This window comes from Saccoglossus kowalevskii, chromosome 20, assembly GCF_978046115.1.
Source record: "Saccoglossus kowalevskii chromosome 20, keSacKowa6.1, whole genome shotgun sequence".
Taxonomy (NCBI): Eukaryota; Metazoa; Hemichordata; class Enteropneusta; family Harrimaniidae; genus Saccoglossus; species Saccoglossus kowalevskii.
The window spans coordinates 6,700,680-6,809,201 of NC_140660.1; the positions used below are offsets into that span (position 1 = coordinate 6,700,680).

Consider the following 108,522-nt stretch of genomic DNA (forward strand, 5'->3'; position numbering starts at 1 on the left):
GGATCATAGAGGACAGTGGCATGTCGGATCATAGAGGACAGTGGCATGTCGGATCATAGAGGACAGTGGCATGTCGGATCATAGAGGACAGTGGCATGTCGGATCATAGAGGACAGTGGCATGTCGGATCATAGAGGACAGTGGCATGTCGGATCATAGAGGACAGTGGCATGTCGGATCATAGAGGACAGTGGCATGTCGGATCATAGAGGACAGTGGCATGTCGGATCATAGAGGACAGTGGCATGTCGGATCATAGAGGACAGTGGCATGTCGGATCATAGAGGACAGTGGCATGTCGGATCATAGAGGACAGTGGCATGTCGGATCATAGAGGACAGTGGCATGTCGGATCATAGAGGACAGTGGCATGTCGGATCATAGAGGACAGTGGCACGTCGGATCATAGAGGACAGTGGCACGTCGGATCATAGAGGACAGTGGCACGTCGGATCATAGAGGACAGTGGCACGTCGGATCATAGAGGACAGTGGCACGTCGGATCATAGAGGACAGTGGCACGTCGGATCATAGAGGACAGTGGCACGTCGGATCATAGAGGACAGTGGCACGTCGGATCATAGAGGACAGTGGCACGTCGGATCATAGAGGACAGTGGCACGTCGGATCATAGAGGACAGTGGCACGTCGGATCATAGAGGACAGTGGCACGTCGGATCATAGAGGACAGTGGCACGTCGGATCATAGAGGACAGTGGCACGTCGGATCATAGAGGACAGTGGCACGTCGGATCATAGAGGACAGTGGCACGTCGGATCATAGAGGACAGTGGCACGTCGGATCATAGAGGACAGTGGCACGTCGGATCATAGAGGACAGTGGCACATCGGATCATAGAGGACAGTGGCACGTCGGATCATAGAGGACAGTGGCACGTCGGATCATAGAGGACAGTGGCACGTCGGATCATAGAGGACAGTGGCACGTCGGATCATAGAGGACAGTGGCACATCGGATCATAGAGGACAGTGGCACGTCGGATCATAGAGGACAGCGGCACGTCGGATCATAGAGGACAGTGGCACGTCGGATCATAGAGGACAGTAGCAGGTCGGATCATAGAGGACAGTGGCACGTCGGATCATAGAGGACAGTGGCACGTCGGATCATAGAGGACAGTGGCACGTCGGATCATAGAGGACAGTGGCACGTCGGATCATAGAGGACAGTGGCACGTCGGATCATAGAGGACAGTGGCACGTCGGATCATAGAGGACAGTGGCACGTCGGATCATAGAGGACAGTGGCACGTCAGATCATAGAGGACAGTGGCACGTCGGATCATAGAGGACAGTTGCACGTCGGATCATAGAGGACAGTGGCACGTCGGATCATAGAGGACAGTTGCACGTCGGATCATAGAGGACAGTGGCACGTTGGATCATAGAGGACAGTGGCACGTCGGATCATAGAGGACAGTGGCACGTCGAATCATAGAGGACAGTGGCACGTCGGATCATAGAGGACAGTGGCACGTCGGATCATAGAGGACAGTGGCACGTCGGATCATAGAGGACAGTGGCACGTCGGATCATAGAGGACAGTGGCACGTCGGATCATAGAGGACAGTGGCACGTCGGATCATAGAGGACAGTGGCACGTCGGATCATAGAGGACAGTGGCACGTCGGATCATAGAGGACAGTGGCACGTCGGATCATAGAGGACAGTGGCACGTCGGATCATAGAGGACAGTGGCACATCGGATCATAGAGGACAGTGGCACGTCGGATCATAGAGGACAGTGGCACGTCGGATCATATAGAGGACAGTGGCACGTCGGATCATATAGAGGACAGTGGCACGTCGGATCATAGAGGACAGTGGCACGTCGGATCATAGAGGACAGTGGCACGTCGGATCATAGAGGACAGTGGCACGTCGGATCATAGAGAACAGTGGCACGTCGGATCATAGAGGACAGTGGCACGTCGGATCATAGAGGACAGTGGCACATCGGATCATAGAGGACAGTGGCACGTCGGATCATAGAGGACAGTGGCACGTCGGATCATAGAGGACAGTGGCACGTCGGATCATAGAGGACAGTGGCACGTTGGATCATAGAGGACAGTGGCACGTCGGATCATAGAGGACAGTGGCACGTCGGATCATAGAGGACAGTGGCACGTCGGATCATAGAGGACAGTGGCACGTCGGATCATAGAGGACAGTGGCACGTCGGATCATAGAGGACAGTGGCACGTCGGATCATAGAGGACAGTGGCACGTCGGATCATGGAGGACAGTGGTAAGTCAGATCATGGAGGACAGTGGTATGTCAGATCATGGAGGACAGTGGTATGTCAGATCATGGAGAACAGAGATATACCACATCCTAAAGAACAGTGGAATGTCAGATCAAAAGGACAGTGGTCAGTTGTACAGTTACCATATAAAGCTCGAAATTGAAGTCATTAACTTTTTTTACATATGCTCATTAATGACATGAGTAAAAATTAAGTAAAAAATGTTTTATATATAATCTCACTCAACAAATCAAAATACATGATACCTCTACGGGCATGCTACCATCCTCTTACATTTAAAACAAATTATTAGACGCCATGACATTAAGTATTACAGTAAGTAGTCCAGCTATCAAAGAATATCCCTTCCTACTAGTCGTATATCAAAGAATATCCTGCCCTTCTAGTGGGATATAAGAGCATATCTTGCCTTTCTAGCAGTATATCAACGAATATCCTGCCCTTCTTGTAGGATATAAGAGCATATCTTGCCCTTCTAGCAGTATATCAAAGAATATCCTGCCCTTCTAGTAGAATATAAGAGCTTATCTTGCCATTCTGGTAGTATATCTGACCACAGTCTGCCCTTTTTCGTAGTTTATCAGAACAAATCCCGCCCTACTAGTAGTATATCAGAGCATATCTTGCCCTTCTGGTAGTTCATTGAAGCATATCCTGTCCTACTATTAGTATATTAGAGCATGTTCTGCCTTTCTGGTAGTATATCATAAAATACCCTGCGCTACTGGTAATATATGAGACCATATCTTGCCGTTCTAGTAGTATATCAGAGCAAATCCTGTCCTAATAATAGTACATCACAGCATTTCCTACCCTTCTAGTAGTATACTTTAGCACATCCCATCCTACTAGTTATTGTGAGAATATACTTTATTTTTGAATAGCGACATCTTGAATTAGCGAAATAACATGCTAACTAAAAAGACATGTTTTACAGTTGTTGATCAGAGCATATCCTTCAATGTTGATAGTATATCAAAGCATATCCTGCCCTACATTTAATATGTCAGAGCACATCCCGCTTATAGTATATCATACCGTATCTTGCCCTACTATTAGTATATCCGAACATATATATACATATATTGTAGTATATCAAAGCATATCCTGTCCACCTGGTAGTATATCTGAGGATATTCCCCCTCATTAGTAGTATATCAGAGCACATCCCACCCTACTAGTAGTATATTAGAGAATATCTAGCCCTTCTGGTAGGACATCAGATATAGGATATCATTTTCCACACTACTAGTAGTATGTCAGAGCAACTCCTACTCTCAAACTAGTATATCAGAGAATATTCCGCCCTACTTGTAGTATATAAGAGCATATCCCTCTCTCCAAGTAGTTTATCAGATCAAATCGTACCCACCTGGTAGTATATCATAGCATATCTTGCCCTACTAGTATTATATCGGAGCATATCATGTCCTGCTGGTAGTATGTCAGTGCCTATTCCGCCCTATTGTAGTATATCACAGCACATCCCAACCCACTAGTAGTATATCAGAGCATATCCTGTCCTACTGGTAGTATATTGGAGCATATCTTTCCATGCTTGTAGCATATCAAGACTTGTACTACTAATATATCAGAGCACATTCCACTTGTTACGTTTGAGTAAATTTTATGTATTTATTATTTGTGTAATTTGTAGTTAGGATTTCATTGAAATGTCATATTGTCTTCGGTCGCTTTATGTTGTGTTCTTTTGTCAATTTATCCCTATTTTGCATATTTATTTGTACTGAGCTAGGGAGTCTGCTTTGGCTATAAAAGCGTTTAGTTTTACGTTGACGGGGGAGACTGCAAATAGACGGTAAACTGATATATACACTATAGTTTTTACCAGTATCACTGACTGGTTTCTCAGTTTATAAGAAAGCTGCAAGAGGTCAACGTGGGAGCTGAAACGTGGTATGTTTCGATGGGATGAAAGAATGAAGATTGACACCACATGGGAGTCACGATAAAAGAACGAAGACGACGGAGTGACAGACCAGCACAGAATGAACTCTTTGATTTGATAAGTATTGTTACTTTTGACTGTTTGTGATTTTTGCCGTTGTTAAACGGAAGTACATAATGTTTGCATTTTATTGCTAGCATTTGTGTTTGAGGTGTGGTGTAGCATACAAAGTTATGTGACATTAGAATAGGGCATTGAAAATATACTACCGTTCTATCTTGCACACTGCTTGTGTTCGGGCGTTTTATTTGTTATACAACCACCCTACTAGTAGTATATATGAGCACATGCCACCCTGCTAGTAGTATAACAGAACAAATCCTTTCCTACTGGTAGTATATCAGAGCATATATTGCCCTAGTAGTAGTAATACAGCGGAGAACATACCACACTATTAGTAGTATATCGGAACATATGCTTTTATGCTTGTAGTATATCACACCATATCCAATCCTACCAGTAGTAAATCAGAGAATATCCCGCACTATTAATACTGTAAAACATGCTTAAATATCTACATGCCATTTTAGCGAATTTGACTCCATGCATGAGTCAACTGAATACTAATTTAGCTAAAGTGTCAACAACCATATTGTGAGAATATACTTTTTGGCGACATCTTGAGTTAGCAAAATTACAGATTAGCTAAATCAGCTAAAATAACATGCTAGCTAAAAAGACATGTTTTACATTAGTTGATATCCTTCAATGCTGTAGTATATCAGAGCACATCCTACCCTTCTAATAGTATATCATACCATATTTTCCCTACTATTAGTATATCAGAACATATCCTTCTCTTACAGTAGTATATCAGAGTATATTCTGCCCATCTGGTAGTATATCAGAACATATCCCATATAAGGTCTTTATTGCAATCAAATGCCTGTGGCCCAAAATACATAAACTATAAATAAAATATAAAGTATCAAAACAGGCAGTAATGTCACACACTGTGTTTATAAATGTCATAACCTAATTTTAGGGAATGAAAAAGAAAGCCTGCAAGTTATTTTAATTCATTTCTGTCTTCGGACAATAACAACGTTAAAAACTTCTCATGTGAGGGCGAGGTAAAATAATATCTAGAAACGTATGTTTTCCCAAACTCATCAAAGAAGGTACAAATCAACAAAGTATAATTCATCTTCAATTTCTACGTTTTCACAAAGTGGACAAAAGCGTTCATCTCTTGGGATACCATTTCTCCTGTCGGTTTCTATCCTAAGGTAGGGAATAGAAAAAGAAAACAAATAACGCTCGGGCTCAAGCCGTGTTTTAAAATTACAATAATTATTATGTATGTTCAAAGTTGTGACATCTTCTTGCCAATCTAAGTATAAACGATATTTTAGTCTAGAAACAAATATATTCACAAAATTAGTGGTGTTCGATACCACTTGCGACTCCCACGTCTCATGCACATTAAAAGAAAATAATAATTTTTTAACATTGGTCACCCAATTTGGTTTGTATCTCGTCTGGGACATATGAAGATGAAGTAACATAACATTTCCGGGGATATCTATGTGCTGGCATGCTCAGTAACGTGGCCCAATATTTAACGCATCGTTTTGCCATGCTGCGACTCTCTCTCTCCTGCACAATTTGATGCATTTTGGGAAACATCCAAGAACATTCTACATGCAAGGCCCTGGACGCGTTCAAGCGTTTCATAGCCCTTGTTGCCCCAAATGTCATACCCGTAGATTAAAATAGGGGAAATCATAGTATCAACAATTTTAAAGAAATGTTCATAGGGCAAGCGGTCTAATTTACTGACGAGCTTGCGTAAAAACATTAACGACTTTTTAGCCATTGCCTCTCAATCCCGTCTTTTACATAATACCTCGCATCAGTATGGTACATGTACAGTATGAATTCTGTAATAGACAAGACTATAGTCCTGAGAGAGAGAGTGAAGATATAATAATCGTAGGAAATAACTTCAAACACCAGAACATTGTAGATTTACAATACTATGGAGTAGAGCAAAGAAACAGCCACAGGTGTATATGCAGAAAGATCATTAGTGAATTATTATACAGATCTTATTAGCTGTCACGGAACGCTAGAACAAAACCAGTGCGACAGATCACTCACCATCAGTCCTCGCTAGCTACTCCGCCATCTTAGTCCCACCTGTGTGTTTTTATCCTGCCACAGAGGGCGCACCTCGTAAAACCACTTATGCAAATTAATGTAAGAATAAATAATAAGAATTCATGACATTAGCACTGGACCAATTTAACCGACAGGAAAAATAACACTCCTAAATCTTATAATATGAAACAACATCTATTTTTTTGTTATTATAAAACCACTTGTCAGTACTTGAAATCCTATCTCCCCTTTTAAAGACAACAACAGTAGTCTTGGAAAGATTGACAGACATTTTCCAAATATTACAGTATTCACTTAAGCTATTCAACAGCCTCTGTGACCCAATAATCGAATCAGAAAACAATACAACATCGTCTGCAAATAATAAACACAGAATTTCGAGAGATAACTGAACCCCCTCTGCCCGATGTCTGTAAATGAGAAGCCAACTCATTTATAAAAAGGAAAAAAAGAAAAGGGCTCAGCATGCACCCCTGTCTAACACCAACGGGACAGTCAAAGAATTCTATGAAACTATTTAAAGATTTCACACATGCTTTGACATTACTATAAATATTAAATAACATTTTGAACATTTCCCCCCTGATACCACCATTTAAAAAAATATATACTAAAGCATTTGACGCTCTAAAGTGAACAATCAATAAAGGCACAATAGAATTTCCCTTTTCTTCTGGTAATATACTTTTGAATGATTGCCTGCAAAATAAATACATTATTATATTATCATGGTTTCTAAATCGGCAGCTAAGTGAAAATCGTAAGTAGCGCCACTACAGTCAAATAAGCCACTAAAATAATTAAACAGCTGGTCTGAATGTATATTGGAATATAAAGGGGTATATGATGAATTTACGTTTCTAAGTGTTGACCAAAGTAAATTGGGATATGGAAGACTCCTTAACAAACTGGTTTTTTCGACGTCCACAAATTGTTGTTTCCTACTCCTGCATAGGGACCTAAAACGATTTCGCAAATCTTTATACTTCCACAGAATAATTATATTTTCCCTCTCGACGAATGAGCCTTAACAAGTCATATTTTTACTTTTGTATAACTCTTCAGTCCTGATCAAACCACGCAGGTTGTCGACGACCAGCTTGCCCCCGAGTTCCAACCATGCTACATTTCGTTGCTGTTGAAACACAAACTCCATTAAATAAATTAATAAAGTGGTTAAATCTGTGGCTGGGTCATCAATGATAACATTTTGGCCAGCCTTATTACGTTCTTCTTTAAAAATATCCATAAATACATCGACACGGTCCACAGACCACATACATTTACTTATACCATTTGGGGATTCACAGTTGGGCTCAGTACGAGTATAATGTCAAAAGTAAGTGGTAAGTGATCTGATTCAATGCGTAATGGAATACTGAAATTTAACAAATTGTAATACAATGATGTGGATACTAAAATATAATCAATAACGCTGGCACCAGCATGTGAAAGACAAGTAAAATCCCCGTTATTTTTATCCGACCCAGCCCTACCGTTTAACATGTGTAAATTGAAAGAGATGTAAAGGGACAACAACGCCCGTCCAGAAGTGTTAATGACTTTAGAAACATCACTGATCATAAAAGAAGGACTGTCATCAAAAATGTAACCAGGTTCCCTGCATGTTTTTGCATTTAAATCGCCAAAAACAATAACGTGTACATTGGGCAAACCTCCTAAACATCGAGTTAACCAGATTCAAACAATTCAATACCATTTTCTACACCCATACCATCGTAAAAAGTTAAATATTGAGGAGGTATATACGTACTGACAAAAAAAGTAAATCTTTTGTAAAATGAAAAATAAACCCATCGAATAAAAGAAAAACAGTCTTGTACATCACAATGAACCCGCTTGACGTATTTGACCAGATAACTTGTATTTAAGACACAAATACCCCCGCAAATCTACCACGGTGAGCCCTTTTTTGATGCCATGTACCAAATGCCCTGAAGTCGGGAAAGCTGTCATCAAACTGGCCGTCGTTTTCAGCCCAAGTTTCTAGGATGATAATAACATCAAACGATAACAAATAATTAACAAAATCTGGATTCAAAAGTTTCAGACCCTGTACATTCCAAAAAATAAATCTTACTTTCTGATCTGAAAGCCATGGCCTAACCGTTATTCGTAGGTAATCGGTGCGCTATGTTCAACCTGAGAACGAGCTCTCGGACGTGCTCCAGTAGCCTGGACGATCCACCTGATTAATTGCTGGTGCTGGTGCTGGAATTGGTAGAGATAATGACGATTTCAGATGCGTAGCGACAGTGGTAGATGACGGAGAAGTGCGATCTTCAATAAAAAGTTTACCACGTTTAAAATAACCCCTTTTACCATCTCTCCTTAAAGCAGCTAGAGTTGCCCGCTGTCTTCTTGTTGAATCGTTACCAATGCCAATGTCCGAACATATCCCACTACTAGTAGTATATCAGAGCATATCCTGCCCTGCTGGTAGTTTATCAGAGCATATCCTACCATACCTACAGTATATCAGAGCATATCCTTCCATGCTGGTAGTATTACAGAGCATATTCCGCCTCATCAGTAGTATATCAGATAATATTCCACCATACCTGCAGTATATCAGAGAATATCCTGTCCTACTAGTTTAATATCAGAGCATATCCTGCCCTTCTGGTAGTATATAAGAGCATATTCTGCCCTACTAGTAGTATATCACAGCATATCCTGCCCCTTAGTAGTATATCAAAGCCCATCTATGCCACCAAGAGTATATCGGAGCATCTCCTGCCCTCCTAGTAGTATATCATAGCGCATTCCCCTCTACTAGCAGTATATCACAGCATGTACTGCTCTGCTCGTAGTATATCAGAGCATATCCTTCCCTTCTAGTAGTATATGAGATCAAACCCTACCCACCTAGTAGTATATCAGGGCATCGTTTGCCCTACTAATAGTATATCAGAGCATATCCTATCCTCCGAGTAGAATTTCAGAGAATATTCCGCCCTACTAGTAGTATATAAGTGTATACCCTTCCCTCCAGATAGTATATCAGATCAAATCCTATCCACCTGGTAGTATATCAGAGCATATATTGCCCGACTAGTATTATATCAGGGCATATCCTGCCACCAAGAATATATCAGAGCATATCCCGCCCTAGTAGTAGTATATATGGGCATAACCTGCCTTCTTGGTAGAATATCAGAGCCCATCTATGCTACCAAGAGTACATCAGAGCCTATCCCACTTTACAGGTAGTATATCGGAGCATGTCCTGCCCAGCTGGTAGTGTATCAGAGCATAGTCTGTCCTACTAGTGGTATATATGAGCATATCCTGGCCCACTAGTAGTATATCAGAGAGCATATGTGCTACCAAGAGTATATCAGAGCATATTCCGCCCTAATAGTTGTATATCAGAACACATTCTGCACTACTAGTAGTATATCACTTCACATCACACCATGTTAGTAGTATAAGAGAGCACATCCACCCTACTAGTAGTATACCAGACCATATCCTGCCCTCAAGGTAGTATTTCAGAGCACATCTCGGCCAACAATTGTATATCAGAGAATATCCCGCCCTAGTAATAGTATAGCAAATCATATCATGCCCTACTAGTAGTACCGTACTTCCCCCCGAGTATAAGCCCAGGGGGCCTGAACATGTAAAATGGGGAAAAATAAGGGGTGGGCTTATACTCGAGGACAACCTCAGAAAAAATATTTTTTTGCTGTTTAAAACTGTAACAATCTTCCCAACCTCGAAACATTATCTAAATTACATTTTCCGTTCACAGCGCCGGTCTCAGGATATTACGTTTTTTAAATGAGAAAAAAAAGGAGAAACGAGTCGTCATTGATTTCAACGACACTATTTACAATGAAGAAACAAACATGTTGACTTCATAAAAATACAAATATTTTATTACAATACAATTTACATACGGTCTGAATTTACGGTGCAAAAGTCTCGATTTCCGCCATGGTTTCATCATAATTTACCTGAACAATTTCCTTTGATCTAACAGGTCACTTCTTTCGTTAACCAATGAAAATGATGTGTCGTACAGTCGAAGTTTTCCGATTATTGACGAAGTATTTTTTTTTCAACGCAATGCAGAAGTGAATTACCGCGATGTTAAAATGCGATCTGTTAATACTGATTTCGACAAAAAACAGTGACGTTTTCCCCTAAAAGCTGTTGATTCGCGAGTTTCTAAAGGTAAACTGAGGGTGAGGGAAGTATTCACCCCTTTCACGGCCGCCAACAAGTCAGGTCGAAGAATAGTTTGCTCGTTCACACCCCATTCACGATAGTTTAAATAGGCAAAATCTGACAAGATTATTCGGGATATAAAAACGATGATCAGTGACCAGGTTTCACGACTTGACAATCACATTTTTGCCGTTTGAAAAACTACTACTCGAATGAAATATGGATTATTTCAGTATTGTAACATCGGGGTTTATCCCGAGTAAATAACATAATAGAAAACGTGCGAACTATGTTCCGTCACGTGCGTTCGCCCGCCGTGCACTCTTATTAATTAGTTTTCTCTTAAAAACTGGAACCAAACTACCGTACAATCATGATTTTTATGCAATGAAATACACTTTTTACATGCATATTTTAATAAATGTCGTCGACGCCCGGTAAAAACACCCTGGGCCTATACTCAGGGATGCCCTCAACTCGTAAATGTCCAAAACAGAGGAGTGGTCTTATACTCGGGGAGGGGCTTATACTCAGGGGAGTACGGTATATAAAAGCTTATCCCGCTCTACTGGTAGTATAGCATAGTATAATCCGCCCTACTGGTAGTATATCAGGTCAGAATATTCTGCCCTACTAGTAGTATATCAGAGCATACCTGCCCTAATGGCAGCTCCCACCATATTTCATAAATTTATGCATATAAATATATAACATATAACAGTATATAACATGTCCCATCATATTCAGTGCAATCCCTAGCTATATAACATGCTGGAAGTGTAAACACCATCTGCAGTATAAATAGGCTGGCAATTTAGTATGATGAAATGAAAGTCATCTTCTTTGTCATATAATCTAGTAGAAAGTTTACACGTAGAGTCAAATTCAAGGTGGACATCAAGAAACTTTATTTTGGAGTTTCTTTGATTTCAAGTCCAGGTGAATATACCTACGAGAGGACTGTTGATGGAAAGTACATCATATACAACTATTCAACAGATGAACCCAAAATTATATTGCCAATTGCTTTTTTACGATGACAGATGTATAATGGTATGTTATTATTATCAAGATCGTAATAAATAATACGACAGAAGTGAGGGGTAACAATTTTTCATTTATTAGCTGCCCAGCAAAGAAATACATGTTAAAATGTTAATACAAAATACGTATCAAATAATCGGAGTAAGAATAAATTCATTTATTAATACAAGTTGTGGCAACCCAATAATTCATTTGTATTTTTAATTTTTTAGTGAATATCTGTTTAAAAAGTTCATGATTATTTATTGTATTCTACGGTTGGGTATTCGATTCCCACTTATGTAACTCAATACTAACACAATACTAACAATATATAGATAAATTACCATAGAGTGATGTAGTCGAATCATATTTATAATATCACAAGGCATAGATTTCATTATTAATCACGGAACGTCACTGTCTGCCTTTGTCATATTTTACTTTTAATATAAAATTCAATTAAGTAAAAATTTAAAGAGCAAACCAAATCCCTGAATTTAAATTTCTAAAAATAGCCCAAGGAAAAGCATTTGTTGAATGTTTACTTTATCACCAAAAAAGTTAAAAAATATATATATGTATGTTCCACGAATATATATTAGCCAAATAGTACATGTTGCATAAATTGCAATAAATAATAACAAAATGTCAGATATGGATTATTATAAGTTAATAATAGCCTGGGATGTCTATGAATATTCTTGATTTTATTTCAAAAAATAGGGATATGGAGACATTGCATTGTCTCTAACTGTGAAGAATGTAATGTATGCATCTTGTGGCCGGGTCGATATAACTGGGAAGTCTACAAATGCAGCGGAAGCGGTTGGGTGACACTGGTCTTATGATCTACAATAGATAGAGCACAACTTCCTGTGGACAAAACTTCCACTTCCGGGTAGGTCAAAATGACGCATACGAATATGTACATATTTCCTAGTGAATAATGTTTGAGGCAACAGCAAATTTCACAAACAAAAGTATACATCCATTAGGACGTGTGGTCTAATGTGACGTGTTCTCATCCAGAAATCGCTTAATTTCGCTTTCATATTTCTCTAGCCATTCAATATTGATTATGATCCTGGCTACATACTTATCGAAAACCTTCTTCCATACTTTCCCTGGTGGCAGTCGACTTCTCAGAGCCTGAAACTGAATATACGAAACACATGGAATGTTAAAGTACCGATATGTAGAAACAACATGTCTGAATTCTCTGAATTCCTAGAAAAATATTTTCACTAAGAATTCGATTTTTCAATTTCAAGCATTTATAAATATATTCATAAACAGTTTTAAAACTAATTAAACCTAAACACTAATTAATCACTAACCTAATTAATGGTAATTAACATATCCAAAGAAAAACTGTCACTGACAGAGTTTTGCCTCTAGGTGGCGCTATTGCAATTCAAAACTTTCCATGAAGAAATCAGACAGTTATAATCAAAGTTAGTTGTTTCTTAGGGTTTGTCACATCAGACCCATGATTAGTATCCAAGTTCAAATCCTACCTTAGGCTGAACACAAAAAAGGGTGACCCCTAACCTGGGTGAGTGTGCCACAGACTCAATGGGAATACCAATTCACTAACGAATGCGACTTTGAAGGAACCTTGGATAAGGTCCACAGGTGTTTGTGTTCGGCTGTGATGAAAATGCATTATGTGACAGCACTAGCACTTGCAGTTTGCACATACAGGAGAGACAACAGTGACATTCAATGTCTAGCACTGTCGCCTGGCACAAAAACATTTTAAAAAAAACACCAGAAAATTTTTCCTAGCTAAAAATGGGTACAGTTTTACTATTCTCAACTCATCTTCTGTGGCTGAATTCTGGGGTTAATATTTTTCAAATGTGTTTTTTTATTACGCCTTAGTGAAATTCATTGTATACTTTGTTTTAAGAATTGTTATTAATGCTTTAGTGAAATTCATTGTATACTTTGTTTTAAGATTTTTTATTAATGCTTTAGTAGAATTCATTGTATATTTTGTTTTAATAATTTTTATTAATGCTTTAGTGAAATTCATTGTATATTTTGTTTTATGATTTTTTATTAATGCTTTAGTGAAATTCATTGTATATTTTGTTTTAAGATTTTTTATTAATGCTTTAGTGTAATTCATTGTATAATTTGTTTTAAGAATTTTTATTAATGCTTTAGTGAAATTCATTGTATATTTTGTTTTAAGAATTTTTATTAATGCTTTAGTGGAATTCATTGTATATTTTGTTTTAAGAATTTTTTAATGCTTTAGTGAAATTCATTGTATATTTTGTTTTAAGAGTTTTATTAATGCTTTAGTGAAATTTATTGTATATTTTGTTTTAAGAATTTTTATTAATGCTTTAGTGAAATTCATTGTATAATTTGTTTTAAGAATTGTTATTAATGCTTCAGTGGAATTCATTGTATATTTTGTTTTAAGAATTTTTATTAATGCTTTAGTGAAATTCATTGTATATTTTGTTTTAAGAATTTTTATTAATGCTTTAGTGAAATTCATTGTATATTTTATTTTAAGAATTTTTATTAATGCTTTAGTGAAATTTATTGTATATTTTGTTTTAAGAATTTTTATTAATGCTTTAGTGAAATTCATTGTATATTTTGTTTTAAGAATTTTTATTAATGCTTTAGTGAATTTCATTGTATATTTTATTTTAAGAATTTTTATCAATGTTTTAGTGAAATTTATTGTATATTTTGTTTTAAGAATTGTTATTAATGCTTTAGTGAAATTCATTGTATATTTTATTTTAAGAATTTTTATTAATGCTTTAGTGAAATTCATTGTATATTTTATTTTAAGAATTTTTATCAATGTTTTAGTGAAATTTATTGTATATTTTGTTTTAAGAATTTGTTTAATGCTTTAGTGAAATTTATTGTATATTTTGTTTAAGAATTTTTATTAATGCTTTAGTGAAATTCATTGTATATTTTATTTTAAGAATTTTTATTAATGCTTTAGTGAAATTCATTGTATATTTTGTTTTGAGAATTGTTATTAATGCTTTAGTGAAATTTATTGTATAATTTGTTTTAAGAATTCTTATTAATGCTTTAGTGAAATTCATTGTATAATTTGTTTTAAGAATTTTTATTAATGCTTTAGTGGAATTCATTGTATATTTTGTTTTAAGAATTTTTTAATTCTTTAGTGAAATTCATTGTATATTTTGTTTTAAGAGTTTTATTAATGGTTTAGTGAAATTTATTGTATATTTTGTTTTAAGAATTGTTATTAATGCTTTAGTGAAATTCATTGTATATTTTATTTTAAGAATTTTTATTAATGCTTTAGTGAAATTCATTGTATATTTTATTTTAAGAATTTTTATTAATGCTTTAGTGAAATTCATTGTATATTTTGTTTAAGAATTTTTATTAATGCTTTAGTGAAATTCATTGTATATTTTATTTTAAGAATTTTTATTAATGCTTTAGTGAAATTCATTGTATATTTTGTTTTGAGAATTGTTATTAATGCTTTAGTGAAATTCATTGTATATTTTGTTTTGAGAATTTTTATTAATGCTTTAGTGGAATTCATGTATACTTTGTTTTATTATTTTTTTAATGCTTTAGTGAAATTCATTGTATATTTTGTTTTAAGAATTTGTTTAATGCTTTAGTGAAATTCATTGTATATTTTATTTTACGAATTTTTATTAATGCTTTAGTGGAATTCATGTATACTTTGTTTTATTATTTTTTTAATGCTTTAGTGAAATTTATTGTATATTTTATTTTAAGAATTGTTATTAATGCTTTAGTGAAATTCATTGTATATTTTATTTTAAGAATTGTTATTAATGCTTTAGTGAAATTCATTGTATATTTTATTTTAAGAATTTTTATTAATGCTTTAGTGAAATTTATTGTATAATTTGTTTTAAGAATTTTTATTAATGCTTTAGTGGAATTCATGTATACTTTGTTTTATGATTTTTTTAATGCTTTAGTGAAATTTATTGTATATTTTGTTTTAAGAATTTGTTTAATGCTTTAGTGAAATTCATTGTATATTTTGTTTTAAGAATTTTGTAATGCTTTAGTGAAATTCATTGTATATTTTGTTTTAAAAAAATTGTTAATGCTTTAGTGAAATTTATTGTATATTTAGTTTTAAGAATTTTTATTAATGCTTTAGTGAAATTCATTGTATATTCTGTGTTAGCTATCATATACATGTCATAATTCAGTGTCAGTTGTACCTACCTGTCGTAATTGAGATCGTCTATTGACAGTTTTAACTGTACCGAGGATTGCTTCAAAAGCCCATGGATTGGAGTGTCTAAGATAAAAAAATAAATAGTTTGCATATTTGTTTTACATACATTGAATTTATGTAAATTGTAAATGAATGAGAAAAATGATATGACGACGGACATTACAATTCACCTAGTATAAAATATAAGTACAATTCACCTAGTATGTAAGTATAAAACCACATCTCACATTCTCATAATTTTTATGAAAACCTCATACCATGGAAAACACGAGAACACTAGAATAGCTTAATGCGAGGGCTGAAAATTCATTAATGTGTGGTTCCCTATAGTGTCAAACGGGGGGGAAAAATGTAAGGTATTTCATTATCTTATTGGAAAAATATATTTAACAGTTGTATTGTCAAAGCATTTTATCAACAACGTAATATGAAAACGAATGAAATCATTACAAAATGTTTATTCAAACCCACGGTACGAAACAGAATATTGGGAAAATGCATCACTGACATATGTCGTGTACATGAACACAATCATGAGCTGCAATCTGACGTAAATATGCATAATTAGAATGACAAAGATACTGACTCTAACAATAGTTGTGAATGTAGCAAAACAGATCCAGATATTCCCACTAGCATAATAAATGGCCAAATATTTCCACACAATACTAACTAACGTGGCTGACACAATCTGGAAGACTGGTAAAGTCAACAAGAAAGTTAACATTAAATTATATAACATTACAACAGAAGAAGAATATATTGATATAGAAAATTGGAAAACAGAAAGAAAAATCCACCAAAGAAAACATTAGGCGTTATGACAAAAAGTATATCAAATCATGACATGGTCTCACGTGATGTGGTCCCACTCAGAACCATTTTGGTGGCCATTTGTATCTTTGCACTTATTAATAAATGATTTGTTGCTATGCAACAACAATTCATAATGTTACTTATCACAACAAATTTGTATTTGTACCTGCTACAAAGACGAAGTTTGCTCATTCATTGTTTTGGAGAGCACTCCTTTAAATATTAGAACTGAAAATCACAAATGAAGTCATAGACATGTCAATATGTTGTAACCATTGTTAGCTGTATGTGTTGCATACTAGTACATCTGACTGTCTTTGCGTCTTGGCTTAATTGCTTTCCATAGTTTGTCTATTATAACTTACACAGTAATCAGGGAGTCCCAGTGTTCAATGATGAAATCGAATGCTACAGAACTACCAGTCGGCGATTCCCCGACTTGTTGGATTATGTATTGTCCATCGCTTATAATACTGTAGTTCATTGACCAAGACATGTATCTGCAAATACAGTAGACTTAATTTGTAAAATGAGTTTGTAAACAGATATATGTGCATCCATAGTACTGTAAGTATTGACGGGGTATCTATGCACACTACTAGTATTCTTTGCACAATGTCAATATGTATAGAGAATATATTAAACACCTCTACACACAAAAGTGAAAATCACGGGGTATAAGTACATCCTAAATAGATGATTTTCCGTACAATTGCGAGATCTCGCGAGATGCATGAAAGACGCGCGTCGAACGTCTGCCGCAAAAATCGAACGATTTGATTTTGAACTAGAATGTCTTTATTTCGTAGCTTACATTGACCGGCCGATCTTCGATAGAGGAATATTGCTTCCGAATACCCTTACTTAATCGAAATTGTCTATCATCAAATGTGGACAGCACATTATTAAGCATGGAAATGTCCCCGAAATACTTTCGCGTTTGTCGAATCCCACGCGATGTTTGACGCGACTACGACGCTATGACCTTTGTTTGTCCTGTTTTTACGTTCGATTTCATGCATAACGCGTGATTCTCGCAGTGTACGGAAAATGGTCTATTGTTTCATGCAGTCTTACAAATACATATCCAGCACACCACTGCAATGCGCATAGAAGTTTAAAGGGCGGTGGTCGTCGCGCTGCGTCTTGTTCGATATAGGACTCATAGCGACGTATAAAACGCGTGGAAAATACATTGTTTTTAAATTCGAACACGCGCTGCGCGACGACCACCGCCCTTTAATTTGAAAAACTTGCTTGAAAAGTTGCGTTTATTTAACGTTCATTTATTTGTATGCACATGATGCGTTTATCATGAACCGTTGAAGTCAACAAAATGACGTATCTGGAAACACCAGAAGATCGGAAATCATTTCAAAATGGTGCCGTTGCCAGATCACAGCTGGAGTGACTTATTGATATCTATAATTGTTTTCAAATACAATTTTACAAACTTCAATAGAAATACCACAGTCAGAATTAAGTGTTCACCCTCATGGAAGAACAAAATGTTTCTCGCAGTTTGACACAAAAGCTTGTGGTATGAAAGATCTACTTGTTCGAATAAAATTAATCCAGGAACGAGAATATCTATCTCAAAGACAATATGTCAAACCACCCACTAAGCGAATAATGATGATGGTACCCACCTGTTTAACACCCATGGTTCTGGAGACCGAGTCAAGGCATTCCGTAGTGCTGTTTCATCGTCTTGCAGTTGGGGACGAGTCTGAATAATATCCCATAATACATCCCATGTATTGGAATCGCTTTCTGCTACGCCAGTACTGTAGATCACACTGCGCATGTCATTGGGAGGTCTGTAAATTTATAAACGATACCTTCTAAAATGTTTATATAATTGATGTCGAATTAGAAAACTAAGAATGCCACACTTTCTCGTCCAAATTTGTCTGCACTTATTTCTTTTATTCTTCAATATTTCTGGAAATGAACCATAATTTTGGAGCCAACAGACAAAATTTGAGTCAATTTTCATTTTTTTCTGAAGGAATGTGCAGACTATAAACAGGACTATTCTTGAATTTGTGATTAAAAGAGGGAACCGGTGTTTAAGTTTTAAACCTTATAAAATGCTTTTCTAGGTGCGAGTGAAGTGTTTTCTTAGAATGCCAAAAATCAACTTCGTTAATTATATTATTATGAATTACTTACTCAACTCCATTATCTAACCAGTTCTGGAAATACTGCATTGCATCTGCTTTACAGTTGCTATCACCATGGCGACATGCCATCTTATGCCAAAGTACTCTCTTGTATCGTGTATGTAAATCCTCATTATCATTAGACCGCCAGCCAATAGAGTCCACTTTGCTGTTTCTGTTCAATAAATCTAATACATAGCTCTGTGGAAACATGGCGTCAAATATTGTCAGTATGTGGATGAAACAAAAGATTTTAAACGCGAAAGGTCATCGGGATAGTATTGAGAGCAAGGCAACTGTGAGACTTCAGTGTCTCACTCACTCCCGTTATCACGTGCAATGTTCCTGACCTATGTAACCATGGTAATTAGAACGTGGATGCGACATTCTTAATACAATGAGTTTATTACGAGGATAACGAAAATTATGCATTGAGACAGTGTGGCGGGAGTATCGGCCGATGTGCAGCAGGGAGTCGATGCAACAGTACTGTATTGTTCATCCGGTAAGAAAAGTACAGACATGATGTAGTGAGAAAAAATCTTAAAAGTATTATACATCTTTACCCCACAAGGATACATAATAGAAATGTCGAAATCCAAAAAGGTTAAAACAGATTTAGCGAACGTCTTTGTGGGGGTTTCGATCATATATGGGGGCAGCCATGTTTGTTTTTATTATTGGAGGACGCTTATGCGCGTAATCGTTCCATATTTGGAATTTGAATTTCCTAATATGGCAGGATGCAAATACCCATTGCAATACCGCAAAATTACGGCACGCTGTAACGTATGGCGGTACGGTTACAGATGTATAATACCTTGTGCTATACTAACGTGGGTAATGCTGTATCTAACCACTATTGAACCTACAGTTGTGTGTTTACCTGGAATCGCCCATAAATATCTGTTAGATACAAACGTTCAGATATGTATTTAAAACCATAGGAAGCAGTGGCCCAAGGTGTATAGTCTGTCTCTTCAGATAAATACAACGTCATCTTTAATGCCAGTTGAGTGTCTAATAGACCAGCCCTGAAAATCAATTGAAAAACAAATATTTATAAGTTAAAAAACGTAGCCAAGAAAAGCACAGCAAATATAATGTCATTTTCAAAAACGAATCATGTTACTACATACATGTTTGTTCAGAAAAAAAAAAACACAACATTATTCATGACAACAAAAACAATGAACAGTTATTTATTTATATTTAAAAAAATGAAGATGAAAACATTATAAATGATGTGGCGAAACACTTATATAATTAATATACGAGAAAATTCATTTAAAACTGAAATGCTTAAACCAGCTGCTTCAGGAAATACAAGTACAACATTTTATTTGTGTATAGAAATTTGAGTCTTTTTCGATTTTTACTCCTGTATATATTTTAAATATATATACATGTGTGTTTTCAAAATGTATTACTTTATTGTACTTTTCATTAAAATTGAAATATGAGTGAAGTTAGCAATAAAGATTCTATTCTATTCAATTCAATTCAATTCAATTCAATTCAATTCAATTCAATTCAATTCTATTCTATTCTATTCTATTCTATTCTATTCTATTCAATTCTATTCTATTCTATTCTATTCTATTCTATTCTATTCTATTCTATTTTATTCTATTCTATTCTATTCTATTCTATTCTATTCTATTCTATTCTATTCTATTCTATTCTATTCTATTCTATTCTATTCTATTCTATTTTATTCTATTCTATTCTATTCTATTCTATTCTATTCTATTCAATTCTATTCTATTCTATTCTATTCTATTCTATCATGGTTCTTACTGGGTCTCAAAAATTATATTAAAAATTACTTATATTTACCGTTGTAGGGCAAGTGCATCATCAATTAAAACAGCTCTATTTGTTGCACTGATTGTCTAGATAAAAAGCAAATATCTGTTATTAGATAGTGCATGTAAATTAGAATACTGAACATCCGGGATATTTGATGGCTGCTTGCATACATCACCGCTAGTTCGTACACAAGGTTACTGCGCAGCACATTATTATAAATGGCGTTGATCAATGTGTATGTAGTGCTTTCGCAGCTCAGGATTTTTTTTCTGTAAATGGTGACAAAACATACCGCTCTGATGGTTAAAAATAAAACCATACGTAGTCGATGATAACTACAACCTCGCATGTTAGCCAGATATCCTGAGCTAAATAGAGGTTATATATCCTTACCTGGTGATTTCCTTGTAATTCCTCCATTAGTTGATTCCAGTTGCTTTCCTCATAATTAACTCGATAAAATCCTGACAGGCCAATATTACCCAGGATCCAATTCGTCTCATAACTAGACGGCATGTCAACACGAACTGAAATAGAAAATAAATATTTGTTTTGTACTACACTATTACTGACAGAAAAGATAAAGTCCAAAATTTCCAGTGAGTGGCCAAATCAATGGTAGTATCTATGTGTACAGGTATACAAGGTGTATAATGTGACTGAGTGGGTAAATCAATGGTAATATCATTGTGTATCCATCTAATTATACAGGTATACAAGGTGCAGGATGTGACTGAGTGGATAAATCAATGGTAATATCATTGTGTATCCATCTAATTATACAGGTATACAAGGTGTATGATGTGACTGAGTGGGTAAATCAATGGTAATACCATTGTGTATCCATCTATGTGTACAGGTATACAAGGTGTATAATGTGACTGAGTGGGTAAATCAATGGTAATATCATTGTGTATCCATCTAATTATACAGGTATACAAGGTGTATGATGTGACTGAGTGGGTAAATCAATGGTAATACCATTGTGTATCTATCTAATTATACAGGTATACAAGGTGTATGATGTGACTGAGTGGGTAAATCAATAGTAATACCATTGTGTATCCATCTATGTGTACAGGTATACAAGGTGTATAATGTGACTGAGTGGGTAAATCAATGGTAATACCATTGTGTATCTATCTATGTGTGCAGGTATACAATGTGTATGATGTGACTGAGTGGGTAAATCAATAGTAATACCATTGTGTATCCATCTATGTGTGCAGGTATACAAGGTGTATAATGTGACTGAGTGGGTAAATCAATGGTAATATCATTGTGTATCCATCTAATTATACAGGTATACAAGGTGCAGGATGTGACTGAGTGGATAAATCAATGGTAATATCATTGTGTATCCATCTAATTATACAGGTATACAAGGTGTATGATGTGACTGAGTGGGTAAATCAATGGTAATACCATTGTGTATCTATCTAATTATACAGGTATACAAGGTGTATGATGTGACTGAGTGGGTAAATCAATAGTAATACCATTGTGTATCCATCTATGTGTACAGGTATACAAGGTGTATAATGTGACTGAGTGGGTAAATCAATGGTAATACCATTGTGTATCCATCTATGTGTACAGGTATACAAGGTGTATAATGTGACTGAGTGGGTAAATCAATGGTAATACCATTGTGTATCCATCTATGTGTGCAGGTATACAAGGTGTATAATGTGACTGAGTGGGTAAATCAATGGTAATACCATTGTGTATCTATCTAATTATACAGGTATACAAGGTGTATGATGTGACTGAGTGGGTAAATCAATGGTAATACCATTGTGTATCTATCTATGTGTACAGGTATACAAGGTGTATAATGTGACTGAGTGGGTAAATCAATGGTAATACCATTGTGTATCTATCTAATTATACAGGTATACAAGGTGTATAATGTGACTGAGTGGGTAAATCAATGGTAATACCATTGTGTATCTATCTATGTGTGCAGGTATACAATGTGTATGATGTGACTGAGTGGGTAAATCAATGGTAATACCATTGTGTATCTATCTATGTGTACAGGTATACAAGGTGTATAATGTGACTGAGTGGGTAAATCAATGGTAATACCATTGTGTATCTATCTATGTGTGCAGGTATACAATGTGTATGATGTGACTGAGTGGGTAAATCGATAGTAATACCATTGTGTATCCATCTATGTGTACAGGTATACAAGGTGTATAATGTGACTGAGTGGGTAAATCAATGGTAATACCATTGTGTATCTATCTATGTGTGCAGGTATACAATGTGTATGATGTGACTGAGTGGGTAAATCAATAGTAATACCATTGTGTATCCATCTATGTGTACAGGTATACAAGGTGTATAATGTGACTGAGTGGGTAAATCAATGGTAATACCATTGTGTATCCATCTATGTGTACAGGTATACAAGGTGTATAATGTGACTGAGTGGATAAATCAATGGTAATACCATTGTGTATCCATCTATGTGTACAGGTATACAAGGTGTATAATGTGACTGAGTGGGTAAATCAATGGTAATACCATTGTGTATCTATCTAATTATACAGGTATACAAGGTGTATGATGTGACTGAGTGGGTAAATCAATGGTAATACCATTGTGTATCCATCTATGTGTACAGGTATACAAGGTGTATAATGTGACTGAGTGGGTAAATCAATGGTAATACCATTGTGTATCTATCTAATTATACAGGTATACAAGGTGTATGATGTGACTGAGTGGGTAAATCAATGGTAATACCATTGTGTATCTATCTATGTGTGCAGGTATACAAGGTGTATAATGTGACTGAGTGGGTAAATCAATGGTAATACCATTGTGTATCTATCTAATTATACAGGTATACAAGGTGTATGATGTGACTGAGTGGGTAAATCAATAGTAATACCATTGTGTATCCATCTATGTGTACAGGTATACAAGGTGTATAATGTGACTGAGTGGGTAAATCAATGGTAATACCATTGTGTATCTATCTATGTGTGCAGGTATACAATGTGTATGATGTGACTGAGTGGGTAAATCAATAGTAATACCATTGTGTATCCATCTATGTGTGCAGGTATACAAGGTGTATAATGTGACTGAGTGGGTAAATCAATGGTAATATCATTGTGTATCCATCTAATTATACAGGTATACAAGGTGCAGGATGTGACTGAGTGGATAAATCAATGGTAATATCATTGTGTATCCATCTAATTATACAGGTATACAAGGTGTATGATGTGACTGAGTGGGTAAATCAATGGTAATACCATTGTGTATCTATCTAATTATACAGGTATACAAGGTGTATGATGTGACTGAGTGGGTAAATCAATAGTAATACCATTGTGTATCCATCTATGTGTACAGGTATACAAGGTGTATAATGTGACTGAGTGGGTAAATCAATGGTAATACCATTGTGTATCCATCTATGTGTACAGGTATACAAGGTGTATAATGTGACTGAGTGGGTAAATCAATGGTAATACCATTGTGTATCCATCTATGTGTGCAGGTATACAAGGTGTATAATGTGACTGAGTGGGTAAATCAATGGTAATACCATTGTGTATCTATCTAATTATACAGGTATACAAGGTGTATGATGTGACTGAGTGGGTAAATCAATGGTAATACCATTGTGTATCTATCTATGTGTACAGGTATACAAGGTGTATAATGTGACTGAGTGGGTAAATCAATGGTAATACCATTGTGTATCTATCTAATTATACAGGTATACAAGGTGTATAATGTGACTGAGTGGGTAAATCAATGGTAATACCATTGTGTATCTATCTATGTGTGCAGGTATACAATGTGTATGATGTGACTGAGTGGGTAAATCAATGGTAATACCATTGTGTATCTATCTATGTGTACAGGTATACAAGGTGTATAATGTGACTGAGTGGGTAAATCAATGGTAATACCATTGTGTATCTATCTATGTGTGCAGGTATACAATGTGTATGATGTGACTGAGTGGGTAAATCAATAGTAATACCATTGTGTATCCATCTATGTGTACAGGTATACAAGGTGTATAATGTGACTGAGTGGGTAAATCAATGGTAATACCATTGTGTATCTATCTATGTGTGCAGGTATACAATGTGTATGATGTGACTGAGTGGGTAAATCAATAGTAATACCATTGTGTATCCATCTATGTGTACAGGTATACAAGGTGTATAATGTGACTGAGTGGGTAAATCAATGGTAATACCATTGTGTATCCATCTATGTGTACAGGTATACAAGGTGTATAATGTGACTGAGTGGATAAATCAATGGTAATACCATTGTGTATCCATCTATGTGTACAGGTATACAAGGTGTATAATGTGACTGAGTGGGTAAATCAATGGTAATACCATTGTGTATCTATCTAATTATACAGGTATACAAGGTGTATGATGTGACTGAGTGGGTAAATCAATGGTAATACCATTGTGTATCCATCTATGTGTACAGGTATACAAGGTGTATAATGTGACTGAGTGGGTAAATCAATGGTAATACCATTGTGTATCTATCTAATTATACAGGTATACAAGGTGTATGATGTGACTGAGTGGGTAAATCAATGGTAATACCATTGTGTATCTATCTATGTGTGCAGGTATACAAGGTGTATAATGTGACTGAGTGGGTAAATCAATGGTAATACCATTGTGTATCTATCTAATTATACAGGTATACAAGGTGTATGATGTGACTGAGTGGGTAAATCAATGGTAATACCATTGTGTATCCATCTATGTGTACAGGTATACAAGGTGTATAATGTGACTGAGTGGGTAAATCAATGGTAATACCATTGTGTATCTATCTAATTATACAGGTATACAAGGTGTATGATGTGACTGAGTGGGTAAATCAATGGTAATACCATTGTGTATCTATCTATGTGTGCAGGTATACAAGGTGTATAATGTGACTGAGTGGGTAAATCAATGGTAATACCATTGTGTATCTATCTAATTATACAGGTATACAAGGTGTATGATGTGACTGAGTGGGTAAATCAATGGTAATACCATTGTGTATCTATCTATGTGTACAGGTATACAAGGTGTATAATGTGACTGAGTGGGTAAATCAATGGTAATACCATTGTGTATCTATCTATGTGTGCAGGTATACAAGGTGTATGATGTGACTGAGTGGATGAATCAATGGTAATATCATTGTGTATCCATCTAATTATACAGGTATACAAGGTGCAGGATGTGACTGAGTGGATGAATCAATGGTAATATCATTGTGTATTTAGAATACGCGTTTCCCAATATGGTAAGATGAAAATACCCAGTGCAATACCGCAAAATTACGTCAAGCTGTAACTTATGACGTCATGGTGACAAATGTATAATAATAAGTATTACTGTTAGTTTCTTGTTGTTTGGCCAACAGATGAATGTCATCTCAAAACGAAATGTATTTGTTTACAAATAACAACAATCACGTTCAATAAAACTTACGATTGTCCATTTCCAAATAATTTGTACGCACAGTGTCGTCGTTTTCTGTTATACTTGTAAACTCAAGGTACCATTTGTAGCTGTCAAAATAAAAAAAATACTTCCGTCATTACTGCATTATGAATGGTGGCAATCATATTAATCCCAAGGTACTGATGTTGGGATTATGCAAGATATAACTTTTCAGTTATATCATGTTCGTCGATGTACGTCATCATATTTGCCATCTTGTTCATTCTAGTTGCTAGCTATATGAAATAAAATTGTTCCATCTGCCCATTAATGGTCATACATGAACATATTAACCAGTCCAATAATATGATAATGCATACCAGCCTTCCTGTGAGACACTCCCTACTCTTACCAAATATGGACATGTACATCACTCTTTTATGTAAGACACTCTTACAACTATAAATAGGCATGCATGCAGACCTTTCTGTCAAGTATTCTTAAAACCAGCTTTACTTTGTAATGAACATGTTCTATTTATACCAAATATGGAAGTATTATTACCTGTAAGAACTTGTCGAATAATCAAAAGAAACGTCATCTGGTTTGATAAGGAACAGTGATTGGTCAAGTTGTATTTCTCGTGACCCAGAAGCTGAAGTACTTTTTATAACATCAACCACTGGATATCCTTGCTGTAGAATCCACGAGTCCATCAATTCTTTTACTTGTATACTTCCGCCAGTTGCCTAGAGTAATAATATTAAACATTTCGTTTGATGCAAATGCCAATAATATTATGAATAAGATTGAATATTGATAATTGCTATGAATTCAGCATCTGCTGCGATTGAGATTCCATTTGTAATGTGCATGCCCAGTAGAACAGTCTTGGTCAGGCCCATTGGAAGAATGATCCAGTCTGTCACATTGTAAGAATGGTACACTGTCTTATTTTCAGAATGAGACAAGTGTGTCACAATTGCAGAACAAGGCAATCTGCCCCATTATCAGAACGAAGCAATCTGTGTAATTGTCAAAAAGCTGCAGTCTTTCCTATTGTCAGAACAAAACAGTCTTCCTCGTTGTCTTGTCATGACTACCAGTATATCTCATTATCAGAACGAAGCATTTGTGTATTTGTCAGAACAATGAAGTCTGTGTAATTGTCAGAATGCTGCAACCAGTCTTCAGAACAAGGAAGTCTTCCTCATTGTGAGGAGTACCAGTATGTTCCATTATCAGAAAGAAGCATTCTATGTAATTGTCAGAACAACGCAGTCCGTCTTGATATCAGAACAGGAAGACTTTCTCATTGTCAGGATAGGCAGTATGTCCCATTATCAGAACGATGCAGTTGCGTAATTGTCAAAACGATGCAGTCTGTCTTAATGCCAGAACAAGGTAGTCGTCCTCATTGTTAGAACTGGCAGTATGTCTCATTATCAGAACAAAGCATTCTATGTAATTGTCAGAACGATGCAGTCTGTCTTGGTGTCAACACAGGACATACTTCCTCATTGTCAGAACAGGCAGTATGTCCCATTATCAGAACGATGCAGTTTGCGTAATTGTCAAAACGATGCAGTCTGTCTTAATGCCAGAACAAGGTAGTCGTCCTCATTGTTAGAACTGGCAGTATGTCTCATTATCAGAACGATGCAGTTTGCGTAATTGTCAAAACGATGCAGTCTGTCTTAATGCCAGAACAAGGTAGTCGTCCTCATTGTTAGAACTGGCAGTATGTCTCATTATCAGAACGAAGCATTCTATGTAATTGTCAGAACGATGCAGTCTGTCTTGGTGTCAACACAAGACATACTTTCTCATTGTCAGAACAGGCAGTATGTCCCATTATCAGAATGAAGCATTTTGCGTAATTGTCAAAATGATGCAGTCTGTCTTAATGTCAGAACAGGAAGACTTTCTCATTGTCAGGACAGGCAGGATGTTCCAATATCAGAACGAAGCGTTCTGCGTAATTTCCATTAATTTCCTTAATGTCAGAGCTAGGCAGTCTGCTTCATTGTCAAAGTTGACAGTATGTTTCACTGTTTCGGAAAGAGATAGTCTGTAGCATTAATGACGTCACTCACCCTTGTAAACTCTTCCCATAAGTCATCAGCATTGGCACTGCTAAATTCATAATCATCTAGGTATGACTGCAATTTAAAATAAAATCCAGTTAAGACCAGTTTGCATTGAATGGATACTAACCATTGCATTAGAAATACATAGAAAAATAATGTTTCCTTAAATGAGGTCTTTTAAGGTTTTTTCCTATTCAGCACAATTCAAGCATTGATTTGATTCGTTACAATCGTATCATGAAATGTACATACAAGCAGTCATGTGACCTAAAATGGCGAACTGTCAATTAACTAATAATAGTGAGGACTGTTTGGGCTACCATGGTATTCACAGCAAATCACTGGATTCAGAATTAGAAACAGAATTAGCTTTGAAAATATCCTCACGGTCTGTGCAGTTTGTTTACATCTGTTTCACCACAGTTCCTTGGCGTGTTAAAGAACGTTTTGTGCGTTTTGTGGTGACGTCAATTCTATTTTTAGTAATATCTATTAATTGAGATCAACGTAGTCTGTGACATTTTATTTAACTGTTTTTTTAGTTCTCATGGCAACAGGTACTTTTACAGTTGAAGTATATAAGTATGCGCCAGATTTGTGATCCCCGTATTCGTGGTCAAAAAGTTTTCCATTCTCGGTATTTTGCAGAATCGTTCATTATTCTATATTTAGCAAGGTTTTTTCTGTCATATTAATCCATGATTTTCTATTCTCATATCTCGCGATATTTAGCAAGTGTTTTGTCTCGTATCTCGCGACATTTAACAGAATATTTTATTTTTGTATATCGCGATATTTAGCAAGGTTTTTCAAACTCATCTCTCGTGATTAGAAATGTTCATTGTCGTATGTTGTACTGCAAATATTTGCCTAACTTTTTTCCAGAGATGAGATCTTGAACACTTACCCTAATTCCGTTATTGAAAGCGGTGTCACCGACCATCTGTTTAAGCATGCGTACCACAGATATACCCTTATAATAAGTAATGGCGTCGTAATTGGTCATGATAACGTCCATGTCTTCGACGCCCTCTACGGTCAATGCATGCGAATCAAAGTACTGGTCTTTGGAAAGAGCGTGCTGCACAACATCAACGATGGCGATGTCATCCTGGAAAGGGAAAAGCAATGTTACACAGAATTCTCAAAATCAAACAAAATGTGTGTTTTTTTCGTATATAGCATGTTTACTGCGCAACATTCAGAGATCCTTCCGCGAATGAGTGCAATGCCTATTGTTACAGTGATTAACTTCGTTTGTACAGTACTTATATTCGGAGCATGCGTGGTGCGACGACCACGGTCTTTTAGCATAACAGACATACTTACGATATTCCAGTCTGGTTCTATATAATTCAATGCCTCAATTGCGAAGAACGAAGCAAATCCTTCCTTTAACCAAATATCATCCCACCATTCGAGACTCACCAAATTTCCAAACCACTAAAATGTAAAAACAGTATGTCAATCACGGCTTGAGTTTATTCATTGCATTTGCTGTACATTACACTTCCTGCGATTTTTGTCAAAAATGTTTTAATAAATGTTTTTGAAAATCATATTTTTCTGCCATAACCTTCCCTCTCTCCAATTGGTGAACAGTTTTTTATGCCTGAAAGGGGAATAATCACTGGCAATTTTAGAGAATATACTCACGCTATGTGCGACTTCGTGTGCCACTAGATCTGCCAGTTGTACCTTCCTATGGATTGAAGACCCATACTCGTCATATCTCACGTAGCTTTCCAACAAGTTCACAATACCCCAGTTTTCTAATCCCAGTGACATCAGCGTTGGTAACGCAATGAAATCTGCAATGTATATTAAAATGAACCACATTTATGATGTCATACGGGGATACAAAAGCACGTAATTACCTATACGACATACCTATACTTGAAACAGTGGAGTTCATTGGCAGATGTTTTTTTTTTTTATTTAAATTAGACTGTGTCAAATGTTTAGACCTCAAACGCAAAATGGCCGCCGGGATCTCGTTTAAAGCGAGAGAGCAGTGGGACCTGTTTTTTTAACAATATTAAAATCCATCCAGTATTTCTCTGGCCTATTTCCCCATGATCTTTGAAACGTTGGGCGCGGCGACAGGCAGTTGCGACTAATTTGTGGCATTCGAGTTTAAAGCGGGAGGGTCGTCACCTGCGCACGCGCGGGAATTGAGTCCCAAGAGATGATAACAACACACGCTAAGAACGCAAAGGCTAATGGGTAGACGCTAGTTTATAAACAATGACACGCTATGGTCACCTGACGCATGCGTATGTGACGATTCCCCCGCTTTAATTATTTTTAATAATTAATTCTGAACATAATTAAATGCATTAAGTTGTTCACTTACTACTTTATATTGAAATAAAATATGTGCATCGAGTTCATTTATTCAATATTTTTTATTACACACCTGTTTTTTCTAATGGTTCATTTATTCCAGCAAAATAGTTTTCAAAATATTCGTATGATTTTTCAGCATAATAAAGAACTGATTGCATCTGATCAATAACTTCTGACCGCGACCAGACACGAATCTAAAAAGAAAGAGAAACTGAACGTATGTCTTAACAAGTAAAACAAAATAATTCAATGCAATACAATGCAATGCAAAACACTCCACTTCACTACACTACACTACACTACACTGCACTGAACTGAACTGAACTGAACTGAACTGAACTGAACTACACTACACTACACTACACTACACTACACTACACTACACCACACCACACCACACCACACCACACCACACCACACCACACCACACCACACCACACCACTCTACACCACTCTACACTACTCTACACTACTCTACACTACTCTACCCTACCCTACCCTACCCTACACTACACTACACTACACTACACTACACTACACTACACTACACTGCACTACACTGCCCTGCCCTGCCCTGCCCTGCCCTGCCCTGCCCTGCCCTACCCTACCCTACCCTACCCTACACTACACTACACTACACTACATTATTTATATTATTACCGTGTGCCCTCCTTGCCTGACAACTTCTAACTTCTGAAGATCACCGAGTGCAAATCCAAGGAGATAGGTGGACATCTTTTGAGTTTCTTTGAATATCTCTGTTACCCATCCAGTGTCTGCGTCAATGGTACTCTCTAACTCGGTATTAAACAACACTGTTTCCCGATTGTATCGTGGGTGGGTGATGTTTACTCGGAAAACGGCTTTCAGCGCTGGTTCGTCAAAACACGGGAACGCCTTCCGTGCAAAGGATGGCTCAAAAAACGAAGCTACAATAAAACTATAAAGTAAAAAACTTGTCAAACATAAAACATCTATAAAGTAAAACATCGAGAAACTGTATAAAATATACGAAAAATGAACATGTGGTAGTAAAATGCAAAACTAAGTATTTTTAGTTATGTTGCCATGACAACCATTTTATATGTATGCTTGGCCACGATTACATGTATGCCACCACGTTCGGAGCTTTCAACCAATTTGAAAACCTATTTTTAAAGTCATATATAGATGGAATATTTTTCTCATTTTTTCACAGCTGTGGCTATTGATAACATTCCCAAAGTTTAAGATGATCAGATAAAAAAATTGTTAAGTTTAAATCAGATGAAAATTTGTTTGAGAATGCATGGCTCTTTTACGATTTGCAGCCAAGACTAACTTAGATACAGCCTTCATGCTTCGCGTATTCGAATATCGTGTAAACAAACATTGTATTTTAATTGGCGTTGATTACGTTGCATGGGTATCATACCTATCACAATGCGAAGAGACGGTTGTGGGGCTCTTATACTCGATACTCGTTTTGTAACACAGGCGGGAAAGTATCGGTTGCTGTGTGTATCAATATTTTAAAAGAAATTCTTTGCAATCCTCATGTTAGCGCAAATGGTCCATGACCAATTGGGACATATTTAATTACACCAGGGTTCTGTACGCAGCTGTACTTTAATTACAGTGATTTATGTTGTTTGTGTCAATGATCAGAGATGTGGAGAAAAAAACGTTTATTTTAAATGGCAGGCGTTTGGTTTCTGCTTTTTAATGGTGGTGGAGTTTGTCTGAAACGGCAGCTTGAACAAGAGTTGACCTATATTGATAGTATTGTCATAGTAAACTTTGAATGTACAGGTGAGACAAAGCACGTGGTACAACGAAGAAATAAAATGCACATACAATTTGAGGATTATTACAATCGATTGCTGAAAACAACATATATGCCGACAAATGAGCTTATTTCAGTAATGTGTAATGTATATTTTGTAATATGCTTGTTGACTTTCGTAATATGCTTGTTAACTTTCGTAATGAGTTTGTTATCTTTCGTAATATGCTTGTTAACTTTCGTAATGAGTTTGTTATCTTTCGTAATATGCTTGTTAATTTTCGTAATGAGTTTGTTATCTTTCGTAATATGCTTGTTAATTTTCGTAATGAGTTTGTTATCTTTCGTAATATGCTTGTTATCTTTCGTAATGAGTTTATTATTCTTTGTGGTGTGTGGTGTTATTCGTAACGTGTTTGTTATTTTTCATAATATTTGTTATCTTTCATATCATGTTATTTTTTTATTATGTCTTTGTTGTCTTTCGTGGTGTGTTTGCTGTGTCCGTAACGTTTTGCTTATCATTCGTATTTTTTTTATAGCAGATGACAGATTTGTTTGGTTATCCTTCGTAACAAATTTGTTCCCTTTTGTATTATGTTTGTTATACTTAAATGAGAACACTTCTATGTAAGTTAAGGAGATATCTTACAAATCACGTTTTCTAAATTTTTTTTTTTGGATTAAACATCCACTTTTACGTATTTTATTTATTGATCCCATAGATAAAACATCTTAGCAACTACTAATTAACGTTAATTATACCCCTTTCCCCAAGGACCTCTCCTTCGGAAATAACAGTAAAGTATACACTTTATAAATCCGCGTGGTCCTGCCAACATTAAAAGTTTCTTCTCACCCCTCCGTTCAACGCTGTATAAACGTTGTGTATTGCATGCTTAACATACCAGAGCGTCACCTTACATTGTACTATTTTTCGTGGTGTAATGGCGGGGGTAATGACAGTTGCCGTAACTGCCGTAAGAATGTGGTTTCCGCTTGGCTGATGCATTCCGCGGAAGCGTTGCAGGGCCTCTGGAAATAATTTATCTACAAGCTAGCGTACTATCGTCTGTTCGAAATGACCGCCTCAAGCTGGTATTCAAAAAATGCGAAAACAAATTTGAAAAAAAAAAACAATGGACCGATGTTATCAGCCAAAAGAGTGCAACTTTTTCAGATTTACCTACTATGCAGTAATTTGATAAACATGTATATTTCAAGTTGGCGGACTACTTTAGTGATTATTGCATGGGTGGCTGCGAACGAGGCTGCAGGATTCCATGACGTACTGGAACAAACGTAGCATGTAATACTTGGACTAAAAACAAACATGTAATAATATTGGACTTTAAAATCGTATTTGTGGGTTTCAGTGTAGTTTAATATTCTTGCTCCAGTATATCATCTCACCCGCCATTTCATTCAGTCTAAAAACTTATATAGTCATCACTAATATATTCAAATATGTATACCCGCCATTTTATCTTGTCTATTCACTGAAATATATGGGGGAACATGAAACCGTCGAATAGCGAGACGGATAGGTCCCGGGGACGTCACTCTATATGCCGTTACTACCCCATGTGCGTTCCAAATTTTGCGGGAAAAGGGGGTGTTTTTCACCTTCTAAAGCGGGCCCGCGCAGGAGGCAAATAGGTTCCCTTTAAAATTCTAATGTCTGCAATAAGCCCCCTGGAATAAACTCACAGGGTTGATGTTCCCTCTGTAGGCCCCTCGTGCAACAACCCCTCCCAAGCACCACCCTACTGTATCCATAGCTTGTTTTAGTTGATCACATCCTACTTGAGTGAAAAAAATGGCAGAGAATGCTGGCAATAGGAGTAGGATGTTCTCAATATATATATTTTTTTTCTTCAAATTGTCTGCTCTAGGGGGTACTAAATTTACAGTGCGTCCGCAATAGGCGTATGGTTTGGCAATGTGCTGCCTATTATTTTTTTAGCAAAAATGCACATGGTGTAAAGTTTTAATATAGAGTGACCCCCCGGGGGGTACATATCTTTGAAAAAACATTCTTGGTAGCTTCAGTATGTGTGGACGCTTTTTGGTTATCATTTGCATATTTTTGAAACCCTGTAGTACAAAGTACTTTTTCAAATGAACACAGATTTGGGGGAAAAGGTTAAAGCGGGAGGGTCGTCACCTGCGCACGCGCGGGAATCGAGTCCCAAGCGACGATAACAACACACGCTAAAAACGCAAACGCTCATGAGATAAAAGGGCATTAATAACAAAAGTAATAAAATTAAAATAAGTTTATAGCCAAAATAATTAAAGCCCGTACACTACATCAGATTTTAATCAGATTGCGTTTTTACAGGAAATGAAAGTTCCATTTACAATAAAAAAATAGTTTTTTACACTTTACAGATAAAGCAAATTCCTAATTACATTTTACATTTTTATAATATTTTTGATAATTTGAGTTTAAAAATCAAAATTTGAAATTGGGTACGATTTACGACATCTAATTTGGAAAATGCTTTATACGCTTGTTTGTAAACAGTAACACGCTATGGCCATCTGACGCATGCGCAGGTGACGACTCCCCCGCTTTAAGATGACCATGGAGTTCATATGCAAACAGCGCATTTAATGACGTGTAATTTTTGACGACAGCGTAAGAAAAAAATATGACATAACTTCCAAGCCTACGAAGTCGATTTAATATTACCCACATTTCATTGCAAGTCGATTTTTCAAAAGATTCGTACAGGATAGGAGTAAGATGATAGTTACGTCACCAGTAAACGTATTACCCCCATGGTATTACGACATGAGTTTGTCTGAAAGCATTTGAGCGTAATTTGAGCGTAAATTTATTTAAATAAGAAAATAAATAAATAAATAAATTAACCATTACTCGTGTGCTTTTGTTATAACCCAATGTTTACGACTCACATTGCGTAAATTTTCATATATAACAAAAGTGCAGTTGCGTATATGACGTAATAATAATCACGTGGGATTTTAGGGGAAGGCGCCCCCCCCTTTCAGCCCGCACAAAAAATTGATAAACCCACGCCAATAGGAGGCCCCCTCCCGACCTTACCAAATTTCTGGATCCGCCATTGAAAGTGGCGTTAACGTCGTTAAAACTAGGCGAATTAAGTTTTGGGATCGCCAGAACTGTAGGAAAGGTCGTGGATTTGGTGGTAGCAGAGAAAATAATTTGAAAAAAAAAACTTACAATGAAATGACAGCAAAATGTTACAGAATGATAAGAAAATCATCCTGAAAAAACAAACACAACTAAATAAAACATACAAACATATTGCACACTTGTTGAAGTGTCCGTCGTTATATCAAATCATAATGATGCAAATCGGTTTTATATTAATTGTTTATATATTTAAAGGGTGGTGGTCGTCGCGCAGCGCGTGTTCGAATTTCATGTAAACAAACAATGTATTTTACGCGCGTTGTGTACGTCGCTATGAGTCCATATCGAACAGGACGCGGTGCGACGACCAGCGCTCTTTAAAGAGGGGGAGTCGTCACCTGCGCACGCGACAGATGGCCATAGCATGTCGTTATTTACAAACCAGCCACTACCCATGAGCCTTTGCGTTTTTAGCATGCATTGTTATCGTCGCTTGGGACTCAATTCCCGCGCGAGTGCAGGTGGCGACCCCTCCGCTTTAAGTAGTTAACAATGATATTGTTGCGTAGTTGCCCATGCTTGGAAAAAAATTTAATTGTGTTCACCAACAAATATATACCAAATCTGAAAAAAAAAAGTTTAAAAAATGTAGGTCAACTTACCGTTCCTGTCCTGCCATCCTGTACGGGCTTAAGTACAATCCCGTCATATCGGGCAATAGCCTGCCTGTAAAGTCACCGAAAGTGATGACGTAGCTCTCGTCACTTTTCAATGTTTCGCCTAATTCGATGACGTAATAGTTGTGGAGTTCAAATACGAATTGGTTTGTGATTGGTACGTTCCGTTTGGAGTCCTTCTCCGCGACCGATACAGATGATTGTGTTACGTCCAGTGTCATTGCGTGCACTAGCACCTCGTCGGTGTCCTGGAGAATGCGAACCGTCATTGAGACGGACCCGTTAAACCGGGCTGCATCGACGTTGATCCGCAGGTGAAGGTCATACTCTATCGGTTCCATCGTATCGGGCAGTCTTAGATGGTTCCAGGATTTGCTGGGATCTAGCGTAGGCGGCGCTCCCGTCACCGTAACATTGCTCGGAGGCGTCGGTCCCGGTTTCAGGAACCCCACGAGCAATCCGACTAACAGTAACAGTAAGACAACACCAATTGCGATCAACGCAGCTCGCCAGTACGACAAGAAAAACCCTTTATTCTCCTCAAATTTGATGCTTTCCGAAGGGTAGTCCGATCTTTCAGATGGTGGCCTCGACGGCGGTCGAACCACGGCGTCGACTGTAGATATGGTAGTCGGAGGACTGTGCGTTTGTTGTGGTCTGGAAGCGTAGTGTGGAACGTACCGAGGGATGTCTTCCGTTTGTACGGCATAGTTCGTCATCATCGGGTTATCGTACGTCGTCTGACGACTCCGTGTTCGGGGAGGCGGTGGCGGATAGCTGGAGTTACGCGACATCGTGGCGCTGTTAAAAGATCACTGCCTGCAAGGTGGTTGCTCAATACATCGAGGTCAATTTTGAACTGCGGTAGTTTAGACGCGCCTTTTTACCTTTACGATGTTGAAAAAACGAACGATGTATGTATTCATCTCGACCTGTTCGTATTGTTAGTCAAATTGGGTCTGCCACGGCGTGAAAGGTACAGCATACATGTAAACAATACTGTTTGTGAGTGAGACTGGCTAATTAACATAATAAAGCGTTTACCTCCGGGTCAAGGTGCATCTATAATGTATGTGTGACGTTAACGGTTGGCAGAGTGAAAGTGTACAATTTAGCTGTGTTTATCCTGTGTGTATAGTCACAGTCGCCCTACTAGGTCCTAGTAGAGTGACTGTGGTCTAGTGGAAGCCTGGCCTCGCATGAGGGAGGAGATGCATTCGGTTCAGTACGCAAGATTGTAATAACATATGCCGAGGCTATCAATAAACGCGTTCGCTCTGGGTGAAAAGAGACAAATTCCTTTATATCATTATTGGACTTGAAAATTGTTGTGCTTAATTTCAACTGAATCCTTTGCGAAAACAGTGTTTAAATTCCATTAAAAGACGTATGTGTGATTGAAATTCGATTTTAATTATTGGATAGCCAGGTTTTAGCCGAACGCTCAACAGATAAACCATCATGTGATGTACCAGATTTCGTTCATATTTGTGTTTTATTTTTCATAAAAAATATTTGATCACGATCTAAATACAACTTCATTGTTGGACTAAATGTGGAATTATGGGGAAAATTCGCTCAACCTCGATGTGAACACACTGAACCAGTGTGTGATTTTACCGAGGAGTCACGCGTAAGCTGTGATCAATTGTTTTTGTTTTCGTAATAATTTAAATAAATAAAAAAACGTAAATTCGTAGACACGGGCAAGTTGTAATATGTAATCAGCTATTTAACTCGTCAATAATTTGTACAAAGATATTATTTTTTGTAAGCGTATAAAGCATTTTCCAAATTAGATGTCGTAAATCGTACCCAATTTCAAATTTTGATTTTTAAACTCAAATTATCAAAAATATTATAAAAATGTAAAATGTAATTAGGAATTTGCTTTATCTGTAAAGTGTAAAAACCTATTTTTTTATTGTAAATGGAACTTTCATTTCCTGTAAAAACGCAATCTGATTAAAATCTGATGTAGTGTACGGGCTTTACTTATTTTGGCTATAAACTTATTTTAATTTTATTACTTTTGTTATTAATGCCCTTTTATCTCATTATTTTATTTTACTTTGATTTTGATTTTGTGATTTTTTTAATTCCGCTCTACCTACATCTGATCCGACGCCTATGTAAGTCCCGTTCAAATCTCGCGTAAGTAACAGCCAATCACAGCCCCCTTTTATACAGGCTGTCGGTTGCTTACTTTTCAGTGTATACGGGCAATCTTTCTGTACATTATATTTTGCCCACTTGAATAAACCATTAATAGAAAATTGCTAGTATATTTTTATTTGCAAAAGAAATTCCACAGCATTTTACAATTTTTGTCATTACATTGAATATATTTTTCACTTCCAACAAATGTGTACACTTCCAGATACATCTTCGCCAGCCAAGGTTCGTTCATTCAGTCATCGCTTCAATTTTACATCACTGAGCATAATTATCTAGAATGGAAGCAAAAAAATAAGTAAATCGTAATGATTAGAACACTGTAAACAGCTATAGTAAACAATGCAAACTGATTTTAAATTGTATAACGGTCACCGGCCCACGGCATCGACGCAGAAAATTGGAGCAAACAAATATTTCCTGATCAATTGCGATGTGTTCCAAATAAAAAATATTTTATTCCAGTTCAAATCAGCTCAATTACTTTAATAAAGAGTTATTGTATAATGTACAAAATGTTGATACAATTTGATGAATATTTACAGCTTCAATACCGTAGACGATTTTGGCCCGATCGTCAACAAAACATCACCCGTCTCCAGGGCAGGCGACTGGAAAAAGACACTGGTGTTCGGTCGAACCGGTGGAAACAAAATCAACACTCCCAGAATAACTATGCGGAATAACGATCTAAAACCATTCGAGTCACAATATTAACATAAAAATGACATTATCATTTGACAATGATAAACTTACCGAAAAGCCGTGTTATTCACGGTCGCTAACGTCGGTATAATCCGCCATTTTATTTGAGTGTGTTTGCCACCCGGTGACGTCATCATGTGCGCTATAGAAGGATGTATGTGATTCGTTGACTAAAATCGTCGATAGTGGGTCTCGTTGAAATCTCGTTACATAGGCGTCGGATCAGATGTAGGTAGGGCGGAATTAAAAAAAATCTCAAAATCAAAGTAAAATAATAAAATAAAAGGGCATCAATAACAAATATAATAAAAAATAAAATTAAAATAAGTTTATAGCCAAAATAATTAAAGCCCGTACACTACATCAGATTTTAATCAGATTGGTAAAAATGTAAAATGCCGTTTTTTTCATTTTCTTTAATCTGTACCAAATATCACCCCTCACGTAAGTAACTCCGGTGAATCTGGTTAGACGCGCCTTTAGAGTGGCATGTCGAATTGCCAGAGAGGGCGCACATTCGCCTGTAAAACATACACCCAATTAATAACAATTTCCATTTGATTCAAAATTAATAAATAGATTATTAAATATTTGGTCAGAAAGTATTAACGTTTAAAGCGTTCTAGCTTTTACGTTTGCAAAAATACCAAGAACCTACTTGCTTTTTCAGTTATTTAAAGCCAAGGTTATTATATAAATTTAGGCTTTTGCTAAGGTATATAATTCAATTATATGCATTCAATTTTTAGTCAAGCGATGGATGAATTTTAGACCCGGTATACATAAATACAAATTTGAGTAGAATTTTAAATACACTAAGGTTTGAGCCTAGGTATATATAAGTTCAGATATGATTCCGGGAGGAATTTATAAAATTGTGATTTAGCCGAGGTGTATATACATTCTAGTTTGAGGCGAGGTGTATATATATAATCATATTTCAGCCGTGGTGTATATGAATACAAGTTTGAAAATGGGTATTAAATAAATCAGGTTTGAGCCGGGCTATATATAATTTCATATATGATCCTGAAAGGTATTTATAAATGTGTGCTTCAATCGAGGTGTATATACACATTCCGGTTTGAGGCGAGGTATATATAAATTCATATTTTTGCTGTGGATTGGGTCTGAGTACTAGTATATATTTTATCAGGGCTAGACCAACCTGTAAATAAGTTTTAGGCGAGGTATATAAGTCAAGGTCTGTGACTAGTTAAATACAGCAAGTTCAGTTATGTTTATATAAATGTTTAGTCACTTTTTTTATGTAATAGAATTAGGCAAGAATAAAAAAAAGATAACTTACAGTATTGAATAAGATTAAAATCGTATTAACCAAGTTCGTGGAAGCGAACGTTGGTATGTATGAATTAAGGTTTAGCAGAATTACAAGTTTAGTAATTGATTCAACTCCTATACGTGCAAACAATTCTGGAGACTATCTCGTGGAAATCACAAATTTATAATGATTTAAAAACAGCAACTCCGACACCCATTGTTGGACAAAAAGTAGAATAATGGGCAAGATCATCGTTCAACTTGCGCGGTTTAGCAAACCCGGTGTAAACATTCTGCACACCAAACCCATGCGTGATTCTGCAAAACGACGCCCTCTGGAGGCGGTAATTACGATTCTGACATGAACTGGTGACGATTAAAATTTACTAGTACATGTACTAGTAACTAAAATAAAATGCGCCCTCTATCAACATAAAACATATTGACTGTCGTTCAAAGCTTGCCAATGTCTAAACAAACAGAAGTGCTAAGAACAATATCCTCAACAGAAATGGCAGGAGTGAGCACTTAGGCGCGTTCTTATATGAGTGTATTTACTGTACAATGTTGAACTGTGACGTCACTGTTACCAAAAATGTCGTCCCTTCGCGCACTACGTCATCGCTCAGATTTGGGTTCCGCATATACTAACGAGCCCCCAGTGTGATTGAGCGCTATCTTGACGTCAAACGGTGACCCCGCCTTACCCACAACATCCACCCTCCGTTGAGAGCTATGGACGCCGGGAACGTGCAAACGTTTCTGTCATTCAAGGAAGCGAATCACAGCACACTGCGCATGCTCACGCTACACCATGTTAAACTGTTTTCGTAAGATTTCTCTGGGCAGATCGGCGTTCTTAAATGGCATACAACTGAAACTTTGACACTACAAAACATATTCTGAAGCAGAATTATTCCGAAATCTGACGAATCAACGTCAAATGTCACCTGGCCACTCGTGCTCAACGCAAAGGGATTCTGTGAAGGAACGAGAATACCAGTCCTCGCTCGATGAGTTGTACGACCACTGCCTGAAACCATTAACATTAGTCAAATAAGCTGTAAACAGCTATATAATAGAACGATTGTGGCCTACAAGTAATCCGATATTGCGTTTTCTTAGCGAATCAGCCTAATGAAACGAGGCACACCAAACCCATTGTATCGGCACTCCATTCAGTCAACACTACCGATGAAAACATGTCCCTGTGTCAGGCTTTGCTGGTATCCCACAATTAGGATTTATTATGTGTATTTTCCAAACAATGCAAGACTGAGTCTCAATTGCGATCACTTTCTCGTGGTGAAACCGTGAGAATATCGCCAATGTAGTTTCCGTCAGCGTTCGCGTCTCTGTGTTGATTTGATTAGAGTACCGGACTGGGGGGGGGGGGTATTTATGCTGATATGGTATAGGTGTGCAGTCCGCACTGTAAAACCCAGGGTCCATTTTAGACCAATTTGAACCAAAATGTATACCCCATATTATACCAAACAGTTGTCCGGCAGACCCCATTTCAGACCCAACATTTGTCAGACAGACCCCATTTTACACCAAAGTACGGTCGTGGCATATTAAAAGTAGACCTAAATTATCTTAATAAATACATATATTTTGTATTAAGCCTTACACCCTAAGTATATATGCATTCTGGGTGAAATCCATCACAACTATAGACACAGGTGGCGGCACGGAAGTTTACATGAGGGGATGAGATCTGCTCACCATCCCTCGCATCTTCGGCGCTAGTGGTCGCCCGTACCCTCAGAAACGGTATTTGCTGCATTTTGAGGGACGAATTTCGCTGACACAAAGGGTTTCAGCTTGACCCCCATCCCGGTACCGCTGTCGCTGCACCAAATGCCTGAATTGTGTGGATCCCACTTTAATTTAAGAGCAGACGGCTGAAAAAAAAAACATCCCAAAGAGCGGCACATCCACGAAAGTTAAATTGCAGGGAGTACCCCCCCCCCCGAATTAGAGGCCATTTGACCTGACATTTTTGCCGCGATTTCTCATTTGATGCAAATCTGTTCAGTCCAATATGGAAAGTAAATCACAACAAGATCAAGTGACTGAAATATAACAAGTTTCGCAGTTGGGTTCCAATATAATGTGTTATAGCATGTCCCCAAAATACAATGCTAGATTATAGACCTTTGAATCGCCACAGCCGTCGCATCGCGTCGTTCGTCATCAAAATCATGGAGGTTCCTTTTTGACGTCAGAATCGCTGTGCGACGATCGCGGCGTTTTGGGGTCAATGGTCAGCTCAGAAACTCATCACCTGATTTTCTTTTTTGACTTTCACAATATGACTTTATTTTATGTTGTTAGTGATCATCGAAATATTTCTCGCACGCAAAAAGTGTCTCAAATGCCCATTAAAATAGAGATTATTGAACTATTCACCAGTGATTTATATGGTAAAAATGTTACTTCATATCGCAAACTTTCGTTCGGGTACATTTGGTGAGAAAATAATATGTAGTTACAAGACGACGGAGTTCTTACAGTTGTCTCAAATTATCAGAAATTCTGACAAGTAGTATTCATTTCTTTTCCATAAAATAATACGTTTGGAACCAAAAGAAAAAAAAACATGATTGTTTAATAGGTTGAATGGCCGCAAACGACCTTAACTTTTTCACCACTAGATTCTCTGGCCCGATTTTCTCTGCACTTTTTTCTTATATTCTTCAATATTTCTGGAAAAGAACCCCAATTTTGGAGGCAACAGACACAATTTAAATAAATTTTCAGATTTACTCATAAAAAAATCCTCTCAAGGAAAGTACAGACTATAAACGAGACTGTTTTGTGAAAAGTTTTGACGAAGGAACTGGTGGTGAAAAGGTTAACGGACGGTAAATCGAACACTATTAAGTTGATCAGTGTGTTTATAGTCACCCGGCGACTGGGAACAGAAACATACACGGTGACCTCATTCCATTTCCATATATGGTAGTACGCGGTAATTTTTGACCCCATACCTTTCACTGTTTTCATTGAATATCGTCTAAATCACTGGCAGAGAGGTGTGTGTACATATACAGTCACGATAACGAGGCTGCGATCGCTAAAGTTAGGAATTGAAAAACGAATATTGATGAGGCGGGTCGACATTCAATGTTACTAAAATTGAACGTTACCACAACAAAATAGACCATTTTCCGTTCACTGCGAGAATCACGCGTTATGCGTGAAATCGAACGTAAAAACCGGACAAAGGTCATAGCGTCGTAGTGGCGTCAAACATCGCGTGAGATTCGACAAACGCGAAAGTATTTTGGGGGACATTTCTATGTCAATAATGTGCTGTACACATTTGATGATAGGCAATTTCGATTAAAAGAGGATATTCGAATGCAATATTCCTCTGTCGAAGATCAGCCGGTCGGTGTGAGCTACGAAATAAAGAAATTCGAGTTCAAAATCAAATCGTTCGATTTTTGCGGCAGACGTTCGACGCGCGTCTTTCATGCATCTCGCGAGATCTCGCAGTTGTACGGAAAATCACCAATTTACCATTAGGTCGAATTTGTGCAGTGTTTCTGCATTGCGTAATCAGCTGAGTTAAAATACGAACTACGCAAAAAAATGAATATTTACTACAAAAACAAAAATATGAAAGAACAGTCACGACCAATAGTAAATACTGTAAATCATATTATATTTATTTTTTTTCAAATTGCATTTTCGATCAATTTATTTTAAAATGCTAATATAAATTCAATTCAAATTTCAGTGAAGTGAAGTGAAGTTAGCAAGATAGTCTTATTGCTAGAAAGATGTTGACGAACGAGTGTGAAAACAAGAGTACGGTTCGATTCACGTACCATTCACGTACCATTCACGTACAATTGACGTACCATTCACGTACCATTCACGTACAATTGACGTACCATTCACGTACCATTCACGTACAATTGACGTACCATTCACGTACCATTCACGTACAATTGACGTACCATTCACGTACCATTCACGTACAATTGACGTAAGATTCACACTCCCATTGGAATACCTAACATTCGTACAAATGTCAGTAAATGCACCTTCTCTCGTGCGAGCAAACTGCAACAATAAACGTACTGTAAACATTGTAATATTATTTTACGCTGGGTTGATGGCATTTATACACGAATACTGGACAGAACGATTTTCAAAAATTTCATTTTTTTTAAGTTTTTATCAAAATTCACATCAATCGCGAAAAAAATCGAATGACTGAGCGAAGTTCATCGACACTTGAATTTACACAGAATCAAGTCACGGTGGTATTACCGAGTCAACGAAAAACATGGTCATTGCCCTAGGCATCATTAACAATTTGTTTCCCATGATGCACCAGTTTTTCATCTCATCTCAACAAAGTACATCAAATGTTCATGAACATAGTGCGCAGTTTTCCCGCGGTATCGATATCGGTTGGTGCTTTGAGTTTAGCTAACGGGTCGCTGACCCCGATATGAATGGACTGTTCTTTCAATATACACGCTATCAGAACCGTATAAAAACTTATTACATTTTGGGACTAGTAACGTTTCTTCGTATAGTCGCTGACAGCTTTCGACGTCGGTGATTTCATTCATACTACAATAGTCGTCTGCTGTGAGAACGATATTTACCTAGCCTGACCTATTGCGAGCTGTTATGTGCCGTGAATAGTAAACTGAAGTCTATTCGTCGACAGGCAGGCAGTCAGCTAGCGGTGTAGAACAGCCACAGAATATGGATTATGGGGACGCCCAGGCAAGCCACGACGGTCAGGTGCACGACATGATGATGGAAGACGGAGACAGCGTTCCTGCCAACGCTATTTCTGAGCTGTATATAGAAAGCGATAGACACGCTCCATCTCCTATTGATATCAGATACAAGCAACGAAAGGGAGTATTCGTTTCGTACAAAGTGGCAGCTGGAATACTTGTGTGTTTTTTAGTGATATTAATTGTGGTCGGTTTGGTGGTGGGTTTAGCGGGAAGAGGCCGACCACAAGGAGACGGACGCAGCAGTGCTGTTGTCGATAACACGACGTTCGCAACAAGCACCCTCGATCCGAGCATTCCCTGGAACAATATCCGTCTGCCGCCACACATCAAACCGTCGCACTACGAGTTGAGATTGACCCCCGATGTAGACGTTACCGGGGTTTTCTCCGGCACCGTCTCCATTGTCGTCAGATGCCAAAAAACAACCGACGTCGTCATCCTGCACGCACTCGCGCTGAACATCACCGGGCAGATAACGGTGAGAGACGGTGCGACGAACAGACATATTGACGTAGTCGAGGACTTCCCTTTCCCGCTCAACGAGTTTTATGTTTTACGTCTCAGTGAGAGTTTAAAAGTAAACAATAATTACGTCATTACATTTGAGGAATTCCAAGGTGGGTTGTCACAAGATTTGTTCGGGTTGTACATCAGTTCTTACGAGACAGCCACAGATGATGGAGGAACGACAAAAAGGTACGTTATGTTTAATGTGAGCTATAATGATGTAATTTACGTCGTAAATAACGAGTCACGAACACCTCGTTAGGGGTTGACCATTATACATCGCGAGGGAGCGCACACAGAACATAGGAGATGGCTATAAGAAAAATGGCAAAATATATTTATGATTAAAAAACAAATTATTTTTGCTAGAGAAGATACGGCAACGTCGTCCTGTAAAAGGATCAATCAAAACACACACACACAATTCAAGAACACCTCGTTAGGAGTTGACCAGTATAGACGCCAGAGGAGCGCACACAGAACATAGGAGATGACTATAAGAAAAATGGCAAAATATATTTATGATTAAAAAAAGAATTATATTTACTAGAGAAGATATGGCAACGTCGTCCTGTAAAAGAATCAATCAAAACACACACAAAAATGAAAACAAATGTGTTAGGCCATTAAATCAATTTGGCAGCGTTCGCGCATTAATTCAGAACGTGACGGGTCATGACTAGTGATTTACTTTCCACATTGCACTGAGCTGATTTGCGGAAAAGGCGAAAAGACGGAGGAATATTTCAGACCATGCGGTCTAGTTTCATGATAACGATCCTCGGAGAACTGCGTTAATGGTATTTGTCATATTTATAGGCACGTAACCGTTACATCATAATATCCAAATTCTAAAATTTGATGCTATGGTCAAATATTGGTGCGTCGCGGCATCATTTCGGTGTGAGCATTAACGAGCCCAGAAACATGCGTTTTATCATTCGCGTGCGCCCACGGCGTCTGGTGGTTGACCCCTTGTGATTTGTATGACCAATTAAAGGCTTACAATGGTCTACGTGAATCTAACACTACTGTCCGTTCATTCCCTTACGGGCATTTAGCGTGTAATACCTCAACTAGTCTCGAGTCAGTGTTTAACGGATTAGGAGATGGGGTAACCACCGTTTCGCAATTATCGTGATGTTAAAAGGCGCTGGTCGTCGTGTCGCGTCCTGTTCGATATGACACTCATAGCGACGTACACAACGCGTGTAAAATACATTGTTTAAATGAAATTCGAACTCGAACTGCCTGAGTACTTTGTGTGACGCGAGTTACTGTAGTTTCACGAGTAATTTATAACATAGATTCACAGGGATTATGGGTGTTATGAAGGTAGCTACGAAGGGAACTGTGGAATAGAGGATGGCCCAATAAACCTTAATGCAAATTTCCCTCCGAGATCTCAGTTGTGATTGAGGCCTTTGTCCCCTTAGTGATTCATCTCCCCCATCAACGTACTCAGTGTTCCGAATACTATGCTTATATAGGTCGGAACAACAATGGCGTAGACCCGACGTTAAAGCGTGAGGGTCGTCACCTGCGCACGCGCGGGAATTGAGTCCCAAGCGATGATAACAACACACGCTAAGAACGCAAAGGCTCATGGGTAGACGTTTGTTTGTAAACAATGACACGCTATGGTCACCTGACGCTTGCCTAGGTGACGACACCCCGCTTTAAACTCTGTGGTCATTTGCGCCTGACGAAAAGTTGAGCCTGACGGGAGTAATTACGAAGTCACATACAAGAATGTTACTGATTGGCTGCCTAACCCTAATAGTCTGACCAATCAGAGAGCAGCTTGTATGTTGACAGTTTTTTGTTTGTTTTTTTCGACGATTTAAATTCTGACTCGAAAATATGCTTCGACTCAACTGCCAGATGATGGAACTTACAAGGCGATATGGTATAACCTTTTCATCATCACCAGACTTTCTCGCCCAAATTGTTCTGCACCTTTTTTTATATTCTTCAATATTTCTAAAATGAACCCTAATTTTGGAGCCAACAGACAGAATTTGCAACAATTTTTAGTTTTTGCTCAAAAAGTTTGGCTTTGTTTGTTCCAATCTTCTGACGGGAAAGTGCAGACTATAAACGGAACTATTTTGTGATTTTGTGATGAAAAGAGGGAACGGGGATAGGTTTAGGGTAACAACGATTGTTATCATGCATGTGAAAATAGTTGCTATGCAGTACCGTAACGTCACATGATGCATTAAGTTCACCATGCTCGTTTAAACTCTCGAAAGACATCGACCTCGTCAACCGACCCACTACTTGCCACAACTCATCTATGACCAAAACATACGTTCCAGATCCCACACAATTCGATAGTGACGTCACCTTCCCATTAAACGTTACTGAATTTTGCAGACTTCTTTGATTATTTGAGTTCGATGCAACACTTCCAGAAAAGCTTATCCGCAAATGGCCGCTGAGATCTCGTTCAGAGTGAAAGAGCCATGAGATTTTATTTTGCCCCTGGAATAGTGTTCGATTCCCTCCAATCATAGCGCAAACTGTTTCCCTGGCCAATGAAGCCATGAGGGTCGTCACCTTCGCGCGCGGGAACTAGTATTTGGAACAGGGAATACGATGATAGGAGAAAAGGATTACTATTTGAAGGGCAACAACGAATCTCATAGCTATCTCGCTCTGAACGAGATCTCGTCGGCCATAATGACAAATTCTGTGTTATCGCGGATATGCTTAAGGATATTCTGACATGATCTATGGCGATTGGACGACGACGATGAACCGAAGCGACCATGAATTAAAGCGGGGGAGTCGTCATCTACGCATGTGTTAGATGGTCATAGTCAACAAGCGTCTACCCATGAGCCTTTGCGTTTTAGCGTGTGTTGTTATCGTCGATCGTGTGGGACTCAATTCACGACCCTCCCGCTTTAAATCGTTTTTAAAAATCAGGGGTTGGTCACATGTCGCTGCGTTTATCTACAAATATTTACAACATGCATTTTTTATATAGACAATCTAATTTAAATATAAACGAAATCGAAGCTGTGGCTGACGTCTAAAAGCGCACTGTTGCTAGAGGGCGCGGATATCACAAACAGTGTAGCGATAATTTCAGTAACGCGCGACATTTTAACTTTTAACATTATCGGATATTATTATCGTCTATTATATAGATAATGAAGTTGAATATATCTAAAAAAAATTACATCATTTGATCAATCTAATGCCTTCCCATAGATCGTGCATTTAATTAAATATACATTGGTGTTAGATGGAACGACATAGTCGCCGATAATAAAGCTAATGCTTTATATTAGGTGCAGATAATTATCCGATAATCTATATTCGATAATGAGTATAAAGTATTCGTAAATATTCAGTCATTATTCGCTTAGTTATTGCCTAACACAGAATTGATCATCATGACATACAGGATACTGTCTTGAACAGCCATATGTATATGCTGTCGGCGAACCGTAGCCATGGTAACTGCAATTGTAGCCTTTGGCATCACACATGTGTTTTTCTCGTGGTAAATTTTTCAAATGCCGTGTAATTAGCGTGAATTCAACGTGAGAAGTCACAGAGTGATTCCAATAACCTCATTTGCGGTACGTCTCGAGGAATTTCTAGCCAGATCGAATACTGAAAATAGTGCCAGTATTAGTAGGTTTGGTCAATCTGCGCATGCGGGTTTCCATGGCAATGTATTGATGGACATGGAGACAGCCAATCAGTGTTGGCATAGGATTCTGTGCCGACTGCATAGTTAAATAACGATTCAGATTACATAGTGATTTCTACTGGGAATGGTTGGATTCCAGGATAACTCAGTGCAGCTTGAATATTGATTATTTTTGGTATGCCCGCTGCGATGTTACAATAAAAACGATTCGCATATATTGGCGGCCATCTTGGCTGACAAAACAAGTCACTTGCGTGCGTTTCGTAGAAAACACAGGGCCGGCACATGCATAAATGCAATACTGGTATGATTTATTTGTTTAAAATACTTCCAATTTTTAAAGCGCGCGCAGTTGTTCGACTAAACAAAAGTATAATGCACATGCGCATTTAATTAATCGCACGTACCAGCAATTCAACTGGCTCGCGCATTTGCTTATTTTATTATAACTTATCAAATGGATGTTCTTGTTAACGGAGAAAATTGTGATTTATTAGATTAATGTATTGGGGTGACTGACGACTATGTTTGTTTATCTTTCCCCCAAACACGCAGATAGCTGATTGAAATGTAACTTAATATGGGTAACTTAGGCACGCAATTCTGTATCGAATTAATATAAAATGTCAATTTAAAGTTGCACGAGGAGAGCATTCTAGAGCTTTATTGAGACATTGATGAAATATTTGCGAGTCTGTACTTGCGCAAATTGTGGGAAAATGTTCAAACTTGAATGTTTTTAAACGTGTGTTCCTACGCACGCAAATTCACAAAGATTTGTTTGATTTGTCTCGCGACCCGCAATAATTTGGAACAGAAACAATTCCCTGTTTCTGAAGCGCTGGTATAAAAGAGAAAAACTGTAACGTATATACACCACGCAGTACCTTGACAGATAAAAGAATAGCTCAAGATAAGATATACCTTAAACAAAATGGCGAAATCTCGTTGCGAGCGACATTATTGAATAATATTTTTTTTTCTACTTTTTGGATTACGTTCTTTTTCATGTTGCGTTGATATTTTAGGTTATCATTCGAGAACGTGACAAAACATTCGTTATGTGTGAACATTTATTTCACTTATTGTTTTTTTCTTAAAATATCGAAGTGAAATATCAATCAGCTCAGCGCCGCAGCTGTGTGATGTTTTTAGTTCAAAGCGACTCCGAATCACGAATGACGTATAAAGCACGTATGTGACACCAAGAACAATCCCCCTAGGAACTCTGAAATATTCAATAAGTCTGCCGCGTGAGCACAGAAATTACTTCCAGTCGAACTATGTGTACAAAATACCCATTAAGGCGGGAGAGTCGTCCCCTGCGCATGCGGTAGACGGCCATAGCGTGTCGTTGTGTACAAATAAGCGTCTACCCAGAAGCCTTCGCGTTTTTAGTATGCTTGGGACTCATTTCCCGCGCGTGCTTTACGTCATTCTTGGTGCTTTAATGTATTTTATTTTTGCAACTTTGAATTATTTTTTCCCATTGACGAGCAATACCAAACCGCAGTCACATCATCGTGGACTCAGTATGGAGCACATCGTTCTTCGCTGAGTAGCTTATCACCTTCGGATCTTGTTGGCTGTTCGGAATTATCCTGACGCTCAGGTTCCTTGTAAAAAGCATGTAAACAACCACAGCCGACTTGTTAGTATTTTCTGCATCCTTGTTGTCGAGAATTTGATGTAAATTATTATCGTCAATATTACCGAATCGGCGGGCTCTTAAAATAGGGTATTTCAATACATGTATTAAAATTCAGCTTTGACAAGTTGTTTGCTTCGTTGTCAGTCGACAGAACGGCGTTTGTTTTGGTATGCAAAATTTTCCCGCTGTCATTTGCACAATCATATTAAACAAATAATTACTGAAGTGAAGATCAGAATTCAGTTTTCGCGTAGTTCATCAATTTGAAAAGCTGTGTGTGACCAAACGCAGCGTTATGTTTGTTAAAGGGCGGTGGTCGTCGCGCTGCGTCCTGTTCGATATGGAACTCATAGCGACGTACACAACGCGTGTAAAATACATTGTTTATTTACATGAAATTCAAACACGCGCTACGCAACGACCACCACCCTTTAACAACACTGAATATAGTCGTCGCGGCGCGTCCTGTTCGATGTGGGTCCCATGCAACATATACAACGTTTGTGTACAGGAAGCTCTAACGCTCGGTTTGGTGCATGGGAATTGTAGTACATTGTGTATGTATTTTCAGTGGTAGTGTCAACCCTGTAGACTTCCGGTATATGTACGTAATCGTCGCGGCAAACTTCGGAAATGTGAACCAGAACAGACGGGCAGTGCCCCGGGGCTGTCCTAATTTCCTTGCTAGTGACTTCGCTCTGAAAATGCCCACCAGGGTGTTTGACTAATTACCATTCATGTCAACGAACACGACCACGGTCACATACTTACACTAATCGTCACCTGTCTGCCCTAGAGGCTCACCCGTGCACGTTTCGTCAGTATCACCAACATAACAGTTTCGCGCCATAAAAAAAAAATTTTTTTTTTTTTAAAATAGATATTTTCAGAAGTTTTCAGTTCGGCGAATCCAAATTCCGGGCCACACAGGTAGAATATTTCGTAAGTTTGTATGACTCTATTTAATTTACGAGAAAGTAGTCTGATATGCCACGCTTTTCTTCGTTCGATGAAAGCTGACAATAGATGCTCTTACAAGTCCGGTCATGCGTGGACCATAATAATCACGGCCTTGTCGTTTGTTCACAAACAGTTCTTTCATTACTGCGGCCCACGTCCCCAAACGCTCGTCGCAGCTGATCAAATCACCGTACTATAATCTCTCAATGGGCCTCTCTATCCTTAAACACTGTCACGTTGAAAGACGTGTAATTTGCAGAAAATAAATACAGATTTTTACGCACCCTCAAATTAATTTGATGTTTGGTGGTACTGTTACCTCCTTGTCGCGGTAACCAAGGTTATAAATTATACTGCTGTAAAACCATTTATTTTCACTGGCATTTAATTTCACTATTTTGATGTTTTGAGCAATTTCTCTGTGTTTTAAATGGACGAACTTGGCATGGAAACAATGAGTTCCATTGTTATTCCACAAGTTCACGTGGATTCAATTTAGCGAATTTCACTTACCAGCGAAAATAGCGAACTTGAAAACCAGCGAATAATTAACGCATTTACAGTATCAGACTGGGTGCTGGCTCATCTGGGCTCTTCAAAATATATCATTGCCAAACAACTCATAAATAAGGGCGCACTACAGGAGGGTCGTCACCTGCGCACGCGGGAATTGAGTCCCAGGCGATGATAACAACACACGCTAAGAACGCAAAGGCTCATGGGTAGACGCTTGTTTGTAAACAATGACACGCTATGGCCTCTTGACGCATGCGTAGGTGACGACTCCCCCGCTTTAACTTTATTACTATGAAAAACAGTCATTAAATCACTCGTCTCTAACAATTTCGTTTCAATCCAGCGATGCTACAGAAAAATGGACTTGGGTAATCTATTTTGAAACATATTGAAAATACACACCTCGGTTTAGCTACTGGGTAATGCAAAATACATCGCAGTGGGGTGTTATATTTAGAGAAGAATACACTCTTATTTACAGGTGTAAAGTGTGGCCGTACATGACGTAATCCCCTTTCAATGTTCATAAATGATGATATGTACGTTATACACAAATGGCTTCCAAAATCTCGAGGACCATGAGACTTGTATTTGTCTCTCAAAAAGATTCAGTTTTCTTCCGTCATCGCGTCTACTGCTCCAAAGAAATCAGGGAAACAGTTGACGCGATAACTCGAGAATGAAACACTTATTGAGGAGCAAACACAAATCTCGGAATTCTTTCGCTTTCAACGAAACTTCGGCGCCATTTGCATTTAAAGTCATTACAAGAACACGAACGAACGATTAGAATAACCGAACAATTGCACAGCCAATAAAATAATTCAATAAATCCTCTGGGGGATCAATACAACTGAATATTGACCGACTCTTAGGTAGCTGACTCAAAGTCAATAATATGAAGTTATCACGACCGACAATATCGCAAAATATGCACGAAGGCAGTGCGACGGGTCGTTTCGACCGAGCGTAGTTGTACTGCCTGAGTGAATACTTTGCGGTATTCTCGTGATAACTTTGTTAATTTACATCTTTTTTCCTGCCTGTAGTAATAATTTAATGAAAGATTAGTACTAGTAGTCCGAAACGTCAACGGAAACTTCTTTCGCTGTGTCAACGTTTGCGTTCAGTGACGGTATTGTATTTCGTCGCCTAACATTTAACAGGACAGTCAGCATCATGATATAAACGCCTTAGTAACCGTTATTCCGCGATGAAATATAAACAGCTCGTCCCACTGCCACTGCGTTCGTTATATGGAAAATAAAAAATGAGCTTCTAACTTTGAAAACAACCAAAATGTAGCAACACTGTGACGCAAGATACTGAATTGTTCGAGTTACGAACATCGAGTTACGAACATCGAGTTACGAAAACATCGAGTTACGAAAACATCGAGTTACGAAAACATCGAGTTACTACAAAATGACTACGCCCACGCCCGTAACTCAATGTCCGTAACTCGAACAATTAAGCATCTCCTGTGACGCAATGTTTTCGGTGCAAGAAGTATAATAATGAGCTGTATTCGACTCCTCGTGATCACGTGAGCAATCAACGTGACCGTGTTGAACACGAGGCATAATAATTGACTGGCGATTAAGTAAAACACTCGCCATTAGAATGCTAGCTTGAAAGCGGGGAAGTCGTCACCTGCGCGTGCGACAAACGGCCATAGCGTGTCGTTGTTTACAAACAAGCGTCTACCCACGAGCCTTTGCGTTTTTAGCGTGCGTTTTTATCGTCGCTTGGGACTCAATTCCCGAGCATGTGCGGGTGACGACCCCTCCGCTTTAAATAAACACAATGTACAAATAAATAATTGCCAACAGCATATGGTGGTATAACTGAAAAACACATCTGATATACCAATAAGGCATATAATAAAGAACCGATGTCTTCCTCTACCCTTAATAAACCGCCAAACTGCTGTTAATGGAATTCCGCGTGCTCGTAACATATAGCAGACTGTGATGTCTGCTAGTAATTTAGTTGAAAATTAACGAGTTTTGTATAAAGAAATGCATATGATGACGCCGATGACTGGGAGCAAAATGTCACAAATAATAGTTAGTAGATGTGATTAATTTTCCCCCGCCCCAAACATTTCTTGTTATAATATGAGGTTATTACGAGGATACCTCAAAGTATGCACGAAGACAGTACAGCTGGAGTATCCTAATATGGTAGGATGAAAATACCCTGTAAAATGCCGCAAAATTACGGCACGCTATAACTTACGGCGTTACGGTGACAGATGTATAATAATTAGATTATATTTTATTTTGCCTCGACTTTTTCTTCTCTTTTTGTTCTTCTCTTTAATTTCGATAACTTGATATCGAATATACAGTAGCTGAATACTGCAGGTCGGTGCGCACATAGTAGATGACGTCACATGAAATCCATTTTCTTAGCCTTAACTTAAATTGAGTCTATCCGAATTTACTGAAAATAAAGGATGTAATCGCTGTTGTGCTCATGGAAATTGTATGCCCATGTTTATTACTCGGTATTCGATAAAAAAAGATTAGATCAGCGGTGAAGAAAATGAAAAAAACAAACGATTAACATTGCACCCCGCCTGCACGCAAAAGGTCATTTAAAAAACCCATTTATTTTCTGTCGATTTCAGTTATATCATGTCATCGCAGTTCGAACCAACCTTTGCCAGAAAAGCCTTTCCTTGCTTTGACGAGCCTGCAATGAAGGCCTCGTTCTCACTCACCGTCATCCGGGCACCTTGGTACAAGTCGTTGTCATGCACGAAGAAAAAATCCACCAATAGACTGCCAGAATCGTCGCTGTACGAGGATGTGTACGAAGTGACCCCTGTTATGTCGACGTATCACCTCGCCGTCACGCTTTCAAATTTCGATTATTTGGAGTTAGTCAGACCTAACGGACATGTCGTAAGTATGGTAAAAAAAAACACCACAGTCGTCGCTCGCGTCATGCTTGGTGTGGGTCCCATGCGCGTATACATTGTATATAAAATACTAGTACGTTTCTATGGAACCAATAACTTTTTTAAAATACGCATGTGCGCGTTTTTGTGATGATATAAAATATTATTTTTTTTCATTTTCCATCGAATAAATACTGCGCAGCGCATCAAAAACATTTTTATTTTACGATAACTTCTTTAATCCTTTAATCTCAACATATTATTAAAATTATTACATCTTTAAATACTAGAATATCGCACATTTTAACGGAATGTGCCACGCTACCCCAGTCTTATGAAGTGCGTCCTCTAGTGTCGAGGAGATTCTGTGACGTCAAAATGACGTATATGAGTGAAGGCAATTTCGTTCAAATCAATCTCTGTGTTTGATTTTCTAGTCGTTTGTCATCTAGAAGATAATCTCTCAAAAACATAACTTTAATAATGGAAGATTACGATATCGACGCTTTGAACGGCTATCGTGTCGCCCATTCACGTCATAGACCCCCCCCCCCCCCGTCACTAGAGGGCGCGATATTTGGAAAGGTGTATTATTCACCCAAGTTCGTAATCTTGTCATCTGGTCAGTCAGTCTATTTCTTCTTATCATCCGTTCTTCAACAGATACGAGCGTGGGCGCGCCCCCAAGTGCTGGAACACACTAGGTTCGCGTTGGAAGTTGCCAATTGGACGTACGGGTACTTTGAAGAGTATTTTAATAGGAATGATATCATAACCAAAACAGGTACGAGTATTGTCACGGTTGGTGAGTAATTATGTGACGTCACATGGTATATTCTCTCGTTCAATGATGATATCACCATTTCACAATCTATGATATTTTGCCGAGCGAAAGTTAATGAATCCCGCAGGATTATATACCACTTTAGCAGCCATTTTGAATTCTCAAATTAATCCATGCATCCATGCATTGTGGATCTTTGTGAATCTACTTGCTCAAATAATTACATTAGTCTGACAAACAAGGTGGCCATTGTTGATTTGCATAAATCCAAAATGGCCGACATAATGCCGCGGAAAGACGCCTGTACTGTATACTTTTATGTTTAAAGGGGCACCTTCCAGTTAAGATTAATTTTACAACAAATTTACTTTCTGGATTAAAATAACAATGGATAACAAAAGATAGATTAACATTGTAAACAACATAAACAATAGTGTCCCATGATTCTTTGGTGCAATCCATGGGATTGAGCGGTTCCCCTTTAACTATTTTGTGGTGAATCAGTGAAAATAAATCCAGTGAAAATATCTTTTATCCTATATTTTACATTCAACCAATCGAAAATTAACCCATCCAGTTAAAATAAAGATATTTTTATCTAAAGGTAATGGAATGTCGTTCGAAACAGTCATGTGATCATTAAACATTCCATATTTGCATAAACACCAATTGAATTTGAACACCTCTATACTATAACACGGAAAACCGAAACATTCAAAACATTAAAAAGCACTAGAACGGTTTGGTGACTCTGGAGAAGATGGCAGAATTGAAAAAAATGGCACAGTAAAAATCATGGGAAAAAATCCTGCAATAACAGAAAAACAATCTGCACGCCTATTTCAAAAATATACACACAGAGGAAAGTAAAAAAAAATACAGCGAATTCATTATTTAAAAATAGCACAAAACCAAGTGAAGGAAACAATATTTTGCATAGCTTTTCTGTCCTCCCCTTAATGCATACAAATCCTGCAATAATATTTAAAAAAATTGCGCGCCTGTTTCTCGTGAAAAATATTACACACAGAGAAAAATACAAAAAAAAATACAGCGAATTCATTATTAAAAAATAGCACAAAACCAAGTGCACATTTCCCCGCTATCTGAGGCAATTCAGATTGTTAAATACATATACGAACTAGCTCTTGTTCGTTCTGTGTTTTTTTTTTTATATAGATTTATTCGCTGTTCCCGACCATGCATCTCTTGGAATGGAAAACTGGGGGCTTATCACGTTTCGTGAGAGTATTATGATTGTAGACGTACAAACGTCTTCGGCGACAAGCATATTTGATATCGCTACTGTTGTCGCACATGAAGTCGCCCATATGGTAAGCCCGCCCTCTCTGGCATTTATCTTTTTCGATGACGCAGCAAGTTGGTAGACCACTTTCCCGGAAGTCGAACATATGGCGTTTCGCATGCGCGCGCATGTCGTTTTGGTGATTTTGTAGATGAACATTGTTTTTTCCCACAATCAGTGGCAGGCAAGAACGCGAGTTTTGATCTGGGCGCAATTTGCACCGAGAAGAACAATCTATGACGCCATCTTTGCTCGTATGGTACCAATGCCCCGCGCATGCGCGTGAAGTGACGTAAATGACGAGCACAATATTCCATGACAAGGGCTACTTGTTTACATGAAAATTCGAACACGTGCTGTGCGAACAAAATTCCAAAATTATGTATGCATGAAAAAATTTTGAATAATTACTACCTCTTAAAATGAATTCTGGGTAATTTGTTTGATAATACGTTTAAAGAGCGTGGGTCGTCACGCAGCCCATGTTCGAATTGCACGTGAATAAATATATTGTATTTTACGCGCGTCGTGTACGTCGCTGTAAGATGTGGCGCGACGACCACCACCATTTATAAGCGGAACACGTCTCGGCCGATAATGCGATAATTACATACAATTGTCGTGTAATAAATAAGGTTGTAGTCTTTAGGAAAATATTTTTGACCGTCTCGATCGTTTGTTATAAAAATATACGCTGGGCGTCGATTTATACATTTTACTTATGTTACGGCGGCCATGTTTGTTACTCTTGTGCGCATACTCCGTCATCGACTGTTATATTAATAGATCAACTTATATAAGTCCTACTCAGGTTATTTATCAAATATCACTGCAATGGTATTGTAGTTGCCCATGGTATTTCTTTAAATCGTGACTGTTTATTTTTTGTGCATTTCAGTGGTTTGGAAACCTCGTGACCCCACAATGGTGGGATGACCTCTGGTTGAAGGAAGGATTCGCAATGAAATTTGCATATCAATCACTTGATGTTATATTCCCGCAATGGAAAGTGGTGAGTCACGTGTCTGCCACGTGATGAACAAATCTCGTCACGTACATCTTGGACCTCAGTTGAAAGTCTTTACGAACATACGAGTATTTGTTACCGTATGATTAATTATATTCGCACATGCGCATGTTCTTTGAATTATTAGTACGTACAAGTAATTGATATATACAAGTATTTATCAGGTGTATCGTTTTTAACTGCTTTTATCTACACATTGATTTTTTCTTTCTGACCTGTTGACTGATTTACCTGCACAAAGTTAAATGTAAACACACGCTTCCCAAATTGGGCGTATATATCCTTATCAATGTGTTGGGTGCCCATTACCTGTACAATGTGTTGTGTGCATCACCTGTACAATGTGTTGGGTGCATCACCTGTACGATGTGTCGGGTGCATCACCTGTACAATGTGTTGGGGGCATCACGTGTACGATGTGTTGGGGCATCATGTGTACAATGTGTTGGGGGCATCACCTGTACAATGTTGTGGGTGCATCACCTGTACAATGCGTTGGGTGCATCACCTGCACAATGCGTTGGGTGCATCACCTGTACGATGTGTTGGGTGCATCACCTGTACGATGTGTTGGGTGCATCACCTGTACGATGTGTTGGGTGCATCACCTGTACGATGTGTTGGGTGCATCACCTGAACGATGTGTTGGGTGCATCACCTGAACGATGTGTTGGGTGCATCACCTGAACAATGAGTTGGGTGCATCACCTGAACGATGTGTTGGGTGCATCACCTGAACGATGTGTTGGGTGCATCACCTGTACGATGTGTTGGGGGCATCACCTGTACAATGGGTTGGGTGCATCACCTGTACAATGGGTTGAGTGCATCACCTGAACGATGTGTTGGGTGCATCACCTGAACGATGTGTTGGGTGCATCACCTGTACGATGTGTTGGGGCATCACCTGTACAATGGATTGGGTGCATCACCTGTACAATGGGTTGGGTGCATCACCTGATCGATGTGTTGGGTGCATCACCTGTACAATGGGTTGGGTGCATCACCTGTACAATGGGTTGGGTGCAACACCTGAACGATGTGTTGGGTGCATCACCTGAACGATGTGTTGGGTACATCACCTGTACAATGTGTTGGGTGCATCACCTGAACGATGTGTTGGGTGCATCACCTGAACGATGTGTTGGGTGCATCACCTGAACAATGGGTTGGGTGCATCACCTGTACAATGGGTTGGGTGCATCACCTGAACGATGTGTTGGGTGCATCACCTGAACGATGTGTTGGGTGCATCACCTGTACGATGTGTTGGGGGCATCACCTGTACAATGGGTTGGGTTCATCACCTGTACAATGGGTTGAGTGCATCACCTGAACGATGTGTTGGGTGCATCACCTGAACGATGTGTTGGGTGCATCACCTGTACGATGTGTTGGGGGCATCACCTGTACAATGGGTTGGGTGCATCACCTGTACAATGGGTTGAGTGCATCACCTGAACGATGTGTTGGGTGCATCACCTGAACGATGTGTTGGGTGCATCACCTGTAGGATGTGTTGGGGGCATCACCTGTACAATGTGTTGGGTGCATCACCTGAACGATGTGTTGGGTGCATCACCTGAACGATGTGTTGGGTGCATCACCTGTACGTACAATGCACCGGGTGTATCACCTGATCGATGCATTTTGCACATCAGCTGCATTATAAATGCTTGAATCTTTGGATGCATCACTGACATGGTGCGTTAGACGCATCATCTGTTCTTAGCATTGGTTGCATCACCTGCTTTCGCGTTCATATAATTAGAAACATATTCAGCTTATTGTGGAACATTTGTAATATTTAAAAAGTTTTTATTCTTTCACCTGTTTTTTAACAAATGTATTGCTGTCATTTTGTGATTGTCATTTGCACAGGCCGAATTGACCCTTGACCTCGCCGTCCAACCGGCATTAGAGTTAGACGCGTTTATGAATTCTCACGCGATGACGTCACCGATCGAGAACCCGAAGGACATTTCTTCGTACTATGACGCTGTGGCGTATTTGAAAGGTCAAAGTATCATTCACATGCTGCAGTATTTTGTTGGTGACACTGCTTTTCAAAACGCAATGAGGGTGAGTATAACGGATTCAACTTTATTTTACAAGGGATGATTTTTTATTTATTTATTTATTTATTTATTTTATCAAAAGAAGATTACAGAAGAAGTAATGTCGAGTTATTTTAAAACCAAATGTTGATATTGCATCTTGATGGAAACATCATCGTAAAATTTATAAATTAAAACCTTTTATTTAGTTAGCAAGCATAGCAGTGTGCATTCGGTGAATTCTGGAAACAAAACCCAATGCGCATGCATCACGGATTTATCTGTACGTAAAGGTAGGGGGTGCGACTGCATGATATACACACTTTTCCTTATAAGTAGCGCCCTCTTGTGGTGTGGATCTAAAAGTTTTCTCATATCTACTAAAAATATATTTTTTGTAGATTACAGATCAAAATAATATCGCGTCGCTCATTTACGTCATAGAAACAGTTCATCACTAGAGGGCGCAACTTACGGCAATGCTGTAATGATTCCCCTTTTTTGAAGGCCCATATAATCATAATAAACCAGGCGGTCGTGTGATGGCGCTAAAATTATTAGTATTAAAGGGCCATGTGTTTTGCAATATGTAATTCATTGCACGTTTCTTTGCTTGTTTACAGTCATACTTGGCTAAATATGCAAATTCCAATGCTGACGTCGATGACTTATGGCGAGAATTCTCATTGGTGAGTACAAGTCACGTGCCTTGGCCGTGTCATCTCGGCTACCTGTCCTGTTCGATGCTTACTCTGAACAATAAACGAAATAAAAAAAATCATTTCGTTAGCTTCAACAACAGAAGTGGTAATTAAATACTAACTGGTATAGGCTAAATAATATTGTTGGCGTGATTATTTTGGTTAAAGGGGAGCACATCTTTACAATGACGTCACTATCACCATGAAATATTGAATAGGTGTGTGTGAGTAACGACGGGTTTAGTAATGGGTTTCAGTTTTCGATTATCGAGTAAGTATAAATGAAAACGTTAACGTCAAACCAAATTTGAAACATTTAAAAGATTTAGAGATATCTTTCAACTTTCGAAGCAAAATACTTACTAAAATACGGCATAACAAAAATAAAAAATCAGCGTTTGGATAAAAAAAAAATAACCAATCAACGCTCCGGGGCGGAGCTACGTCACAAGACGTTCCACGTTGCTAAGACGCGCGCCACTGTACTATCAGGGGTAAATCTTCTCTCTCTCGGGGGTTCTCCACACTTGTCAGGGGGAAACTCGTCTCGTCTCTATATCTCGTCCCCTCGAGGTAAGGGATCGGGAAAGTCACTTATACTTTACAGTCAAATAAGGCACACACAACGAAATACGTTTCAGCTCTCGTCTTAGTCGGTCAATCGAGCACTCTATAAGATACAGCGCCCTGGGGAAAAAATCCCCAAGACTCTCGCAAGGCTGAACCAAGACTCGCCCAAGACTGGACTGCCTCAAGGCTCGCCCCTGGACTGGACTCGACTCTCCAGGACTGCACCCTCTCTCTACTGCCTCTATCGTGCTGTGCTCCCCAAGACCAACTCAAACTCTCTTTATTCATTTTCACAACTCTAACCAATTACAAAGCAGTAAAAAGACTCTAGGGCATAACCTTCAATCATAAAGCCAATCACACTAAGTACTGAATACGTCATATCTTTTGATTAATCGTTCACTACATTAATAACTATGGATATAAACTGTCAGAATGAGTAGTCTAAAAAGCGGCGGTTATCTGGTAATTAGTTCCAAATCACTGAGCCAAGTTCCGTCCAAAACTTCAAATAGGCCTAAACGATGACAGACATAACACAGCAATTCAGCTAATAATCAGCTAATTAAGTCGGTCAACAGATACGCGTAAACAAATTCATGATAGTACCATGTGTACTAGTATATGGGCTCTGTGCGAGCTGCTGTGGAACGCCGGTGGAGCCGGTGAAAACTTGAGAAAACAACACAAACTCAACTTTGAAGTAATCCTGAACAACCAAATTTGTTATATGTTACACTTCGAGAATAGCATAAAGTAACCAATCAGCTTTTCAATAAAAAACAGCCAATCAGCGTTTGATTAACAAAAAATAACCAATCAGCGTTTGAATAACAAAAATAACCAATCAGCGTTTGAATAAAAACAGCCAATCAGCGTTTGATTAACAAAAAATAACCAATCAGCGTTTGAATAACAAAAATAACCAGTCAGCGTTTGAATAACAAAAATAACCAATCAGCGTTCGAATAACAAAATATTAAAATTAAAGTTGAACAAAGCCATTCAAAGTCTTAGCTGCTTGACTTCGTTGACTGGTTACAATAGCATATCAAGTCACGTTAATTTTCGTTTTTGCGAAAACGTTATTATTAGCCAACCCCATTACCATTTTTACATCGTAGGCCACTGGTAACAGTATTGACATTAAGGAAACCATGAATACCTGGACTCGTCAACAAGGTTACCCAGTGACGTCAGTGTCACGTAGTGGACCCCAAAGTATGCGTCAGATACACGTAGCTCAGGAGTATTTTGTCATCAAAACAGACGACATGGACGTCGACTACACTTCAAGTCCATACAGGTGAGCTTATGACGTCAAGTGGCATTATCTAGCCAGTGACGAGGTGTCATCATCTGCGGTAGGGAAAATTAGTGAATCCGAGGCTGGAGGACGAGGTGTTTATAATATGATTGTGTCTCATTTGTGATTGAAACCGCGCATTTTCGTGTTCAATGTTACACCAATGACAAATTTGGTGTTCTTGTTAACGTTATGTTTTTTTTATCTATTTTTTAGTTACAAGTGGCATGTGCTTTTCACGCATATCACGCGAGATGAGAGAAGATTGAGCGAGAACTGGATGAAACTAGACAATGGTATTATTACAATCACATTTGAACATTTTTTTCTATTTTTGCGTGTATTTTTTTCTATAATCTTAGTTATTTTTGGATCTTAAGGATAAACCTTCCCATTATCTTCAGATATTCACCAGAAGTTCGAAACAATACAAACAAACTATGTGGATACTTTATTTTTTGGCAGACGACAACATTTAATTTCAGAGGGTTGTAATCGTTGTTTCCTCTCAATTTACAGTCACATTTCAATTGACGTCTGATTATAGCGGAAATTGGATTCTGGGTAATAAGGACCTGACGGGATTCTATCGCGTTAATTACGAAAACGACAACTGGGATTGGATAATAGATCAGCTTTCACGTGATTTTCAGCAGTACACTGCCTCTAGTCGGGCCGCCATCTTGGATGACGCGTTTGCATTACAGAGGTACGTGATGTTTTAACGCGGAGGGGCTCGTCACATGCGCACGCGTGGGAGTACAAATGAACGCGCATAAAAAACGAAAAGGGTCATGGGTAGACGCTTGTTCGTAAGCAACGTCGCGCTACGGCCGTCCGCCGCATGCGCAAATGACGACTCCCCCGCTTTGACTACATGTCTAGTAGCGCTCTCCCTGATATTGTCAGCCAATCATAAAACGGAGATAATATTCAGCAGTACAATATGAAACAATCGCTTGGCTATTATGCATATATTAAGTTGTGAGGGGATAAATTGTTATATAGGAGCAGGGAGGCTACTCTTAAAGACGCCATATAGACAACTTGAGTGTACAAGTCATATTAGTCAATATTTAATTTCATATACACACCAAATTACTATGTACGCAAATACGCATGCTCTTTACAATAATGGTACGTACTAGAAACATTTGTTTTAATCAAACAAACGCTATTGATTGTGCTTCATGGACAAAACAAACAAGTCAGTGTTTTTAAAGTTTTATTGTGTGAATTTTGCCTTTGTTTTAATAATATTAATATTAACGATTGTATTTCTGGTTTTTGTTCCTCAGTGACGATGACTTCATCACCCGCCGTGAAAGGCCGAATGATAGCGATAGTAGTTTTTCTTCGGAGTTGGTGACTACGACACCCGCCGTAGAAGGCCAAATAAAAACAAATGTATTTTTGCTCCAGGGATTTAGTGACTTTGACACACGCCGTTGAAGGCCGAATAATAACGATTTTATGTTTGTTTCTCAGAGTCGATGACTTCGACACCCGCCGTAGACGGCCGAATAATAACGATTGTGTGTTTTTTTCGTTACAGTTGGTGACTTCGACACCCGCCGCAAAAAGCCGAATAATAATGAATTGTATTTCTGTTCCCTAGAGTCGTTGTCTTCGACACCCGCCGTAGAAGGCCGAAATATAACGATTGTATGTTTGTTTTTTTCAGAGTCGGCGACTTCTGTTCTTCTGTTCCCTAGTTAGAGTCGTTGTCTTCGACATCCGCCGTAGAAGGCCGAAATATAACGATTGTATGTTTGTTTGTTTCAGAGTCGGCGACTTCTGTTCTTCTGTTCCCTAGTTAGAGTCGTTGTCTTCGACACCCGCCGTAGAAGGTCGAAATATAACGATTGTATGTTTGTTTTTTTCAGAGTCGGCGACTTCTGTTCTTCTGTTCCCTAGTTAGAGTCGTTGTCTTCGACATCCGCCGTAGAAGGCCGAAATATAACGATTGTATGTTTGTTTTTTTCAGAGTCGGCGACTTCTGTTCTTCTGTTCCCTAGTTAGAGTCGTTGTCTTCGACACCCGCCGTAGAAGGCCGAAATATAACAATTGTATGTTTGTTTTTTTCAGAGTCGGCGACTTCTGTTCTTCTGTTCCCTAGTTAGAGTCGTTGTCTTCGACACCCGCCGTAGAAGGCCGAAATATAACGATTGTATGTTTGTTTTTTCAGAGTCGGCGACTTCTGTTCCCTAGTTAAAGTCGTTGTCTTCGACATCCGCCGTAGAAGGCCGAAATATAACGATTGTATGTTTGTTTTTTCAGAGTTGGCGACTTCTGTTCTTCTGTTCCCTAGTTAGAGTCGTTGTCTTCGACACCCGCCGTAGAAGGCCGAAATATAACGATTGTATGTTTGTTTTTTTCAGAGTCGGCGACTTCTGTTCTTCTGTTCCCTAGTTAGAGTCGTTGTCTTCGACACCCGCCGTAGAAGGCCGAAATATAACGATTGTATGTTTGTTTTTTTCAGAGTCGGCGACTTCTGTTCCCTAGTTAAAGTCGTTGTCTTCGACATCCGCCGTAGAAGGCCGAAATATAACGATTGTATGTTTGTTTTTTTCAGAGTCGGCGACTTCTGTTCTTCTGTTCCCTAGTTAGAGTCGTTGTCTTCGACACCCGCCGTAGAAGGCCGAAATATAACGATTGTATGTTTGTTTTTTTCAGAGTCGGCGACTTCTGTTCTTCTGTTCCCTAGTTAGAGTCGTTGTCTTCGACACCCGCCGTAGAAGGCCGAAATATAACGATTGTATGTTTGTTTTTTTCAGAGTCGGCGACTTCTGTTCTTCTGTTCCCTAGTTAGAGTCGTTGTCTTCGACACCCGCCGTAGAAGGCCGAAATATAACGATTGTATGTTTGTTTTTTTCAGAGTCGGCGACTTCTGTTCTTCTGTTCCCTAGTTAGAGTCGTTGTCTTCGACATCCGCCGTAGAAGGCCGAAATATAACGATTGTATGTTTGTTTTTTTCAGAGTCGGCGACTTCTGTTCTTCTGTTCCCTAGTTAGAGTCGTTGTCTTCGACATCCGCCGTAGAAGGCCGAAATATAACGATTGTATGTTTGTTTTTTTCAGAGTCGGCGACTTCTGTTCTTCTGTTCCCTAGTTAGAGTCGTTGTCTTCGACATCCGCCGTAGAAGGCCGAAATATAACGATTGTATGTTTGTTTTTTTCAGAGTCGGCGACTTCTGTTCTTCTGTTCCCTAGTTAGAGTCGTTTCTTCGACATCCGCCGTAGAAGGCCGAAATATAACGATTGTATGTTTGTTTTTTTCAGAGTCGGCGACTTCTGTTCTTCTGTTCCCTAGTTAGAGTCGTTGTCTTCGACACCCGCCGTAGAAGGCCGAAATATAACGATTGTATGTTTGTTTTTTTCAGAGTCGGCGACTTCTGTTCTTCTGTTCCCTAGTTAGAGTCGTTGTCTTCGACATCCGCCGTAGAAGGCCGAAATATAACGATTGTATGTTTGTTTTTTTCAGAGTCGGCGACTTCTGTTCTTCTGTTCCCTAGTTAGAGTCGTTGTCTTCGACATCCGCCGTAGAAGGCCGAACAATAACGATTGTATGTTTGCTCCTTAGAGTTGGTTTACTCGACACACATCGTGCTCTCAGTTTGACGCTATATTTAAACCAGGAGAACGAATATTTACCGTGGACTGCTGCTATGCGAGGTTTTAACTACGTGCGTGAACGAATGTACCTCAGTGAATCATATGGAATCTTACAGGTAGTTACCACAGATCCTAACAGGTTATTGCATATATGCTGGTCAACATTAAACAAATAGTTGCTAAAGCGGAGGTCAATATGCAGTTTTAATGACCCCAAGAAGAAATTATTGACCGAGGTCACTGGATTTTCCTCATTGCTTCCGAGTCAATAATGAGTTATATTGACTACCACGTGACTGCATTATGGCCAATCAACGGGGCGAACTTATACAATGAGTATAATAAGACATGTTATTGGATATAGACCGGTCAATATATCTGCATTGACATTGTCTAAAAGCGGAGGTCAATATGCAGTTTTAATGACCCCAAGAAGAAATTATTGACCGAGGTCACTGGATTTTCCTCATTGCTTCCGAGTCAATAATGAGTTATATTGACTACCACGTGACTGCATTATGGCCAATCAACGGGGCGAACTTATACAATGAGTATAATAAGACATGTTATTGGATATAGACCGGTCAATATATCTGCATTGACATTGTCAATTGAATATTTCACAAGAATGACATTTGGTTAGCATGTTGTTCATGTCAGAATATTTTTTTAGTGCAAATACTTGTAAAGTAATGCAATAGATCATTCCACGTTCACTGCGAGATCTCGAGTTATGCGTGAATTCAAACGAAAAACAAAACAGGACAAACAAAGATCATAGCGTCGTAGTGGTGTATGAAAATCGCGTGGGGTTCGTCAAACGCGAATGTATTTCCCGCTTAATAATGTTCTATACATATTTAATGATGATCAATTTTGATGAAGTAAATGCATCTCGACGTAATGTTCCTCTCTTCAAAGATCAGCATTCGGACATTGAACTTTAAAAAAGTTAAATTCCAAATCAATTTGCTCCTGACGTTTAGTCTGCGCCTTTCGCGCAAAACGCGAGATCTCGCAGCGAACGGGAAATATTATTCTACAAGTAAATTTGTTTAATTTGCGTGTCTACAATCGTATAGTAGATGGGAAATAAGTCATTACGGATATTCTCAGAATATGTTTATGTTACCGCACGCGGGGGGGGGGGTAAATACATCGACATTCACAGCGCATGCTCGCTGCCATTAAAACATGGAAACAAATATCACAGTAAATCATTCATAAATTGTTGTGTAATGGTTCACATACATGCATGTCATTAGTTTTTACGGAGAAAGAAGGACATGTTTGCAATAAAACAATGCAAAATAATCAAAAAAGGGCCATTTTGGAATATTTTGAATTCATGGAAACACATGAATAATACTAATACTTAAAATTCTACATTTTTTCGTGCAGCCATCTGTGGTGGGGGCACAACATATCATTATTTTTTAGAATAAGTCTCCAAACTTTGAGATATGATGAAATGTTTCTACCATAGGGACCAATTGAAAAATATTCGGAAAACGCCCTTTTGATCAATTTTCGAGGTTGTTTTGTGGAGAAATTAGTACAGTGACCCTGTAGTTTGATTTCAGAATTTTGAATATACAGTAACCCAAACCCTCTTACTGGATTTCAAGGATTTATGAGTATTTGTTTTTAATGGTAGCAAACTTTAATGTTACAGAATTACATAAAAGATAAGATGGGTCACGTGGCCGATCGATTGGGATGGACCACTAGTGTTGATTATGGTCCCCTGGAGGCACAGGAACCATTGCAACAAAGGCACCTTCGTAACCTGGCTTTGAAAACGATGTGTGAAAATAACGACGACGACTGCATCAGTCAAGCTCTTGCAATGTTTACTGGCTGGCTGGAAAGGGACGAGCCGTGAGTATATTTCAATTGTCTATCACGCGTAAAAATAAATCTACTGCGCCATCTAGCGATGGAAATCCCCCGTAACGTAAACGGGCGAAGAAAGGCCGTTCATGACATCGGTTTAATCACTCTCCGTCCGACTGGGGCTCGCTGCCACTATTCCGTGGCTCTGTCCCGGGCGTTCAGAAAGCCGCTTGCAGCATATCGTTGAGAGCGACTACCATAAACTAAAATATGGAACAGCGGTGCGCGTCTTAGCAACAAAGAACGTTCGGTGATATAGCTCTGTCAAGGCGTCTACAGAACTTAAAGCGGAGGTGTCGTCACCTGCGCATGCGTCAGATGGCCATAGCGTGTCATTGTTTACAAACAAGCGTCTACCCATGAGCCTTTGCTTTTTTAGTGTGTGTTGTTATCGACGCTTGGGACGCTTGGGACTTGGTGACGACTCTTCCTGCTTTAATTAATCTGTTACAAATCGAAGATTATTGGTGGCTCTACACAACTAACACCATCGTACATGCCAGGCGATTTGTGTGTAATTAGTGATGAATCGATTTGTTTTATTGCTATTTAGTGTACCGGCGGACCTGTGTAGACTTGTTTACTCTGTTGGCGTGATGAATGGCGGGGAACAAGAGTGGGACATCGTGTGGAGTAAACAACAACTCAATGACGACGGCGACTTGCGTCATGCTTTGGCACATACTACGTATCCATGGTTACTGTGGAGGTAAGTCTTCTGACGTAGTATGGCGTGACGTGGCTTGATGTGACGTAGCTCGGCGTGACGTAACATGACACGACGTGCCTTGGCGTGACGTGGCTTGGCGTGACGTAGCATGACGTTGCGTAGCTTGGCGTGACGTGGCTTGGCGTGACGTTCGGCGTGGCGTAGCTTGGCGTAACATGCACGACGTACCTTGGCGTGACGTAGATTGGCGTGACGTAGCATGGCGTGGCGTGACGTAGCTTGGTGTGACGTAGCGTGGCGTGACGTAACTTGGCGTGACGTAGCATGGCGTGACGTACCTTAGCGTGAGGTAGCGTGACGTGACGTATCGTGGTGTGACGTAGCTTGGCGGGACGTAGCATGGCGTGACGTAGCTCGGCGTGGCGTAACATGGCGTGGCGTAGATTGGCGTAACGTAGAATGGCGTAACGTAGCTTGGCGTGACGTAGCGTGACATAGCGTGACGTGATGTGCCGTTGCGTAGCGTGGCGTGGTGTGACGTAGCATGGCGTGACGTACCTTAGCGTGAGGTAGCGTGACGTGACGTATCGTGGCGTGACGTAGCTTGGCGTGACGTAGCATGGCGTGACGTAGCTCGGCGTGGCGTAACGTAGCTTGGCGTGACGTAGCGTGACATAGCGTGACGTGATGTGCCGTTGCGTAGCGTGGCGTGACGTGGCGTAGCTTGGCGTGACGTGGCGTAGCTTGGCGTGACGTAGCATGGCGTGACATACCTTGATGTGACGTAGCTCGGCGTGACGTAGCGTGCGTGACGAAGCTTGGTGTGACGTAGCGTGCCGTGGCGTAGCAATGACAATGATTTTTGTGTGTGATTCTTTAATTATTAAAAACTTTTTTGTTGCAGGTTCATGGAATGGAGTTTAGATGACAGCAAGACACGTATGATGCATGGCCCTTCCAATATCGGTAATGTTGGCAGAACTCAAACAGGACACGCACTGGCGTACGATTTTGTCATCGAAAACTGGAATCTCATAAAGGAAAAGTGAGTATGCATGCATATTGTGTATTCGTGGCACACGACTACGGCGCTGCTCGGTGACTGTGGCACTTCTCGGCGACTGTGGCGCTTTTAAATGGTTATGGCGCTTCTCGACGACTGTGGCGCTGTTAAATGGTTATGACGCTTCTCGACGACTGTGGCGCTGTTCAAAGTTTGTGTTGCTTCTCGACGACTGTGGCGCTGTTCAATTGCTGTGACGCTACTAGTAGTCCGTAGTCCTGTTCGACTGCCATAGACGACTTTCCCGGAAGTCGAAGATAAGGTTTTTCGCATGCGCGCGCATGCCGTTTTAGGGTGTAACGTAAACTTGCACGCGTGATATAATGTTTCTGGGTGTACCAATCGACCTGACAAAATTAAAATTCTTTTCTATCGACTATTGTCCGCCATGACAAAGCAGGAGTATTTTTGCACCCCAGTTTTGCTACTTCCGGAAAAGTGGTCTATGGCGCTGCTCAACGGCTGTGACGCTATTTGAAGACTGTGGCACTGCTCAACTGCTGTGGCGCTGCCTACTCTACTAAACTCTACCATACTTTATAAAGCCAGGATTAGAAGCTTTTTAAAAGTGAAAGTATCGTAAAATTCAAAAATAGTTGAAAAAAGTAGTATTAAATTAAATAAGTGAAGAGAGAAATGAGTCGCGAAGAAAAATGCATTATTTTGAAAATATCATTATGAGGAAGGAGGAACATCAAGAGCACTATTATTTGAATTAAATGAAAAGACATATTTTACCTCCGTGGAATACATTTCACAACAATATCTTTTGAATTATCCAAAACAAATGTTGGCGAAAGAAACTGAAGCTTCATAAATGTCCCGGATTCAAAATGGTGACACAAATATTAATTTTTGTTTCAAGAAATGTTCTCTTAAACCTCATTTCCGGTATCGTACTTAACTTAATATATTCCCGCTTTTTGAGTGATATTGAGTAAATAAGTTCTTCTTTCAGGTTCGGTAAAGTTGGATTCGGCTCCAGGTCTTTTATTGGTCGTGTGACGCAACTTGTGAACGACGAATCACGGTTGAAACAGGTATCTATTTTTCACTGATTCAAAATGGCGGCAAGTAGGGCGCCCTCACAGCTGGAGGTCATCGTCATAATATTGAGTAGAAAATTGTGTTAATTAAGTCATGTTGTTATAGTTTCTATATACATGAACTAAGTTTCCGTCAAGTTTCAATTCAATTGATTTGCTGACTTAGTGTAAATACCATGTGACCCTGGGACGCGTAAATTTGCATAAGTTGATGATTATGAATAGTTCAACTAAAGATTTATAAGATTACGTCATGCAAAATTGTGATATGCGATGCAGATCTCGCGAGAATTAAAGAAGTTACGCGAACTGCGAAATGATAACGAGATCGCAAAAAACTCACAAATTAGTGAATCTGTGAAAATGTTGCTGATTGCGTTCTGTAATGCTATTGGATAGAACTACGTTCGATTTACGCGAGCGATATTGGGTCTCTTTCTCTCCACACTCCAAACACTGGTGGCGCTCTCATTTCCGTTGCACTCATTCCGATCGCGACTTTCACCACTGCCACACCGTATTTGCATATCTAAGTATGAAACGTAATCAAAGACGTTCGAATTTTCTTCGAGTCGCGCAGTAATTTTTAAATATTTTTTTTTTCGTTCTTGTATATGAACTTTGAATAGTCGCAATCACACGAATGTCCCCTTCATCTGAATCTCGCGATTTCACGAGATTAGTGTACGCAGTTTTTGATAAAATAAAACAGGCGTTGACTTGTGAAAGCATAAGGTTTTCTTTAGCAAAACATCACACATGTAAACATGAATGTACTTCCACCAGTGTTTGGAGTGTGATCTCTTCCAAACGTTGAAAATCGCGAGAGTTCGCTTCTCGTGAGATTATCATCGCATATCGCCGTATATATATATATATCTTTCTACTGAAACTCAATGAACTCGCACCTGGAGTTTGTCAATAACACGCGAAACCGGAATTGCATAAAAAAATTATGCTATCCTGTTTCTTAATCAAAATACCAAGACACGACTTAGACTATAGAATTTCAAACATGATTTAAGTTTAATTAAATTGCATTTCTATATTGAATTAAATTTAAGTTAGTGATCTTACTTATGTGTTTAAGTTTTGTTTCACAGAATCCTACATTATATAGACAACCTCATCTGGATTTTTGGGTGACCCATCCCCTGTTTCCGGTTCCGGTAGATCCAGAATCAAGTTAACCCACTCTCCTTTGGCGCCCATGAACGTTGTTAAAATAACAAACCGTATCCTCTGGGAACTTTAGTCTCGACAGCTTAGACTAATAATATTTCACAACAAATGTATTACATATTTGAGATCCGGAAACTGTTCAAAATCACCCATAATGCATGTCGTGTAAGTCGTAATGTCTTTACCTCAGGACAATTCCTCATTGGGTTTTAAGTCACGTGGTGCTGTATTTATTTTTTCAGCTAATGCAGTTAGTACACAAAGATCCACTGGAAAGCAAAACCGCGAAAATGGCAATGGAAAGGATTAAACTGAACATCCAATGGAAAACAAAATACGAAGCGGAAGTGACGCAATTTTTACAAGATAACCAGAATACATAGAAGTCTGCAGTAGTTTCTGGAATAGTTCAGAATTAAATAACGTTTTAACTGGAATTATTTTTTTCTGGACAAGTAATATCATGTGTAATGACGGATCAAATCACTTCCTGTTTATTTGAATTTCTACGGTCACACGTGACCGGACCTCAGTACTACATACAGAGGGCGCACTTTCCTGCGCATGCGTGTACATTGACTGGTTGGTTCCTGGCGATAGGACATTGTTCGCTGCTATTGTTATTGAATATACTTATATGTTTCTCTGTTAATAGAAGGATTTTTTTGTCAACGTCGTCATAGTGGATTGCGAGCAACAATATAGTGATGTATCGGCCACGATTTTTTGTTTGATGGTCGACAACAATGTAAACAAATGACGTCACAGTAAGACGGCCCATAACTACAGTTTAAGTTAAATAAATGATTGTTATTAATTTATTGTCTGTATTAATATACACAGAACACTGGTCAATCGCGAACACAATACATATCTATAAACGAATATGGAATTCTGGGTAAATGTTGAACATGCCAGTCAAATGGGTCACACAATAGGACGGGAAACCAAAAGTAAAACAAATACCATGGGCGTCGTTATTGCCTCGGAAGTTTGCGTGGGGATCGACAGACGCAGACGTTTTTTGGGGAAGGGATCACGCTTAATTCTCGGGGCGAACATCCGGACATTTTCACCGCCTGGCAACCATAGAAAAGTATATTCGCTGGATTTTATATCTACTGAATTAATTTTTTACAAGGAAAATAGCGAAAATTAATTCTACGCAAAAATAAAGTATTCTACAGAATCATTGCGCTTAATATTCTCCCCATAAATTGTTATGCGTTCTGAGCAAACAAGCAGCCTTTGATTTTAACGTCAATCACCTCACTATGAACGCTTTTCCCCCGCAGTTGTTTCACCTGAAAACGCACCACGAAAAGTGGGAAAAATTAAAATGTATGTGACAACCGAAGTATTTATTGATATCTGACTTCTGTAAAAATGTTCTGCCGGGTAAACTTATTGTAGTGAACGGATGGCGCACGTGATTCACTAAAACTGGGGATAAACGGCGCCCTCTTTACGTATAGAGGTTAGAGTTAGTTACAACTGAGCTAGTTGAGTAATTGATTGGCTGTCAAAGCCTCTGACGTCAAAATGGCCGACAGGCAGCCAATTCTTATTTAAATTCGGTACAAAGGCAAAACGTAACGAATTACAAAATTCTCTCTGGTATTTTTGGATTTCGATAAAAATGTTACTAACTGGCGGATATTCTCGAGAAAAAATAAAGTCACAAAACTTGTACATGACATCCACCGTTTCTAGGGCATAGCTGAACAGATGTTATTCAGATTTAGTTTGAACGTTACACATGATGGTCTGCTGATGGATGTCAGTTTCCTTTGTGATTTGATTCGAGAAAGCCGACTGGCGGCCATATCGGTTTCATTTTCATGTGTATTTAATCATTTCCAGGACATCATTTGATCGATTCTATTCAAAGTTGGTACATGTGACCTTTGACCGACCGATGACTTGTTTTGCCCCCCAAAAATTAACCGCTTCGGGGGCACCCTTGGTGTTAAGATTTCATTCAAATTTAGTATTGACGTCACACGTGCTGGCTTACTGCTGCATGTCATTTTGTTTCGTGATAAATTTGAAAATGGCCATCTGGCAGCTATTTCTCTTTTGGCGTTTCTTAGATTTACTTTCACAAATTTTGTTTAAATTTGAGACAAGACGTAATGGGTTGCATGATTCTCACGAGATTTCGATAAAATTTAACGATGGTTGTTTTCGTCAAAAAAAATCACAAATTTTGAACATGTCATCAACCGTTCCTCGGACATTCCCATGCAGATTTTATTCAGACTTGGTGTGGATGTCACACGTGATCGGTAACTGATCGACGTCGGTTTGTTTTGTGATTTTATTTAAAATACTAGTAACCGACTGGCGGCCATATTGATTTTATTGTTCTTAGGATATGCTTTGATCGATTTTGTTCGTGTAGGCACGCAAACAAGACATAATGGTATACATGTTGACTTTGTTATTATGACTTATTAGCCGCAAAAAACAACATTTGGTCATGTCATGTGTGATTCTCAAGTTCATCTTGGCCTATTTTAATAAAACCTCAGACTCGTAATATATAAATCCGGGTATTTTTACCGCCCGGCAACCATAACTGTACGTGAAGACAAAAGCCGACACCTCTTAGAAAACGGTACTTTGGGACAGTTGTTGAGACTCCATGAACAGTGTAACAACATAAGTTTGGTTGTTCGGGATTATTTCAAAAACGAGTTTATACTGTTTTCTCGGCTGTTTTTTTACAGGCCATTCGACGGGCGTTCCAAAGCAGCTCGCGTAGAGCCCATAAATATGCATCGTACAGGGGAGGGCGCCATAGTAACGTTCTGTGACGTAACTCTGCCCTCAAGAATTGTCTGAGATAAAAGACGGTATGAATACCCAACATGGGGGTTTACTGTTGCACGTTATTTGTGTGATTTTGGTTTGATTCAAAATGGCTGAATGGTGGCCATGTTGGTTTCAATTTCATTGGTTCTTAAGGTAGCGAGAAGGTTTTGTGACGTTTTTAAATAAAACATTCTCTGTCTGTTGTCTCGTTCAGAACAGTAATTTAGGTGATATATATCAAAAGACTAAGTATAGAGGTGCAAGTTCGCACAAACTGGACAGACATTGTTTACATAATTATCACGTGACATCAAAAATGGCGAACCTTGTAAAAATGACTAAGTACGCGATTGCGAGAGCACACTGCGAAAATTCCTGGTGAAATTTAAGTTATGCATTGTCCGTAATCAAGTCCATTGAAATGCGTCTCCGATAATCAAAAGACCTATTATTCCGATTTCTATGCAGGTTTGTTTTTTTGTCCCCAAATTATTTCATACTTGGCACCTTTAACAGACTATTATTCTGTGACAAAGCATTTTCTTTAAAAACCCAGACATATTTCGCACCATCATTATCTTTTGAACGATAACTGCGAGTTTGAATGTCCTAGTCCGAACGCACTTGATTTGGCGGCGGTCCCAATGAGTCGTTCTCGATCAAAACTTCAACTCGAGAAAAACGCGAAAAACAGTTTTGGTTAATAAAACACTGTAGATTTGCTGCATTATTATAAATATACACTAAAAATGGCCAAACATATTAACCACTGATATCATAGAACTCATAAAGAGTGTCAGATAATGAATAATTTCAAGCTCGAGCGCGAAAATGAAGAAAACTGCTGGCATTTGAGTCCGTACTCCAGGAACGTTCGGGTTTTCCATTGTTATGCAAACGAACAACGAGGGATAATACTCTGACAAACATTACTGTCCCACTGTACACGCTGACAGTTTACAAACAAGCTAATCCTTCAAGTGTCTCAGATAAGACATCTAATAAAACGGTTTTCATGGTGAAACAAAATGGCCGATGTTTGAAAAAAAATTGTCAGAGTGCGACACTGAGTGGCAGATTTTTCTTTGCCTCGTCTGTCAACGCTTTCTTTCTTTTCTTTGCCATTGCGTTAGAAAAAAAAATGTATTAGTAAAATAGAATATTGACTTGGAAAATAAAACGATTTAAAAGAAAGTTGTGCAAAGTTACAGTACTCCTTTCGCACAACCTCCCGCCCGCTTCCGCTTTCCAATCACCTTTTTCTCCCGCTTTTGCGACCGCTTGTTGAATTCGACCGGGCAATTTCCGCTTTATTTTCGACCGCGCAAACCCCGAAATATCACCGCCCACCTGCTCGCTCGCGCGCATTTAAAATTCGGACTAACAGAATAATTTCCGAGGTTCACATTGTCTTATAATTGTCTTTCTGGTTTTTATAGATGTTGAACAGCTGACAAAAGTTCAAATACTTTTTGTTTTAACTATATATAATTATATGCACGCAACCTGACCCTTTGACCTCGATTTGGCTTGGACTGAATATTTTATTTTAAACAATATTCTGACGTGAAATACAAAATGTATTTTAACACAAGTACGACAGGGTTGTCTGGGGTTTCTTTCCTGATTGTTGAGTCTTCGCAATGTGTTTTGTATAATTATTGTTGTTTTCCCCCGATGCTGAAGGACCGTAAAGCTAAATGGCAGTTACATGCATGGGCTGAGTGAAAGAAAATATTTCTAAGCCTAAAATAAAACCTAATATTACACCTCTTTGTGTATTTGTTAATTTTACATATGTTTGTCATGACAGTATGTTTGTAAATATCAAAAAAAAACTCGTCTTTCCTTCATAATTTCGATTGTTTGTTTGGAATGTCGATCCCCGTTGGTTTCTCCATACTGAGTTTAGGAAGGGCGTCGATCAACACCGTGACAATCAGCCGAGAGAAGACAAACATTGACCGTAATTCATGGAGATCATGTCCGTAATTTGTGGGCTGAAACCCCAAATAATTAATCAAGTATTATTATTTTAATATATATTTTATTTTACATCGCAAAACTAAACCATGCCCAAAACAGATCTAGAGTTGTTCGCAGTGAAACAACCGCATTGAAGACGATGCAACTTCAGCTAGCCATTTCTTCAAGTTACCTTGAAATAAAAAAAATAAAAATTCGAAGAGCATCGGGGAAAATATTAATAATCATCCTTATCAATCGCTTGCTTTATTTTATTCGAATCCATGAAATTCACGATTTTTTTTACATTTGTTGGCAACTTCCGCGTTAAAAATGATTGAAAATGTGGGTGTGGTTATTTTGCAAAGTCCTGTTGATAATACGGACAAATATGGTTCTGTGACCCAGTTCGTGCTCCGATCAGGTGACTCTCAGCCAATCAATGATGTTGTAACAAAGCATATTTGACGCTAATTGAAGGGTCGTCGTACAATCCAATCACCGGCGTCGATTCACATAGTTGTTTGTGCTGTGACAGGCTTCAAAATTATTCGCTGAAAAACATATATTTTGACAAACTGATGGAATTTGACCTTAGTTCAAAAAGAAAATACTAGGCTAAGATACATTAGAGCTCACGCGAATCAGTTTTCTCTGCAAGTTGTGAAATAAAGTAAACCAGAGTAGCGTCGATGATTTTCAGCCCTGAAGGACTTTGAATTGTTCATCGACTGGCCACCAAATAGTTATGGCTATAACTAAATTTGACACGTTTTTCATTTAAGCCCAATAAATTATTCATACATGTCAAGCTCTGTTCGATTTTTTCAGGGCATGTGGCCGTTTTTAGTCGAAAATATTTTTTGTGGGAACACTTTTGCGGTACGTATACGGTATAGATCGAGCTGATTCAATGATCGTGACTTAATTTTAAAAATTGAATGTCAAATTTTACCAGACGTGGACCGATGTGGATTCGATATCGTTATTTTTGGAATTAATCACTAACATTTCCTCGTTTCTCTGCTCTGTCAAAAGGAGTTACCTAGGCTTTTTTCACGTAACTGTCTTATTAAAATAAAAATAAAAATATTACATCTAGAACAAGCACCCAAAACACGTAACAAGAAGTTCCAGTTCAGTTGCTTTCACGATACAAGTGTAATACAGCTATTAGATTTGAAGTGTCGTTCAGAATGTAATAATAGTTAATACTAGTTGTATGTTCACACTTTACTATCAAAACCACCATTTCGACCACCCATGTGCCAGTTTCCAGTGTTTGGGCGAGCGGTCAATGTATTCAATGAGCGAGCGAGCGAAAAAAAAAAGCGATTAAAATGCGGTCGGTTTCCGGTCGGACAAGACCGCGTGGTCGGAAATTAAGCGATAAGCGGTCGATGTAAAAGCGGAAGGTTGGGCGAAATGAGTACTGTATGACCATGTTTCTCCGACGAAATCTCGACTGACAATAATGCTGACAATGGACGTTAGATAAACACGCATTGTTTGCAACTGGAAGCTTATCACCCGTTATATCAGAATCGTCAACAACAGAGTATACAGATAAGATGTTATCATTTAATTCCTTCCAAAGATAAACACTATGCAAATATCCACGAAACGGCAGTTGTAGTCTTTTCTGCTAGTGTTTTAAAACACTAATTTGAGCAACGTTATTTCGCAATTTCGATCTTTTGTAAACCTGGGGTGATGTATCAAGGTCTAAAGTAACCGTTTTATCAATTTTTGAAAAATCAAGAAAAAAGTGAAAATTTCCCTTCTCGCTACCTTAACTAATCACTTCCAGGATATGATTTGAACGTTTTTGTTACAAGTACATTTATATGCCCATTCGGTTCAACGTGTCATCAACCATTTCTTTGCTGTGTCTGGTTTCGTTTTATTTAAACGTGGCTTTTCTCTGTGCACGTGGAGCTACTGGTGTACATCATTATTTTCCACTTTAACATGTGTTTACCTGCCACGGTATCTTCATTCTTTTTGCACAGGAACACTCAACGGGACACGGAAATTCACGCAACTATGATATATATGAAAATTGATGTTGTTAGCTGCGGAAACTATACGTATCGCCGCGGCTAAATTTTGCGGTGCGTGGATTTTTGTGAGTCAATTACGCATAAAGCACGTTAACATGTGTTTACGTGACACGGTGTTTTATATTTTGTCTATGGGGCTGTTGTGCTACCTGGTTTAACAGAGGTTAAGTTGACTTCTAATCTGAAAGGAGATTTCCTAACATCTCCGTTTCTCTTGTTTCCGGGTGAATATTTCAATTATATTTCTGGCTTCAACGGATTTGAAATTGTCGTGTCTAACAACCATAAAACACAAAACACCTAACCAGTTTATAAAGTTAGTCATTTATTGTATAAAGAAATACCTTGGTAACCTTAAAAAGACTACACTTTTATAACGCAAATCCGGCATATTTTAATGCAATTACCCGAAAATGTCATTTCATTCAGTTCCTAGGGCGCCATCGCCTACTGTATGGAAGTGTTCGTCCAGTGCTGTGCACTAAAAGTGTTAACCAATCAAATTTGTTGTTACTTACAGGAATATACATGATAATAATAAGCGTTGTTATATTTACTGGGTCTTTTTAAATCCGCGCGCATGAGCATTGATAACATGACGAGGACATATTCAAGGATATTTTATTTTGTTCTGTGATTTTTTTTTCGTATCTTTCTCGGACACTTTACTAGAAACAAGAAGAGCGATTCCAGTGTATCGTGCAGTCACAGGTGAGTAAAACGCCATATATAAAGGTTGTGTCGGCCGGTGAAAAAAATCTACCACTTTTCAAATATTCACTGAAAAATATCGTCCGATATAGATCACTTTCTAAAATACTATGGGACCGAAAAAATGTTGTTGTTTTCAATGATAGGAGTTGAATATATAGGTTATTTTTCTGTACATTCCGTTGAGCGGCCTTTTTTATATTTTCGATCGCGGTGTCAGTGTGCACGTTCAGTGTTACTCATGACTCTCACGTGATTGTAACGATCAGGTGCACTTGGACTTAAACATGTATTTTTTTTTCGTAAATTGGAGAATTATTGGAAAAGCTGTAGCTGAATAACCGTCCACGATGAAATTATTTTTAAAATTTCTAAAAATAAAATAATAATAATCCGCGTGCATGTTTATATCACGTGACGATTTCACTAATCTGCATATACAAAAGGCACGTGACTACTGACAGGTAGAATTTTGATTCCAGCCTTAATTTTGCACGACCCGGATAAAAAAACGATAATTGTAGTAGATTTTGGTTAACAATTCCTAATATTTTGTTAACATTTCAGAAGAAATGAAGGGATTTTGAACAGGAATATATAGAGGAAAGGCGAAGGTTCAGAGGTCAAATTGTTGAAAATGCATGATTGGAAATCGTTTGTACAATGATCGCGTTAAAGGGCGGTAGTCGTCGTGTCGCGTCGTGTTCGATATGGGACTCATAGCGACGTATACAGCGCGTGTAAAATACATTGTTTGTTTACATGAAATTTGAACACGCGCTGCGCGACGACCACCGCGCTTTAATATTGAAATACGTCGAATTTTTATATATAACCAATTACTGGTTCTGAATCATATTGTTCGTATATCTTTGAAGAATTAGTTTTTTAAATCAAACAGTAAACACGACCTTAACTATTAAATGTTCTTCAAAATAAAGATTCCCTTCTATCTACTATCAGTACACTTACATGTGACATAGCTGGCGTATCCCCCTCCCCCCAGTCTCACCACTTCCGTTTTGATATGTGGTCGTACAATAATTATTATTGTATGTTTTTTAGAGAAAATTGTAAATGGCGATCGTCTACACAACTAAACACAATGGTCGATTTTAACGACATGGACTACTTTTCCGTCGGGCTGAAAATACAGAAATGTCAGTTTGCTGATAGTCGATATAAAAGAATCTTGTTTTTGTGACGTCAATTGGTACACCCAGAAGCACAATATCACGTGTGCAAGTTTACGTTACACCCCAAACGTTGCGTGCATGCGTAATGCAGTATTTTCGACTTCCGGGAAAGTAGCGTTGAGTCGTCACAGGAAGCACTGTTCCAGCACAGACCTGTGCATTGACGCTGCTGGTCGGCGTCTTCTACACCGATCTGACGCATATCGCGCAAGGTGTGCCGGGAGTTTGTTCGAAATTTCGAACGTTTCGAAGTCAATCGGCGATTGCCACGTATTTACGGATATATTAAATCGTTTCATAGACTTGTTTACTAAATAATGATAAATGAAACTTAGAAAACTTGTAAGAACAAACTGAGCCCAAATCGCGCAAATTGCAATAAGTTTACGCAGCTAGAGTCTGGTTCGGATGGAGTTCTACACGTGATTTTATTGCGCTCAAGGACGTTCTATTTTTGTCGACAGCAACTATGAGTTTAAAAATTATTTCTCAGTACTTATTCACTGTTAAAATGCTGTACCGTTACTTTCACCATCCTACTACAGCCAGATCTGAAGGCCTTTGCCGCATTCTGGCCATGCTGTGTGGCGCGTATCGCGTGGACGGGTTTCACGTTCTCTGCACGTAATAAGCTCGGTTATTAAGCATCCTTTAATGGGGATGCCCGGTGGCCGAGGGGAAGACGTGTAGTGGCGTGAAGCTAGGCGATTAGGTGCCGTACGCGAGCGCCGGTTCGAGTCACGCACGCAGTACGTATTTACTATAATTAGACATAGTCTTTACCTTGCCGTTTATTCGGTGTTATTTGCTTACTTTACTTCCTATGTCGACAGCAACTATGAGTTTAAAAATTATTTCTCAGTACTTATTCACTGTTAAAATGCTGTACCGTTACTTTCACCATCCTACTACAGCCAGATCTGAAGGCCTTTGCCGCATTCTGGCCATGCTGTGTGGCGCGTATCGCGTGGACGGGTTTCACGTTCTCTGCACGTAATAAGCTCGGTTATTAAGCATCCTTTAATGGGGATGCCCGGTGGCCGAGGGGAAGACGTGTAGTGGCGTGAAGCTAGGCGATTAGGTGCCGTACGCGAGCGCCGGTTCGAGTCACGCACGCAGTACGTATTTACTATAATTAGACATAGTCTTTACCTTGCCGTTTATTCGGTGTTATTTGCTTACTTTACTTCCTATGTCGACAGCAACTATGAGTTTAAAAATTATTTCTCAGTACTTATTCACTGTTAAAATGCTGTACCGTTACTTTCACCATCCTACTACAGCCAGATCTGAAGGCCTTTGCCGCATTCTGGCCATGCTGTGTGGCGCGTATCGCGTGGACGGGTTTCACGTTCTCTGCACGTAATAAGCTCGGTTATTAAGCATCCTTTAATGGGGATGCCCGGTGGCCGAGGGGAAGACGTGTAGTGGCGTGAAGCTAGGCGATTAGGTGCCGTACGCGAGCGCCGGTTCGAGTCACGCACGCAGTACGTATTTACTATAATTAGACATAGTCTTTACCTTGCCGTTTATTCGGTGTTATTTGCTTACTATTTTTGAACTAGTTGAAACCGGAAATAACGCAACTACTTTCGAACTTCAAACCCAAATTTGATTATCGTTATTATGTGTTAGTTTCTGCTGTTTCAAAGATTGAATTATGTATGACAATAATATTTCACTCTATAAACAATATTTCACTAAAATATGTGATTACAAACAATTTTAATTGTAACAAGCAATATCAATTTCCGTGTATATTTCTAAGTTTTATTTATCATTATTTAGTAAACAGGCCCCTCAATTAATATATCCGTAAAATACGTAGCAATCGACGACTGACTTCGAAACGTTCGAATTTTCGAACAAACTCCCGACACACCTTGCGCGATATGCGTCAGATCGGTGTAGAAGACGCCGACCTGCAGCGGCAATGGGGAAAGTAGTCTATCGACGCATTCTCCTTCCCAGAGTTCCTTGCGGTTAGATCACCGAAAGTATCTTTGCCACCACACACCGCCATTTTGTGGTGAAACACCACAAGACTTTTACTACGCATATCATTCGCGTATTTTGGTTATTAGAGGGCTCTCGTGTTGATTTCTTCTGAATTGGGACAATTGACTTTCTTTGTGTGCAAACTTTATTTATAAACAACATTATGAAAAAAAACAAGTGAAAAATGTACATAAATTAAATAAACGATCAATAATAATGTTCTGGATAAGGAAACGCCCACGTCCAATTTCTTGGCCGACTCAGAACGAGGCTTCAGCTGAGAACCTAATTAGCATGCAAGGGTGATTTGTGACGTCACGGGGGGAACTTGTCATCGTTTCACAATGACCGCTATACGCATGCAGTGCTCGGAAAGCGACACGGAATCTATCTTATCATCGTCTGACGAGAGTTATGAGATCGAGGAATATGATGACAACGAGAGATGTTACGATTTTGTTTTAGAGTGCCAGGGACAAAGTGGCCCATACAGGTTTGAACCTGCGAGAAAATACGCGATGTGGGTGATACCTCCCCAAAATGACCATGACGATTCAGGCACCCGGTTAAGGCACAGGCACAGAGTTTGAACATCGTGACCGAAAATCTTAACGTTGTTATTTTTATTAAACTCCACCTGAACAATGTATCAATAATGTTAGAAAATCTGCACTCTAAAATGTAAATTTGTGTGCGTCCGGTAGGACGCGAATACCTACAACTGCAAGATCGAAACAAATGAAATTGTACTGATAAATGATTCGGGCGTAAATGATACGTACTGATAAATGATTCGGGCACTGCAGATAACGTTATGAGGAGAAGGTCCATTCCAATATTTCCTGGTGTTCTTGACGGCTTTGGTCCACTGATGCCGTAAATTCGAATTATTGTTGTTCCCCCCCCCCCAAGGAGAAGACAAGCCAAAGGACCATAAAAGCATAATATTACACGTCTTTGTGTATTTGTCAATTTTGCATATATTTGGTATATATATGTTCGTATATATCTAGAAAAATCTCGTCTTTCGTTAATAATTTCATTTGTTTGAAAGGTCCACCGACCGTGTCCGAATAATTTGTTTGGAATATCGATCCCCGTTGGTTTCTCCAAACGGTCCCGACGTCCGCCATTCAACACAATCAGCATTTATTTATAGCAATTCACCGGGATCATGTTCCGTAATTTGCTGTAAAACCAAATAATGAAACAAGTACTATTATATTTTTTTTTACCTCTCGAAACTACAACAGTGCGTAGAGTTATTGCAGTGGAATAGTCGCCTTGAAATCGATGGAAAAATCGAAGAGCATCGGGGGATATATTATTAACCAGTCTTGCCAATCGCTAGCTTTATTTTAGTCGAATCCATAAAATTCATGAGTTTTTCGACATTTGTTGGCAACTTCCGCGCTAAAAATGGATGAAAATGTGGGTGTGGTTCTCTCGCAAAGTTCTGTCGATAATACGGACAAATATGGTTATGTCACCCAGGTCGTGCCCCGATCAGGTGACTCTCATCCAATCAATGATGTTGTAACAAAGCATATTTGATGCAAATTGAAGGGTCGTCGTACCATCCAATCTCCGGCGTCGATTCACTAAGTGTTTTTGCGCTGTGACAGGCTTCACAATTATTCACTGAAAAAACATCGGCATATTTTGACCATGGAGCTCCATGTTTTGACAAACGGATGGGATTTGACCTCAGTTCAAAAAAAGAAGAAAAAAACAGGGCTGAGATACAAATCAGTTTTGTGAGTTGGGAAATAAGATAAACCAGACTAGGCTGGGGTCGACGATTTTCAGTATCGAAGGACTTCCGTGTGAATCATAATTTTCAAATTGTTCATCGGCTGGTCACCAAATACGTCCATGCTGATCGTGACTTAATTTTGAAAATTGGATGTCAAATTTTACCAGAGACCGACGCCTTCACAACCATCCAATCATAGGTGGGAATGTACGCACTTGTTTTGGAACTTTGTATCAAGATGACTGGCGACAACGCCGACGCACCAGGCAGCGTACGTGGGTTTTGCATGTATTAATAGTCCGGGCATGGGATCGGTTCTCTTACCAGCAAATAAAATGTGTGAAAAAAAGGTAATTTTATAACAAGAACAGTTTCATTTCGTATATAGCAAATTTTGTTGTATCCGAACGACGATTGCATCGTGTGATTTAAATTTATCACAATTTTCCTTGCAGCCAATACGACACTCGTCACCTTGCCGATTGTAATTTACTTTACAAAGTTGTTGGTGCCCAATACTCGCAACACTAAAATAATTCAACAAGATATCTTTTTAGTAAAATGTCACTTTACTCTTGATTATTTTATTTTATTATTTTATTCCCCTTACCGCCTTGAATTTCAAATCGATTATATATCGAACTTCTTTACATGTGTTTTCCTTTACTGTGTGAAAATAATGAGGTCATACTCATGTCACAATACTTTGAAGCTGATGCCATGTTGATGCCATGAGACTGCGAACCTGAGGCCACGATGATGCCACAAAATAAGCGAGGCGAGCACAGCTTCAATTTTCAATGACGCGAAGCTGATGCCACAATGATGCGATGCTGGGGCGACAATGAAGCCATGCGTAGGCGACAATGATGCCACAAAGGCCAAAGCTTTCGCGAGAACTGTACTGTATGCTGGTTTACTAAACGCTTGCGTATGGAAAATGGTTAACAATCTTGTCTGCTAGCAATCTCCTGCTTTATGGTCCCGTTGGTGGCGCCATTTCGGCAACACTCGTAATGCCGAAAAAACTCGAAGATGACGGGAGAGGGGGGCGTGGCCCGGTTTTGGAATATCATTGACTGTTTACCCAATTTATATACCCTTTTCACTTGATTTTTTTTCATAATGTTGTTTATAAATAAATTTTGCACACAAAAAAGTCAATTGGCCCAATTTTGTTACACTTTAAACAAGTTTTGAAATTTGTTATCGATAGCTGATAATGTTTTTTTCGTAAACATACTGAAAACGGTGAAATAGTTATAATTTACAAAAGAAAATAATTTCATCGCGGAATAACGGTTACTAAGGTGTTACTCGGTTAATCAAACTGACGGCCCTGTCGATTACCAGGCGAAGAATTATAAACAAACGAAAGCACTTCGTAGTATTAACGACTAAATCGTCCTAAAAACAGCCAAAATCTGTAAACAACAATACACATTCGTCGGGTTCGAAAATCGAACACTTGCATGGCAATGTTTTGGTGAGCGTCTTTGAAAGTAGTACCGCTGTGACGCATCAGCCAATCAACGACAAGCATAAGATTGCGTGGTGGAAGAGATATATGCTTGGCATAGCCTGGGACATTGCTACCGACGTCATATAAGCGCTTTGACACTAGAGGGTGCGATTTAAAGGAATAATGTATTATTAAAAGGGCGGTGGTTGTCTCGCCTCGCCGCGTCCCATACCTTCGATATGAGACATATAGAGTGCGTGTATAATACAGTGTTTGTTAACATGAAATTTGAGCACGCGCTGCTCGACGACCATCGCCCTTTAACATTGGAGAACTTGAAGTTGGGCCAACTGAGTACTCTCTTTAAATGTATCAGTTGTCTGAACTTTTCAACACGGAAATCAAATTTCAAAAAATAAATAACTGTTTGTTGATCAAGAAGTATAGGGAGGGGTTAATAGACGACTTTCCCGGAATTAGCAAGACTGGAGTGCAAAAATACTTCTGCTTTGTCGGGCTAAAAAAAAAAAACATGTCAGTTTGCTGATTGTCTGTTGACCGACTTACTAAGTATTTAGCAGATTACTAGTGAGTTTCTGTGTTATATCTGTCATCATTTTGACTCATGCGAGGTCCTGGACGGAACTTGACTCAGTGATTTGGAACTAATTACGATATAACCGTCGCTATTCTGACTACTATTTCTCACAGTTTGTATTTGCAGTTATTAATATAGTGAACGATTAATCAAAAGATATGAAGTGTCCAGTACTTAGAGCTCCACGGGGCGCGATAGTCTTGCTCAGTCCGGGCAGTTCGCCTTGAGGCGTTCTCGACGTTGCTAAAGACTAGCTATTGAAACGTGTTTCGTTGTGTGCATCTATTTGACTGTAAAGCTTAGGTGACTTTCCCGGTCCGGTACCTCAAGCAGATGAGATACAGAGACCAGAAGAGAAATTTCCCCCCAAAACATTACACCCCAAAACGGCATGCGCGTGCATGTGAAACACCGTATCTTTGACTTCCGGGAAAGTCGTCTATAAAATTGTGTCTGTAGAGGGCTCTATAATCTAAACATTGATTGTCTTTTACAGGCAAGGACAAGTAAACAATGAGGAGCTTTATGTGGAATCAGAGGTACAAGTATCAGCAAACGGAGCAAGATGATTGGTTCGAGGATTTCGACGATGACGCAGAGTCTTCTAAGCTGACGTCATCGCATGGTGGGTACCAGCCATTGGACTCACCTGGATCCAAAAATAGTCAATCAGGCAATGTTCGCCGCATTCAAGCAGCCGCGTGTCTGGGAGTCCTCATCGTCATCGTTGTTATGATCCTTGCGCTTGCATTACCCGTAAATCAGAACACCAAAGACGCGTTCGCGCACTCCAGTTTACGGTTGCCACGTGACGTGCTGCCCGAGACTTACAAGTTGTTCCTTGTGCCCGATATTAAGTCTGGCTATTATGAGGGAAGTGTAGACATTGGCGTGAAAGTAGTCAAAAGTACGCCCTCCGTGTTTCTCCACGTGAAAGGACTAACGTTGACGAGGACGCCGGTCATTTTAGGATCACGTGACGAAACTATACCGATACGCGAGACTTCATTGAATGGAACTTTAGAGATGCTTTACATTGGAGTTGAAGAGACGCTTCTCAAGGGCATGACGTATAATATACACATCGAATTTCACAGAAATTTAGCGAACGATTTCGTGGGTTTCTACTCCACCAAGTACAAACATGCCAATGGCGAAGACAGGTAGGTTAGTCCAAGTACATCATCACATACGCCATTTTGTTCATGTGCGGTGCATTGCGAGATCACGCGTGATTTGAAAACAACAGTCAGTAAATGAGACTCTGGGGTAGAACTGCTGTAAAAATTGTTTCCTTCAACTTGTTTTGACCTACGTTTTGTAGGTTGCAAAATGGGCTATCTTTTCTGTTTGTATGTATGGGTTTTTATAAATATGGTTTTTTGCTGTAGATTTTGTTTTCAAATTCCATCATGCCACTTACTGATTTTCTAATGGTCAAGCTCTAATTTACCGATAAATACTATATTGCATGAGCGGCCATCACTTGACTGGTCGAGAATACACTTGTACGTTCTGTATTTCGCGGACAAAGGTGTATAATTTTTCAATTCGCATGTCCGGGAAAACCAAAAGGGGATATTTTTTCAATAGAATGGCAGCTGTTCATAGCAAACCGGAGGAGATGACAACAAGAAATTATTCTGTTAGTGTAAGATTTGTCCCACCTGAGCCAAACATATCAAATAAAAATCCTCCCCGTTTTTTTTTAAAATAAGGGTGTTTTGATTTTTCCAAAAGTCTGAAATTTAGCAAAAAAAGTCAGTGGAAAGGAGTTGTTGATTTTTTAGTATGTTGAAACAGTAATCATAGTGGCCAACTGGAAGATTGTGTCCGTTTCAGTGGGTCCTGATCGCCATTTTTATTTTTTTATAATAATGCAATGCAGGACGGGAAATGGCATCATCTTAGTGCATATTAGGCTAGTGAGCAAGCTTGTGGCGAAACAAATTTTGAATTAAAATATGCTGACGTCATTAAATAGAGCACCGTAAACGTGGGATTGACTGTACAAAAATTACATGGCCTGTCAGCCCCACTACAAAGCTATTTTGTTCTAATAATACCGCGCTAAGTTTCGATTGAACGAAAGGGGCACATTGATTTTAACGGTTTGAACATTTGATTTGTTATTAATCTTTTGAATAAAAAGGTGGATGGCTCGTCGTGATTTGAACACAAGTGTTTGGTTTACGTGTTCGTTATTTTGAATAAAAAGACAGATTGCTCATCGTTTTTCAGTGAAGAAGGCGGGTTTGTTACCACAATTTAAATAAAACTAACTCGGTTTACACTTTCTTGCGTTTCAATAAACGATAGATGGATAATCATGATTTGAATAAACATGTTGGGTTCAAACATACTTGCCGTTGGCGGCGTGCTTGAGAATCCAGAATCAGTCGATGGTTGCAGAAGTTCGGGATTTGCATTCTTAATTTATTCAAACATATACATAGGAATATGATGATGCATTTTACATCACCTGCACATGCGACAGATGGCCATAGTGTGTCGCTGTTTACAAACACGCGTCTGTCCGTGAGCCTTTGCGTTTTTAGTATGTGTTGTTATCGTCGCTTGGGACTCAATTACAGCGCGTGCGCAGATGACGACTTCTCCGCTTTAATTAGGGACGCAGTTTGGATTTATCGCCACTGTGTGTGTTTACAAGTGTTTACATTGAAGCGAAACAAAACATTCACTGCGTTTAATTATATATGAAATTCGGACGAAAACACGTATTTTTGTCGTAAACTAAAAAAAAAACGCGAATGCGTATTTAAGAACTTTCTTTAGAATGTTTTAGAATGCGCTGTATTTAGCCTGCGAATTGCGTTGATATAAAACATATACATACAAGAATGTCTGAGACGTTAGACGAGGTACAATGCTTATTAGACGAATTATGTAGACATACCCGGAAAATTCTGAGGAATACATCTATAAAAAAAGAATAACACTCGGAAAATAACATAATTACACATCTTCTTTCTACCTCACAGCACCATAGCAACCACGTACCTGGAACCCACGTTCGCGCGTCAAGTATTTCCGTGTTTTGACGAGCCGGACATGAAAGCCGAGTTTACTATTTCTATCGTTCGTGACAAGGACCACATATCGATGTCCAATATGCCGCTGGACGGTGAGAGCGCCAAGTACGGCGACACAGGGATGATGTTGGACACGTTCAAGACGACGGTGAAGATGAGTACATATTTGGTGGCCTTGACCGTGTGTGACTTTCAGTACGTGGAAGGTTACAGTGCATCACGTATTCAGGTAGTTTATATTTCTGTGCAAAAAATAGTAAATAATGTACTAGTATGTACGTAATCTGTTATTCATTATTTTCGAATGCATAGCCGTCGCGCCGCGCATGTGCGATATTTGTGTTGATAAATATTGATTCTCCCACAATCCAATGCGCTTGTCTAATAAAATCACAAGTACGAGTTTTGTCCTGGGCGCCACTTGCACCAATTACCGCCGTCGACTCTTTCGATCTCTTCCAAACACCAAAATATAATATAAAATTAAAGCTTGGTAACCTCTCAGATTTAAACATAATATGACAGAGAGCGCGGTTCCTAATATAGTTTCTCACCGAAAATGAAAAAAAAAATGACGCAGATACTTTTCGTTTTGTCAAACTATAGTATTCAACTTGCCTGTAAATGCACACCAACAATTTAAAGCTGGGGAGTCGTCACCTGCGCATGCGTCAGATGGCCATAGCGTGATGTTGTTTACAAACAAGCATCTACCCATGAGCCTTTGCGTTTCGTCGCTTGGAACTCAATTCCCGTGCATGCGCACGTGACGACCCTCCCGCTTTAACATACTTCGAATTGACCCTTGAACGGACATATGCGAATAAAGCCGCCTATACACCATGTTATTTTCACTATAGGTCAAAGTTTACACCACGCCTGACAAAATCAACATGGCTGACCATGCTCTATCCACTGCAACTGAGTGTTTGTCATTTTACGAATCATTTTTTAAAGTTCCGTATCCATTGCCGAAAATGGGTAAGTTCCGTATCCATTGCCGAAAATGGGTAAGTTTCGTATTCATTGCCGAAAATGGGCAGGTTTCGTATTCGTTGCGGAAAATGAATAAATATCGTATTCATTGCCGAAAATGGGTTTCGTATCCAAATTCAAGTGCCAATCTGCATTTCAAGTAACTGACGTGAACTCGCCTTCGCCTTGTGCAGAGCGATATTTGGTAAGTCAGATTATGGATTTAGAATTTAAATCTAAATTTGTGTAACCATACGACCATAGATAATAACTTAACTTGCAGTTAATACACTGTAAATGTATTAATTATTCACTGGATTTTAATTTCGCTATTTTCGCGGATAAGTGAAACCCGCTAAATTAAATCTATGTGAACATGCAAAATAACAATATAACTCATTGTTTCCTTGACAAATTCGTGAAAGTAAATGTCAGTGAAATAAAATGCTTTTACAGAATACGTTATTTTTCTTTGTCGTTCAGACATGATAGCCATTCCACAGTACAACGATGCTGGTATGGAAAGTTGGGGACTGATCAGTTACCAGGAAAGTAGTATACTGTATGATTCCCAGAATACACCAGTTACCGTACTACAAGATGTAACTGCTGCTATTGCACATGAAATAGCTCACCAGGTATGACAATTTTGGGAACAGATTGATTGACTGACTGACTGGACGATTGATTGACTGACTCACCGACTGTCACACCGATTGACTGACTGACTGACTGACTGACTGACTGACTCACAGACTGTTACACCGATTGACTGACTGACTGACTGACTCACCGATTGACTGATTGCCTCACCGAATGACTGACTGACTCACTCACTCACCAACTGTCTCACAGATTGACTGACTGAATAACCGACGGACTCACCAATTGAATGACTGACTCACCGACTATCTCACCAATTGACTGACTGACTGACTGACTCACTGAGTGTTTCACCGATTGACTGACTGACTCACCGACTGTCTCACTGATAGACTGACTGACTGACTTACCGACTGTCTCAAAGATTGACTGACTGACTGACTGACTGACTGACTGACTCACCGATTGATTGACTGACTGACTGACCGACTGTCCCACCAATTGTCTCACCGACTGTCTCACCGATTGACTGACTCACCAATTGACTGACTGACTGTCTATCTGATTGACTGACTGACTCATCGACTGTCTCACCGATTGACTGACTGACTCATTTCCTTGTCGTTCATCGAATTGTATTTACCAAATTAAAAAATTATATATTTCTCCGTTCAGTGGTTTGGTAATTTGGTGACAATGAAATGGTGGAACGACCTATGGTTGAATGAGGGCTTTGCAACTTATGTTGAGTACATTGGCACCGATCATATCAATCCAGAGTGGAGAATGGTGAGTCACGTGAATCATCGGTACGAGCACTGATTGGTTAAACTCTACCACATGACGCGGGGCTCGCTAGTCAATTGGATACTTGTCTGAAGCTACGTCATTGCACCGGGTTAATATATGTGAATAGCATGACAGAAATATTGGCTGGTTCCCGCCTCAAGTGTCATGGCGTACCAAGCCACAAGAGGCCGGTAACTAGTAACGGTTCCGGCATTCTGATTAGTACACCACTTTCTCGTTGCTTGTTCCATTTCCCTTAGTTACCTGACGTCAGCGCTTACGCTCGTGGCCGTTCAGGGGTTTCCTTTTACTTTCGAAAGTTGGGCGAATAAAAAAAACTGTTTCTTTTGTTATAAATTTGCATAGAACATATCAAATCTGTAAATCTAAGCAGACAGTATGTATGAGCATGGCTTTATTGTAGTATTACAGACACGTTTACGCAGAACGGAACTTGGAAAGTTTTCAAATTACGTCACTCAGTCACGTGTCTTCCGGCCGGAAAACCGGCCCAAATGGAACAATATGGCGATTACTAGTTACCTGCGTCCTACCTGCCATTCGCAAAGGACGCCGGGAACCAGCGAAGACAGAAATACAGACAAGGGTTAGGTCTTTTGATAACGAGGCGCTAACTACGCAAACCTGTAAAGCGTTTATTTCCCAAATGACTAAACTATTTGGCATAGAAGTGCGACTAATACAAAAACGCAGTAAAACATGAACCAGAGTAAAACTAACACTGATTGGTCATTGCCGACCATGTCCGGAAGTAGATTGACACTAATTAACATAATTTACGCATTGACATTTTTGGCTATCGGCGTTATCGTTAACATTGAATATACTGACAACAACTCCGAAATTAATAACTAAAATATTAATGTTCGCGATATCTAGATTGAGCTTACAAGCAAATCTCGTAGAGTGCGAGACAGATGAGATATCGTGACTTGGTTTTGAACCACAAATAGCGTTTTATTTCCCCCTTGTCATTGCGTCCACTTTAACAATACCACCTTTGCACACATTAAAAAGAAGTAGACTAAATGACAAGGGAGAATATAACATTATTTCCAGGTAAAAACAAGTCTCGTCACGCTCTCGCTATCAGCGAGATTTTGGCGGCCATTGTCATCTATAGTCAATGAAACAGAATATTGTCATTTAATTACAGATGGAGCAGTTTGTTTATGGAGTGACGCAACAAGCAATGACACTGGACGCATTGCACCACTCACATCCGGTCTCTTTACCTGTCAACAATCCAGCGGATATAAAGAAACTATTTGACAAGATATCATATCTTAAGGTAATTCACTCGCGCCCTCTGGCGAAAAATCGTTTTCATGACGTCAAATCGTGACTTCACATGCACTTCCCGTGACTAATGGTAGAAGCGCACATACAATACAGTATTCTTATAAATCGCACTCTTTTTTAGCAGAAAACTTGACGTATATGTAATGTAATGACGTATATGTAGTGTAATGTGTCGTTTAACTCGACAACCGTGATTGGTTGTGTGGTCGTCTATCATCTAGAATATAATAAAGTCTCTCAAAACATAATCATTATTGGTGAACGACTACAGATCCAGAGATGCTGAATTTTTGTTTCGTTTAAAGCGCGGTTGTCGTCGCGCTGCGCTCGTGCGACTTTTGTGTTGATAAACATTGATTTCCCCACAATCCAATGCGTTCTTCAAATGGAAATCACAAGTATGAGGTTTGACCTGGGTGCGACTTGCACTGAATATCGCCGGTGACTCTTTCGATACCTTCCAATCACCTAAAAATTACCTACTTAAAGCTTGGTAACGTCTCAGTTTGTACACGTTGGGCTGCAGCGAGTATGATTAGTCAAGGTCGCCATCTTTATTTATATGAGACCCATATATCTCGCGCGAAGCCTATCGCCCTTAAACGTTTATATTTTCCGTAATTCGAAGTTCGGTTAACTGATATAAAAAAAATAGCATCTCCTAGGGCTGGAACTGAGGCAAAGTCCACGCGAGATGTTCCATACAATGTATCAATATTAATATGCAAATGGTAACTTACGCCATAGTCTCAGTACATCACAGCATTATTCTGGTTTACGCAAACAAGCAAAAAGTATAAGAAATGCCTCATCACACATAGGGACAATAGGAAAGAAAATTGTTATACACGATTCGAGTTGATTCAAATTCAAATCTAATATGGCGCTGCGAATCGAATATGGCGCTCCAAATCAAATATGGTGGTCCAAATCAAATATGGCGGTTCAAATCAAATATGGCGGTCAAAATCAAATATGGCGTTCCAAATCAATTATGCTGGCCCAAATCAAATATGGCGCGCCAAATCCAATATGGCGCTAACAAACCTGAACGTTTCAGAAGTAGATGAATGAGTTTCCTGCTGTGATTTAATTAACAGGGAGCGGCCATAATAAGAATGGCGATGGACTTTCTAGGGTACGATGCTTTTCGAAATGGTTTACAAGATTATCTATCAGCGTATGCGTATAGCAATGCGAAAAACGACAATCTGTGGTCAGCTTTCACGAAGGTAGGCCATTAACACGTATAAGGTCAATAACGCAGGAAAGGTCATTGGTACAGATAAGCTCAGTAACACATATATGGCCATTACACGGGTATGGGCATTAATACAGATAAGGTTATGAACACTGATGAGGTCATTAACACAGATAATGTCATTAACGCAGGTAAGGCCACTGGCACAGGTAAGACCAGTAACACATATATGGCCATTACACGGGTATGGGCATTAATACAGATAAGGTCATGAACACTGATGAGGTCATTAACACAGATAATGTCATTAACGCAGGTAAGGCCACTGGCACAGGTAAGACCAGTAACACATATATGGCCATTACACGGGTATGGGCATTAATACAGATAAGGTCATGAACACTGATGAGGTCATTAACACAGATAATGTCATTAACGCAGGTAAGGCCACTGGCACAGGTAAGACCAGTAACACATATATGGCCATTACACGGGTATAAACATTAACATCGATAAGGTAATTAACACAGATAAGTTCATTAACACAGATAAGGTCATTAACACAGATGAGGTCATTAACATCGAGTAAGGTAGTTTTATTTTTATTTTTTGGTTGAAGATGTAGTAGGCGAAATGTCACGTGACGATGTAATTAGCCAATGGCGCATAGATGTACAACTATGACTGGGAAGAAATTAGCATCTTTCACTCATGTTCGTTTCTCTATTTTAGAGCGGTGAAAATGGCGAAGATAAAGTGATAGTGAAGGATGTGATGGACACATGGACATTACAGATGGGGTACCCCGTGGTGACGCTGTCACGAAACGATGACACCATAACTGCTACCCAGGAACGATTTTTGATTTATCCCGATGGCGAACTATCTTCAAATAACGCATCACCGTTCGAGTAAGTGTTATATGGTAAAAAACTGTGATTGTTATTTTTTGGCGAAAATTGGCAAAATTTGGTAACAGAATGTAACGTGGTGTATGAAATTTTCATTCTGGGATGAGTTTTGTAGATTTATTTGTGTTTATTTGGGATGTTTATTGAATACTAATCTAATGTTAGTCTTAGACGGAAATGGCTGCCGAAATCTCGTTGAGGACGAAAAGACAGTGAGAGTTGTTTCCTATCTCACTAAATCAGCCAGCGAGAAGGTCGTATGCAAATGAGATTCTGTCTTGAATATAATGACCGTTACGCGCGTTATTTCAAAGCACGCTCACGTCAAAGCCAAACGTCATAGCGCGCTGTTTGAGAATCGTGCAACAACTTCATCCCCATAGGCGGCGGCACGAAATTTTGCATGAAGTGGGCGACCGGCATCTCCCCCTCCCTCACCTCCTCCCAGGTGACGACTCCTCCGCTTTAAAGGAACGGTAGGCACGAGAAAAAAATACATTCTAAAGTTAAAATACTGTTTCATAAATCTCTGACTCACAGCGAGATCTTGGCATATATTTCCAGCACTACGCTCATGCTCATACTACGACACATTTCACATAATACACCCAGAGCGCCCTCTAATACTCAACATTGTTATTACGATGTCACATAATTGAAAATTGGGTAAATGTGCAACATATTGTGCAAAACGAGGTACACCAACACAATTTAGTTGAATAATAGACATTTTCCGTGTCGGAGTGCATTGAATCACAAAAACGCAGACGATAAACCTGAAAGTAGTTCCGGATAAGTGCACTGGGCTGTGTGACCAATCATATCACTGGTGTACTGATTATATATGCAAGCGTGACGTATTTCCATTATACCTGCCAGCGACGAACAGACGAATGATATTTACTACTGCGTCCACCAACCAGTTCTCTTGTGCTGTTTTTGTATGTGTTTTTTTTATAAATGTTTACAAATGTCAATGGCAGTTGGACCCAATCAGCGAGCCAACAAGCGCATGCGCAATGGCGCCAGGCATTTATTGGATATAATTCTTATGGATTCAAGACACAATAGGCATCAAAGGAACATTTGAAAATGTTCTGATGTTATATTGGCCAGAATAAATCCCGCGAAAATACAATATAACAAATCATTTCAGCCATTCACCTCATAAAAGTAACTCGTCGCTAGAGGGCGGTATTTATTGGAAGGCACATTTTAAGCGGAAGACATCATTTATATTTCAGCTATACATGGAAGATTCCATTGACACTTGTGACGTCATCCGATCCTGATAACATCAGCAGAATGTGGTTGAATACAAAGAAGGGTGAGTTACTAGTATTTAAATTATCTGCTTATAGCATGTTTTGGGGATTTTGCGCGTTCCTGATTTTAGCTTTTAGTCTGAACACAGCATTATGTGAGATTTAGTTTTGTCTTTTGTCAGTTACATTCTGCCATCGCGCCCATGTGCATGCGCAAATAACATGGCAGATCACCTGAACAATGGACACACACGTCAGAGGGAATGGAACAATATTTGAGCAGTAAAAACACGTCGTTTGGCGCTTTCGCTCTCAACGAGATCTCGGCGGCGATTTGCATCTATGGTTTCATCAGTTCAATTATCTTTTCGTTCATATGCAAATTTACACCAAGCTAATCTACATCACAATTATTTTAATTTCGCAGTACTTCCATTAGAACACTTACCCGAGTTTAGTTATTATTACACGCCTAGAACGAGGACGAACAAGATGTTGCTGATATACTCGGACAAACTTAATATCGCCCTCTAGTGTGGAATCGCTTCTACGTTATAAATGGGTGTTTCGAAAGTTGTAAAAATAAATATAGATTTGATCGGTGGTCGTCCACTGATGGAGCTTGTTTTTAGATATTTCACTATATTCTAGATGACGAAACTTGGTCGATTTGAGCAACAATGCTCTGCACGCGCCCACGCCACTTGACATCAACGTAGCGTTCTGTCATTAGAGGGCGCGACTTATAAGAATGGTGTATTTTTCTGTCAAACAGATTTTCTGGACATTGAACAAGGATCGACTTGGTACAAGGGAAATGTCAACATGAGCGGCTTTTACCGTGTGAACTATGACGATGCAGGATGGAATGCGATAATAGAACAAATGAAAAGTAATCATAACACACTGATGTCGTCGGACAGAGCTAGTATCATAGATGACATATTCACACTAGCAAGGTGGGTCGGGCTGTGTTCGAGGTTTAGAACAATGAACAGTGCAGAAGGCATAGTCGAGAAAATAATAAAAAGAAAGTGCAGCAGAGTTAAAAAAGATTCTAAAATAACTAGTGTAATTTTGAGATATTTAAAGGGCAGTGGTCATCGCGCCATTCATGCGCGATGTATGGGTCTCATATAAACAAAGATGGCGACTTGACTCTTGCGCAGATCAGCAAGTACAAACTGAGACGGTACCAAGCTTTAAAGCTTTAGTGATCCAAATGTATCGAACGAGTCACTGGGAGTCACGGACAATAATTAGTGCAAGTCACGCCCAGGTCAAAACTTGTATTTGTGATTTAATTAGAAGAACGCATTGGATTGTGGGAAAATCAAAGTTTATCAATATGTCGCACATGCGCGGCGCGTCGAGCAGCTCTCTTTAAATAGTGAAATTTTAACAAACATTTATTACCTACTGAATATCGAGATAAACGTTCAAATGGTAGTATTTGTTTATTATTCTTACAGAGCTGGATATGTAGGACACGAGAGGGCGCTCAACCTATCTCTATATCTGGATAGAGAAATGGAGTACGTTCCCATCATGACTGCTATTGCAAAATTTCGATATATTGGTGAAATGTTGACAGGAAGCGGAAATAACCATGTCTTGTTTAATGTATGTTAGAACATTTACATGTATTTGCATAATTTACTCATGTGAAAGAAAGAAAGCAAGCAAGTGGGTGAAGTTAAATTTCAAACCTTTGAAATTTCTAAACCGTAACCTGCTTTTTGACAGTTACCATGGTGACTGCACTGTAACTCGTCGTAAACTTTTGAACGCAAAAGTCAAATTTCGTCATCATAAACAAATCAAAAGACAACAAACAAAGAAATTGTAGAAAATTACACACATATTTGCGAATTTGCACACCAAAAAGTTCGCCCGTACACAAATTTAGTGCACGAGAGTTAATGGTGATATCACTTATTCGTTGTGTCAAGTAGACTTGAAATAGTATCCAAAAGAGTTACATTTGTAAAAATCCCCAAAATGGCAGCCATTTTGAATAGCGTTTCTTTCAATTGACGTCACAAAACATTACGTCACGTTATTAATTATTCATGAATGTTCGATTCGGACAAACAATTGAAAAATAGAACCAGACGTATTTGTATCTGATGAACATTGATATAAATTTTCAGTAGTTTTGTTCAAGTACTAAACTTGTGATTCTTGTGATTTTCAAAACAAATCACAAAAAAATACAACAAAGTAACAAAGTTGGAGTTGAAAATGTCCTTTTCGTCCGCAAACGTTCTCCTTGTTCGACCTCTTTCACGTGACGTGTGACGTTCTAAAAATACTAATCGCTGAGGGTTACCACCAGGGTTACCATGACAATATACCCATCGATGTAACAATTCATTTCTTTTCTAAATTTTATCTTGCTATATTTTGTTTTCAGAAATTTGTGCTTCAACGATTGAACGGAAGTTTGGAGTCACTAGGAATGACTGACTCGGGGTCCCACACCAATAAGTATGTTAGATTGCATAATGGGAGATTTTGCATGTATTAGACAAAGTCGGAATCGAAATGCTTTGACCGATCACACTCAAACTTAACACATATGCCTTGTACGATGACTTACATACTATACACGTCAATTCTCATTACTATTTGATCAAGTATGGCTGACAGGCAGCCATTTTGGTAAATTCTGATACTTAAACTTAAACTCCTCAGAGATGAACGGGATGATTTCATTTACACTTAGTATTATGACCATGCATAATGGGGTAGTTACAGATTTTTCTTTTTGTTTGATATTTTTGAGATTCGAACAAACATGGCCGAATGGTGGTCATTTCACTTTTATACAAGTCCATGCTGATTCCTCACTAAAATGTTGCCTGATTCAGTTAAAAGTTTGCATGAAAGTACTATCCTTTTATGTGATACTGTAGGTTGTGTTATTCTGTGATTTGATCAAATTTGTCGAATTATCGGTCATTTTGCGTAAAAAATAAAAAATGGCAGTTTGTAAATGTGTAACATATGCTCAGCCCATTTCAGTGCATTGCAAGAAACGATTCAGTTTATTACCAACATGGACACCCACACTACTAGATCGCCGCTGGTGATCTAATGTAGAACAGGGAATGAACATTGCCAATTTTTCCTTCGCGTTGTCATATTTATACATTTTTATTTCTCGAGAATGTGCCAATATATTTCCCCTGCAACAATTTGCTTGCGTTTCTTTCTTCCTGTGTTTGGTTTTTTTAATCAAATCTTCTGGTCATCCCCATGATTTCAAATGGTTCATCCCTTATTCTTCAAAGGCGTTGGTATTCATGATTTCTATACATTTCTACTTCCGGAAGACTCTACAATGTTTTCTTCTATCCTCGCGGGCGGACATCCGGGCATTTTCACCGCCTGGCAACCCGCGGCGGTGAAAACAAAGGCCCAAAACTCGCAGAAAACAGTACTTTGGGATGATTGTTGAGACTCCCCTGAACAGTGTAACAAGATTAGCCCTACGTGTGTAACATATATAAATTTGGTTGTTCGGGATTACTTCAAAGTTGAGTTTGTGTTGTTTTCTCGAATTTTCACCGGCTCGACCGGCGTTCCACAGCAGCGCGCACAGAGCCCATAGAAATGCATGGTACAGTGGTGCGCGTCTTAGCAACGTGGAAGGTCTGTGACGTAGCTCCGCCCCCGAGGATTTAGGCTATTCATAATTCCAATAGATTGTTCTGTTCTTGTAGTACATCGTTTGCCTAAGTCACGCTCTCTAGTGACAGGGGTGCTTCTGTGACGTCAAAATGGCGGCGTACATGGTGAAGGCTATGTCATTCAAATCAACAACTGCGCGTGTTGTGGAGTCGTTCTTCATCAAGTCACATCTCTCGAAAACATCTTCATCGATGGAGGAAGACAGATCAAAACGATATTGAGGCTTTGAACGGCTTTCGTGTTATCCATTTACGCCATCTGATGTGATTCTCGCTAGATGGCGCTATTCATAAAAAGGTGTATTCTGGCGCTCTAAAGAATGTGTATTTTTTTCAAACTCTTGACATATTATGCACCGTTTCTTGCAGACTTCTGCGGAAAGCCATCTTAGAAATTTGTGTGATATATGGACATGAAAACGTGGTCAAAAAGATGACAGAATTGTTTTATAAATATATGACCCTGGATGAAAAGTGAGTATACTATGATGAAATTGTTTTTGCGTATCTGTTGACTGACTTAATTAGCTGATTACTAGCTAATGGCTGTGTTATGTCTGTCATCGTTTCGGCCCATGTGAGGTTATGGACGGAACTTGGCTCAGTGATTGGAACTAATTACGATATAACCGTCGCTATTCTGACTACTATTTCTGACAGTTTGGTATTCGTAGTTATTAATGTAGTGAACGATTAATCAAAAGATATGACGTGTTCAGTACTTAGTGTGACTGGCTGTATGATTGAAGGCCACGCCTTAGAGTCTTAATACTTCTTTGTAATTGGTTAAGGTTTTGAAAGTGATTAAAGAGTTTTTAGTTGGTCTTTGCGAGTACACGAGGAGAGACGCAGTCTAGAGAGAGTCTTGGGGCAATCTAGACGCAGTCTTGGGCTAGTCTTGGGTCAGCCTTGCGAGAGTCTTGGGGATTTTTTCCCCAGGGCGCTGTGTCTTAAAGAGTACTCGACTGACTGACTAAATACGAAAGTTGAAACGTATTTCGTTGTGTGTGTCTTATTTGACTGTAAAGCTTAAGTGACATTCCCGGTCCCGTACCTCAAGGGGGCGCGATAGAGAGACGAGACGAGATTCCCCCCTGACACGTGTGGAGAACCCAGAGGAGAAGAATTTCCCCCTGATAATACTTTATTTAAAAAAAAAATGCGTGCAGCGTTTTTCATAATTTTAAAATCTATAAATGAACTGACTAGTCAGGTCAAATGTCAAATGGCGTGTATTTCACTGAATATTTGAGTTTTGGTCAAGCAGAAACAAGATGCTAAAATGTTCGAGTTACGGAAAGCGAGTTACGAACATCGAGTTACGAACATCGTTTACGAACATCGAGTTAAGAAAACGACCACGCCCACGTAATTTTTGGGAAACCACGCCCGAATTGTAAGTCGATGTTCAATTACCAGTCAACAGAACTTCGAGTTACGAGCAACATATACTAGTATTTTTCTTAAACAAAACACAAAAAGTCTATGTTGCCCGTAACTCGTTATGTGAGTAACTGTTAATTAAAGTTCGAGTTACTAATTGTGGACGTTCATGGTCATTTTTACAACTCGAAGTTTTCGTGACTCGATATCCGCAACTCGTACAATTCGGCATCTTCATTCAATCAAAAATAAGCAGTCCTTGACATGTTAACTACATACATGTTAATCATTGAGTTCTACAGGGTAATATAACCATGCACATGTTATGGGCGACTCGATGGAATAAGCATTCACTTGGCTTGTGCATGGCTAAACATTACTTATTCTATAAGGTAGTTTAATAACATGTATTTATTTTACGCAACATGTGTATAATTATAAAATTACTGTGTGCTAACGGGAAAATCACGTGTAATATTTCACGTGTCTCATTTCACTGATATTCATGTCGTCATTTCCGGCAGAGTGGACCCAAATATGCGTCATGCTGTGTACTGTGCCGGTGTGAGATATGGAGACGAGTACGAATGGGAAATGTTATGGGACAAGTACAGACGTGCATCTACGTATACTAAAAGAAATATCATAATCAGATCCATGGCTTGCTCAGCGGACAGTGTCGTTCTAGAAAGGTAGGCGATAATACTGCTGGGCTGGTTCCCGCCCCAAATGTCATGGAGCATTTAGCCATCCTATCCTCGGGGCGGAGCTACGTCACAAGACGTTCCACGCTGCTATTAAATGTCCAAAAGTCCGCCCCGAGGATATTTGCTATTTGCAATTGACGCCGGGATCCAGCGAGTAATAAGGCACCGGTATCTGTCCACACTCCAAACACTGGCGGCGCCCTCGCCCAGCGTTTTGAGTGTGGTATCTGTCCTATAAATTGCGCCCTCTAGTGACGAAGAACTTGATGGATGATGACGCAAACCGGAGACACAAAAGCTCTATGAATATTATGTTTCTGAGAGATGTTACTGAATCGTTGATGACGAACAACTACACAACCAGAATTGTAGAATTACAAACCAGATACGTCATTTCTATGTCAAAGGAGCACTCTGTCGCTAGCGGGCGCTCAGACGTTTATTTGTAAACAACTACATGTGCTGATGACGACTCCCTCGCTTTAATTGAACATAAAACATTAATATAATGGTTTATCTAAATTTTACAACATTTAGTTTTGCTCCAAGTAGCCACAGACAATGATTTTATATTTTTAGAAACATTTTTGCGTATACTAGAAACGAAAGGCTCATGGATAGACGCTTGTTTGTAAACAATGACACGCTATGGCCATCTGACGCATGCGCACGTGACGACTCCCTCGCTATAAAAATGTGGTGGAAGACTGCACGATAGAAAGTTTCTAACGTTCCAAAAATTGTAGTGCTCATGATATTGACACCCAATGCCATGAGATCAAAGTTATTGATTATTATTAATGTCCATGTGGTTTCCAGGTATTTGGATTATGTCATGGACTCATCTCTCGTTCGTTTGGAAGATAGAGCAGACATTATCACATCTGTGGCGGAAAACGTTGAAGTCGGGAGGAGTTTGGCTTGGAACTTTTTGAAGAAGAACTGGCATGAATTAAGTGCATTGTAGGTTTTATTACATAGTATGTGATTTTCCGTTCACTACGAGATCTCGCGTAATGCGTGAAAAGCGTGAATCGAACATCTGCCGCAAAAAACAAATGATTTTAAACTTTTTATAGTTCAATGTCAAAATGTCAATCTTTCAGAGAGGAATATGGCGTTTAGACATCTTTACTTGATCATCAAATGTGTTTAGCACATTATTGAGCGAGAAAATATCTAAAATTTACTTTCGCATTTGTTGAATCCCATGCGGTGTTTTTGACATCACTATGACCTTTGTTTGTCATGTTTTAAGTTCGATTTTTCGCATAATCCGGGATCTCACAGTGGTCGGAAAATGGTTTACAATACATAGACGGCTTAGAAGATAGTTATCTTATTTGAAAGGATGCTTGAGTTGAATTCAAATTTCACTCTACTGAGTATGTTACTGAACATACATGCAATGCATTATGGGAGATAACTTTTGAACCACTGAGCATGTTACTGCACATATATGCAATGCATTATGGGAGAGAACTTCAAAGTTTGAACCACTGAGCATGTTAGTGCACATATATAGGCAATGCATTATGGGAGATAACTTTTGAACCACTGAGCATGTTACTGCACATATATGCAATGCATTATGGGAGATAACTTTTGAACCACTGAGCATGTTACTGTACATATATGCAATGCATTATGGGAGATAACTTTTGAACCACTGAGCATGTTACTGCACATATATGCAATGCATTATGGGAGAAAACTTTTGAACCACTGAGCATGTTACTGCACATACATGCAATGCATTATGGGAGATAACTTTTGAACCACTGAGTATGTTACTGAACATACATGCAATGCATTATGGGAGATAACTTTTGAACCACTGAGCATGTTACTGAACATATGTGCATTGCAGTGCATAGTTTGAGGAATGTTATTTAATGAAAAATTATTATAATCTTGAAAACTTGTTAAAGCATGTCAATAATAATGACTCTTTCATCCCATTTTGTTTAGTTATGACTATTTTATGATTTAACTAGCCTTATTAAGTTATTTAAGCTTTGTTTTACATCTTATCTCAGTCGCTTAAAACTAGTTAAAGCGACCAAGATACGATAAAAAACCTGCAAGTAAAACCACACAATAATAGTCATAACTACCGGTAAACAAATATGACACTAAAAAAATATTATAATTGAAAAAAATATTAAATAAAATTGAGCCTATGTCTACATTGGATTTTAATCGGATTTGAATCGTCCAAAACTTTTGCCATATGGCGTTCTAACGTAAACAAGAAGTCATTTCGCTAACATATTTTATTATTTCGTTTATGACAGCTTCAGTGACGAGATGGATACGATCATTACGTCATTATCAAGAACAATTACGTCACAGGAGCAGCTTCAAACGGTAATCAAATTTGAAATATTCTCCTTAAATCGGGAGGGTTGTCACCTGCGCATACGCGGGAATTGAGTCCCAAGCGACGATAACAACACACGCTAAAAACGCAAAGGCTCATGGGTAGATGCTTGTTTGTAAACAATGACACGCTATGGCCATCTGATGCATGCGCAGGTGACGAACCCCCCCCCCCCCTCCCCCAAAAATATATCACGAACAATATGACTAACTGCACAGAACAATTCACAAAAAACGGTATGCTGATTGGCAATCCGCTGGGTGACTCAAACAATCATTGGCATGGCAACAGCAGGACAGTATTTTTTTGTGTGAATTTGTTTCCACTCAACTATGGTGTAAGTTTGAACAGTCTAGATCAGAGTCGTTCCAAGTAAGAAAAAAGTTACATGTACAGAGAAACCGGAAGGTTGGGCCACAAATTAATTTATGACTTGCTGGTTAGACTTGACTTGAACATTCATTGAACTAAAGACGGACGACGGACAGATAGGCGGGCGGGCGGATGGATGAATAGATGATGGATTGATGGGCGGGCAGACGGACTGACAAACGAACGTGAGGGTGGGCGACACATGTTGAGACATCGGTGACAAATTAATTGGATGGCACATATAACACTTGGGTAGATTGGATTACACTATATACACTTGGGCAATGCAGATATTACTTCAGTGATATCGGGATTCGGTAAATACATGTCAAACAACAACATCTTTTAAATAAAATAAAATGCTGTGTGTTGAAAAGTATTTATTTCCCTTGGATTGATTAATCATTCAGATTGATAACTCCGGGTGATGAGTAGTTAGTTGATGCATAAATTGATTGTCATGATGACAAAATTTAAGATATGATTTTCTTCATTTCCAGATGTCTGACTTCTTAACTAGTCACTCTGACGTCAACAGTCGTAAAATGCTATCACGTGTGACTGAACACGGAAAGATGAACATCGATTGGTTACAGAAATACAGTACAAAGGTTAATGATTGGCTGAACGAAAAAGTTGATTTGAATAAACCACCTGGCATAATAGAAACATAGTAACAGGTCGAAGTAAAGAACCAATACAATGACATGGCTGAGATGATCTGACTCGGATGGCAGATGTAGTGACTGGCTAGTTAATATAGTTTGTGTATTATTATTTAGAAATTTATTCTTGATCGTTTTTAACAACTGTTTTGCATTTTGCAAATACTTCTTTTCCAAGACTGTTTATAGAAGTAATCAATTCAGTATTTCTATTAAATAGTTTGTTATTGGAAATTGCAATTTTAATTTTGGGAATGTTTTGAAATGTTTACACCCAATTGTTGTTTGCATTATTGTTTATTTCCTTGATATTTTTTATGTATATTTATTACGCAGTCCTACATAATAAAACCAATCTGTGAGTCGTAGTAATGTTTCGAAGTAGTTAATCACATCTGCCATCTTGTCCAAGTAGTTCATCACTATTGCCATTTTGTCTAAGTAGTTTATCACATCTGCCATCTTGTCTAAGTAGTTCATCACTACTGCCATTTTGTCTAAGTAGTTTATCACATCTGCCATCTTGTCTAAGTAGTTTATCACATCTGCCATCTTGTCCAAGTAGTTCATCACTACTGCCATTTTGTCTAAGTAGTTTATCACATCTGCCATCTTGTCTAAGTAGTTCATCACTACTGCCATCTTGTCCAAGTAGTTCATCACTACTGCCATTTTGTCTAAGTAGTTTATCACATCTGCCATCTTGTCTAAGTAGTTCATCACTACTGCCATTTTGTCTAAGTAGTTCATCACTACTGCCATCTTGTCTAAGTAGTTTGTCACATCTGCCATCTTGTCCAAGTAGTTCATCACTACTGCCATTTTGTCTAAGTAGTTCATCACTACTGCCATCTTGTCTAAGTAGTTTATCACATCTGCCATCTTGTCCAAGTAAGTTCATCACTACTGCCATTTTGTCTAAGTAGTTTATCACATCTGCCATCTTGTCCAAGTAGTTCATCACTACTGCCATTTTGTCTAAGTAGTTCATCACATCTGCCATCTTGTCTAAGTAGTTCATCACTACTGCCATCTTGTCCAAGTAAGTTCATCACTACTGCCATTTTGTCTAAGTAGTTTATCACATCTGCCATCTTGTCTAAGTAGATCATCACTACTGCCATCTTGTCTAAGTAGTTCATCACTACTGCTATCTTGTCCAAGTAGTTCATCAGATCCGCCATATTTTATTGGTAATTCATCATGCTCACTTGTTCACACCAGTTTGGTTATAATCACGATAATACCTCTCTGAATAGTAAACTGACATGGCAGGTAAATGCTTATTAATACAAGTTACTGCAAAATCTGTAAGCCATTTGCATTGTAGATCCATGTGCTTCGTAGAGCTATCTGTGTTATAGAGCTGTGTGCAATGTAAATAAACATCAAATGGGCCTATTAATACCCATTGGGGAATATATAAACTCTGCAAATGATCTATTTTGATATCTTAAGGACTAAGATGACCGAATTTACTAGTATTCACAAGAACAATGACTAAAATTTTTCAAAATTGGCATTTGTAGTTGAAGGCGGGGGACTTGTCACCTGTGCATGCGTCAGATGGTCATAGCACGTCATTATTTACAAACAAGCGTCTACCCATGAGCCTTTGTGGTTTTAGTGTGCATTGTTATCATTGCTTAGGACTCAATTCCTGCGCATGCGCAGGTGACAACCCCTTTGCTTTAACATAAGTTCATATTTTTCAGTGTGTCTACAAACTATTCTGCTCATTTTTTGTAGATGAGTGAACCGAATAATATCTATGATTGTGCATGAACAATTTTGCTATTTATGTTCATGAATATGTAATGATACAGTACTGAAATGCACATACACGTATTTATGCATGCGCGAGATATATGGGTCTGATATAAACAAAGATGGCGACTTTGACTGTTGCGCAGAACGAGTACAAACTGAGACGTTACCAAGCTTCAATTGGGTATTTTTTAGGCGATTACAAAGGATGGAAGGAGTCACCAGCAGTAATTAGTGCAAGTTAAAACTCATACTTGTGATTTACATTGGAAGAGCACATTGGATTGTGGGAAAATAAATGTTTATCGCACATGCACTGCGCGACGACCACCGCCCTTTAAGGTAGAAGCCTGGGCCTTTAACACTCTAGTTTGATAAGGGTGTGTGGTG

At 38.8% G+C, this 108,522-nt stretch overlaps 3 protein-coding genes and 1 long non-coding RNA gene across 5 annotated transcripts; 2 read left to right on the forward strand and 2 right to left on the reverse strand.

Annotated features, from left to right (window-relative positions):
- Positions 1 to 12,295: 12,295 nt before the first annotated feature.
- On the reverse strand, positions 12,296 to 37,094 carry LOC102803737 (aminopeptidase N-like). Its single transcript, XM_085494292.1, has 17 exons — positions 36,087 to 37,094; positions 31,193 to 31,472; positions 30,603 to 30,726; positions 29,840 to 29,994; positions 29,513 to 29,626; positions 29,091 to 29,294; positions 28,190 to 28,255; positions 26,658 to 26,842; positions 26,142 to 26,221; positions 21,040 to 21,173; positions 20,674 to 20,729; positions 19,721 to 19,868; positions 18,845 to 19,035; positions 18,319 to 18,489; positions 17,035 to 17,169; positions 15,841 to 15,916; positions 12,296 to 12,762 (listed from the first exon to the last, which is right to left on the reverse strand). Exons 1-17 carry the CDS (start codon positions 36,893 to 36,895, stop codon positions 12,613 to 12,615), a joined length of 3,078 nt encoding a protein of 1,025 aa, XP_085350418.1. The 5' UTR covers positions 36,896 to 37,094; the 3' UTR covers positions 12,296 to 12,612.
- A 1,272-nt stretch (positions 37,095 to 38,366) lies between these two features.
- Positions 38,367 to 39,195, reverse strand: LOC146729962 (uncharacterized). The gene is made up of 2 exons (XR_014927909.1): positions 39,033 to 39,195; positions 38,367 to 38,551 (listed from the first exon to the last, which is right to left on the reverse strand). It is a non-coding gene; the product is annotated as an uncharacterized LOC146729962 (long non-coding RNA).
- A 5,696-nt stretch (positions 39,196 to 44,891) lies between these two features.
- Positions 44,892 to 73,291, forward strand: LOC100373130 (aminopeptidase N-like). The gene is made up of 16 exons (XM_002738487.4): positions 44,892 to 45,736; positions 54,980 to 55,256; positions 55,916 to 56,036; positions 57,216 to 57,370; positions 58,241 to 58,354; positions 60,251 to 60,451; positions 61,050 to 61,115; positions 62,822 to 63,003; positions 63,220 to 63,299; positions 63,523 to 63,712; positions 66,586 to 66,733; positions 68,293 to 68,498; positions 69,067 to 69,222; positions 70,088 to 70,228; positions 71,205 to 71,286; positions 72,717 to 73,291. Exons 1-16 carry the CDS (start codon positions 45,000 to 45,002, stop codon positions 72,855 to 72,857), a joined length of 2,997 nt encoding a protein of 998 aa, XP_002738533.3. The 5' UTR covers positions 44,892 to 44,999; the 3' UTR covers positions 72,858 to 73,291.
- Positions 73,292 to 79,901: 6,610 nt separating this feature from the next.
- LOC100372986 (endoplasmic reticulum aminopeptidase 1-like) lies at positions 79,902 to 106,733 on the forward strand. 2 transcript variants are annotated; one of them, XM_002738486.4, is made up of 18 exons: positions 79,902 to 80,030; positions 87,537 to 88,203; positions 90,043 to 90,322; positions 90,954 to 91,074; positions 91,552 to 91,706; positions 92,347 to 92,460; positions 93,638 to 93,772; positions 94,884 to 95,015; positions 95,717 to 95,895; positions 97,140 to 97,222; positions 97,936 to 98,119; positions 98,633 to 98,783; positions 99,577 to 99,650; positions 101,225 to 101,329; positions 102,763 to 102,930; positions 103,765 to 103,908; positions 105,243 to 105,315; positions 106,201 to 106,733. In XM_002738486.4, the coding sequence occupies exons 2-18, from the start codon at positions 87,554 to 87,556 to the stop codon at positions 106,372 to 106,374; spliced, it is 2,922 nt and encodes a 973-aa protein (XP_002738532.3). In that variant the 5' UTR covers positions 79,902 to 80,030; positions 87,537 to 87,553; the 3' UTR covers positions 106,375 to 106,733. The 2 variants fall into 2 exon arrangements, with proteins under 2 accessions (XP_002738532.3, XP_085350468.1); XM_085494342.1 differs by lacking the exon at positions 92,347 to 92,460.
- The last annotated feature ends 1,789 nt before the right edge of the window (positions 106,734 to 108,522 follow it).

What these genes read in the sequence shown, in the direction of transcription:
- LOC102803737 (XM_085494292.1), bottom strand. Translation starts at nt 36,895, where the DNA reads ATGTCGCGTAACTCCAGCTATCCGCCACCGCCTCCCCGAACACGGAGT. An exon ending in TTATTTGGAAATGGACAATC is followed by an intron (nt 21,174 to 26,141) that starts GTAAGTTTTATT and finishes TTTCTATTTCAG; the next exon opens with TTCGTGTTGACATGCCGTCT. An exon ending in ATATTTATGGGCGATTCCAG is followed by an intron (nt 19,036 to 19,720) that starts GTAAACACACAA and finishes ATGTTTCCACAG; the next exon opens with AGCTATGTATTAGATTTATT.
- LOC100373130 (XM_002738487.4), top strand. Translation starts at nt 45,000, where the DNA reads ATGGATTATGGGGACGCCCAGGCAAGCCACGACGGTCAGGTGCACGAC. An exon ending in TCAGACCTAACGGACATGTC is followed by an intron (nt 55,257 to 55,915) that starts GTAAGTATGGTA and finishes GTTCTTCAACAG; the next exon opens with ATACGAGCGTGGGCGCGCCC. An exon ending in TATGGCGAGAATTCTCATTG is followed by an intron (nt 61,116 to 62,821) that starts GTGAGTACAAGT and finishes TTTACATCGTAG; the next exon opens with GCCACTGGTAACAGTATTGA.
- LOC100372986 (XM_002738486.4), top strand. Translation starts at nt 87,554, where the DNA reads ATGAGGAGCTTTATGTGGAATCAGAGGTACAAGTATCAGCAAACGGAG. An exon ending in ACAGTGCATCACGTATTCAG is followed by an intron (nt 90,323 to 90,953) that starts GTAGTTTATATT and finishes TTTTCACTATAG; the next exon opens with GTCAAAGTTTACACCACGCC. An exon ending in TATATGACCCTGGATGAAAA is followed by an intron (nt 101,330 to 102,762) that starts GTGAGTATACTA and finishes CATTTCCGGCAG; the next exon opens with AGTGGACCCAAATATGCGTC.